Here is a 132,065-nt window from a genome sequence, read left to right as displayed (position 1 = left end):
ACTGGATGGTGCGCTTGGTCTTGATGGAGGCAATGGCTGCGCTCACGTCCTTGGGCACCACTTCTCCACGATAGAGCACACAGCAGGCCATGTACTTGCCATGGCGGGGGTCACACTTGACCATCTGATTGGAGGGTTCAAAGCAGGCATTGGTGATCTCTGACACGGAGAGCTGCTCATGATAGGCCTTCTCAGCTGAAACAATGGGCGAGTAGGTCACCAGGGGAAAGTGGATGCGGGGGTAGGGCACCAGATTGGTCTGGAATTCAGTGAGGTCCACATTGAGGGCACCATCAAAACGCAGGGAGGCAGTGATGGAGGACACAATCTGGCCAATGAGCCGGTTGAGGTTGGTGTAGGTTGGGCACTCGATGTCCAGGTTGCGGCGGCAGATATCATAGATGGCCTCGTTGTCTACCATGAAGGCACAGTCTGAGTGCTCCAGGGTGGTGTGGGTGGTCAAGATGGAATTATAGGGCTCTACAACTGCCGTGGACACTTGAGGGGCTGGGTAGATAGCAAATTCCAACTTGGACTTCTTGCCATAGTCAACAGAAAGCCGCTCCATCAGCAAAGAGGTAAAGCCTGAGCCAGTGCCACCTCCAAAGCTATGGAAGACCAGGAAGCCCTGGAGTCCAGTGCACTGGTCTGTCTGGAATAGGAAGTAACACTGTTAAGGATGCAGATGGCTTGTTGCATGCCGCCATCCCTCCGCCCAGGAAGCGCTTTCCTGTCTGAGAAAAGAATATCTACAAAAGGCTTGGAGTTCTCCAGAGACCACTGAGCTAGGAAGATAGTGCTGTGTGTGCGGTGCAGGGGTGAGGGGCATAGGGGAAATGAGGGTTGGGTGGGGCACAGGATTTGTGGTCAGAGAGCTGGACCAGCTTCATTGTTGTTTTGCTACATAGTTGCAGAAGACTGGGAATTGTGGAGGGATCCTACTGAATATGCGGATTCTCAAGCCCCACTTTGGATAAGAACTCAGGAACTTGTAGGTTACCAAGTCCTTTGGTGATTCTGATTTAGCTATTCCTTGGACCTGAAAAGTTATCAATCTACAACAGATACATGACAATGACATTATAATAAAGACCTAATCCTAGGGCACAGAAACCCATTCCTCGAGTCATTCCGAGTCCTCAGCCTCTACTGAGTAACAGAAAGTTATGTCTAGACAAACCCTGTAGAGAAATAGCTAAAATACTGGCTCCCAGCTGGCCTCACTCCTTTGGAAGGGGATGGGCAAACTGGAGAAACGGTGAAGAGTTAAGCAGAAACCTCTACCAGCTAGCAAGAGCTGCACAGGAGTCTAATAACAACACACTAAGCTGCTATGGAGGATGTGGAGACAGATCAAAGTTCAAAGAAGGCTTGGACCAGAGAGTCAGACCTGGTAAGCAAGAACCAGCAGGACAGAAGCCTGAGTCCACAAACTCAGGACAGAGCAAGTTCTTCCGCCCTCCACCCTAAATCCACACCCAGCACAGGACACACAGCTCCCCCTAGGGGAAGTTGGGTAGACATGTGAGAGGAATGATATTAGGTACCAGCCATAGCCAGTGGTTCCACTTCTGGCAGTACATGTTCAGCTCCCAGGGCCAGGAAGGGAGCTTAAGGATGCCATGACCTCCTGCAGGTGCCAGGGGCACCTGGTCATGCTCACCAGTTTTCGGATTCTCTCCAGTACAAGATCGATGATCTCCTTCCCCACAGTGTAGTGGCCTCGGGCATAGTTGTTTGCAGCGTCTTCCTTGCCAGATATCAGCTGCTCAGGGTGAAAGAGCTGCCTATAAATGCCAGTTCTTACCCCATCTTGAGGGGAAGAGAGAGGGCAAAGGTTAAGAGGCTGTTCTCATTCCCTAAGATTAGGACAAAAAGGACCTAGAGCCTTTGCTGCTAAGCTTCCCAGGTGTAACTGCACAAGAGTGATGGACACATGAGGTTCCAGAAGCCACTTCCTAGGCCTGAGGGGGAAGTCAGGGGACACCTTTAACAGTTCCTTCTGATCATAGCCACTTCTTTTCTTGGTGAGGAATCAGTGTTCAGAGGAATTTCATTTAACTTTTATGTGGGGTAAAAATATAGATTTGAGCAGAAAAAACATTCCACAGTTTCACATCTAAAACAGTATCTTTAGAAAGATGGGGGAGAGGTAGAATTTTCACAAACAGGAAACTAAGGAGCTCCAGATGCAGAAGGGAGGGGGAGGAAGCAGTAAAGCCCAAGGAGTTAGCAACAGCCAAGTTCAGGGGCCCACATCCTAGTAGGGGCCTATTTCAGGCAAAGTTAAGCAGGGAGCTATTAGGAATGTCCTCAGCTCCCAGGTTCTTAGGCAATACTATCACAAGCCTGAGGGTAGGGAAAAGGAAGTTTAACAGGTCTGTTGTTATCCATTCCTTTCTGTAGGATTCATTCTGTGTTGGACCTGTGACTCAGATATCTGGCAGTTTCTGGAAAGAGCTGTGCAAAAGATCTCCCTCTCAGCACAGGGAGCTCTGAGTCCCCTTCTGAAGACAGCATCTAGAAAGACTCCAGAATCCAGTGTTGTTCTTGCCTGCATTCCAAATGCTTTCCCCCTAAGCAGAGCATTCCACTCACTCTGGGCTGGCAAGAATACAGGTTTCCCACATACCTATGACAGCAGGCTCCAGGTCCACAAAGACAGTCCTGGGCACATGTTTGCCAGCCTCTGTCTCATTGAAGAAGGTGTTGAAGGAGTCATCACCACTCCCCAGGGTCTTGTTGCTGGGCACGGTGCCATCAGGCTGGATGTTATGCTCCAGGCAGTAGAGCTCCCAGCAGGCATTGCCCATCTGCACCCCAGCCTGGCCCACATGAATGGAGATGCACTCACGCTGTCGGGGAACAGAGTGACATTCTGTGAGCAGTGTGGGGAGTGAGATGGCACTGGAAAAAAGCCTTACCTGGGAGCACCCCTTATCTCTCCACCCCCCTGAAGGCTGCAGCTGTGTGTTACCTAGTATATAACCCAAAGGACAGGGTTGTCTTCCCAAGCTTTCAGAAGTGATTATGTTTAGGTCTTTGGGGGTTAGTAACTATGTTTAGGTCTTTGGGGGTTAGTAACTGGAGAAAGTAAAAACTTAGCAGCCATATCTCACTGCAAAGTGCCCTTTCTGCTGGCTGGGGTGTCTTGGGAAAAGCTCAGAGTCCTGAATTTCAAGATGGGCCCATCCGGAGTTACTAGGCTCAAAATACTGGTGTCTAGGGAGAAGAGGTGGCTCTCTTATCTCCTCCATATGCTGAAGGGGCAGAAGACCAAATTCAGAACTGTGAATTAACTAAAGCAGTTACAGTCAGGTTTTTGAAAGTTCACCCACAATTTTCCCTTTTTCAGGGGATATTACCTGTCTAAACATTGTCACTATCCATTTAGTACAGATAGATTAATCCAAGGAAGTACCACTGAGAGTCCCAGTGATGGGACCTGCCCCACCTTTCAAGTGTCTTCTCTGATGTACATTCTACAATGGTTAAATCTTCCCTTCTGGTCCTTCACCCCCAACCTACAGTCCGGACAGTTTGAAAGGGAAGAGTGCCTCCCAGATGTAGAGGGGACCTTCTAGGAGCACGGTAGCAACAGTTTAGCAGTCTTAGGAACTATCTTCAAAGGTAGCCTCAGAGCATTCAAGGGGGCTCCAGGCAGATATGAGGATCAAGAGATTCCTACGGAGGACTTGGACACACCAAGTTCTCAGTTTTAACTGAGGGAATCTCATGCCCTTGAACACCAAAATAGAGAAGTTGGAGCAAAGAACTTTTTATTCCCCAGGTACCAGGGGCATACAGAAACCCCTGGTCAGGTAATGGGGCCAAAAGGCTTGGACTTCTGGCCTGAGCTGGCCGCCTGAGACAAAGGCATTCAGGAAACGGGTTCTCAACTTGAGAAACCTGTTGGAATTCCCTAATCATTCCTGGTCCATCCTTCTGCGCGGGAGAATGCTCTCTACGGGAGGCGGGGATTGCAGCTAGAGGCGGGCACCTCTTTGTCCCGGACTGCAGCGGGAGAAATTTGGGGCGGGTCCTAGGTCCGCTCCGGACAACAGGGCGCGTTTCACCGCGGAGCCAACTCTTAAGTCACTTAAGAGCTGGAACCGCCATTCAACATTCTCGCCCTGCCTGCCCCACGCCGGGCGCTTTACCTTTCGCTAGTCGGTAGTGCTCTCGGAACCTTCAGAACTTTCCTCGGTCGTATCCGCCTCCCGTAAGGAAGGGGCCCAGAAAAGCAGTGCTTGGATTCCCCGGGCGTCCCTAGGCTCACCTCACCACCCAAACACCCCTCGCATCCTGGAGCAGCCCACCCACACTCTGGACTGCGTGGGCGTTCCTCCTTCCCGCGAAGCCCGCTTTTGCCACAGACCCCAGCTTTCCCCGCAAGCAGCACCCTCACCGTGGACTCCTCGAGCGCCCCCAGCTCCCCCTCACCATGGCTGCTCCGATAGGTAAAGCTTGTGGAGAGTGGCTGACTGCAAAGGCGTTACGAGTCTCCAGCTCCACCACGAATCCCGGAGTCCCGCCAGCAGCCCGGGTTTATATAGCCCCACCCAGCCGCCGGCCAGGCCCCACCCAGAGGGGCTCTCATTGGGCCGTGGCCGACAAGGACCTCCCCGCTGCGCGTCTCTCACTGGGCCAGTTCTCAACCGAGGCCCGCCCCTCTGCCCGCCATTGGCCGGCCTCTCGCGAACTATCCCCGCCGCAGCTGGCCATTGGGCAGTTTGTAAAGCCACAGGGAGGGAAAATCTCGGAGATCGAGAGATTCCTATGGAATCTGGCCAGCTCGACAGCTCGACCCTCTTCTCTGTTGGAGTGTATACTTGGTGAGAGAAGTTCAATTTGGGGGGACATACCTTCGTTCTGCTTTTGCTTCAAGACTTCACTCCAGTAACACCGCAGACCTGACTCGAAAAGTGCATCCTTCGAAGGATGGTGCAGACTTGAGCTCGAAAACCGCTAGAGGAGGAAAGAGGCTATGATGGAAACCAGGGCCTGGCGAGTATTAAAGTCGGGTAAAATGAAGCTCTGGGTGGGGCGGCGAGCAGACAGGTGTAGGAAAGAACATTGCAGGTGCCTATAGCAGAATTTTTACTTCCCGTTTAATTGGGGAAATTGCTCTGGTTCAGGTTATCCAAATTCCTAAAAGAGCTAGAGGTCCAGGCTGGCCAAAGCAGCCTGAAGGTGACTTGGGGAAGGAAGATGGAAAAGCAAGATAAGGCCTTGAGTGCAAGGCTGAAGAGTTCGCACCATAAACCCCTGGCTATAGGACACCTTTGAGGGTTTCTGAGCAGAGGGGTGATCCGATTAGATGTTATTTAAACATTAGTTTTTTTCCAATGTTAGTTTTATATTCTTCCATGCTAAAAGGCACATGCACATGTTCCTATCCTCCAAGTTGTTTGTTGGCTGAGAAGAGGTTTTACCTCAGTGTATATCTAATGTCTAAGCATAACAAATTAGTCCCTTTCCTAGTCTGGGAGGGTTAATTGGTGTTGGTTTTATCAAATGATTGAATACCTTACCCATCAAATGATTACTCTTGATATTTGTGTAGCATATTCCAGAGGAATGTCATCACTTCCTAGCATTTACTTCCTAGTGAAAAGGTTACTGCACCCAGTTTATCTGAGTCAGGCTTGTAGACTCGAACTGCCAAAGGAAAATCAGCAGTCCAAATGACTTTGTGCTGATAGAGCTCAGAAGACTCAAAGTCACTGCAACTTCAGACTACCTGCTCCCTGGATTCCTACACTCATTTTTTTCCTCAAGATTCTAATCATGCCACTCAAAATTGTCCTGAAACATTTTGAAACTCAGTGCTTGTTCAGGTGACTCTGGGAGGTTTAAGTCCATGGTGCAAAAGTTAATTTCAAACTGCAAAGTATTCTTCGATTTCATTCTTGGAACTGGGTTTTATGAGGTTGCCAGTTCTACAGTGGATGTTTGTGGTTAGGATATAAGGTAAGAGTCTGTGGGTGGACATTCGAATAAGTGCTTTGAAAACCCCTGTATATACATAGGCAAGACATGGTTATTCATTGATTGTCACTGCCCCTAGCAAAACAACTCAAATGTTGCATCCCTACTAAAGGTGAGCATATAAGTGATTAACATGAAGCTATCTAGTCATAAACTGAAAAAAAATCTTAAACTCAACACTACCATCTCTTCCTTGCTTCACCTCATTAAGCATCCATTCCATCAGCTATTAGAGTCTGCCAGAGAAAAATGTTCTTCCATTCCCACTGAACAGAGTTGACTATAACCCAGGGATTATAAATACATTGGAAACAGTGACATCCTTAGTGTTATTTGTGGAAATTACAAAACCTATCTTTCGGCAATGTACATCATTCCAACTAAAATGAATTCTCTTTTTTTTTTTTAAAATTTTAATATTTATTTATTTTAGTTTTTGGCGGACACAACATCTTTGTTTGTATGTGGTGCTGAGGATCGAACCCGGGCCGCACGCATGCCAGGCGAGCGCACTACCGCTTGATCTATATCCCCAGCCCCAAAATGAATTCTCTTATAAGGCATTTAGATTCATTTCTATGCTCTGGACTGCTTAGAGTTTTACTTATTTCTTCCCTTTTCTATTTTACCTCACTAGTCTCAACTCCTGTGCATCACTGTCATAATCTCTCCAGAAATTAAAACATCCAAAATTCAGGGGGAGAGTTCCATAGTCAGCTCTGTTTTCAAACAATCTGAAGGATCCAATAAGCCTGCATCCCCTGGCTGTGTGTATTCTCTCCCCACCCACCTCCACCACTTAGTGATGATATTACACTGAACTGAAATGACATCCTCATCAGTTTGGGCAAGGGAGGGGCAAAAGAAGATGGAGAGACTTTGGGGAAACAAGAATATCCTGTTCATTAAGCAGTGAAGAATCAGGGTAAACAACAAGATACCAGGGCCATGCTTCAGTATTTGTTTGGGGGCCAGTGCCAAAACTGTCCAGTTACTACCTGGCTTTCAAATGAATGAATTTCTTACAAATGCCTAGTATAGCTGCCCAAGCTGATGTCCATACTCACTTTCTTTTTCTGTTGTCTCATTTTACACTTACTTCCCATTTGACAGGGGCAATCTAGGATGCATGTGCAGTTTCCACCCAGTGCTATTTCACATCTCATATCAGAGCCTATTCAGCAGGACAAAGTGGGGGTGGGGAATTATGTAGAGACCCACATGAGTTGCTCACTGTCCTTCTTGGGGACTTTGATCTCCTTACCCTCATTATTACCTGGTCACCATTCACCCTGACTCCCAGTCTGAAATGTACTGTCTGGGGTCACCAGGTTTGGTAGGAATCTGCTCTCATTGCACTGGAAGCCTATTCTTGTCATCTGCAATTAGAACACAGTACTATGCTCTGAGTTACAATCTATAACATTGTTTCTATCCAAGGCAAAATGCATTCTAAATGCATTTCAGTTGACTTCAAATGAATTCTGTGGACACTTGCAACTTAACTCTAAATTCTGACATTTAGGGGCTAGGGACATAGCTAAGTGATAAAACATGTGCTTAGTATATAGGAGTCCCTGGGTTCAAATCCCAGCAACATCAAAAATAAATAAAGAAATTCTGATGCTTAGATACATATTCTATGATCTTAATTTACCAAGCCCAAGAAGACCTTGGTCACAGTTGAAGGGTTGCTGAGGTTAACACTCTTATCCCTTTACCTTCTAAAGACTTAGCTACAGTCATGGCCACGTTGATTGATGTATTCTTTGTATGATCCTATACATCTTGTCAAATAGATGGAAATTAGTACAGTGCCTATTCTAATTTTTATCCCACTATTTCTGCATCAAAATAGAATTCACTCTAACCTCTAACACCATTTTCAAAAATCTGTACCAACTACTATAAATTAGTCCCATTATTTTAGATACATCATTCAGTAGAGTTTATTTTAAATTTCCTTAATAGCTATTTACTGAACTATTAAAATATGGCAGACATTTGGTTAGGCACCAAGGGTAAAGTGGATATTCTTGGTCCCTACGTTAAATGTGTATAGGTTTAGGAGATAGTGAAAATGAAATGCCATCTGATTATCAAGGAAATAACTAACGTTTGGAAATGTTTTCATATATTTGTTGGCCATTTGTATTTCTTCTTTTGAGAAGTGTTTGTTAGTTCATTAGCCCATTTATTACTTAGGTTATTTATGGTTTTGATGATAAGTTTTTCAAGTATTTATATGTACTGAAAGTTAATTCTTTGTCAGAAGTGTAGCTAGAAAGATTTTCTCCTGTTATCTAGGTTTTCTCTATACTTCTTTTTTGTTTGTTTGTTTTGGGATTGAACCCAGGGCCCCTTAACCACTGAGCTACACCCCCAGCCCTTTTTAAAACTTTATTTAGAGATAGTGTCTCCCTAAGTTGCTTAGGGCCTTGCTAAGTTGTTGAGGCTGGCTTTGAACTCACAATCCTCTTTCCTCAGCATTGGAGCTGTTGGAATTACACGTATGCACCCAGCTTCTATATATTTTTTTTAATTAAGTTTTTTAATTTGTACATTGACACATACCTTTATTTTGTTTATTTATTTTTATGTGGTGCTGAGGATCAAACTCAGTGCCTTACACATGCTGGGCAAGTGCTCTATCACTGAGCTACAGCCCCAGCCCTTCTGTACATTCTTTTTTTTTTTTTAATTGTCAATGGACCTGTATTTTATTTATTTATATGCCGTGCTGAGAATCAGTCCCAGTGATTCATGCATGCTAGGCAAGCACTATATCACTGAGCTACAACCCCACTCCCCTTACTATACATTCTTAATGTTTACATTCTTTTAAAAAATTTTATTATGGAAATATAATATCTACTTGGAAAAGTGTACAAAAGATGTTCAGCTCAGCAACCCAATTCAAAACCACTAACAGAACATTACCAGCATTGCAAAAGCCTCCTTCATGTGCCCCTCCAAGTTATTACCCCTACCTGTACCGTAAACCAAATGACCATACATGTGGGTCTCTTTCTGAGCTATTTTGTTCCATTTGTTTGTTTGCCTCTCCTTGTGACAAGCTACATATCCATCCAATAAAGAAATTCTTCTACCTGTTCTTCTCCATGACAGTCTTGCCTATTCTTGGTTCTCTGTATTTTTATAACTCAATTTAGTTGAATTTTACACACACACACACACACACACACACGACAGCTGGGGTTTTTTTTTGTTGTTGTGATTTTATTAAATTTATATACCAGTTTGGGGAAAGCTGACATCTTTATAACTTTAGGAGTCAATAAACTTTTTTCTTTTTTGGGAGGGAGATACTGGGAATTGAACTCAGAGGCATCTGACCACTGAGCCACATTCCCAGCCCTATTTTGTATTTGTATTAGAGTCTCACTGAGTTGCTTAGGGCCTCGCTTTTGCTGAGGCTGGCTTTGAACCCACAATCCTCTGCCTAAGCCTCCTGAGCCACTGGGATTACAGGCGTGCGCCACCCCGCCTGGCAAATTTTTTTTCTTTATGGCTAAACAGGGTATTTACCTCTGATTCACATAAAGACAAAATGGAGAGGTGGGGAAATCTCTGCTCTATCCGATCAGTTCCTTCTGTCTTAACTTCTGTCTGAACTTTTCCTCCCTGTGGCTCCCAAGGTTCTGTGGGGGTCATCTGCATTTCAGTCCCAGAGATCATAAGAAATCAAGGAGGACTGCATTCAAGTTTTCATGTGGGCCAGTCCTGAAAGTAATGCCCATCACTTATGCCTGCACTTTCCTTGACAGGGCTGTTACTTTGTGCCACCCATAAAGAGAGGCTGAGAAATGGAGGGTAAGTATGTGTTCCAGAGAAAAGAGAATGAATTTTAGTGCACATATAGCTTCTACCATTCAGGCCTTCCCCTTAGACTGTTTCCCTGATGTTTTCTGGGGTGTGATTTCATACCAAAGATTTTTCCACATTTGTTACAGTCATAAGGTTTCTGTCCCATGAGTTTTCTGATGTCAGCTGAGATGCAACTCCTGGTGAAAGAATTTTCCACATTCAATACATTCATGAGTTTTCTGTGTGAAATCTGCTATGTGAAATGAGGGTGGCCGTCACAGAGAATGTTTTCCACATCCATTACATCTCTAGGGCTTTCCTCAGTGGCAGTATTCTGCTGTGCCTGAGGTTAGGCTCCTGGGTCAGAGTCTCCCCACGTTTGTTACATTCTTTTTTTTTTTTTTTTTTTTTTTTTGGTGCTGGGGATCAAACCCAGGGGACTTGTGCATGCAAGGCAAGCACTCTACCAACTGAACTATACCCCCAGTCCCTGTTATATTCTTAGAGCTTCTCTCCTATGTGAATTCTCTGCTGTACAGAAAGAAGCCTTGTGACAGGAGGTTTTCCTGGGCTTTCCCCTGTGTGAATTCTGACAGGCAATAAGGCTTCCATGACTTTCTCATATTGGTGACATTCATAGTTTTTTTCTTTTTTCCCTCCTGTGTGAATTCTCTGTATTCTGAGTTCTGATTTGCTAATGAATCTTTCCCCTCACATTTGATGCCTTCATAGGGTTTCTTCCCTTTGTGTATTTGCTGATGTTTGGTGGGGTTAGATTTTTTATTTTTATTTTTTTAATTTTTTACTATTTATTTTTTAGTTCTCGGCGGACACAACATCTTTGTTGGTATGTGGTGCTGAGGATCGAACCCGGGCCGCACGCATGCCAGGCGAGCGCGCTACCGCTTGAGCCACATCCCCAGCCCCCGGGGTTAGATTTTTTACAGAAAGTTTTCTTCTATCACAAGCTTTCCCAGATTCAGTATATTGATAGGTCTCCCCTTATGCATGTTCTTATGTGTTAATAATTCTGCCTCCATGTGGAGGGCTATCCCTTTTCTAGTACATTCCGTAGGTTTCAGTCCAGTTTGAATCTTGTGATGCTGTTTTTCCTAATTCACCTCTCTCCTCTGTGTTGCTGGTGGTAATTCTAACTCACCACAAATGTCTTCTGTGATTTTTTTTTTTTTAATCTCTCAATTAAGTCATCAGCTGTGTGGACATCTGGGAGGCTGGGGTTTGGAGGTTCTTCTACCGTCATGGCACTCTGCTCCTTTTTTTTTTTTTTTTTTTAAAGAGAGAGTGAGAGGGGAGAGAGAGAGAGAGAGAGAGAGAGAGAGAGAGAGAGAGAGAGAGAGAGAGAATTTTTAATATTTATTTTTTAGTTCTCGGTGGACACAACATCTTTGTTGGTATGTGGTGCTGAGGATCGAACCCGGGCCGCACAGATGCCAGGCGAGCGCGCTACTGCTTGAGCCACATCCCCAGCCCCACTCTGCTCCTTGCTCCAACTTCAAGAGAGCTTCAGGTTTGGTAATGCAGTGCCCCAAGGACTCCATGCCACTTTAGGTCTCCAGCATCACATCACTGTATAGGGTTCTCTGGGCTTCACTCAAGTCCTGACACTCTTCCCCTGTGAAGTCCACAGCCACATTTGTAAATGATGCCAGTCTCTTCATGGACAAAGAATCCCATCCAGAGCCTGCAGAACAGCATCCAGACCCAACTGTGCAAGGTTTGGCATTTCTGGGTCAACAAACCGTTTTCTTCAAGAACTGGATAACATCAGGTTTTGTGGGCCAAGAGACAAATTTGACAATATAATGCAGGTACTTCTTAACTATTTAAAAATATAAACAAATATATTTTGGGATGTAGCTCAGAGATAGAACACTTGATTAGCATGTGCAAGACCCTGGGAAAAAGGGAAAAAGAAATGTAGAAACAATTCTCACTGCAGGGAAAAAGAAATGTAGAAACAATTTTCAGCACACAAGCCCCTCAGTCTTTATAAATCACATGTAGGCTGAATGGATCTGGCTGTAGGCTCTTGTTTTCTGGCCCCATGAACTTGTTTTAATTTCTCTCAGTAATGATATAAAAGGTTTTGTGTCGAAGTCTTGCATGTCTGTTAGTATGCATAGGTCTGTTTTCTAGTTCTCTTTTCAGCAGTGCCCAATCAGCTGTTAAAAGCTTCTACTTAATTCTTAATTTGATTATTGAATTTTTATTTTTACGTACTTTTTTGATACCAGGGATTGAAACCAGGGGTGCTTAGCCACTAAGCACTATCCCCAGCCCTTTCTAAGTTGCTTAGAAACTCACTAAGTTGCTGAGGCTGGCTTTGCACTTGATCCTCCTGCCTCAGCCTCCTGAGTTGCTGGGGTTACTGGTGTGTGCCACTGCATCCAGAAAGTTTATATTATTTTTTAAGTAATAGGGTCTTGCTATTTTGCCCAGGATGACTTCAAACTCCTGGTCTCAAGCAGTCCCCTTGCCTCAGCCTCTCAAGTAGCTGGGACTATAGGGGTTATTGGGTTTTGAAAGTTCTATAATGTACTTTTTTTTTTTTTTCCTTGCGGTACTGGGGATTGAACCTAGGGTCTCATGCCAGCCACACAACTACTCTACCACCAAGCTATATCCCTAGCTCCCTCCTCCTCCTCCTCCTCCACCACCACCACCACCACCAAGCTATATCCCTAGCTCTCTCTTCCTCCTCCTCCACCACCACCACCACCAAGCTATATCCCTAGCTCTCTCTTCCTCCTCCTCCTCCTCCTCTACCACCAAGCTATATCCCTAGCTCCCCCCTCCTCCTCCTCTTTTTTTTTTTAAAGATATATAGGTATCTGCTGAAATACTTAAACTTGTATATCTCCTTGAACATATTCAGCAGTTATTTTAAAGTCTACATTTGAAGCTCTGGTATCTGCAGCCATGATGGGCCTCTGCACTGTCTGTTGTTTTTCTAGTTTTCTTACTATCTTGTCTCATATGCCTAGTTACATTTTGTTATATTCAGGATTATTGCATTAGTAAAATTTGTTTGTAGAAATAATTTGAGATTTAGAATTATATTTTCCTCCAGAGAGAATTTTTATTTGCTTATTCCATGGGTTTGGGGAAACTGACACTCTGGGAGCACCTTAATCTACTTTCAAGGTTGATATGACTGGAAGTTGAGCAGCAATCCCTTATGGGAGTCTATTTCCCTCTTTCCATTCACCTTTTTTTTTCTGAGTTGCAAAGGCTGATGGTCTCCACCGAAAGCAAGGGACTGTCCAGGCCTTTAACAAGCCCTGTCCATACTTTTGGAAAACTGTCAAAACACACTGATCTTGGGGTTGGGATGTAGCTCAGTGGTAGAGCACATGTGAGAACCTGAGTTCCATACCAACACCTGCCCCAATCACAGATCAGCCTCTGAACAGCCTCCAAGTTTGAAAACTTTAAGCCCAGTTTCCAGGCCTCCATATCCTCAAGGTCCTGGTCTAATAGTATTTCAAAACCATGTTTGCTCTCTGATGTCTTCAAATAGATTGTTTCCAGTCTTTTGATTTTTTTCAAATTACTAAAAAAAAAAACCCAACTTTATTTACTATTTAGCTTTTTGACTCTGCTGGTGCGTTTGGCACTTGACAATTTTCTGTTCCTAGACAGGGAAACCAGGCCTGAGCCTGTCACGCATTCAGCACACATGGAACCACCATAGAATTTGCTCAGGTGCTTTTTCGTTTTAGACAATCCCTTAAAAGCTTGTGGGATCAACCCCTCTAAGTATATCTGGGCATGTTACATGTGCTTTCCCAGGCTTCTTGGGATAAAGCTAAACAATTCTATTACCAGGGGTGTGAGGAAGTTTAGTTATGTTAGAGAGCCTATGATGGCATGTCAAATCCTGCACCACACCAAGTGTTTATAGACCCAATTCTTAGCATCAAGAGTTGAAGAAATTTTTTTCTTTTTTGTAGTACTGAGGACTGAACCCAGGGCCTCGAGCATGTAGGCAAATGTTCTACCCCTGAGATACACCCAGCTTTTTTTTTTTTTAAATCTTGCGACAGGGTTTTGCTATGTTGCTAATGATGACCTCAAACTTGTAGGTTTCCTACCTCTTTTAGGATTACAGGCATGAGCCACTGTGCTTGGCCTTAAGCAATTTTAAAAATATTTTTCCAGGCTATCTAGTTACCCCCCCCCCCCCCAAATTAGGATAGTCAATCTAAATTACCTACCTACCATTACCAGGAGCTTAAGTCCTCATAATTTTTGTGTTAGTTATTTGAATGGTCTTTTGCGATATGCAAAATGTTAGTACACCACTGTCCTTTTTTGTTTTTTTTTTTTTAAAGAGAGAGTGAGAGAGGGGAGAGAGAGAGAGAGAGAGAATTTTTAATATTTATTTTTTAGTTCTCAGCGGACACAACATCTTTGTTGGTATGTGGTGCTGAGGATGGAACCCGGGCCGCACGCATGCCAGGCGAGCGCGCTACCGCTTGAGCCACATCCCCAGCCCCCTTTTTTGTGTTTAAAAAACATATTTTTTTTTTTTTTTGTATTGGGGATTGAACTCGGGCACTGGACCACCAAGCCACATTCCCAGCCCTATTCTGTATTTTGTTTAGAGACAGGGTCTCACTGAGCTGCTTAGCACCTTGCTTTTGCTGAGGCTGGCTTTAAATTTGTGATCCTCCTGCCTCAGCCTCCTGAGCCACTGGGATTACAGGTATATGCCACCGAACCAGGCTACTAAAAAACATAATTTTTATAGAAACAATTAGGCCCTTGCACAATTACTCTCACCAACAAGAACTGTGCATGGTTTCTGTCTTGGTGTTGGGATGGAACCCAGGGCCTTGGACATGCTAAGCATGGAGCACTATCAATGAGCTCCAACCCTGCTCTTGAACTGCAGGTTTCTATATTCATGGCAATAAGCATGGGTTACCTCTTGGGTACTCTTGGCAAACATTATGAAAAGTGGAATTGCAGGGCGTACACTGCTCCTCCAGCAGTGTAAAAGAGCACTCAGTTTCTGACCTGTATTAACACTGTGTTAACTGATTCACAAGTGTTTATGGAGAATCTATTACGTATGATATAACAGATACTGATTAGTTAGGTAGTTGTGAGACCTCAAGCTAAATCCTAGAGTTCACGTTTTAGCTCTCTTCTGCTTTTCCAAGTTACGTATTCTTCCCAAATAGGTTTTTTTTTTTTTTTTTTTTTGCGGGTGGGGGGGTGAGGTGCTGGAAACTGAACCCAAGCCCTCACATTTGCTAGGCCAACTTTCCACCACTGAACTACATTCCCAGCCCTCTTCCCAAGTATGGACAGAACTCTAATTTCCACTGTTTAAATTCTTTTATTTTTTTCAAATCAAACTGAAAAGGTAGAATAGTCAACTCAATATTTTTGGTTACTAGTGCAATAATGTTTGGCAATTCTAAAAACAGGAAAAACAAGTAACCAATAAGTGTATAAAATTTTCATTAGAAGTAAAATGCAAATAAAAACAATACACTATTTTTTTCTATCAAAGTGGCAAAACAGTTTTTTTTAAAGAGAGAGAGAGTGGGGGGAGAGAGAGAGAGAGAGAGAGAGAGAGAGAGAGAGAGAACTTTTAATATTTATTTTTTAGTTCTCGGCGGACACACATCTTTTGTTGGTATGTGGTGCTGAGGATCGAACCCGGGCCGCATGCATGCCAGGTGAGTGCGCTAGCCCTTGAGCCACATCCCCAGCCCCAAAACATTTTTTTTAATGATAATAAATACCCAGTGTTCATAAGGGTCAGAAAGTGAGTGCTCTTTTATTCTGCCGGAAGAGGGTAAATTAGCACAGCTTTTTGAGGAACAAGTGTCAAAACAGCAAAGCCTTGGAAATGTGCACACCCTGCAATTCCACTTCTCATAATGCCAAGGAAATAATTATGAGTGTGGCTCCAAACTGAGTGTGATGGTGCACGCCTGTAATCTCAGATATTTGGGAGGTGAGGGCAGCTTGGACAGTCTAGAGACCAAGCTCAAATTAAAATAATAAAAGGTCAGATGCAGCTCAATGGTAGAACCCTTGCCTACCAGGTGTGAGGCCTTGGTTTCAATCCCCAGTACTGCCAAAAACAAATTTAAAAAAATGTGGGATATAGAATTAACTATGAGGCTGCACATTATATCATCAATTATAAAAAACTGCAGGCAACCTAATAGTGGGTTATAGAAATAAATTATAGTGAAGTGATACAATAGAATATAATAATAATAATGGTGTACATGGAAGGGTAGCTACTGACAAGGGAAGATATTCACCCTTTTATTATTTTGCAGTGCTGGGGACTGTACCCAAGTACTCTACCATGGAGCTACATCCCCAACCCCTTCACTCTATATTATTAAACAACAAAAAGCAAGTTATAAAAGAGTACAGTATGAACTCACATTTCTTTTAAAAATTGTACATGTAATATATACATATAAAAACAATGAGAAGGATATGTATATCCTTGGCATTATCATTGGCAATCTCTGGATGGTAGAAGTCTGAATTAACTGAAAAAAATTATACCCATTTTAAAATTTTATTTTAACAAACATGTACTGTTTTTTTTTTTTGCAATTAAAAAAAGAAAAGTTTTAAAAGGCTAATTTTAAAAAATGCTGAGCTTAGGTTTTGACTTGTGATGTGAACGGCCCCATGTCCCTAGGGGCAATTACTTGGTTTTGTTCCTCTGACATGAGTGGGTAATTCTCATTTGTTCATGAAATCTCATAATAATGGACATTTGACCATATGTCAGGAAAAGTTCTCTGTTTCTACTGGAGCTCATTCAAGCTGAATGGGGAAGGAAGCCACCTTTCTAAGCAAATAGGTTAGTTGCAAAACTATGCTCAAGGCCTGTACTTTAGTGGGGAAGTCCTTAGAAAGTTCTGGAATGAAGGGAGAAAGAAGCAACAGATGCAAAGGAAGGGACTTAGTCCTAATTTCAATGTTAGGCCTCTGGAGGTGGGGTCGATCGGAGGACACCTAATACTTAGTCATACAGATCCCTTCCGAGAAAGTAAGTCATTTCAGAAAAGAAAGGACAGAATACTTGCAAATCATGGTGAATACTTAAGCTTGCTAGTATCAAACACAACAACCCCATAGCAATAGAAGAGGCATATTGGTGGGAAAAATCTGTATTCTGGATTGGTAGGGAGATTCATTTGAATCAAAACTCTGAGGAACACACTGAGCATGTCCAATAAATCATGATGCTATCTATTACAGAAGTCTGTCCTAAGAACAAGGTAATAAAGTTATCTGTCCAGAGGAGATAGACAAAGGCCTTTCCCTCATATATCCCATATCCTCCAGTTTCCAGGAGAGGCTGGTTAACTGTCAAGCTTGTTTCCCTTGGGTGGCTCAGATGGGGCAGACAGTCTGAGGCTAATGTACAGGCTGTAGGCATGAGGAGCCAATAAAAGGAGAAACCACATTAACTTCTGAAGGAAAGAGGGGCCACATCCATCTTTGCAATAAAACACCAGTGTCCACCCAGAGCAAAGATTCTCAAACATGATATTAGAGATGTACCCAAAGTAATGTGTTTCTCATTAGTGATTTAAATACTGAAGTCTGTAAATGTTTTACTTTTAGAAATAATAAATTAATGTAGATAACAAGGTTAGCCACAAAGCAGTATGTCTCAGATATGTGTATGCCTTTTTTTTTTTTTTTTTTTGGAGGGGGTACTAGGGATTGAACTCAAGGACACACAACCACTGAGCCACATGCCCAGCCCTATTTTGAATTTTATTTAGAGACAGGGTCTCACTGAGTTGCTTAGTGCCTCACCATTGCTGAGGCTGGCTTTGAACTCTTGATCCTCCTACCTCAGCCTCCCGAGATGTTGGGATTACAGTCGTAATCTGTGCCCAGCATGCGTATGCTTTCTTTTTTTCTTTTTTTTGTGGTGCTGGGGATTGAACCACTGGCCTTGTGCATGTGAGGCAAGCACTCTACCTACTAAGCTATGTCCCCAGCCCCCAAATATGCTTTCCTGAATGAGAAAAAGATGGAGTTTCAACTATCAGCACATGAGCATCTTTTGTCATATGTCATGGCTAAAAAGTTGAATACTGCTCTTCTAGAGCAAGAAAAAAAACAAAAGCAAATCCTGGGTAAAAGACAGCCTCGGCAGAGCGCCAGGGATGAGACTAGATTTGTGGAGGTATGACAGTATCTTAAAACGAGGGGAGGGCTGGGGATGTGGCTCAAGCGGTAGCGCGCTTGCCTGGCATGTGTGTGGCCCGGGTTCGATCCTCAGCACCACATACAAACAGAGATGTTGTGTCTGCCGAAAACTAAAAAATAAATGTTAAAATTCTCTCTCTCTCTCTCTCTCTTAAAAAAAAAAAAAAAAAAAAAAAAACGAGGGGAAAGGGCATCAGGACACGTTATGCACGTGGACCTGGCCCGAGGCATGCAGGGGGCGCGGGGGAAGGAGGCCTGGCCCTGTGCGTGCTCCAGTGGAGGTGTTGGTGCTCGTCGCTTATATTAGTACAGAGAAGGCAGCACAGGAGTTACAAAGGTCCAACGCCAGTTCTTGTGGGGAGAGCTTTTATAGTTGGGGTGGATCTGAGTCTCCATCCTCTCAGTTACTCATGGGAAACCCGTTCCAAGGCCACATAGAAACTGTTCTTGTCATCGAGGCAATGCCAGCCAATGGGTCCAATTTCACAGTCTGCGCAGACCAGAAACTTGATGTTGCCCACATCCTTGGTGAAGCCCACATTCTCAAAGATGAACATGTCATCCACCAGCCAGTGCTCCTGGAGGAGATCGCCTTCAGGGTTGCTGCCGTCAGCCAGAGCTGGCTTCTTTCTCATGGAGGGAAGGAAAAGCTGCAGTGGAAGAGAACATAAGGAACATACAAGCTGAACTGGCCCAGTCACATTGTCACTCTCATTCTCTTTACACTTTGCTCCTAGCAGCTTTCTGAAAGGGGGGAAAAATGAGGAGCCCTTTCCTCAGGATATAGACTGGAATGCTGAGTGGCTCTTCTGGGTCTAAAGAGAGATGGAAGAGAAGCTCAGCTGGTGGCTTCCCTGCTGCACTGACTGATGTGGGGCTTTGAAGGCCCCACATGGCCCCAGGCTCTCCCTGGCTCATTGTGTTCCAGGCACACTGGTCTTGCTTCCTGCACTAGCACAAGTCTGCTCTGCCCTCAGAGCTGGGCATGGCCAGCACCTTCTTTTTTAAAAATATTTTTCTAGTTATACATGGACACAATATCTTTGTTTTGTTTATTTTTATGTGGTGCCGAGGATCCAACCCAGTGCCTCACTATGTGCGAGGCAAGTGCTCTGCCGCTGAGCAACAACCCCAGCCTGGCCAGTACCTTTTTGGTATTCAGCTCAAATATAACCTCAGGAAGTTGTCTCTAACCAGCCTGAATTAGCTTTCTATACTGCCCACTGCATTTTTTTTTCAAAAAGAAAGTTTGATTGAAGTATAAGTATGAACAATTCATAAACTACACATATTTAAAGTATATAGTTTGATACATTTCAGCACATTTATGCACTGGTGACACTGTTACCATAATTAAGATAACTAATACATTCATTACTCGTAGCAGTTTCCTCATGCTGCTTCCACTTTTTTTGTTATTATTTTCTGATTGATTATCATCATCATTAATATTTTTGGTATTGGGAACTGAAACTAGGGGCCCTTTACCACTGAGCTACATCCTCATCCTTTTAAATTTTGAGACAGGGCCTCATAAATTGCTGAGGGTGGCCTTGAACTTGTGATTTTCCTGCCTCAGTCTTCTGACTTGCTGGAACTACAGTCATGCACCACTGTGCCCAGCTGCACACGACTCTCTTAACTTCCTCCACAAGAGCAGTTTATAATACTTTAGCTGCATCCAGAATGCTGAAAGACACAATGCCCCTCTGCTTCTCATTATTACTGTTGTTATCTTACTTTTTTTCTCACCTCACAATATATTTCTAATGCATTTCCAAACTGCAATACTATAGGATGGCCTTGGTGTGCTAGTCTGGCACTGGAAATCAGCATGTATTAATACACTGGAGGTAGCAGAATTGAAACCTGGGCCACACTGTAGAGTGTAGAGGATCCCTGAGGGGTGGGAGGGAGCCCTGATCCAGAACATGTCTATTCCACATCCTTCAAGCATCTAGCTTATTAATAATATTATTTGTGGTGCTGGGGATTTAACCCAGGGGTGCTCTGTCACTGAGCTACAACCCCAGCCTTTTTTTATTTTGAGACAGGGTCTTCCTAAGTTGCTGAGGCTAGCTTCAAACTTGTGATCCTCCTGCCTCTGCTTCCTGAGCAGCTGGGATTACAGGCTTGTGCCACCATGCCCAGCCTGGCACTTGGCTTATTAAAACATATCTCTACTACCCTTTGCTTTGTGACCTGAGATGTCATCTGAAGATGTTAAAAATATGAAATTTTTCCTCCTTCTGCTACATTGTCATTTCAGTCCCTCTTTGCTTCATCTGATAGTTAAATGTGTCCCCAATGCTTTTTCTTACCCTAAATGAAAATGAGAACAGCAAAGACTTAAATATTTAAGAGTTGGGAATCAAAATTCAGGAACCAAGACACTTGAATTCCAGACCTTTCTGTAACTTTCTGTGGGCCTGAATTTCCAAAAAAATATTACTGGTCTGTCCTTTGTCTTGCAGGTGTGAAGTCACACCAAAAGCAGAATAACTAGTTAAGACATTTGGTAACTAGTTAAGATATTCAACCAAGAATTCAGTGTGTCCAACAAAACAGAGTGCTTAAACCAACTGTCTTTAGGAGGTGCCCAGCAAAGGGGCACCAGCTTCCCTCTCCTGTTCCCGATTATAGTGCAAAGCATACATCTGCAGTGTCTCCTCTGGTAGCCACTAAGACCTAAGACACTGCTGTTATTAACTGTCATTCATGGCATCATTTTGGGTCCTGTTCCATATACTCCTCAACACTCTTGTTTTTATTTAGCTCCTATAAGCCAGACCCATATGTAGTAAGACTACACCTTCGTATGCACACGTACGTGCACATCTGTGCCTGGACCTCAACCTATTCATCCCAAGGCCAAGAAAAACTCTAGGGCCAGGTGACTGGCTATGACATCTGGAATAAAATAAGGCTTTCTGGAAAGACTGTTGGGGTGAAAATAAAAATAAAACATTCATATCAGGGGCTGGGGTTGCAACTCAGTGGTAGAGCACTTGCCTAGCATGTGTGAGGCAGAGTTCAATTCTCAGAACTGTATATAAATAAATAAAATAAAGGTCCATTGACAATTGAAAAAAAATTCATATCAGATTTAAAGCAGATGTCTCAGTTGGTGACCAAGGTTGCCAGTGATATCCTGGCCAGGTAGGTTATCTTTGTTATCAGTACTACAGCTAGTTAGTTAGTACCCCTACTCCTGGACAGCTTCTTCAGGAATAGATAGAACACCACAACCCAGTGAGCTTCTGTTGATGCACTGATCACAGTACCCTTTTAAAAATAAAACAGCTCCCTCTCATTGTAAAAATACATTCTCATACAAAACTTGGCAAGCATGCTACAGTTTGAATGAGAATAAAAACTATTATAATGCAGAGTAAACTTCTGTTAACTTTGTGGTAATTATCTCCCTTCTGTGACAACTTGTGGTTTAAACATATTAATTCTCTGCTAGGAGGTGGAGCATGGGCAGGCCAAGATGACTGCCTTGGCTATAAGGCAGTGAAAGTGCCAGGCTAGCTTAAAAAGGGCATGCAACTTGTGTTTCTCTTGGGATACTTGCTCTGAGGGCCTTCAGCCATTAAATTAGAAGTCAGATTACTGGGCATGGTGGTGCATGCCTATAATTCCAGCAATTTAAGAAGCTGAGGCATAAGGGTTGCAAGTTCAAGACCAGCCTAGGCAATTTATTTATTTTTAAAATAATTTTTAAAATTGTAGATGGACACAATATCTTTATTTGTTTATTTTTATGTGGTGCTTGGGATCAAACCCAGGGTCTCACGCATGCAAGGTGAGTGCTCTACCACTGAGCTACAGCCCTAGCCCCAGCCTAGGGAATTTAGCAAGACCCTGACTCAAAATAAAAAAGGGCTGGGATTGTGTAGCTCAGTGGTAAAGCGACCCTGGGTTCAATCCACAGCACTGCCAAAAAAAAAAAAAAAAAAGGTAAGTGAAAATAAATAATAATTAAAAAAGAAACAACCCAGAAATTCCATGTACTTTTTACCTGGTTCCCCCCAAAGGTAACAGTTTGCAAAACTGCACAATATCCCAATCAGCATATAAACACAGATTAGTCCATAGATTTAATTATTCAGATGACACCAGTTACTTCTCATTTGTACACTTGTGTATTTAGTTCTTTTGTTTTTTTTCCCCTTCCCATTACTGGGATTGAACCCAGGGCTGCTCTACCACTGAGCTACATCCCCAGCCCTTTTTAATTTTGAGACAGCGGGTCGCTAAGCTGCCCAGCCCAGGCTGGCATCAACTGTGATCCTGCCTCAGCCTCTCAGGTAGCTAGTGCCACCATGCTCAGCATGGGCATATTTATCTATACCATTTTATCACATGTAAGTTTGTATATCCACTGTCACAGAAAGACAGTGAATAGTTCCATTGCCTCAGTGACCCTCACACTGCTCTTTTATAATCACACTCAGTGTACCCCTACCCCATTTCCTATCCCCTGGCAACCACTAACCTGTCTTTTGCTTATGAAAAATTTTGTCATTTTGAAAATGTTATATAAAAGGAAGCATACAATATATAATCTTTTAAGATTTCCTCCTTCTTCCCTCCCTTCCTCCCTTTTTTTTCCTCTTTTCCCTCCCTTCCCCCTTCCTGTTCCCCTCATAATTGAGATTGAACCCAGGGGCACTTAACCACTGAGCCACATCTTTAGACTTCTTAATTATTTTTAGTGACAGGGTCTCATTGAGTTGCTTAGAGCGTCACTAAATTGCCTCAGCCTCCTGAGCTGCTGGGATTACAGGTATATACCACCATGTCTGGCATGAGTCTTTCTTTTGATTCATATCCTATCCACTTCATGGATGTCCACCCCCATGGCTTCCTCCCCACCTCCACTCTAATTACCTTAACTCCACTTCAGCCTCATTTCCTGCCACCATTCCACCCTAGGACTGGGAACTGAACCCAGGAGCACTCTACCACTGGGCCATACCTCCAGCCCTATTTTGTATTTTATTTAGGGACAGGGTCTCACTGAGTTGCTTAGTGCCTCACTTTTGCTGAGGCTGGCTTTGAACTCTCGATCCTCCTGCCTTGGCCTCCGGAGCCACTGGGATTACAGGCGTGCGCCACTACACCCAGCTCCCCAGCCCTGTTTGAGACAAGTCTCATTAAGTTGCTGAGGCTGGTCTTGAACTTGTGATTTTCCTTCTGCAGTGCCCTGGGGATTATAAGCATTTGCCACTGTGCCTGGATTCTGTCACTTTTATTAGACTATGTTCAGTTCTTCAGATGTACTATACTTTCTCTCAGCTATAAAATGCTGTTCACCCTGACTCTACTCAGCTTACTTATAATTTCCTCCACTAAAAACTTTAGGAAAGGCTATGATAAATATACGTTCCCTAAACCAAAAATCTGATCTGAAATGCTCCACTATCTGAAGCTTTAGAAGCATCAACATGATGCCACAAGTGGAAAATTCCACAGCTGGCCTCATTTGATGGGTCATAGTCAAAACACAGGTACTAAAATACTGCATAAAATTACCTTTAGGCTATGTGGAAAGGTGTATATTAAACAAAAGAATTTCATGTTTAAACCTGGGTCTCATCACCAAGATATCTCATTATGTATTTGCAAATATTTCCAAATCCAAAAAATCTGAAGTCTAAAACACTCCTAGGATGGGGATGTATCTCAGTGGTAGAGCTTCTGCCTAGCAAGCAAGAGGCTGAGTTTCATAGCTAGCAATGCAAAAGATAAAAAAAAAAACAAAACACTCCTATTCCCATGCATTTTGGAAAAGGACTAGTCAACTTAGTCCTTTTCAAGGGATAGGGATATTTTATTTATGAAACCAATTCTATGAATAAAAAGAACATAAATCACATGCTACATAAATAGTGCAGTTTTGGTGCTGGCTAAACATACTGATCCACTATATCTATAGTAACACATTATTTAGCTGGACTCATAGCTTTTTATTCATTAATTTATTTAAATCCAAACATTTCCTAGGTTCTAACTGATGTGCACAGTCTAGTTGTACAAGATGTAGAGACACGGACCTCATTGTCTAGTGTATAAGCAGCAAACAGAACAAATATTTTAATAAGGTCAACTGAGATGATAGATGTGAGTGCTTTCCAGTCTGTAGGCCAGGATTTCTCAATGTTGGAACTACTGACATTTTGAACTAAAGATTTCTTTGCTCTGGGAACAGGCCTGGGTGTTACAGGATGCTAAGCAGCATCTCTTGCTTCTACCTGCTAGATGCCAGTAGCACCCCTCCCCAATTTGGACAACCAAAAAAATCTCTAGACATGTCTCTAGATTTTTCCCTTTGAGGGACATAACTATGGAAACACTGCTTTAGACTAAAGAACTATGGAATATGAGATGCAGTAATTACTGCACCCTAGATTTTTTTTTTCTCCCTTCAAGGTTTCTAAAGCTTTACAGGGTTTCAGTTAGGGAGTGCAGTGCCCTTCAAGTTGCAAATTGTTCTCTATAAGGGCAGGGACTTTTTTCTTCTTCCCTGAAATATATAACGCATAATAGGTGAAGAAGTAATAACTGGTTAGAAATCTTCCAAGAGATCTCAACTTCCTGTTCACATCATATCCTAGAATTTATGTTATTTGTGGAAAGAAAGGAGTACTGAAAAATAGTACTAAAATCAAGGGGAGATCTAGGTTGGATCAGAGTAGGGCTGCTAGAGTCTGGGGAAAGCATAATATTCTTCCAATAGCCTTTTTCAAGAAATAGGAAATTTCCAGAAACTCTGAAGCAATGGTAAAACACAAACTAAATAGATAAAAACAAAAGACCAAAACAAACAACCCTATCTCTTTATGTCTTTTTAAAAAGAGGGAGGTGGCACATGCTTGTAATCCCAGTGACCTAGGAGGTTGAGGCAGGAAGACTGCAAGTTCAAGGCTCACCTGGGTAACTTAGTAAGACCCTATTTCCAAAAAAAGAGACCAGCAATGTACCTCATTGGTAAAGTACTCCTGGGTTTAATCCCCAGGCACCCCAAAATAAAATAAGGGAAAAATATTAGCCAGGTGTGGTGTTGTACACCTGTAATACCAACCTACTCAGGAAGCTGAGGCAAAAGGATTGAAAATTCAAAGCCAGGGAGACCCTGACTCAAAATAAAAAATGAAATGGATTGGAGATGTAGCTCTGTAGTAGAGTCCCTCTGGGTTCAATCCCTAGTACTGCAGGGGAAAAAATAAAAATTAAAAAGAGAAGAGAAAGAGGGGTGGTGGAGGTGAGCATTACACCTAAAAAACAATTCTTATGCTCCTTTCTAGAACAGCAGCCACTCTGTGTGAAAAAGAAATGTAACATGCATAATGTAATTTGCTTACACAATATTTGGCAACACTAGTTTACAATAATATATATCAAACAAAAAAAAATTTAAACATAAAATTACCCAAGAATTTTATAAAAAATATTTTAAATTGTAGATGGACACAACACCTTTGTTTTCATGTGGTGCTGAGAATCAAACCCAATGCCTCACACATGGGAGGCAAGCACTACCAATGAGCTACAACCCCAGCCTACCTAAAGAAATTTTTTTTTTCATACTGGGGATTTAGCTCAGAGGCACTCAACCACTAAGCCACATCCTCAGCCTTATTTTGTATTTTATTTAGAGACAGGATCTCTGTGAGTTGCTTAGCACCGTGCTTTTTTGCTGAGACTGGCTTTGAACTGGTGATCCTCCTTTCTCAGCCTCCCAAGCTAATAGGATTACAGGCATGTGCCATCACGCCCAGCAGGAATTTCTTAATGTCTGCCTATAAAAGTAGACAACTTTCATAGCATAAGAAATGGATATGAATATAGTATGTACCATGCTGATGCTTTCACACAAATTCTTCCCTACATCATCTTCATTTTTCAACCCAGAAATCTTAAGTTCATGGTTTTGTTTTTTTTAAGTTGTAGATATACACAATATCTTTATTTTATTTATTTTTAATTTTATTTATTGGTATGTGGTGCTGAGGATAGAACCCAGTGCCTCACGCGTGCCACATGAGCACTCTGCCACTGAGCAGACCCCAGCCCTTTATTTATTTTTATGTGCTGAGGATCAAATGCAGTGCCTCACATATGCCAGGCAAGCGATCTACCAATGAGCTACAACCCCAGCCCCTCATGGCAATGTTTATGAATGGTAAGGTCAGGATTTAATTTTGAGACCCATGTTCTTTCCACCTCTCTGTGATACTACTAACTTGGTAAAATAACCCGAGAACTCTACTTCCAATCCTTGGGAGTCTTCCCAAGAGAGCAGGTGGGACTCCAACCTCTCTAGAGGGGCAGTCATCTAACTCCCACAGAATAAGGGGGGGGGGTTGATTCCTTTTTCCTTCTCTTATGAAAAAGGCTCTCTGCTTTGGAGGAAAAGGGGCTTCTTGCTACTATACTGAAAACTGCACTTTACAATCAGTTCAACTGCATGAAATAATAAGTTTGTCTATGTTATTTTAAAAAAATCATTTGGAATGATAGGATATGCATGTGGTTGCAATGAAATTATACTCCTGCACTTTCCTAAGGGTATGTTACATTTTAATAAAAAGTTTACCAAAATAAAAAAAAAATGTATCAACTTTCTCATTTGGAGTGATGGTGGTACGATGGGTATTAAAAGTCCTAATCTGAAGAAAAATTATTTGTTTTCCTTGAAATTTATTTCCAGAATTTCTGATATCTATCTCATATGAAATGATTCGTCTCAAAACTGGCTTGTAGTGCCTTGGAAAATTGTGTACCAGGAATTATTCTGCGTATCCCTACACCAAAGTTGTATCCGGAGCTCCAAATACAGTGGAGTAAGGATCCGGGCGACAACAGATCGGCGACTGAAAGATGCACCTGCGGGTCTCACAGGTTGGCCAGAGCTCCTGGAAGCAGCGGGCTGGGGAGCACTCCTCGCAGTAGCACGCGGAAACCTCCCTGGGCTCGGAGGGGCGCATTGCCCGCGCTCGGGAGGGACGCCTGGGGGAGGCTGGCGCAGAGGAAGCTCTCCTGCGGCAGGATCTGGGAAGGTCCTTCCACCCAAAGGCTTCACCGGTCCCGGGGCAGCGGCCCACGCAGCTCCCGCGGACACGGCCGCAGGGGCGGAGCCTCGCCGACAGGAGCCAGTGGGGCGGGACCTCGAGCCGAGGGGCGGGGCTTAAGAACGGCGCGAGGAGGGGCGCGGTCTCCGGAAATCTAAGAGCCGGGACTCAGACTGCTTCGGCCCGTGGAAGACTGCAATGTAAGCGGCCTCTAATCTGCCTTCCTACCTGTCGACGGGAGAAGAGAGCGGTCCCTGGCTGCAGCACGCGAGAGCCACAACGTTGGCACAGCACCGCCTTCCGGTTTCGGCCCTCGGCTGACACCAACTCGTTTGGGGGCTCCGCGGGCTCCATCGCCGCTGCCGCCACAGCCTCCCCAGCCACGACCACGCAGGCGCTGCTTCTGCTCGCTGGCACTTGACTGCGCTGGCGCGGCTCGGCAGAGGCGGGGCGCGAGCGTACGATCACCCCCTCTGCGCAGGCGTCCGCTTCCACCTCGCTGTAACCTGCTGCGCAAGCGCCCTCATTCATTGCCCAGCCCGGGTGGCTGTCAGCATGGCTTTGTGACAGGGGCACCTCCTGTGACCATTGTCAAAACCTTACTCCGCATACCCACCCGGTGACCAGGCTCCCTTTAGTATTAAAGATCTAGACAAAGCATTAAGGATGGCCTTACCCTTCAGTTTTCTGCGATTGTAAGCGTCTTGCGAATGGATAGGGATATTATTGGGAATACTGTGGAGGAAATTCGGGTCGAATTCCCCTTTCAGCAAGGTCTAACCATGTTATCTTTTTTTGTAGGAAGCAACTTAAGAGGGATGAATGCCTTTTTGGTGTTGGAAAAGATGCGTGGACGTTTTTGTTACTCTCTGGTCTAATAATAGTGACTACTAGGCAGCAAAGCAACGTGCTTTAGTGAGTTTTGTAACTTGTTAAATCATTGCAGTTTCCTTATGGGGTTGGCACACTAGGAAGGCAAAGATCAGAAATTTCTTTCCAGAGTCCATAGAATGCAGCTCTAAAATCACTATTCTTATTATACTATATCACCTCAATTATTAGTCTTTACATCTCTGCATCTTAGTTACATCTCAGTACATTCTAGTACAATAGGTAACGTTTACTGAAATGGTCAGGGAGAACAAAGTAATCTGCCCAACATCTCCTGCTGTTTTCTGCTGCTTCTTTCATTAGTTCCATTTTTAGTAATAATACACCAGACATGATGTTGCACCCTGAGGTACAATTAGGATCTCTGTATACGTGAATATAACTTGAACAGGAAGACACTTGAACCCAATGACATGTAATAAAAAACATTAAGGAGCAAAATACTGTAAATGGACTGGGGAATACTTTTGTCTGGGGAGTTGAAAGGGCTTTACCTAGGTGACCTTTTAACTAGGCATTAAGAGGCGACTAGGATTATCAGGAAAGCCCGATTTTAGAGGGAAAAGTATAATCCATGAACCAGGGTTAAAGCAAATTTAGGAATGGTAAATAGACAAGTGACAGAAGCACATTATCCCTGGGAGAAGGTAGAATGGGACTAGATCTCATGGGTCTAATGTCATACTAAGGAATTTTAACTTTAAAATATAGGCAATGGAAATCTATGGAATTTTAGGCTGGAAATAACCACAATATATACCCATAATCTCTTATATGTTAAGTACTGTAATGATTATATCTGAGCTTCACAAAATAAAGGAATCGGATAACAGAAGAAGAGTAGTAGTAAGGACATCAGGAGATTATTACCTCAAGAATCCAGCATAAAGGCCCGAGCTGTCTGGTAGAAGAGAATGAAGATATGGGAATGGATCTGAAACTAAGAAATGTAAGAACTTAGAAACTAACTGGGTGTCTACTGTGATGACAAGAGAAAGCTTTCCTTAGCTAAGTAAGTAGGTGACTGACTACTAGTTATAGGAGCTAGAATAATGAGGAACCACCAAATTAGGGAGATCCTTGTTTACAAGTCAGAAAATGTGAAGGTGTGTAAAATTGGGGAATAAAGTAGAAAAGGAGCAGTGAGTTTTACATCTTGATTTCCTGTAGAACATTCAGCTGCGGCTTCATGTTTTACATGAATTTGGTGGCTTCATGTATTTTTGAATTTGGTCTGAATTCAGGAGTTGGTACTAGAGCCATCAGTCCTATACCTCCATTTCTGCCTCACCTGCAATTTCCCCTTGATCTCTTCCTGAGATAAGATGAGCCAGGTTTCACAGGCTGTGGTTAGCAGGCACAAACCCAGAAACAAAAACAAAAACCCCAAAGATCAAACAAAACAAAAAAGCAATAATAAGAACAAAAATTACAATGTGTCAATCCATATGATAAAGAAAGGCTGGCAGGCCTCTGTAGTGAAAATGGCTTCCTTTTATGCACTTCCTTTTGCTCTGAGAACATCCAAATTTTTGCAGTTTCGCAGGCCTTCTGCATAGCTGTTTACATCATGTGCAGTAAATTGAAGTAAACAGAAAAAGGACTGGGGTGGGTGGTGTGGTGGTACACATCTGTACCCAGTTTACTTGGGAGGCTGAGGCAGAATCTCAAAATTTGAGGCCAGCCTGGGAAAACGGCAAGATCTTGTCTCAGCATCAAATAAAAAGGACTGGGGATGTAGTTCAGTGGTAGAGTGCTTACCTAGCATGCATGAGGCTCTGGTTCAATTCCCAGTATGTCAAAAACAAACAAAAACCTATCACAACAAAGGACTGGGGTGACTGAAAAATTCAAGTGGGTGCTAAATAAGTTCAAGACTGCACCTCTTTATTTCCTTTGGTTTCAAGTAAACTCCAGGTGGGAGAGGGGCCAATGAATACCACAAATTCAGATTAACATTGAACAGTTTGGAGAACCTCCAAACTGTGGTCAAAGTGCTATCTCTTACCCTTGTCTAACAAAAACAGCAGAGCTAGTTGGCACACACATGGTGAACAGATAGAGACAGGACCTACAGCTGATCTGTATGCTTATTCCTTAAAATGTCTGAAGGCAGAGTTCATTAGCAACAAACATGTAGGTATAAGTGTGTGTATGGTGCTGGGGATGGAACCCAGAGTTCATGTATGACAGGTAAGTGTTCTGCCACTGAGCTATATCCCCTGCCCACACAAACTCTCTTAAAGGCATTTGAGACAGTTGACTTTTTTATTTTCTTAAAAAAATACAAAGGAAATTAATTCTGTAGGTCAATACAACTCAGAAAGAGGAAAAAGTGGAATTCCAGAGCAAAGGGAAAGTGCATCCTGTTTTAAGTTATCACATTCCCACACTCCTATACCCATAATGCTACAACTTTATGACACAGAAGAGGTCTGAATGGTAGCTCAGAAATGGTGAGAGCAGAGGTACTGGAACTAACAAGAATTTTGGTTGTTCTTGATTATTCTGTCCTGGGATGAATAAAATTCACTCGAAAGACAGGTAAGGGAAACTTATAGCAGGAAGAAGACTAAATGTACCAAACACAGCAGTAAAAAACACTTCTTAGCAGAAGTGTGCCCTTAAAAGAACGGGGCAGTAATCAGGTAGTTAAACTACCAGGTTGCTGCTACCCCCCACCCCATCCCCAAATAAATAGTGTAATAGTGTAGTAGTATTTGATTCAACAAAGAAAGTCTTTCACCCTTTCAAGATAAACATTGCCATGGCTACAAGAGCCTTAGCAGGGAATAAGATGATTGTAAAATCACAGGTACTTCTAGTTTATCCCCAGGTATATTTAAGCCATCTCCTCTCATTCCAACATTTGTTCATTCTGTATTCTCTCAGTCTCCAGTGCCAAGATGTATAGCACTTTACTTTTAGAAAGAACTTGGGGTAATAAAAAGATCTTTCAAATAATATATCCTTCTCAGTCTTCTAGGTTATATTTAGTGGTAGTGTAGGTTCACTCACATCCCATCAAACTCAGTTCATGTCACTTATTCTAACCTCAGTTTGGATATACCAAACCTTTTCGCCTAAGGGATGTCACACAGAACTCTTCCCTTGGCCCCCAAAGTTTTGATAGGGCTCTCCCTTTTGTTTTTTTCTGAATGGAACTGTGGAGTCCTCAGCTCTTTGTAGATTAGAAAAGGTATTTGTTCCGGGGTGGGGGCAGGAGGGACTTGGACTTGGATTTTACCAAGCTTACTCAAGCTGGAATCCCTCCAATCATTTAGGCTGGATACTGTCTATATGTAGAGGCCATACCTACCTTAGTTCTCTGCAATGTAAGAGGCAGAAAACACACACACACACACACACACACACACACACTCTCCCAAGCACATGGTAAGAAAGAAATAATAAGAAAGTGCTCCCCAGACCAGAGGGAGAGGCTATCTGGTCTCACATCCATTCACTGTGCATTCTCTTCCCTCGGGTACCTGTTTCACACCCTTGTGTGGGATATTACCAGCGCGAGGGGGAGTGTGGTCAAATAAGTACAATCATCACTGCACTGGTGCTTGTAATCACTCTGTGCACACAGTGAGAAACAGATATTCTGGAAAGGATCCTTGACTCTTCCACAATCTGTCCTCTGGACTGGTCACTAGCTCTGGATGGTGCTCTAACAATGGTCATTTCTCTCGGAGAACACACACACCAGCATCACAGCGCTGGGTGCCCATGGATGTCACTACTTCCCAACTGTCGATGATTGGGTCATAGCATTCAATGCTACTCAGCAGGGAATTGCCATCATATCTGAGTGGGGAAAAGCAAAAGAAAAGAAACGAGCATTATGTATCAGTCCTTCATTAGGGTTATCACTAGAAATATCTCCTCCACCTAAATTGTCTCCACCCAAAAATGGGGTTTGGATCCCAGAGACTCTTGCCCTGGATGCAGGATTCTACTCTGGTTTCTAAATTCTTACCCTGCAATTGCATAGAGTCTCCCCCGAAGCACTGTGGCCCCTACATAACATCGCGGAGTGGTCATACTAGTGACAGTTGTCCAGGAATCAGTGCGAATGTTGTATGCTTCAACTGAAGAAAGGTGGGCTGTGCCATCAAATCCCCCCACCACATAAATATGGTCATTCAGAAGGGCTACTCCAGCACCTGGGGGAAAAAAGAGTGTATTAGCCAAGTAATGTTATTGTGCCTAGGATATGAATTCTAAACACAAAACATGGTCATTAATGGCTAGCTGAGCTCTGGGGTAGGCAAGGCATATGGAAATGCCCTACACAGGCCTAGAAAAAATCTAGGGCAGTACAGGTTTTTACATCTCCAGCCCCCACCTCCACACCTTCTGTATAGGGACTGAACTTAAGCTCTCTACCACTAAGCTACATTCCTAGACCCTCTTCTTGATTTTTTTATTTTGAGGCAGGATCTTGCTAAATGGCTCCAAGTGGCTTTGAACTTGTGATCCTCCTGCCTCAACCTTTAGAGTTACTATGATTATAGCTATGCCTGGCTCATCTGTAAACTCTCTGACTAGGACTTAGAATGATAAAAGAAAATTTGAAATGGTTCTCTTCTTCACCTTCATTAACTCAGAGCTCAATCTCTTCACAGTAGGAGAAAACAAGGAAGGGGCAATAATGGTGAGAGGAAAGAAAGGAGTCATTACTTTGGTTATGGTCCAATATTTATCCAGAAGAAAACTGGAGGAGTAGTGTTTTCTCTTTTCTTACATACCCAGCCTAGTCAATTTCAAGAAGCTCTCAGTGAAGGTAAACAGCTATTGTTCTGTCCTTATACATTAGATGTTTTATTTAACATGTATTACAACAACACAAAATTGTATTAAATATTTTGTCATGTAGGAAGGGAACAAAGACATTAAAATGAGTAAAACAAAAAAGTTTTTGCCCTCAAATTTATAATCTAGTTGAAAGTTTACCTTTTTCTCAGTAATATTTAAAGAAAAGAGGCAAGGAAGAAACTTGAATATAACTCATACAAGTCTATAGGGAAACAGGAATTGCAACTCTGATTTACTGATACTGTCCTGTACATTAGTACTGCATGTGTAAAGATTTGACAGCACTGTTTCCTGCCTCCTCCCTCAAATCTACTGGTTTTACCTGAACGCTTGGTAGCCATTGGTGTAACATTAGTCCAGTGTCCAGTATGTGGATCGTATTTCTCAACTGAATTTAAAATATTCAAGCCATCATATCCTCCTGGAAAATAAAGTAGAGATCATTCCAACAAGAAAGGTAAACCCTCAGGCCCATTCCCAGTTAGCATTCCCTTAATGTTTCACATAATTTTTTTAGTTTCAATTCTCCCACAGAGTTCTAATAACCCAAACAGAAATCTAATACTACCCTACTGTTTGCTTATAAAAAAAAAAAGATAATCCCAGTTAATGGAAAATATATTGAGACAGACCAACATTCCTTGTGGAAGGAAGTCTATGAACTTAATTTGGATAAAAAGGAATTCTACCTAGAGTCTGCTAACCATTGAGTTCTCTCCATCCCTGCATCCCAGGCTGAATACCTAGACAGTAGATCACTCCACTGGCCACTACTAGTCCAGCACCCTCTCGAGCTGTCTGCATATCTCCTAGCATGCTCCACTGGTCAATGTTTGGGTCATATCGCTCCATACTGGTATGACGTCGGCTTCCATCAAAGCCTCCAGAGACGTATATCATATCTGTTCAGAATGAACAAATTACAGACTATTAAAGAATGAGAGATTTCAAAGAATTCTTTTCTTTACAATTCCCCACAGATTCTTCACATGTCTGGGAGCAAAAATGTTGTGTTTAACTGGGATAAGTCAATTATGTCTCAGAAATAAGGAAGATAGCACAGTAAGAGATCTTTAAAAAGAATGGTGTAAGATGAAATTCTTAAAAGCATTCAAAGACTACCTGGGAATCTGAAATACAACTAGCGCTAGTTCTCATCCAGCACAATGGAACTTGAATTACCAACTTTGGAGTCATTATTGAAAGATCCACAAATACCAAACAGCTTCTGTAACACTGTCAGTTCCAAAACCAAAAAGAAACATTTGACCTTGCCAGTTTATCCTCCATAATTCCTGCCATATAACAGGAGAGGTAAGAATGCTGATACACTGGTCTAGTTACAGTGAGATGGAAACATGGTCTGCACAGCAAGCCTACCTCCCAGGGTGGTAGCTCCAGCAAGACCTCGTCGGACATTCATAGGGGCCACAGAATACCAGACCCCATCCTCATCTGCTGTGGAGTCTAGACATTCCACTGAACTGAGGCGGGAACGGCCATCATAGCCACCAATTACATAGATCCGGTCATGTAGGGACACTGAGGCCACATAACGTCTCTTACGAGTGATGCTCTATGGATTTGGGAAAGAAGAGGTACAGAGGATTTCATTCAGGCAAGTTTTAGGCCTTACATTTTGCTGTCCTTTCTGTCTTTATTATACACCTCTTTGCTTCTTTTACCTGTCACCATGAATTTTTCCTGAGGCAGTGGTTCCTCCTCAAGTGGCCTCCAGCGGATCGACTGCTGAATGGAATTTTTGCTGTGGTGCTTTCTAGAAGCACATTTACCTTGTTCCAAGATTTCCAAGAGATTTCATGCCTTTCTACTACCAAGTAATTGACTTCAGAGGCACTGGGCTAAGAGACTGATATCCTTCTATAATGCGGAAAAGTATTCCCACATTGCTAATCAATCACAGGGCCAGTATTCAAAATTACAAAAGGAAGGACTGATCAAAAGATTTCCAAGTTTTCTCAGAAAATATTTCAGTACTGAAATAATAAATACTGAGGATGAAAGATACAAAGCTTTTGAGTTCAATTGAACACAAGTTTGATTTAAAACATTTAATACAGCATGACCAGCGGTACCTAAATAATGGTGGACAGCTGAATTAAATTCAAACAGGAACACCAATGTTCCTGAAGTTTAATCTTCTGATTTTCTAACCTAAACTGTTTATTGAGGGGCTTGGGATGTAGCTCCGTGGCAGGGCACTTGCCTACCATGTGTCAGGCTCTGGGTTTGATCCCCAGTACCACAAAAGAATAAACAAAACAGGGCTGGGGATGTGGCTCAAGCGGTAGCGCGCTCGCCTGGCATGCGTGCGGCCCAGGTTCGATCTTCAGCACCACATACCAACAAAGATGTTGTGTCCGCCGAGAACTAAAAAATAAATTAAAAAATAAAAAATAAAAAAAAAAACAACCCATTTATGGAGTACCTACTGTGTGTGCAACATTGTAATAAGAAACACATGTGGCTACTATGCTTTTCTACTCGTGGGCTAGACTGGTTATCATCTTAAGTCAGGAATGTAGGACATTTAAGCTCTCTGTCCACGAATGGTTCCACTACCACTTACTGGCAAAAAGCTCCACTCCTGAGTCTTGGGGTCATATTTCTCTACCACATCAATGGGAGACTGCTGGCTTCCGAAGCCGCCAACCACCAGAAGCACTTCATTGGCTCCTAAGGACAAAGAAAAAATACGTTATGTCATCATCTTTGGCTCGGTAACTACTCCCAGGGAAGAATAAGCATACATAGCTCTAGGTTATCTTGTTTTAAGTAAGCAAAAGCAGCAATCAGGGCTGCTTAGTGGGAAACTATTTCTTCTTAAGAGTCTAGCTCTTGAGAACCTGAATTTCTGAAATGAAAGTTTCTGGACATTAAAACTACAGAAGGTGAACCTGAATATTCCACTACATCATTTCAATATAGCTAGATGATTCTGGCTAACATTGTAACTGGGGTCCTAAATATAGTTGGGAGGCTCCTTTCCTGCTCTCCTCAGCCTGGAAAACCCAAATTGGAAATTTCTTTCTAATGAAGAAAAAAACATTTTCTTAACCTTGTCACAAAAATGGTGAGGGTTAAGGCTTAGAAACCAAGTGATAAGATTTTATTTGTAATTGGTACTGGGTATTGAACCCAAGGGCACTTAATCACTGAGCCATGTATCCTGTCCTTTTTTTAATTTTTATTTTTAGGCAGGGTCTCGTTAAATTGCTTAGGGCCTTGCTAAATTGCCAACGGTGGCCTTGAACTTGCAACCCTCCTGCCTTAGTCTCTGGGATTACAGACAGGAGTCCCTGCATCTGGCAAGATTTAAGAAATCTCTTTTCACGAACATTTATTTTTCCAACTTGGCTAACTATATGATCACATTCTCTGTCAATTCATCAAAACTGTGAGGTTACCAAAGATGAAGCTTTTAAAGGAAAGTCATTCCTTCTATTTTCCCAAAGAAGCTATTCTGACAGCCTTTATTTCCTCCCCTCTCCCCTAAGGTCTTATTCTGATAAAAGATTTCCTACCTTGGCTCTTTTCAAAGGGCAAAGTCTATGAGAATTCATGGAGAGAACAGTTGGTGGAGCTTTGGACAATTCAATCACTAGGAAGGCATTTAGGAGACCAAGCAGATCTTATAAGTAACCTGGACTTGAAAGAGCAAATGTAGCACACTTTGAAGCTGACAAGAAAGACAGATGAAGTTATGGATTTGATAATTATCATCAATGGCTGCTACAGTAATTAGGTGAAAAGCTAATATATTATCACTGGACACTGTGTGCTTCCTGATGTGATTGATGAATAGGAAAACAAACAAACAAACCAAAAAACACTACAACCTGTGAAGTAATTTTTCCAAGACACTGAGCCTAAATCTTATCAAGCCTCCAGTATAATCACCAGTCTATACAAAATACAGGGGAAAGAAGAACATGTTAAATAATTTTATAAGGATGTAATTAACAAAATACAGAATAAGGGAAATTCCACAGGTCAAACAGCCTGGTTTTGTCAACAAACAAAGGAAAAACCAAAGCAGGAGGGGAAAAAAAAATCTATAGTTTAAAGATGTAAAGAGACATAGGACACCATTGCACTGTATGGACTTTATCTGATCCTGATTTGAACAATTTCAGTGTTCAAAAACAGGCAACAGGTGGTCATGGTGGTGGCACACCTCTAATCCAAGCTATTCAGGAAGCTGAGGCAGGAGGATCACAAGTTGGAGGCCAAGCTCAATGTCAGCCTCAACAACGTAGCCAGGCCCTAAATAATTTAGCGAGAACCTATCTCAAAATAAAAACCAAAAAGGGGGCTGGGGATGTGGCTCAAGCGGTAGCGCGCTCGCCTGGCATGCGTGCGGCCCGGGTTCGATCCTCAGCACCACATACAAACAAAGATGTTGTGTCCGCCGAAAACTAAAAAATAAATATTAAAAATTCTCTCTCTCTCCTCTCTCTTTAAAAAAAAAAAACAAAAACAAAAAGGGCTAGGGACATAGTCCAATGGTAAAATGCCCCTGGGTTGAATCCACAACACCAAAACAAAAAACAAAACAAAACAAACAAACCCCAAAACACTTAAAACAACTATTGATTATGGGGAAAAAAATTAAAAACATATACTTGATATCTAATGATAATAAGGAACCGTATGTGTTTTTTAGACTGATAATTTGGATGTGTTTTTTTTAAAAAAGGTTCCTCATCTTTTCAGGATACATGTTGAAGTATATATTATCATAGAATTATATCCTGTTTGGAATTTGCTTTAAAATAGTTAGGCCATGAGTTGTTAATTGTTGAAACTGGGTGATGGGTATGGGAAATCATTATATCCTCCTGATTTTTTTTTAATAAATGTTTATAAAATTTTTCTTACCACACACTCACATATCCGTACATAAATCCCAGAATTAACCTCATATTTTAAGAGGGCACCTGTCTTGTGTACTTGCCAAATAAAGCAGACTCTTCCCCAAAGTGAGTCAAAAAGTAGGTTTCGGTAGGCAGCTCCTTAGAAAAACAAAGCATTTGAATGCAGGTTCCTTTAATATTAAGCTACTTTTATGTGCCTAAAATTTCCTCAAGCTGGAAGAGGCCAGAACCATAAGTTCTTTGTGTCTTCCATGGCCTGGCTACGTTGTTGAGGCTGACATTGAGCTTGGCCTCCAAATTCCATGGCAGCACTATCTCCCCTACCTATCTGCCTTTTAAAAAAAATATTTATTTAGTTTTAGCTGGACACAATATCTTTATTTTATATTTATGTGGTGCTGAGAATCGAACCCAGTGCCTTGTGCATGCTAGGTAAGCACTCTACCACTGAGCCACAACCCCAGCCAATATCTTCCCTTCCTGATTTGAACAGAGAATGTGAGAGTGATTGTTCTAACTAAACACATTTCCTCTTGTAGATGAATGTGACACTAGGTGAAGATATCTGTAGGGGGAATGAAGATAGCTACAACAACTGAGAAGTACTTCCTGCACTTGGCAAATTTTAATTCCACTGATTTAAAAAGATTAATGCTCTCATTAAAAAGATTTTTAAAAACTATTTTTCTATTCCACTGATTTTTCAACTGTTATTTTGTTGCTTTATGTAATTCCTAGATTAAAAAAAAAACTGTTTTGATATGATTTTATTGAGGAAGCTTTTGAAAGATGAGGCACAGAAGCAGATAAGAAACGGATTGTTACAAAACCCAAAGAACTAACAGTACTTCCAGTTAATTGAAGGTTTCTCAGTAAACATTCTGTCTATAGCAGAACTTGGAAGAAGTGTCAGTGTGAGTCACTTGGGGAATTTATGGTTCCAGGGGGCTGGGCCCCAGGGTCATTAATCCCAAACATCTTTGTTATGAAAGACTTCATCCTGTGTTTTGAGAGACTAGTAATAAAGTAATTTCTTTCTTCTTTCTTTTATTTTCCTGAAGTACTGGGGATTGAAACCAGGGGCGCTCTACCACTGAGTTATATTCCCAGTCCTTTTCATTTTATTTTTGAGACATTTTTACTAAATTACCAAGACTGGCCTGCAACTTGTGATCCTCCTGCTTCATCTTCCTGAGTCACTGGGATACTGGCATGAATCACCCCTCCTAAGTTATCTTTAAGAAAAAGCAACTCAAGCACTAATATAGTCATCCTCCCCTTTCACATAATTAATATGTGAATTAATGCTCTCATTAAAAAGATTTTTAAAAACTATTTTTCTAATTATTAATACAGAATATATAATACATTTTCACTAAAAACTTGGAAAACAAACATTATGCTTGTTTCATATGATGAAATACTATTTTATATTATGAAAAATTTACCCATAATTCCACAGTACAAAGACATATCAAAATGTAACATTATTTCCTTCCAGATGTGTTTCTACATATTTATAAAACAGAAATGGGACCATATATATTTATTCTGCAGTTTTTATTTCACTTTCCAAAGATATTAACAAAATATTTCAATACATGGTTATAATATTCTTAGGCATTTCAGGGGTTATAATCACATATAAATATCCTTGGAAATGAAACTTTTCCTGGTTATATTTTGTTTTGTGTTTTGGTGCTAGGGATTGAATCTAGGGCTTCACGCATGCTAAGCACACAATCTACCACTAAGCTGTGTCTCCCAGGTACTGACAACTTTCTTAACAAAGAAACTGAAGGATTGCTGGAGTGAAAAACGTGAACTGGAAAAAGACTTCTTTTTTTTTTTTTTTTTTTTTTAAGAGAGAGAGAGAGAGAGAGAGAGAGAGAGAGAGAGGGAGGGAGAATTTTTAATATTTATTTTTTAGTTCTCGGCGGACACAACATCTTTGTTGGTATGTGGTGCTGAGGATCAAACCCGGGCCGCACGCATGCCAGGTGAGCACGCTACCGCTTGGGCTAATCACCAGCCCCTGGGAAAAGACTTCTGATAGAAGAGGACTTTTTGAGACTATACCAATTTATTCTCCCACCAACACTATTAAAAGGCCAACTCATTCAATTTTCTGTAGCACTGAATATTGTTTTTTAATATCTAATATTCTGGTAGGAAAGTAACTGTTTTCATTATTATTTTATTACTAATAAAGACTATTATTAATTAGGTTTAACTTTCTTCCTTTATATTTACTAGTCAATTATATTTGTCCTTTTCTGAACTGTATAGTCAAGTCTTTAAATGGTTTTAACCCTTTACTGTGGTGGTGCCAAACTTATTTTCCTAATTTGCCTTAAAATTTGTATATGAGTTTTTATTTAGTCCAATATGCTTTCCTTTGTTTTTTGCTTTTTGCCTAGAAAGTCTCCTCTGGAAGGACTCCTAAGGGTTTAATATCCTTGGATCCTAAGTTGGGGACCAATACACAAAACAATTTGACTAATGTGTAAAACAAATATAAAAGGGTCAACTGGAAGGAAGCTTATTGTTTTTTTGCCGAAAACTCTATTTTTTTGGTTTTGTTTTTGTATTTGTATGGAATGCAGGGGTGCTTTATTACCAAGCTATAAACCCAGCCCTTTCTATTGAGACAGGGTCTTGCTGAGTTGATCAGAGTCTTACCTAGACACTGAGGCTGGCCTCAATCTTGTGATCCTCCTGTCCTCCTGACTTGCTAGGATTACAGGCATGCACTACTTGATGGCCCTCTCCCCTTGTGGTCCCTTTCTTCTCTTCTACTGATCTCCCTTTGCTTTTTGTGAACACCTCAAAGGGGTACTTATTTATTCATTTATTTTTTAATGAGAAAAGTGTGTCTAGCATATCTGACAAGAACAATGTGGGGAAAAAACCCACATCACTAAAACTGAGGCATCCTGGTAGTGACGTGTTCTTTATTTTAGGGACAGGGGAGAAGTGTGTTTCAAAATATTAGCCAGTATAGTTGTACTATAATCTAGTCAATCATTCATTCCCCTTCAGATGGAATTAAGGCTGTATTCCTTTTTTTCTGGCAACATTATCAGTTTATGGTAAGCATTCTCATATATAGTCTTACATACTAGTGTTTATTTGTACAACATAGATTCCTAGAAGTAGGGCATTTTATTTATAAATTATAGAAGTGTACATTTTATTTTGGGTTTTACATATTTTAAACTCAAATAATTACTTTGTTTAATATTAATTTCTAGACCTTCTAGTGAAGTATATTTTTATTTTATTTTTTTGCCGTACCTGGGATTGAACCCAGGGGTGCTCTATCACTGAACTACATTCCCAAGCCTTTCTACCTTTTGAGACAAAGTCTTCTAAGTAATTGGGATTAGAGGCAGGTGTCACCATGCCTGGTATGAAGTGTATTTTTATTTTATTTTATTTATTTTTTTAAATATTTATTTTTCAGTTTTCGGCGGACACAACATCTTTGTTTGCATGTGGTGCTGAGGATCGAACCCGGGCCACATGCATGTCAGGTGAGCGCGCTACCGCTTGAGCCACATCCCCAGCCCTGAAATGTATTTTTAAATGTTAAAGGTCACTTTTATTTTCTCTTCTGTATGCTATTATACAGCAATTTTGCTGATCTCCTATTATTATTTTTTCTTGTTGATTTATGTGGGTTCTTTTCATATTAAAAATACTAACCATATAGAATATGTATTTTTCCAGTTCATCTCTTTGTTTTTGCCATCAATTTAAAAATATATATATAACTGATATAGTTAAGTAACCTTGTGAGAATCTGTTTTTCTATCTTGGCTAGAAAGGTTCCTACTCACTAGAATTGTTGTTTAATGGGTACAGAGTTTCAGTTTTGCCAAGTAAAAAGAGATCAGATGATTGATTGGTTATACAAAAATGTGAATGTGGGGCTGGGGATGTGGCTCAAGCAGTAGCGCGCTCACCTGGCATGCGTGCGGCCCGGGTTCGATTCTCAGCACCACAAAGAAAGATGTTGTGTCTGCTGATAACTAAAAAATAAATATTAAAATTCTCTCTCTTTCTCTCTCTCCCTCTCTCTTTAAAATTTAAAAAAAATGTGAATGTGTTTAATACTATTCATTTGTATATTTAAAAATGGTCATAATGGCCAGGTACAGTGATATACACTTCTAATCCCAGTGGCTCAGGAGGCTGAAGCAGAAGGACTGCAAGCTGAGGCCAGCCTCAGCAATTTAGCAACACCTAAGCAACTTAGTGAGACCCTGTTTCCAAATAAAAAATAAAAAGGGCTGGGGACATGGCTCAATAACTAAGCACCCCTGGGTTCAATCTCTGGTACAAAAAAAAAAAGTTATAATGGCAAAATTTACATTACATTTATTTTACAATTTAAAAAGATAAGGCTTTTCATTCAGAAGTTAAACAAATATTTCTCTATACCTTCTAACATTTTTATAATTTTACATATGTGGTTCTTGTGTTAACATATATTTCTTTATATATTATATAACGTACAGATCACATTTTGTCATTCTGCAGGAATTATCAGAACAGTACCATCTATAATGCCTTATCTGAGAGTTCCCTTTTTTTCTTTGGGTGGTGGGATTATGGATGATTTTTTTTTAAAAAATAATTGTTTTAGTTGTCAATGGACCTTTAATTAATTAATTCTTTTAGAGAGAGAGAGAGAGAGAGAGAGAGAGAGAGAGAGAGAGAGAAATTTTTAATGTTTATTTTTTAGTTTTCGGTGGACACAACATCTTTGTTTGTATATGGTGCTGAGGATCGAACCTGGGCTGCACACATGCCAGGTGAGCGTGCTACCGCTTGAGCCACATCCCCAGCCCCTAATTAATTAATTTTAAAATTTATTTTGGGACCAGGAATTGAACTCAGAGGCACCTCGACCACTGAGGCATATCCCCAGCCCTGGATGATTTTTATTTTATGCTTCTCTATATTTTTAAAATTTTTACTTAGGACTAGGGATGTGGCTTGGTGGTAAAGCATTTGCTTATAATGCACAAACCCCTAGATTTGATCTTTAGCACCACCAAATAAATAAATAAAAAAAATTTATACCTTGAAAATATGGTACTTACGATATTAAAAAAGAGAGAAATAAAACACTATTCCCCTTAAACCTATGAGTGACCAGTTTAATTATCAATTATGTTCCTAGCATGCATGATTCCATAGCAAGATAAGAAAAAGGAAACAATAAAAATACCACTTCATATATATAGAGTAATTCATAATTTATAAAATACTTTTACACATTACAGTTAGTGTCTTGGGACAGTGAACTAGAGACAATAGGAAATGGGAAGAGAAGAACTATCTTCACACTACTCTGTGCCAGCTCTGGTAGGAATCTTACTTGTATTGTCTCAATTAATCCTAGTGACCCAGTGGGATAAGAAACCAACCCTCATTTTAGAGGCAGAAGGATAGGCTCAGATAAACTATTATCATGTCCAACCAAGACAGCAACTGGTGGGGCTGGGATTTGAAACCTAGGTTTGTTTACTAAACTAATAGATAACAAGAACTATACTAGGCCTTCACAAATTACTTCCTTTGAAATAGCTTTAGAGGTAGGTGCTATGATGATTCCTATTTTACAAGTGAGGCAATTAAAGCACAGAGAAGTTGTTTCCTACCCAAGTTAATGTATCTAGTAAGTGGTGAACTGGGATCTATACCCACAACTCTAGCTCCAGGGTTGGGCTCTTGTGCATGTCACTGCTAATGTTCCTGTATTTTCTACTATATTGGGTTACTTTTCCTTCCTTTTTTCATTCTAGAATGGAAAAAAGAACCATGCTAAGGACAAGGGGAGAAGTGGGAGAGAGTATTACCACTTACCACATGACATCCAAAATAGTCTCTCACAGAATCCAAAAATACTCAAAGAAAATTGTAACGTATTACATAACACTTGACAATATATAAAGTGATTTTAAACGTTATCTCATTTAATTTCCAAATAGTTATGTGAAATAATAGGAAAGATATTCTTGCTTCCTAGGAAAGGAAGCTTAGAATGCAGTGACTTGCCTAAGATGACAGAATAAAAGATTAAGAGCAGGTCTGAAACAAAGTTTTTGTACTGCTTACAGAATGTCTTTTCAATTGTATTATGCCACCTGAAAGAGGTAATTGAGAGATATCACCTAATTCAGTCAAGATGCCAGCTTACCTAGACGAGCTCTTGTCCTGGGTCCCTGCATCTGACTCCGAAGTTCAGGCCTCAGATGAAACTTCTTTGCTTCATCAACTAGATCCCTGCACTGTAAACTACAGCGAATGAAAGGCTGAAATACAGCAGAGAGCAGAGTGAGCCACATAGACCATTTCTAATACTGTAAGAGTAAAATTTTGCATACAACGAATGAATTTAATACAGAAAACCAGTTTCAAAGGTTTGTGATTTCAGAAGGATTGCTGCTAGTAACTATGCCATGGGTTTCCAGAAACAATTTAAAAAATTTGTTTATTTAGAAGAGATAATTTATTACATGGATCAAAAATCAAATGAGAGGGAGCTGGGGTTATTATCTCAGTGGTAGAGTATATGCTTGGCATGCTCAAGGCCCCGTGCTCAATCTCCAACACCCACACACCCAAGCAAAGGATACAAAAAGATATATTGAGAATACATATATATATTCCCCACTAACGTTGGCACTTATGAGGAATTGCTTTTATTAGTTTGTATATCCTTCTAGAGATTATACAAATACTATTAATTAATAGTACTAATTAATTCTTAATTAGTAAGAATTTAAGGAAAAAGCAAAAGGCTTCTGTCATTTTCTGGGATGAGAGGGAGGAAATATATCTTGTCTGAAATAATTTCCCCAGGGTTCACATGGGCACTGTCACAATGCCCAGGTCTATTTCCAAGGAGCTCTGTACTGTCATTTGACTCTCAGATTCGCTATCCTCCTCCATTCTCCTCTGGTTCAGAGGATTGCCCTGTATGAACTATGTCAATAAGGTTCCATAACCCCTGGTTTCTGGTTGGAATTGGCCCAACCAAAGGTTAAAGTTTCTCTTAAGAGAGCGAGTCTCTCCATGATTCTCCTTCCTTTCATGTTCTCATAACCACTCCTCTACTTTGGCCTTTCAGGATTAAAGGTTGTTAACATCTTGGCCGTACAAAAGCCCTGTTATTTCATTTTCTTTTGTTGTTTCTCTACACCAACACCTTTGTAAACAGCTCCTCTATAAACCTTCCTTAAACTGTACTATTTTGAGCACACCATCTGTTTCCTGTGGGGACCCTGACTGATACAAGCTCTAATTACACAGCACATCTATTAACCTGGTCCAAGAAGGTTTTAATATGAATTGGAAAGGGAAACAAATAATAATAGCAAAGACACAGTTCTTTTCTTTTAGGGAATATCATGCTCCAAACATTCTTTATTTTATATACTAGTTTTTATGTGGTGCTGAGGATCAAACCCAGTGCTTCACATGTGCTAGGCAAGTGCTCTACCATTGAGATACAACCTGCAAAAAAAACAGTTCTAAAAGCGTTTATTTACTTAACACAACCACCTCTGAGGTGGATAACATTATTCTGTTTGTTTTGTTTTTGTGGTTCTGGTGATTGAACCCAGGGCTTTGCGCATATGAGTGAGCACTCTACCAACTGAGCTATATTCCCAGTCCCCCGTTATTCTGTTTTACAGACAAGAAAGCTCAGGTACAAATATACTAAGTAATCTGTCTAACGCTCATACAGTAAGTGCTGGATTTGGGATTTTAGCCCTGATTCTGGCTCCAGAGTCAATGCACTACCTATAATAGATAGGTGAAGAACTGGACACAAGGGACCAGGTACAGTGGTGCATACCTGTAATCCCAGCTACTGAGGAGGCCGAGGCAGGAGGATTGCAAATTTGAGGCCAGACTGGGCAATTTAGCAAGACCCTGTCTCAAAAAATACAAGGGCTGCTGGGTATGGTGGCAGATACCTGCAATCCCAGTGGCTTGAGAGCTGAGATAGGAGAATCACAAGTTTAAGGTTAGCCTCAGCAACTCAGTGAGACCCTAACCAACTTAGAGAGAGCCTGTCTCACAATAAAAAATAAAAAAGGGCTTGGGATGTGGCTCAGTGGTTAAGCATCCCTGGGTTCAATACCTAGCACCAAAATAAATAAATAAATAAATAAATAAATAAATAAATAAATGGGCTGGGTATGTAGCTCAGTGGTAGGGTACCCTGGGAGGAAAAAAAGAAAAAAAAAAAAAAAGAATTGGATGCAAAGCATATGTGCATGGTTTTAAGAAAGAAAATGTTTTTGTATTTAACTTCCACACTGACTCAGGGCTGTGTCCACAGAAGGAACTCATTTGCTAACCTGGACCTATATGTTATAAATCAGTGTTCTCTCATGGTATGGTTAAGGTAATAGGTGGTATGTATTATAAAACTTTTAAAAACATACTACAAAAATCTTAAGTTGAGGAAACACTTCTGTAAGTAAACTCAACATTTAAACAAAGTTGATAGTAAAATGCATCAGTTGGGCACAGTGGTACACACCTGTAATCCCAGTGACTTGGGAAGCTGAGGCAGGAGGATCAAAAGTTCAAAGCCAGCCTCAGCAACTTAGTGAGGAATTAAGCAACAGTGAAATCCTGTCTCAAAATAAAAAATAAAAAAAAAGGCCAGGGATGTAGCTCAGTGGTAAAGCATCACTGGGTTCAACCCCCAGTTCCAAAAAGAGAAGAAGAAGAAAAAGAATAAAATAAAGTATATCAAACTACATTCACACTGGCTTCACTAGAGGGCAAAGATAAAGAGGATTGCTAAGCAAAGCATATCTGCTCTTCTTTTCAGGGCAATCTATAACAATTTGTGTTGAATAGAGAAGGGAATAAAGTATATCATCTGATGTTGCTTAAGTAAAACCCTTAGAGGTATGTAAACAAACACACACACACAAAATTAAATTAAACCACAGATTTTGACTAGTGTCAGGAGTCTGACTTCTACTTTTCTTAGAAATGTGCCTGATGAGTATCCAGCACTATCCTCTCTGGCATTCCTGGAGAGGCAAACCAAGAGACTCCAAGCACACTAAAATGACCAGTTTTAAGGACACAGTAAATATTAAGCTATAGGAGCTAGTAAAGGGTTTGGATTCAGAGAGTCTTGCATGACTTACCTCAGCATCTATTACATCTGTAATGTACCTGGGCGTCAGTAGGGGCATCCGCACATATTGTAGCAGGTCAGGCAAAGATTCTTCTCGCTCTTTCTTGGCATGCTTCACCCAATTGATGACAGCCTCAAAGACCGGCTCTTCAGAATCTACCTGTAAATGTACAATTACACATCATGAATTTTTTACTTTTATGATTAGCTCACAATCTCAAAAAGTGTAACGATGTTTACTTGGTCCTTTCTGTTCTCTGTTGCTCAACACCATTACTTCCCATCTTCCAGAAATAGGTAATAAACACTCTTTTGGAAACAATTTCTTTGGAAACAATCTTTTTAGACAAAGATTTTACACTGTCAACTTTGATTAAACAACAACAACAACAGAGATTAAGATAGTACCCAATTAATAATAGGTCACTTGTTGCCCATTTCTGAATTTTTGCCTGGTTATTTCTGCAACCTTAGGGAAAGTGGGTAGGAGAATCTGTTGTCCAAATCAAAAGCTCTTGAAGTAACTTTTATTCATAATTCTGGTCTAAATATTCTGGGTTTATCCTCCAAATCATCACACAAGCTCTGAAGCAGAAGCTTCTATTGTCATCATCTGGAATGCTACAGTTTTCAAAGCACTGTCACTTAGCATTTAAGCAACTATTAAGTATTAGGCACTGTGTTATTTGAGATGTTATATATAATTATTCATTTGGGGAACTTAGGTCTAGGCTTGTATATAACAAACTGGATAAGATAAGACCTCCTGGGCTGAGGATGTGGCTCAAGCGGTAGCGCGCTCGCCTGGCATGCGTGCGGCCCGGGTTCGATCCTCAGCACCACATACCAACAAAGATGTTGTGTCCGCCGAGAACTAAAAAATAAATATTAAAAATTCTCTCTCTCTCTCTCCTCTCTCACTCTCTCTTAAAAAAAAAAAAAAAAAAAGTAAAAAAAAAAAAAAAAAGATAAGACCTCCTAAAAAGCCTTATGTTATACCACCAGGACACTAAGTATAACAACACCTAGGACTTCCCAAAGACAGACACCAAAGAATAGGTCCCTGTGTCCTTACCACCAGGCACTAGGGTATGTTCTGAGAGATACCTTTTAGAGTATCACTGGGACTAGATTAAAAAAAAAACAAAAAAACAAACAAACAAAACAAAACAAAAAACTACCCTGTGAGCTTTTTTTTCAAGAACTATGGTATTCTGGAAGTGCAGAAAGTGTTTCAGAAAGTTCATTCATTTGATGGATTTATTGAAACCCAACTAAGTGCCAGGCATTGTCCTGAAACTGACTATGTAGCAGTGAATAAATCAGATATGATACTTCCTCTTAAGTGGAGAGGCAACTGTTAAATGGAAAACTGAACAATCTGTTAATACGTACTCTATAGGAAAGTACTAGTGATGAGAGAGAATAGCATGTGATTTCCTAATTTACATTGATGGGTCAAGGAAGGCCTCTCTGGAGAAGCAATACATTTCAATCTGATGGATGAGTAGCACATAGCCAGGGAGAAGGAGAGTACTCTAAGGAAGATAGAAGAGCACATTCAAAAGTACTCGTTCAGCTGCACTGTCCAATATGGTAGCTACTAGCCACTCATGGGTATTACATTTAAATTAACTAAAATTAAATCAAAACTTTAGCTTCTAGTTGCACTGATCACATTTCAAATACCTAACAACAATGTGTGGCTAGTGGCTATTAAACAAGACAGAACAGATCATTTCCACTTTTACAGAATATGCTGTTGAACAGCACTCTCCTAGAGAAAAAAAGAACTGGCAGCTTGAGGAAATGATAGAAGGCTAGTGTAGTAGAATGAATGAAGAAATGGAAAAATGATAACAATAATCCCAGCAGCTCAGGAGGCTGAGACAGGAGGATTGTGAGCTCAAAGCCAGCCTCAGCAATGTGAAGCACTAAGTAACTCAGTGAGACCCTGTCTCTAAATAAAATACAAAAAATAGGGCTGGGGATATGGCTCAGTGCTGGAGTGCCCCTGAGTTTAATCTCCAGTACCCAAAAAAAAAAAAAAAAAAAAAAAAAAAAAAAAAACAGATGATGATGGAGAGGTAAATAAGGGAAAGATCCCAGAAGGACATAAGACGATTGGATTTTACTTTAAGAGAAACTGGAAATTATTAAAAGGTTTCAAGCAATCTAGAAATATGAGAATTTTGGTATTTTATACAGATTACCTGGGGCCAGGCATAGTGGTGCACCACTCCTAACAACTAAGGGGGCTGAGGCAGGAGGATAGCAAGTTCAAAGTCAGCCTCAACAACTTAATGAGGTCCTAAGCAACTCAGTGAGACCCTGTCTCTAAATAAAATACAAAAAAGGGCTGGGGGGTTGGGGTTGTAGCTCACGGGTAGAGCGCTTTTCTAGTATGTGTGAGGCACTGGGTTTAATTCTCAGCACCACATATAAATAAATAACATAAGGTCCATTGACAACTAAAAAAAAATATATTAAAAAGGGAGGGAACTGGGGATGTGGCTCAGTGGTTAAGTGTCCCGAGATTTAATCCCTGGAATCAAAATCAAAAACAAACAAACAAACAAAAACCTGGCTTCCAAAAGTAGAATTTAGAATGGCCAAGAGCTGGAAGATCAATTAGATGTCATTCTGGTATAATATGCAAAAGATGAAGGCATTTAGATTAAGTTGTGGCAGTGGTGATAAAGAACAGATGTCCTCCGGGAGCACTGGTACATGCCTTTAATCCCAGGTACTTGGGAGGCTGAAGCAGAAGGATCCACAAGTTCAAAGCCAGCCTCAGCAACTTAGTGAGACTCTGTCTCAAAATAAAAAATAAAAAGGGGGTAGGGAAAGAGTTAAGTGCCTAAGTGCCCTTAGGTTCTATCTCCATTACCCCCACCCCTCAACACACACACACACACAAATGGATGTACTAGAGAAGTATTTGGGAGGTCAAAATATTCCAGGATATTGATGGAGTAAATTCAGGGGAGGGTGCAGAGTGTGTCCATGATTTGGTAAGTTTTTGTTGCTGTTAAAGGAATGATAGTTCAAAGCAGATGCATGCTAGATTCTTGAAACATTCTAGATTTAAATTACTATCTATCTATTTTATTTATTTATTTGTGGTACTGGGGATGGAACACAGAGCCTCACACATGTTGGCAAGCACTCTATCACCAACCTACATTCCCAGTGCCTTTCATTTTATTTGAGGGTCTTCCTAAGTTGCGGAGGTTGGCCAGTACTTCCTATCCTCCTGCCTCAGCCTTCTGAGTAGTTGGGATTACAGGTGTGCACCACCATGCCCAGCTTCAAGGTTTAAATTAGATACAACAATGTAAAGAGGAGTTTTTCAATCATGGGAAGAACTTCTTACTTTTACTGAAGCCAAATAAATTAGAATTGCAGAGAAACAGCTAAATTTGGGGGAAGAAAAACTTCAACGTTAATGCTTCACTATAGAAAAAAATAGTTTCTCTTTAATGAATTTTCACGAAGATTTCTCTACGTATCAGCCACTGGCTTTCTCATTTAATGCTCAGAATAGTTTTATGTACTAATACTAATATTATTTTCATTTTATAGGAGAGGAAATGTAAAGTTAACAGATAACACATGTTACACAGCCAAGACTATATCCAATTCTGACTGTAAAATCCATGTTATTTTAACCAACACAATATACTTCTTCCCACTGTTTTATATACTACTGTTTTATTTAATAAGAGGAAGTGTTAGTTAGCAACTGGGAATCAAGACATCTGGTTCCTATTTCTGGCTGGTATATAAACAGAAAAATATGCCATTTGTTGTAATTACAGATAAAAAGCAAAGGCCAGTCTTAATATATACTTACAGGAAACTAAAAAAACAAAAACAAAAACAAAAAAAACAACTCCTCTCAAACTGATTTTCATGTAAGCTTCTAACTTCTGAATAAGGCTTTGTTACATTTTACTTTGTTCCTAAGTCTTCACAGTTCCCAAATACAATGAATTACATCTCAATTGCTTTCTCATTTGGAAAATTACGAACAAACTGACCATGTGACAAAGCTCCCAGCTTTTGTGGTTAACAGAAGAGACTCTGGAGCCAGATAGATTGCATTTGAATCCTGGCTCTACCACTTACTAGGTGTGGTATAATGATTAATTTCCAAGCCTCAGTTTCTTCTTGCAAAAATGGAGGTATAGGGGCTGGGGTTGTATTGTAGCTCAGCGGTGGAGCGCTTGCCTCGCGCTTGCCTTGCATGTGCGGGACCCTGGGTTCCATCCTCAGCACCACATAAAAATAAATGAGTGAAATAAAGGTATTGTGTCCAACTACAACTAAAAAATAAATATTTTTTTTAAAAAATGGAGATATAAGAATTAAATAAGATAAAAATACCAAGAGCAGAATTCTTAGACTGGAAGCTCCAAGAAACTGATTTTTGTCTGTTTTGTTCACAGCTGGATCCCAGCACCTAGAAGTGTTCTGGGCACATAGTAAGTGCCCAATAAATATCTGGTAAATAAACCAATAGTAAATGCTGAGTAAGTACCGGCTATTTTATTATCACATACAGTGAACAGTGTCTATAGTGCTTATTTCATTCACTGTATTTTCTATTTTATGGACAAATCAAGAAAAATCAAGTAAATTGACAATTTTCAAGCAAATCTAACAAACTGCCAGTTTCCAAGATTGAAGAATACAATTTTTGGCTATGCTTGGCCTGTCAGCACAAGGATTTACATGTCCTACACCATGAGAATGAGAACTAAGATTTTAACATATATATATATATATATATATATTTTTTTTTTTTTTTTGGTTATAGATGGACACAATACTTTTATTTATTTATTTTTATGTGGTGCTGAGGATTGAACCCAGCGCCTCACATGTGCTAGGCAAGTGCTCTACCAGTGAGCCACAACCCCATCCCCCTTTAGCATATTCTTGACTCAGCAGTTTTTGTAACAGCAGTCTCTTTGGGCTGAAACAGCATGTGAAGTTGCAAGATAATTCCTCTTTTGTTAGAAACAATTTCACCAATGTGTCCTAATAAATTTTCCCTCAGAAAAGTCACTAACCTGTAACAAAAAAGTTGGCTAAAATTAAAAAAGAAATTATATATATATATATATATTAATATATATATATAAAATCTGTCATTTTATTACATAAAAATCTTAGTTCTGACAAAATAATTCATGAAGTAATCATTTGGTTTACAAAAATATATCAGAGGCCCAGTGTGGAGCATGCCTGTAATCCTAGTGGCTTGGGAGGCTGGGATAAAAGGATCGTGAGTTCAAAGCCAGCCTCAGCAAAAGCAAGGTGCTAAGGAACTCAGTGAGACCCTGTCTCTAAATAAAATACAAAATAGGGCTGGGGATGTGGCTCAGTGGCTGAGTACCCCTGAGTTCAATCCCTGGTGTATGCCCCCAATCCCCCCCCCCCAAAAAAAAATCACAGAATTTCTTTTTTCTGTTTAATTTTTTTTTTTAAGTTGTAGATGGACACAATATCTTTATTTATTTATTTTTATGTGGTTCTGAAAATCGAACCCAGTGCCTTACATGTTTTGCAAGTGCTCTACCACCGAGCAACAACCCCAGCCCGAGAATTTCTTTAAGCAGCAAATTCCTCCTGCGGCACTTAAGACTATATTAATCAAATTTTTAATTCTTTATAAAATTTAAATCTCGGCTTAAACAGAGGTACACCTGTTGAGGTGCCACTAGCTTCCATGAGGAAACCCCTTAATGAAAATTCCATTTTCTTATTACCAGAGGAGAATGAGGAGAAAAGTGAGGAGAATCTTACTAGCTTGCCTAGAAAATCAAATTTCTCCTAACTGGGGGAAACAAAATCCAACAGTATATCCTACCACTCGGCTCTGACAGGTATTTTTCTAGAAGTTGCTATCTACAGAATTAGGCTATTAGAGATTAAAACTACAGGTTTCAAAGGCATTGGATTTTTTTACTCCAATTCTAAGCCTAACTATAGACCTATCTGCATAAAAACTTTGCTAAACTTCAGGTACTTTGATTTAGAATTGGAGTTGACTAAGATTCTCCTTGCTGGGTACCTGGCACAGGTAGTTTTTCCTTTGCTAGATGAAGCACTACTCTTTTAACATCCAGTTCACAGAACCCTTCCTTCCATGCCTGTGCAACTCTGTAAAGCAGTTATGTCTGGCTCTTGCTTATGCAGGCCCTCATTACCAAACTTTTTTTTGTGTGTGTGTGGTAATGGGGATTGAACACTGAGGTGCTTAATCACTGAGCCACATCCCCAGCATCCCCGGCCTTTCAAATTTTTTTTTGAGAGAGGGTCTTGCTAAATTCCTTAGGGCCTCATTAAGTTGCTAAGGCTGGCCTCAAACTTATGATCTCCTTACCTCAGCCTCTCTAGTAACTTGGATTACAGGTATGCACCACCATGCTCAGCCCAAAGTTTTTTGTTTCTTCCTTTTTGATCCACTCCTGGGCAAAAGTTTACTCTTTTTGTTTTTGGTACTAGGGATTGAACTCAGGGGCATTTAACCAGTGAGCCACATCCCCAGCCCTTTTGGTTTTTTCTTTAGAGGCAGGGTCTCGCTGAGTTGCTCAGGGCCTCACTAAGTTGTTGAGGCTGGCTTTGAAATTGTGATCCTGCTGCCTCAGTCTCCAGAGCTGCTGGGATTTCAGGCATGTGCCGCCCAGTGTGATTTTCTTACTTTGTATATGCTCATTATTTTCATTATATTCTATTCTTTTTTTGTCTATATGTCTGTGTCTAGTTCTACACTGTGAATTGTATTTTACCAGTTTTGGATTCATAGCACCTGTTTTAGTGATTGCCACATAGTAGATACTCTCAATAAATCTCTGTAAAATGAGTGAATGGTTAATAGTATTCTTTGGACCTTTATCTTGCTTCCAATCTCTGCTTATCTGGCTCTATTTAATAGTGGTTCTTAACCACTAGGATCATATATTTAAGCAAGAATATGGTAAACTCCTTCTCCATAACCAGGCAAATAAATTGAAGTCTTTGGAGCCAATATTTTTGGAGCCAGCTTAATTATGAAGCTCTGATACAGAAGCATAGTAACTCCTCTGCAAGTCTGTAATGGCCCTGTTTTATTTTATTAGAGCATTATATTTATACATATTATTTGAGTTCCTTCTGACATAATTATACATAAAAGGAATCTGATTTCCAATCCCCATTCCCCTTCCCTCTTCTCCCTCCCCCTTTTCTCTTTACTGATCTTTTCACTCCTATATTTATTTTTTATTGGTTTTCTTGATTGACTCTTTCAAATACAAAAAAGGAGATATTCCCTCTAGAGTGTGTATAAATAAATAAAACATGATGTTGTTAGATTCCTTCCATCTTTTTTCCTTCCTCCCTCCCTTCTCATCCCTTCCACTCCCCTGCTCTTCCCTGAATCTTCATGAGATCCAATCCCCTCCACCATTGTGATACGGCCCAGTTTTGAAGAAACCATAACACCAAGCCAAATCTTTACCTGAATTTCATCACACTTGATTAGCTTTTCCACCTCTCCTTGACTCAGAAGGATGAACTCTTCATGCTGTACCACTTCAGGAAAATGCTTCTGGCTAAAAACCTCAGCTGCTTGCATCAGGTCAACACAATTGTGAGTTTCAGCAAAGTCCCTGATACCCAGGCAATTAGAAGGGTCCAGTTGACTTTCTAAGAATTCACAGCAGGCCTGCTTCACCCCTAGAACAAACATAGGTAGTGAATATACTTCCAAGACATTTGGGTCAGGTGTGAATTGGTCTTATATTCTTGGATGTCAACCATCATCTTTGTATGTTATCAGAGGAATACCAGCTCAACACCTAAAAAGCAGATTAGAAAATTTATTTTATTTTTTTAGTTCCAGGGATTGAACCCAGGGGTGCTTAACCACAAAGCCATATCCCCAGCTCTTTTCAATTTTTTTTAAATTTTGAGACAAGGTCTCACTAAATTACTGAGGCTGGCCTCAAACTTACAATCCTCCTGCCTCAGCCTTCCAAGTCACTGGGATTACAGGTGTGTGCTACCACGCCTGGCTAGAAATTCTATGTTTAAGGAATTAAAATCTTATTTCTGTATTATGTGCTATGTCACTTTCATAAGAATTTTATATCTGCCTCTGCTTCATCTTTAAAATGAGTATAGCAAGATGAACTGCTTCCAGGGACACTAGCACAATTAAGCAAAACTATAAAACTTGGAAATCAATCTATAAAATTAATTAATAATTCAGCAAATGTAACTATTTTATACTCTACATCAAACCTTATTAAAAGGCTCCAGTGAAGGAAAAAACAGAAAATACCACAAACAATTTCATACTTCTCTAATCAGAAAGACCAAAGTAGGGGTTGTAGCTCAGTAGTGGAGTGCCTGACTAAAATTCTACTAAGCACAAGGCCCTGGGTTCTACCTTGGTACCACATTAAAAAAAAAAAAAAAAAAAAAAAAAAAAAAAGTTCAGTGTAACCTTAATTTTATAATGCAAAAACTCCTAGAATAAAAATGGAAAATATTTCAATTATATGTATATAAAAAGCAAAGAATGAAAACAGCCTGGAAACTGGAAGGGAGATTATGTCTACTTGTGTGACTTTTACACTGTCATTTTCTTGTATCAGTTTAAATTTTAATAGATATTTTACATGGATCAAAAATTTAAAGAAACAAAAAAGTTTACCATGAAAAGTGCCCGTAGGCTCCATATCAATCTGGCCATGTGATGGCCAAGCAGTTAAATATATCTATGCAGGCAATGAATACCATCAGGTTCCATTCCTCCTTGGCTTAGAAGAACGAACTCTTACAGGGGTATCGTATACACGTATGTGTCAGAAAATGTATATATTATTCATTCTTCCACTGTTATAAAAAACAGAAGAGGTGTAAACACTCTCTTTCATAGCTGGATACTCATATTTGGAGAGGTTTTTTTTTTTTTTTAATAATGTTATTGACATCTGATCTTTCATTGCTCAAAGATTCAAAAACCATGGATGGTAAACTTATGTTTCCATAGTTGGTTTCCATGAGTTTTATGATGAAGTTTATACCTATTTTAAATATTTCCAGGGCTATTCTGGTATGAACAACACCAACTTTCAATGTTTGTACCTTTCAGCTGAAGCAAACAGGCTGCAGGGAGCAGTTCTTGTACATTCTCTACTGTCACGTGGACTGTTTCTGTGTATACAAAGTCCAGCAGAATTTCCATGGTAGAAGCAGTTAAACCTTGGATATCAACATACGGTTTCCCCTTCTCTGAAAGCTGAAAATTCACAGGATAAGAAAGACTACTTTCTATCTAAGAATATTTTCTAAGAATACTTCTATAACATAAAGGTAAAATCTCAAATCCCCACAGATAAAAAGGATGTTAATAATATCAATCATATAAACATCTTTTTTAAAATGATAATCTATTTATTGGATTTGTATAAAGGAAATAGGGCATAAATTTGGAGCTTTTCAAATGGAGAAGGCAGTTATCTGTAACCCTAGGAGTATCGAGAGGTAGAATACCAATTTTACGAGTGAATAATTTAAAATCCCAATTCCATATTAAAACAAAAATAGATGTTTTAAAGAATAGAACAAATGCAGTATGACTATATCACTAGTGTCCGTGAGCTTTTTTTTTTTTTTTTTTTTTTTTGGTAATGGGAATTGAACTCAGGGGCACTCAACCACTGGGCCACATCCCCAGCCCTTTTTAATATTTTATTTAGAGACAGGGTCTTGCTGAGTTGCTTAGCACCTTGCTTTTGCTGAGGCTGGCTTTGAACTTGTGATCCTCCTGCCTCAGCCTCCTGAGCCACTGGGATTACAGGCATGTATCACTGCACCCAGCCATTTTTTTTTTTTTTTTTAAGAGAGAGGGAGAGAGAGAGAGAGAGAATTTTAATATTTCATTTTTTAGTTATCGGCGGACACAACATCTTTGTTTGTATGTGGTGCTAAGGATCGAACCCGGGCCGCACGCATGCCAGGCGAGCGCGCTACCGCTGAGCCACATCTGCAGCCCAGCCATCTGCTTTTAACATACAAAATCTGAAGCTTCTAGAGGATCCTGTGGGCTACAAGTCCACATTTTCCAAATTTACCAAATTCTGTCACCTACCTTTAGACTAAAGTTGGTAACAACGAAAAGGAACATGCAGATTACCTCAAGGGGCCTTCTATTAACATTCTCAATACAACTGAATTGTTTGATACTTTTTCAAAAAATGGGTCTCTGAGATATTAGCTCTGTGGCAGAGTCCTTGCCTAGCATGTGTGAGGCCACAGCTTTGCGCCTTAGCACACACACATACAAAATTCAATTATAAAATATTGGGATGACTCTATTTTAGGATTACTGAGTAACTTGTAATTGGTTGTACATTTGGTCTAGAATAGTTCCTTGAAATAATGAGTACTGATAAGGCCAGATAATCACAGAAAAATGTGGGGTTTTTTGGTATCAGAGATTGAAGTACCAGGGGTACTTAACTACTGAGACATTCCCCACCCTTTTATCTCTATTTGGAGAGAGGGTCTCACTAAGTTACCTAGGGCCTCACTAAACTACTAAGGCTGGCTTTGAACTTGTGATCCTCCTGCTTTAGCCTCCTGAGTTGTTGGGAATACAGGCGTGTGCCATCATGCCCAGCAAAAAATTGTTAGAGTAAAAATCTTCAACTTTACAGGACAATAACTATCTGAAAGCTGATTACCTCATGAAAACTTTACTAGATCTAAACTTTAGTGATATTACCCACAAAACTCTAGTACACTTACACTATGAACTAGATGGCTTTATTATCTTTGATTTCTTCATCAAACCATAGAATAATCAAAAAGCATTCTTTACCAAAGCAAAAACACAAATCAATCCCTGACATTAAAAAACATCACTAATAGCCAGCTGTGGTGGTACATGCCCGTAGTCCCAGTGAGTGGAAGGCTGAGATAGGAGGACTGCAAGTTATATGCTAGCCTGGGAAACTTAGCAAGACCCTGTCTCAATTTTTTAAAAAGGGCTGGGGATTTGGCTCAATGGTTAAGCATTCCTGGGTTTAATCCCTGATGCCAAAAAAAAAAAAAGATATGAGTATGTGTATTCTGTCATTCAATAAATCAACTGTATTCCCAATAGACAATCAATTTAAATATGAAAATTATTTTATTTATTTAAGAACTCAGAACATTTCACATTTACATTTTGCGCCACAATCTGTCAGCATGCTTCTTGTTTACGATTATTTCATCTAATTCCCACATCACCTGGTTAGATGGTTAAGCATGATGTTGTTGGTACTTAAGAGATAAATGATCTAAGGTTTACAGAAATTATATGGGGGCTGGGGTTGTGGCTCAGTGGTAGAGCTTAGCATGTGTGAGGCACTGGGTTAGATTCTCAGCACTGCATATAAATAAATAAATAAAGGTCCATCAACAACTAAAAAAATAAAAAAAAAATAAGTTCTATGACCTGAGCTTGGTAACTTAATTAGTAAGGGACAAGAAGACAGGTAAAACCCAGGTCCTCTGGTCTCAGTCCTGTGATCTCTCATTTGCACATTTGAGAAACATGTTATGGATGGAAGATAACAAGGAACCATCTAGTTCAACCATTCTTTTACACATCCACCCAGTGCAGTTAGATGATTGCTAGGGTTCATACAGAACTGCCAAGAAAACAAACCTAGAATTCCAGGTCTGGGAATTCCTTTAAATCAATTATTCTTAAGAGCAAACATAAGCCACGTATCATTTTTGCCTGATAAAAACAGTTTTTTAAAAAAGATTGATTTTACAAAACTCCATACTTATTTCTCAATGTGGGAAAAAATAATGTAGACAAATTTTTTCAAGCTGACAAAAAAACAGGATGCACAATATATCATTAGCAGCCCATTTCATGCTCAGCAGCTGCATTCTCTTTTTTTTTTTTTTTAAAGAGAGAGTGAGAGAGAGAGAGAGAGAGAGAGAGAGTGAGAGAGAGAGAGAGAGAGAGAATTTTTAATATTTATTTTTTAGTTCTCGGCGGACACAACATCTTTGTTGGTATGTGGTGCTGAGGATCGAACCCGGGCCACACGCATGCCAGGCGAGCACGCTACCGCTTGAGCCACATCCCCAGCCCCAAGCTGCATTCTCCTTACCCAGTTACCTGCCAACTGCTTCTCATGGGCAGATATTGTGGAAAACAGTATAGCTCAGGGATATGTAAGGTTATGTTACATAAGATCATTTTAAATTAGCCTAGATTAGCAGAACGACCTGTCAAGTTTCTGTTTTTCCTACCAATTATGTGACTGAGCACTGGCTCACAGTAACATAAACTATATCGATTTTAAAATTAGATTGTAGACTATAAAATGTATATTTCAGAGGCTGAGTTAACACAGTAGGCGAAAACTGGGCCTTAGAGTCAGAAAATACAGGCTTAAATTCTACCTCTACCACTTAACAAGTTCAAGACTTTGGGCAACTCATTTAATATACCTTGTTCCTTTATTTGTAAAATGAGATGGCAACACTACCCCCAAGGTGAGATATGCATAACAAACATGGAGCACAGTAGCTGGTCCATAAAAATAGTTATCCTTAACTTGTCAAAGACAACCTATTGCTAATTCCCTTTGTTAATTCTTAGACTCCTGAGTCAGTTTTTTTTCCAAGTCATACTCTTTACAACTGCATAGTCATTCACTAGATTTTATTCCCCTCATTTGAAATCATTCTGGAATCTATACTGGTAGAATGGATACTAATTTTTCATCATATATTGTTAGAAGACATTAGATTAGGTCTGAATCCTATTCTTCCTCTTTCCTTCCTTCCTATTCCCCTGGTATTCACCTTAAAATCTTGGGAGAAAACTGGAAGGCAAACTTAAAAAACATTAAGTAAAATCCAATGCATTTGTGTGTTTTACTATACACTAGAGACTCTTCTAAGCACTTTATATGTAATCTTCTAAAATAATCTTTACAGTAATCTCATGTTATTATGTAGTACTATCATTCCCACCCCTAATTTAGAGATGAGGAAAACAACACACATCTTATCCAGAGACTGCTTGTTTTAGCTACTCTACCATAAAAATTCACTATCATATCAAACTTCTACTATTTTATTCAGTGAAAAGAGACATCAACAAGATTATGTATTCTGAGTCTCATTTGTGTGGCAACATCATACCACTTACCTCGCTCGTGAACATGGCACAGAAGTAATCACTACAGGCAGCCAGCACAATCCGATGGGCAGGGAAGTCTTTCTGCTCTACTCTTAATGTCACATCACAGAGGGTGTTGCTCTTCCTGAGGGAGTTCATTGAGTTGAGGATGGATTTAGCATGAGTATTTGTCATTATGTCTTTGGGGGCCATAATGCCTCCCATCAAGTAATATGAAGAAAAAACAAAAAGGGTCCTTGGATTCTGCCACTACAAGAGAAAAAAATGAAGAGCATATATGAATAAATGGGGAAACTGAATACACTCAATTAACTTTATAAATTAAGGAATCAAGAAAAGGCTTCTTCAGACCCAAACATCCACAAGTAGAGAACACTCCTATTCCTGACATCACCACCTTGATCTAGCCACCAACTATTCCAAGTAAAAGTTACCTCTTCTTCCTCTAGTTCAACATCTATGGATTTGACCAACCATGAATCAAAAAACACTGAACAAGTAAAATTTCATATGCAATGAACATGTACAATTTTTTTTCTTTTCATTATTCCCTAAACAATACAGGTAAAGAATATTTACATAGCATTTGCATTGTATTATAAATAACGTAAAGATGGTTTAAAGAATACAGGAGGATGTGAATAGGTTATATGCAAATACTATGCCATTTTATATAAGGGACTTCAGCAACCCTGAGTTCCTGGGACCTATATGCCCTGTAAAGATCAAGGGGGTGACTGTGCAAAGTTGACTTGTATGCATTAATTAAATAAACTAACAGATTACACATTTGAAAATCAGCCTAAGTAGTTTCTTGATTGTGGATGGGCTTTAGTCACACTAGATGTGTGACTTTTTTTTTTTCCCTTCAAGGATATTTCTGAGGAATGAAATGGGGTTAGTTGTTATTGAGAGAGTTTTATTTGAAACACAAAACTTTCTAAAATGAAGAAGAAAAGTCAAACTGGTCTTTAAAACCAGATCCTAAATTCTCATCAACTTGTTTATGGCTGCATTTCTCTAAACGCACTCCAGATACTCCCTCCGACGACTCAGCAAGATTCTTTTTACAAAAAAAGCACACGTTTTCCTTAAATCAACTTGGTTTTAACTCTAAGGATGCAAGAAAGGTCTGATCAAATGTCTGCAGTCTCTGAAGGTGCTCTGGGGCGTTACCGCAGGGCCCAGCCTGTGATTATTCTTAACGGTTTGTCAAAACTGACGGTAACCTTAGTGCAGAGTAGTCTTTCCTCTGGGCATTCCTGCCTGGCCGAGCAGTCTCAGCACAGCCTTCGCCCTCACCTTCCGGAAGTGATCTATTCTAGAACTTGCGTTAATATCTGAATAAAGGGGTTCCACCACCTGAGATCGGGGCGACGGTTTCCAAATTCTGGAAGGATCAACTGCAGATAAGAAACGGGGTCTCCTCCCGTGATAACCACCAGGCACCGCCAGGTGGAGGAGCGGGAGGGGTGCGGCGCAGGGGAGCCGAGGGGAGGCCGCTCGAGCCCCAGCACCCCTCCTCTCCCGGCGACTCTCCCATTCCACCTGGGAGGGCGACCGAGGATGGGGGAAGGGCCAGAATCGGGAGTTGAGGGGTAGAAAGGCGGAATGCCACCACCTCCGCGCCACTCACCTCCGCTCCCGGGCCCACCAAGCTGCGCGGGGCCCGTCCCCAGCCCGTGGGGAGGGGGTGGGGCGCGGGGCCAGCAGGCGGCTCAGCGGGAGCCGGAGCGCCGCCGCCGCCGCCCCGACCCGGAGGCTCTGGAGCGGTAACCGCGGTCGTCCCGGCTCTAGTCTCTGCGGCCGCGCGACGTGATGACGTAATGCAGCACGAGGCCCGCCCCGCCCGCATCATGTGAGGAGGCGGCATCACGTGACTGGCCTGTACCGGGTACGCGACTTTCCATACATCTGGAGGAGGCCAAAAAGAAAAGGTGGGCCAGGGAGGGGGTCGCGCAGCTTTGCAGCTCCGTGGTTGGCCGACACGGATGATTCCAAGGCTTTCAGAGCTGAGCATCTAATTGCAGGGAGTAGAATTTACCTGCGAGATATTTAGGAATCCACTCCCACAGAGAAAACCCGCAGAGGCTTCCAATTTCTTCGAGGCCATGGTCCACGATGGCCTTTTTGTATTGCCCACCGCTGCGGTGAGAGCCTTCTAAGGGCCGCGGTCCACAGGTCTCAGCATTCTCTGCATCATAAGGGGCCCAATCATCACCACTTGGGTTATTTTAATTCTTTCACTACAAGACAATAAGTGGAAGGGACCTGTGGCCACTAGCAGTTAAACACTGTGAGGGAAAATTGCAAACGGTCTTCCCAAAGAGGCCCCAGTAGCCCTTAACTCCACTGTGCTCTTCTGACTTTTGCGATGTCATCGATGCTGAACGTTGTTCAGAAATTTTGCTTCTGGTGGATTTCTGTGCACTTCTCTTATGGCTAAGAAGGGAAAGATGTTTCTTGGCCCAGCTTATGTGAATGTCCAAACTAAGTATGTTTGCTTACACGGTTTTCCTCTGTGTGGACTTTTGATTCTTAAAGATAATAAAATCATAGCCAAGTGGGCAGCATTCTAATTTTACATAACATTTCCATCTTCCATATTATACCTTCCTGATCTAAAACGCTCCCTGACATTTGCATTTTGTGGATGAGAGTGCAGGATTGGTATAAATTCTGTTGAGGATATTCTGGAATTATGAATGTAAATATACCTTGGTTTTTAAATAAATGTATCCTTCATACATGTGCATATGAAAAATTATGTATGTGCCGTGGTGTACACTGCAGCAGTTTGTAGACTGAATTGAAAACAAGGGGACTGATTCAATTAAGCGTGGTACATTTATGCAATTTAATAATAACCTATGAACAGTGTAACTATTATTTGCATTAAAAAGGCAGGAAAATAAAATATTCGTACGCTTGAATATATATAAAATATAATTGTGATAACATTGATTTCTTTGGGAAGAGGAACTGGTTGGCTTGGAGGGGGAGTCGGTAGGGGATGAGGTTTTTCAAATCTTTTGTTTCTGGACATGTGACGTAAAAATATGTACACTTTTTTTTTTTTTTTTTTAAAGAGAGAGTGAGAGAGGGGGACAGAGAGAGAAAGAATTTTAACATTTATTTATTTTTTTCTTAGTTCTCGGCGGACACAACATCTTCGTTGGTATGTGGTGCTGAGGATCGAACCCGGGCCGCATGCATACCAGGCGAGCGTGCTACCGCTTGAGCCACATCCCCAGCCCCAAAATATGTACACTTTAAAAGAAAAATAATTCCTTGTTTTCTGGATGCAAAAATAACCTTTAATGACCTTGCCCTAGTTTCTTACTGCTAAATTAAGGACATTTCCAAATATGAGAGAGAACTTAAAGAGGGATTTAAAAATTTTTTTTGTGTATATGTATGTGTATGTATCTCTCTCTCTCTCTCTCTCTCTATATATATATATATATATATATATATATATACACTATATATTTTAAATTTTTATTAGTTGTAGATGGACATACAGTATCTTTATTTATTTTTTACGTGGTGCTGAGGATGGAACCCAGTGCCTCACACATGTGAGGCAAGCGCTTTACCACTGAGCTATAGCCCCAGCCCAATATATATGTATTTTTATAATATATAAAAATATATTTATATACATAAATATACAAAATATATATTTGTTAATTATATACTATTATATATTGATATTATATATTTCACATATATTTATGTATTTATGATATTTATTTTATTTATATATTTATTTTTTATCTCTATGTATCTATCTATCCATATTTTTTTGTACCAGGGATTGAACTCAGGGGTGCTTAACCACTGAGCCACATCCTGGGTCCTTTTTGTTTTTTATTTTGAGACAGGGCCTCATAAGAGTTGCTTAAGGCCTTGCTAAATTGCTGAGGCTGGCCTTGAACTTGATATCCTCCTGCCTCAGCTTACTAAATTTCTGGGATTACAGGTAAAAGAGGCTTTTTTTAGGTATATGCCCACTATTACTGTAGTGGCACCCTCTCCCCGACAGAAAATCTTAATTAAGCTTTCCCAGAAATCTTCACCATAATTGATTATAGGAGTATGAGCAAAAGAATCTCTACAAAAGAGTTCAATGTAGTTAAGCTTCCTATTTCTTGTTGCTCTTACAATAATTAAATTTGGCCACGGGCCTGAAAGAGATCAACACTCCGGGTGCTGAACACCTCTTTACTAGTTTTTCACAAACATTTATGGATATCTAGTAAAAAAAAAAAAGTATATATATATATATATATATATATATATATATATATATACACACACACACACACACATACATGTATAACAATCTGTAAAGGTTTTCAAGGGAAGTGTGTCTGCAAATGCAGAGTGTGATAAGAAAAAGATTATTTTAAGGAGGCCTCTGGCCTTGGGCTGGAGCTACACAGAGATGTTTACATTTCGAAGATTAGAGAAGATGTTACTAATTGGGCTCCATGGTAACAGCTGGCAGGGAGAGGAAAGAAAGGGGAGAAGAAGCTCTCCCCTTCTCAGGCACTGTCCTTGAAGGGTTAACTTGCCCAGAACATTGAAAGAAAAAGCTGCTTTTGGGTGAACTTCTGCAGACTGAACTTCTGAGCCCCTCCCCTTCCAAGATGGGTATAAAGTTCTGAAACTGCCTGAACTTGGGGTTCAGGGGTATTGATTGATTACAGCGGAAAGCTTTGCCCTCTGAACCTTTCTGCAGCCAAATAAACTAGCTTCCTGTTTCCTATCCGGGGTCCTGCTTCATCTGTCCCCTACAACATTACAGGCACAGTGGCACAGCTTTTGATCTCAGTTACTCTAGAGGCTGAGGTAGATGGATTGCAAGTTCAAAGTCAACCTCAACAACTTAGCGAGATCCTGCCAAAAAATAAAAAGGGCCAGGGATGTAGCTCAGTGGTATAGTACTCCTGGGCTCAATCCCCAGTATAGGGGAGGGTGGAAAAGCCCATTTTCTCAGAGAAAGATGGAGAAGCTGTTACCAAGAAAGATAACATACTGAAGTTGGAATTAGTTCAGGCTTCTGTTTTCTTCAAGGTTACAGTCCTAGCACATAATGGTCTTTATGTAATGGTAACATTATCCTTCCCGTATCAGAATATTTCCAGTCATTTGCCTCTCTGACCCAATATTCTTGGTTTCTTAGGTACATTCTGGAGGGCTGGGTCTGAATAAGGTGAATCAGTCAGTTTCCATAAGTCATCTTGCATTTATAGTTGGACACCTGGAGTGAAGGGTAGCTACAAACAGTGGGGGAACACAGGAAATTTGTTTTGGAACTCTAGATCAAGTACATGGAGTATGTCAAATCTGTAAACAGGCCAGGCAGAATGCACTGCATTTTTGTACTGCCAGTGTGCTGGACATGAGAATGCATCTCTCAGGTTACTGAGTGTTATCCAAGCAGGGGTCCAAATGCTGCTTAGAAGTAAATTTCCTGAATTTGCACCCAGGCCAAAGCCACAGCTCCCAAGGGCTGGTTCCTGCCTCCAACTGAGGTTAGCAGAGATAAGCATGCAAACCCTTTTCAGGGGAGATGGGACTCCTTGGTTAGCTGACAAAAGGACTTGTGAGTGGATCAAGACCTTATCCCAAAGGGTTTTGCTGAACCTTACACTTTAAGGTGGATTTCCTGGACATTTCACCTTGTTCTCTCTTCCCCTTTCCTTCATGGGGTCAGACTTGCATCAAGGTCAAATGGTTCTAGCTTTGTATTTTCCTTTACATATAAACATTTTCCCCTAATAAAATCCTTGCACATTTAATTTTATCTGAGCAAATGCTTTCCTGAGAACGAGACGAATACACAGGGCATCCAAGAATTTCTTTGGGCTCTTATTCCTTTGTAATAATCTTAAGTTTACTAGTTTTCCAAAGTTCTAATTTTTCCCTAATGGAAAATGTATGACCTCTAGAGAAAGTTAGCCTAATATTTTATTTAGTGATTTATTTTATTTAGTGATTTATTTAGCATTTATACTTTCTTTGATCAAAGTTAGTGTTTTGTAACCATTTACTTATTCTGTAATAGTTACTTGTTGCTAGTTAGAAGTTCTGATAAAAGCAAGGGAGGATACTGAAATCAGGAGCAAAAGGAATTTTTAAGTGATTTGAGATTCTAGAACATGAGGCTTAATTGGTTCAGAAGGATCTGGATTCAAATACTGGCTCATATCCTGTCATCTAAGAAAAAATTACTGGTCCCTGCAGGCATTCAAGGTTAGAAAGTGTAGAACTTGAAGGAAACCTAAGGATCACATGATCCAACTTCATCTATTTCCTGTATGTCCTCATAAGGCAATCCATAGTAGCTGAGGCCTAGTGTGCTCCTCAAACTTGTTGAGGACCTTTTATGTGCTGGGCACTATAGAACAAGTAAACAAAGAAGGAAAAACAAAACCAAACAAACAAACAATGCAGTGTGATTAAAGAAAAAAGAAAGGCTAAGAAACTGACTCTACCCCTTTTCCGTCAGTAAATAAAAAATCAGGGGGAGATATTTTTCATGTTTAGAATGAGCATACAACTTACTTCACAGAAATACAGATATAAAAATGACATACCATAAGAACAAGTAGGTGCTCAATAAATATTCTCAGATCCTCATTCCATGGTCCTGTCTAGTACTGGAAAATGAAACACTAGTTTTCATAAACTGCTATGGATCTCCTTATTTCTTCATCTAGAAAATGGGTGGCGTTGGGTCAGATGCTCCTGAAGGTTCCTTCTGGTTTTACACCAGTGGTTGCAAACTCAAATGCCTCCAGGAGCCAACAGATGACTGCAATGAGTGAATCACTCTAGGTGGGACCATGACAAATTGGAGAGCATAAGCCCTACTCTTTAAAAAGACATGGCTGCTTTTGAGCTGCAATCGATTTTTCCCACTGTGCAAAGACAGACAAAACAAGTTTGTGGGCATTTGGGATGTGTAGATAATCAGTTTGTGACTTTGTTGAGGCTGGTTTTGAACTCATGTTTGTCCTGCCTCAGCCTGGGATTACAGGTGCACACCATGGTGCTCAGCAGTTTATGACTTCTGCTAACAGTTCTTTAAGTATATTTTTAAACGTATAATTGTTTTGGATTAAACAGATTACATTACATATAGGCAAGAATAAAGATTTTAGTATAAAAAGTACCCAGGTTCTCACTACCTTGTTATAAAGAAATAAATTTTAAATGTTCTGTTCTTATACATTCAGAGGTACCATTATTCGGAATTAACATTCCCCTTTTTAAAGTCTTTAACATGTCTGTATCCTTAAACTGTCCTTAATTCTGCAAATTTCTCCATTTACAAAAGGCAGTCAGACCAGATGTATTCTTCTGTATCCCTGTCTGCCAACCTTATTAATTTATTGATCCTGGATATTGAACTTAGGGCATCTCTGTCACTGAGCTACATCCAGCCCTTTTTGAGACAGGGTCTCACTAAATTGCTGAGGCTAGCCTTGAACTGGCAATCCTTCAGCCTCAGCTTCCTGAATTTCTGGGATTACAGGCATGCATTGTGCCAGGCCCTGCCAACCTTATTTGATATTCAATAACGTGTTGCTGCCAGTGTAATTATTTTCAATGATAGTGTTTCATTTTATGAATAAGCCAAGATTTATTTTGCCATTCAACAGTTTTAGACCTTTAATTGTTTGCATTATTTTGCTACTACAAGCAGTGCCAATGAACCTCAGCATAAGCCAAGGTTCTCAAGAGCAGGTTCTCTTTGTTTTTCAAGGTGAGTCATGACCCATTAATGAGTTACAAAAACAATTCAGGGGATCAGAACCAGCACTGTTTTTTAATGAAGTAACCCAGCATAGATACAAGGTGCATTTTATATTGTAGTGTTGTTTCATGAAATGTTTGGTTTGGTACGGTGCTGGGGATAGAGCCCAGGGTCACATGCATGCTACACATTTTCTGTGTCACTGAGCCACCCACTCCCAATCCCATTTCATGAAATGTTTGAATGCTATATACATACTCTATGCATGTCCACACAGTGATTCTACCAAGGTACACTTCATCGGTGGCATCCTGTCCACTCTATGTCAACACTAACACTCAATATTAGCCTTTTAAATTTGTGCCTATCTGTTTGGAGTGAAATGGTTTTCTCATTTTGGTTTTAATTTACATTTCCCGGATTACCACTTGAGATTAAGAAACTACCTGTTTGTTGGCATAGGTGGATATTTTTTAAAGGATCATTTGTTTGGTTATACAAACTTGACCCTTGAAGTAAACCCAACTTTATAATTCAAGACTCCCCTTAACTGCCTACATCAGTGGAGAAATTGTTACTACTGGCTTACACTATTGGTGAGCAGCACTCATGTCAGGTTGAGTCCATTCACCAAAATACAGAGGGCATGGAATACCTCTTGATGAGACAAACCTAAGCAAGGTAGTTTTAATAAAACTGAACTCTAAGATATGTTCCTATACCTTTGATTTCTCTAATAAAATATCTGTGCAATAAGTAAAGAAAAATAAAGTTGGATTGCAAAGCAGTTGATACTAGGAAGTCAATTAGATTGACAGGCATGTGCCAGATTGTAAAAGCCTATGACTCAAATTGTGCCTCAGCAAAATCAAGAATTTTTATAGTATTAATCCTTTGGAAAATATTTGAGACCACACATGTTAAATCTTCGAATGCCAAGTGTCTGCTGTACTTTCTTTTATTATCATCATAATCTTTGCATCAAGATACATAGCAATGATAGCAGGTTTCTTTTTAAAGCTTAGTATTAAATATTAAATATCTTTCCCCAGTTTAATTTTACATTACTCTGCCAAGAAAAAAAAAATTAAAACTCAAGTTATTTGAAGCCTGGACACACTTCCATGATTAGCCGGGCTATGTAAAAGTTGGTGTCTTATTCTTCCTGCTATGTAAGCAGATCTAGGCCCTAGAAAGATGGGACCAGGTTATAATTGTTTTTGAAAAGTGTGCTACAAAAATGGATGGCCTGTTATAAGCCAGGTTACAAAGTAAGGACAGGGAGAAAGAGAGGGACATTTTCTTTCAGGAAAAAAGAAGAAAACAATTTCTGAAGAGTCCCAGTCCATAATTTTTTCCCAAAATGGTTGAAGGAGGGAGTAAGATCTCAAAATGAGCTTCAAAGTACTGTCTCTGTGAGGGAATGGTACTTGTCTTGCCGAGGAGGGTGACTGCCAAGGAAGGGGATGACTATGTTGACCATCCCCACCCTCCCCAGCTAGGGGAAAGGGAATGGAAAGTTTATTGCCCAGTGGCTGTGAAAGTGAGCTGAAGCTTAACTGGTATTGAATTCACTAAGAGGTTTCTTCTAGAAACAGACAACTCAGACTCTTCCTCTCACTTCAGCAAAGAAGTTATTTTTAAAAGCACTTGGGAAGTTCCTCCTCCACCTCAAGGTGGGAAGGCTCAGAGAAGGGAGTCATCAGTACAGCCACCTTCCAGGCCATAACGGAATTCCTGAAGGTTGGAGACCCCATAGAAGTGGACAAAGGCTGCGGCCACCACCAGGACGTGGAAAATCTGATGGGACTGGAACTGCAGGAATAAAAAGAGAACAGCCTTTAGAATACTGGCAAGGAAGAATTAGAAATATATAGGAAAAAGCATTTGTCTTCTCTGCCTAGTTTCTCAATTTTTTTTTTAACATCATAAAAGTAACATTTGTTGTAGAAGAATTCAAAGTCTTTATAGGAGATAACACCGAAAAGTTAATATTGGCCACTTCCCCGCAGTGGTCATAATATGTATACAAACACACACTAAGTGATCCAAGTCTTTTACCACCTTTTAACTTTAGGCTGGTCACTCACCATCACAGGCCCTGCTGGAAAAGTCATTTCTTACCCATATGTCAAACTTTCCCGGAAAGAAGCGCTCAGGAATCCGAGCAGCATAAAGGCCAGCTCCGGTGATGTACATCACAGCCATGAGGAAGAACCAGCCCATCTGGCCCACTGTGGTGGCCTTGACAAAGCCCTCAGCGATAGTAAAGTGCATGGTGGGCACAACACCACTCAAGCCAAGTCCCAGGAACACTCCTGAACAGAGCAGACACGAAACTGTCAAGCAGGGAAACAGCTACTACATGGAAGGCACTCTTGTCCTCCTCTGGAATCCAAATGTTTATGATAAGTAGCTATTTTTTGGTGAAGAGTACATGTTTAAAAGTGTAGCCACAAGATGGGTTCTTATGATCCAGAATGGGAAGAAGGCTGAGTTAGTACTTAAATACCTCATTAATATTCATTATCTATTAAGGAGCCCAGGCAAAAATGATATGTCAAAATCCCGATGGTTGACCTAGGTACAAATCTTAGGTGCCAAGGCTTTAACTGACTCAAGCCAGAAAAGAATAGAATAAGCTTCCCATTAAGAACACAAAGAAGACTTTGGTAACTAAGTAAGAACTCTGACCTCCTACGTGGAGAGATATACCCACACAAATGAGGCAAGAGCAAGGGAAGAATGGGTACTTCCCCCACAACTACACTCTACATGACTGGGGGCGAGGGACTACCATCCGTTGTACTACTCTTGTTTAAATACAGTGCTTACCAAATGGTTGGCACTTGTATTTAATTCTTTTAGTTTAAAACACAGCAGTTATTAAGTCCAAAGAGCCTGCAAACTGGTGGTAAAAGGGCTGGGGATGTAGCTCAGTGGTACAGCATTTGCTTAGCATGTGGGAGGGCATGGGTTCAATCCCCAGTATTGGGGTGTGTGGGGATTACAAAAAAGAAAATTAAAGAGTGGAAAGAGTGAAAACACAGAGATGTTTATACTTATAGTTATTGACATTAGTTGTTGGCCATGTTAACACTCAAAACATTTTATTCACCAAGCCAGGCATCCTGTTTCCTTAGTAAAATGCTTCTGGTGTTTTCGTTGTAATCCCTTGGTCTGAGTACATTGGACCTGGGTCACTGAAATGACTGTGCTTGCTATATTGTTAGACTGTTTGAAGTCAAGTATAAGAGCAGTCACAGCTTTTCCTACAGATAAGTGACCAGTTGGGTAATGATCTAACAGCAAACTTGAAACACTAGTGAAAACTGAAGGCGAAATGAGCTTTGAAAATTCACACATTTTTAAAATGTGTGTGTGTGTGGGGGGGGTACGAGGATTAAACCTGGGGTACTCTACAACTGAGCTAAATCTCAGTCTCCCCATCCCTTTTCAGACAGGGTCTCACTATAGTGTCCAGGCTGGCCCTGAGTTCCAATCCTCCTGCCCAAGTAGGCAGGATTACAGACATATGGCCCCGTGCCTGGCAACATTCACATCATTTTGAAAGTTTCACACACAAATAAGATTTGGGCAGGGTTCTCAAATCTGCCAACCTCAGGGTCCAGGGTTGAGACAAGTAAGCCCAAGGTTCAAATACCTTTGAGGTTTACACTGTATCTTCCTACTTACCTGCTCTTGTTTGCCGGTGTTTAGGAGTGGCAAACCGGTCCCACTGTGCCACAATGATGGCAGAGATGCCCAGGACACAGACGATGGAGAGGTAGATGAGCCGAGGCTGTGGGGAGCAGTAGAAGGAGTAATAGAGCCACGGGACAAAGCTCCCCATAATCAGTAGAGCAATCCCTGAATAGTCCAGTCTAAAAAGGAGCCACAAAATGCAATGAGTCAGTGAGAGAAATGAAGAATCCCAAGTGGTTCATTTAACTAGTTCTTTTTGTTCTCTACCTGCTCCCAGATTTGAACATCTCTAGTCTCTCCTGACTTTCCATACAGTTAATCCTATATCCTAGATTAAAATTCCATAAGCTCAAGCACTTCTACTGTATATTAGAAGTCTTTAAATGACCCTGCTCACAGAATTCTGTCCCTCTCCCTTAGTTGTAGATACTTGAATTTAGCAGTTCTACCACAATCCAGCATCACACTCAGGAAGGCTCTAAATAGTCTCCCATTCTGACAGAATGATTTCTAAAAACAAAAACCTGAGATTTGGAGTATTATTAAGGCGTACTGTCACTTGTTTGGTTTTAATGGACTTTTTTTTTTTCTTTTTGAGATGGAGTCCAGCTAGGATGCCCAGGTTGACCTCTAACTTCCAGGCTCAAAGATCCTCATGTCTCAGCCTCCCTAGTAGCTGGGACTAGGTCCATACAACTATGCCCAGCATCAATTTTTTTTTAAATTTTTTAATTTTTTTGGTACTGGGGATTGAACTCAGGGGCACTTGGCCACTAAGTCACATCCCCTGCCCTGTTTTGAATTTTATTTAGAGACAGGGTCTCACTGAGTTGCTTAGTGCCTCACTTTTGCTGAGCCTGCCTTTGAACTCTTGATCCTCCTGTCTCAGCCCCCAGAGCTGCCGATTAAAGGCATGTATCACAGGGCTCAGCAATTTTTTTTTTTAAACAAAGAAAATATATTCTTGTTACTGGTGCTATTAGTAAAAACAAAAGAATCCACTAGCATTCCTACCAAAAACAAAAAGAAGCACACAAATAAAAGAACCTCAGGCTCAGAGTTGGGGAAATAGGGATGGACATGTAGGGCTTCCAAAAATGCCTGCGCAGCACAGATAAGCATTAGCAGGAGGAAGCATGGACAACTTGTCACGCCCTACTCTGGCTTGGGCAACAGGAAGATAAGCTAGTATGAATGGAAGGTCTTGGAAAATAACCCACTTAAGGTAGTACTGTTCAGGTAGAAAACAGATTCCACAACCGGCTTCATGAAGTGTTTATGAGAAAAGCTTTATCATTGCTGTACCCAAGGAAAAGAAAGCTTTTCCTCAAGCAGTCCCAGTCAGCACTGGGATCACAAGAGGTGACAGTGGTGCACACAGTCTTTCCTGCTGTTCTTTCAACTCACTTGGAAAAAGTCCGGGAAACTTTCTCTGAATGACAATAGACGGTGTGGAAGAGCCAGGAGAAGCTGAGGCAGAGCACTGCACCCAAAAAGAACATGCCAAAAACCACTTTCTCCTGAAGAGGGGCCATGAAGTACATATTTGGTCTAAGCATGGTCAAGATTCCCAAAAAGAGAAATAGTACGAAACCTGCAGGAGAGAAAAAGAAAAAGCCTGTGAGGAAAAGGGACACTTTGACAGCTGGTAGTTTTAAATCAGTGAACTATGGGGCTTACTGTAGGAAATGCAGTAGCAAATAAAGCCCACTTTCAGGACAAAGTGGCACTGGTCACACAAGCCCAGACAAAAGGACCATTTTTTGGAAATGTTGGCATTTTGTATTTATGGGAAATTAGGAAATAGGAGTCGCCTCCATCTAGAACAGTTCTGCTAAAGATCACAAGAGAACATCTAGTCCCAGTTTCTTTGTCTTAAAGATCAGTGATTAAGAGTCAGTCAAGGTCACTGATAGTTTAAAGGCACAATTCCAGCTATCAAACAGCCAGAACAATTTTGTTCTTCTTTCCTATGGACAAAGGCTACAACCCCTGAGTTAAGGAGTTAAAAAAAAATTGTATTTTTCCCTGTTCAAATCACTTACCAAGCAGATGGGTCCAGATGTTGCCAGTTTCAGTGTGGATGCGGAAGATGCTCTTGAAGCAAGCACGAAAGGAGGGCATGGGTGGTCTGTGGCCATGTAGCAGATAGTCATTGTCCTTCAGCCAGTCAGGAAGTACATCATATGGGATGACCCTCCAACGCCCCTCCCAGACCTAAAATATATACAATGTTTCTAGGAAAGGCTCTAGAGAACACTAGCCTCCCTGCTGCCAAGTAGATAGTGAAAAGACAATCAGTCCATAAGGATGCCAGTCAGGCGCTGGATGGTTCCAGGTCCCGGTGGGAAACCTGCCTGGATCAGAAGATACTCAAGACATAGCACAAATGGGGCTAGAGAGTACTAACCCATATTTTGACAACTTAAAAAAAAATTCCTTTGTCCTTATTTCTATTTTTAAAAATATATTTTTAGTTGTAAATGGACACAATACCTTATTTATTTGTTATGTGGTGCTGAGGATCAAACCCAGTGCCTCATGTGTGCTAGGCAAGTGTTCTACCACTGAGCCACAAATCCAGCCCCTGTCCTTATTTCTTGTGGTTTATCTGAACATGCCTCAGCTAAGTATTTTCCAACTCTTAAAGAAAATATAGTATATAGCCTCCTTTTGGCTTCTTGCAATTTCAAAATACAGTGAATAAAAAACAAAGAAATTATAGATAAGGGTTTTAAATATACATAGATTCCTTTTTCTCCAGGAAGTCTGCTCCATCCTTTCCTATAACTAAATTCTAAGTTCTTACTTGGCTGGGACTATATCTTTACAGAGTAGGGTTCTTAATTTAGGATCCATGCATAATACACAGAATCTAGGAAGTAGACAGAAACTTGGATGGGCAAAAGTATCTGTATTCTCATTTATCTATAATTAAATTTAGTGGGCACCTCAACTATAAAAGTATGCAAAAGATCTCAGTAGTATTAGCAGAAGTTGTGACTGTTACCAAAAGAAATCATATTTTCAGGGTTAGGACTGCCTCAGTAGTAGAGTGCTTGCCTAGCATGCACAAAGCCCTGGGTTCTATCCCCAGCACAACACAAAACAAACATATAAAGGAAAAAACCTAGATATTTTCATATACTCATTTGCAGAGATTTCAAAGTTTTCTATTCATCATTACTCAGAAATTACAAATTTTAAGAAAACGTTAAGATTTATCATTAACACATATTTAAGGTGTTATAAAGGAACCCATATCATTTAAATATTTTGATGACTGCCAAAGGGATTCATAGCAAAAGAAAGTCAAAACTCTCTATTTTAGACTATGTTTTGAACAAGGTCCACCGCAATATGCAGTAAACATTCAGCCAGTCTTCACCTCAACCAAAAAAACAGACGCACCAACAGGAATACAAGCCCTTCAGCCCAAGACAAACTTGCCAGCTGGAAACATCCCAGACAGGCCTGCTGACACCCTCCCCATCCCCACTTCCAGGATGAAAGCTCCAGGCTGCACCTTATATACGAACTCCTCCATCTTCTCCATGGCATGGTGGGCCTGCAGGGGAAGTGTCAGTACCCGTACCTCCTCCTCTTCTTCCTGGGGCACTGGGCATGTTTGTTCTTCTTCAGCCTGAAGGGAAACAACAAACAAAATCCAGGCGTCATCTCATAGACTGTACTACTCCTTGGTCAGGGAGATCCACAGACACCCAAACTCAACCCGTTCTGCCCAGCCGTTCTCCTACACAAGTACCTTGTGCCGCTTCTCCAAAAGCATGTTTGTAGAGTTTACAATATTGTAGTTTGAGGCTTACTAATGTTTCATAAATGCTGGAGTGAGAGAGTTCTATTCCGCATACAGGAGGGTAGACTCTAAGAGCCTAGCATAGGAGGGACTTAAGATTAGCACACCACCCTAGATGTTCTTTATCTGAATGACCCGTCCTATTCTCTAGGACAAGTGGTTCTCAACTTTCCCCAATTTCCCAAATAGTTCTTTCTTCCATTTGACCAAGTTTTCAAAACAATGAAAAAGATAAAGAGTCTCAGAGATTTCCCTAACAAGAATTGTATTCATAGTTTGTTCCCCAACTCTGGGGATGCTATCATGGCTGTAACTTTGTATCCACAGCAGCTCCCAGGAGCTTGGGGCCTCAGAACTGGTTACTCACCAAACAGCAGTTCTGACTCCTGAGGCCAACTGAGTACACCCGGGAGGGCATTTGTCTATATAGGAGACCTTTCTCCCCTAGGGCTCCAGACCATGGAGATGGGAAGCCTGGCAGCACAATTCCTTCTCTGGACTATGCTTGCTTACTCTATCTTTCCGGATGAAGGTCCCTGTAAGTACTGGGTGTCTCTCAGATTTTGTGATGCAGATTCTGCCTTGCCTCCCCCAATACTCTCTTTCATCCTAAGGAAAAAGTCCTTGGATTTATTCAATGCAATGTTATTCCAATTTTACCCCAGCCTAATGGGAAGACATTAAGCTGAATAGAACTATGTAACAAAGTTCTGGCCTATGTGTTGTGAAGTCCTTCCTGTTACTCTCATTTAAAAGAAAAGAATGGTCCCTTCTTCTCCTGTATGGTGGGGAGGTGTGATTCATTACTCCCATATCCTTTTATTTGAGAGAGATTCCTAACTTGTCAAAGCTATAGGGGTTTTTGTTTGATACATAAAGTCAAATCTATCCTGTCTCCTACATTCACTTACTGATTTCATATTAGATTTCAGGCCTTATTCTGTGTACTTTTTTTTTTTTTAAAACCCTAACATGTTGCCAGGATGATTCTTTTTAAAGATATTTTTTAGTTGTCAATGGATCTTTATTTTATTTGTTTATTTGTGGTGCTGAGAATTGAACCCAGTGCCTCACACATGGTAGACCAGTGCTCTACCACTAAGCCACAACTCCAGCCCATGCTGTGTATTTTTGGGGAGTGAAATTCCCAAAGCCTATAATGGGGAAAACAGCTAAAAAGATACTTATTATAGTTTTTTAAGGAAGGAAGTGTAGTGTTTTTTTTGTTGGTTTTTTTTTTCTTTTCTTTTTTTTTTTTTTTTTGGTACTGGGGATTAAACTTAGGGGTACTTGGCCACTGAACCATATCCCCAGTCCTATTTTTTTAATTTTATTTAGACCCAGGGTCTCACTGAGTTTCTTAGTGCCTCATCGTTGATGAGGCTGGCTTTGAACTAGTGATCCTCCTATCTTAGCCTCCAGAGCCACTGTGACTATAGGCATGGGCCACCACGTCTGGCTAGAAGGGTAGATCTTAAGAAATAAACTGACAGCCAGGCGTGGTAGTATATGCTTATAATCCTAGCAACTTGGGGAGGCTGAGGCAGAAAGATTGTATGTTCAAAGCCATGCAATTTTGCTTCAGCAAAATAGCAAAGCCCTGTCTTAAGAAAAGAAAGAGACTGACAAATGTGAGGAGAGACCTTGGTCAAGGAAGGACTCCTGGGAAGATGCCTTACCTTGTTTGGGTTGGCAATTACCCGCTTGCCCTTCTCTTCTAGCAGGGGTCCCAGTTCAGCCAGTTCCACCGAGTCAGTTTCCCTGTTACTGGCAGGAGCCCCGTTTCCCTGTGCCACCACAGATCCTTTGTGGGAAGACATCTGGCTGGTACCTCAGTACCCTGCAGCTTCAGCTTGGGAAAAGGCTGGGGTCTCTCAGCCCCAGGGGGCAGAGATCTCCCTGTGATGGCAAACACAAATATAAAGGGTGCTGACAATGTATTCCTTTTACAGTTTCACTTCTATCATTCAATACTGAGTAAGACACAGCTAATTAGTCTGTACCCTGTCTCCAATTGTAGAGGCTAGTTCACTTAAACGAAATCTATTCCTTATCCTCTCTTTAATATCACCCTTTACCCAAAACCTCATCCATTTTACTGATGAAGCCAAAAATAACCCATCTTGTTGCTTGTCTTCACAGGACCTATGATCACTGTACCAAATTGCTGCTACAGAGAATCAGGTTCTGGCCCTAAGGTCCCTCCCACAGGTATGGAGCCCATTAGATGAATCTTGCCTATCATTCCCCAAACTCATACTAAAGCAGGTCTAAGTCTGAGACTGAAGAACATAAAATAGGAAGCCAACACCTGGCTACAACTAGTACAAGACCATCTGGGCTTAGAAATGAATTTAATGCCCAGTGAACTTGGTGGGACTACAAAAGTGCACAAGTAAAAGTGCCTTGCACACAAAAGGAATTGTTGAAAGACAGATATTTGGTGGCTTATTTCTCTTCATGATCTACTAATTCTATCTCAGGATTATAGCCTGGGTAACACTTGTATAACAAGCTTTCATTGCATCTATCCTTAAGGCAGACAGTAACTTACCTGGAAGCAGGAAGCTGAAGACAAGGAGGCTGCCCCACGTTTGCCCTTTGTTACACACACACCTCATAACCAGCTTGACAAAAGCTTGTCCCAACCACCACAGCCCATAATCTAAACCCCACTCAAATTACTTTTCCAGAAACTAGACACAGGCTCACAGGTCCTTTAGGAAAACCAGAGAAACCCTGACTTCAGTTTTCTAGGAAAAGTCTCAGAAACATTAGGTTTTCTTGAGTTAGACTTCAGGTAGTGATCTTTAATGAGGCCTGAGAAAACTGGGGGACAGTTTCTAAAGATTTCTATGTTGTAAATTACTAGTTCTTCTCTCCTCCTCCTAGAGACAACGGACTTACACACAGTAATAGCTGTAGCCAGAATATTAGCATTTTCTTGTACTGATTACTCAAGCCCCAGTAGCCACAGGGCAATGCCGAGAGGGCCTGGAGTGAGATGCACTATGGTAATGGTAGAAACTTAAGCTTAGGGAGCCCACTTCTATCATGCTGGGAAGTAAACATGACTTTGTTCCCAATGTGGACATTATACCACCCATAGCTGCTCACTATATGTATAAACATCTTTGACATCTTACACTAGTTTTTATCAAAGAGTAATCACAATTCCTTATCAGGTGTGATTTTAGGTGTCAACCTAACTGGTTTATGGGAAACCCAGATAGCTGGTAAAGCATTATTTATGGGTACATCTCTGACAGTGTTTCCAGAAGAGATTGGTATTTGAATTAGTTAGATCTGAGTATGGAAGATCTGGCTCTCACTCAATGCAAGTAGACATTATCTAATCAGAACAAAAAGGGAGATGAATTTTCTCTCTCAGAGCTGGGACACATTTCTTCTCCTGTCCTTGGACATCAAGAACTCCAGTTCTATGGCCTTTGGACTCTGGGACCTGCACCCGTATCACCTGGTTCTGAGGTCCTTGGACTTGGACTGAACCATGCTACTGGCTTCCTGGTTCTCTAGCTTGCAGACAGCCTATTATGGGAGTCAGCCCCCATAATCATGTGAGCCAGTTCCCCTACAAGTCCCCTTTCATCTATCTGCCTGCCTATCTATCTGCTTTTAAATCTTTCTGGAGAAACCTGACTAATACTTCAATTGGTCCTCAGATATGGCAAGCCTCAAATTTCAGAACAGCCACATATCATGTTATGCTAACGCATAAACACAGCTGAAAACAACAGACAAATCTAGTCCAGGAGACAAAAACAATAACTCACTGTACAGCGGATCTTTATGTGGTGTCAACATATAGACAGTTCCTCTTCCTTTGAGTGTGCAAGACTCTGACAAGAGGGCTGCCAGCATGCAGACACAGAGAACAATTGAGCTCAAGAAGAACAGGAAACAGGAGGCCCCTGAAAACCTCAGGATAGGCAACCCACGTGAGAAGACACATTGGGAAATCTTTTTCAACATCTGACCTCAAAACAGTTCCTCAAAGTTAAGTACTACTAAACAGCTTTACTAAGAAATAATTTAAGCTTAGTAGTGGTGCACACCTGTAATTCCAGTGATGTGAGAGGCTGAGGAAGATTGCAAGTTCAAGGCCCACCTGGGCAACTTAGTGAGACCTTGTCTCAAAATCAAAGATAGAAATGATGGGGATGGGGTTGTGGCTGTGGCTCAGTAGTAAAGCGCCTGCCTTGCATGTGTGGGGTACTGGGTTTGATCTTCAGCACCACATAAAAATAAATAACTAAGGATATTGTGTCCACCTACAACCAGAATTTTTTTTTTAAATGATGGGAGGGGGGCAGGCAAGCTGGGGATATAGCTTAGTTGGTAGACTGCTTGCCTCATGTGCACAAGGCCCTGGGTTCAATCCCCTGCACTGCCAGAAAAAAAAAAAAAAAAAAAAGATGATGATGAAGATGTAGCTCGATGGTAGAGTGCCTTTGGTTCAATCCTCAGTACTACTACTACTACTAATTTTTTATAACATTGAGCAAAAAATACAAATAGCTCTGGGCATCTTGGAGATGTCTGAGAAGAAAAGCAGACAGTGTAGAATACTGCTACCAATAATTTAGAGTAGGCTACAAAGGCAGAAGCAAAACAAAACATACCCATAATTTTTGGTCAGAACCCATATTTCAAAATGAATGAATGAATGAATGGGGGCAAATCCGAGCCAATAAGCACATGCCTTAGCTTCTTGCCACTAGCTAAGGTTTGTGCACTTTTTCTTAAGCTGTGGGGCTTTCTCTTATCCCCTTCCCCAGAGTTAACAAACATAGTCATTGAATATTTAACAAACATATTTAGTCGTATCCACTAAGACATTCTAAGGCTCTGTACAAAATACAAAGTTGAATAAGTTATGTCATCGTCTTCAAAGAACTTTTAATCCAATGGCATAAGGTAGTTCATGATATTTCCAAATTAAGTGATACAAGACATTGCTCCAGGAGGACAGTGAAAGAACATAATCCCTCAACTTGAATGGTGTCACATGGTGCTACACTAGACTTAGTGTGTATGTATTTTACTAGAGGCAGTGAGAATAATATAGACAAACTTTTAAGCTGGACAATTAGGCTCCAAAGATCAGAAGCAGAATCCAGCTTGGTAGTCTTACTAATTTCCTCATTTGATCTGAAAAGTTTTTATATCGTCAAGTCTCTTAGTCACCATTGAAGTTTTTTATTTTTTTCAGTCCAAATCACTTGCTATTAAGAAAAATTCTTCTGATTCCCTCCAACTCTTCCATCACTAGCTCCTATATCACCCCACCCCATCTTCTAGACCCAGAGCCAGCAAACCTAACAGACACTCCAACTCATAAATCAGCCATCAGCTACAACTCATATAAAAATATATCATCATGCATTAAAGTACATACAATGGAGGTCAATGGAGATCATGTCATCATAGTGAGCAAATCCATTGTCCAGTTTGGTCTTCTAAACTGTAGCAACACAGAGACAGGAAAGGGAAAGATAGGGATCGGAGGTCTGGCAAGAAAGAAGAGCAAGTAATACTAGGCCCTAAAAATAGCACTTCTATAAGGTTGACCACTTGCAAGCAACTGGGAATTACAAGAAGTGTTTTAGTCTATTATATAAAATCAGCACAAACCCTACAGTATTCGACTGATTCTGAGTGACTCAGAAAAGCCAAAATATACTTCAACTTTCTGCCAGCTTTCTATCTCCTTAGGTATTTAGGAGGAAACACCTTTCTTCTCAAACTAGCCACACCCAGCACAACAAATTATAAACAGCCAAACTCCATCAAGTGCATTTTTGATGGGATTTCTTCAACTCAAGCTAATAAACCTTAACCACTAAGCTTTCCAACTGGATAAACCCAGGTTATTAAAAAGTAAAGCTGTGGAAGCAGGGAGGTGTTTGTGCTCTTACAAATAAGATAATCCTGTGCCAAACCTGAGGAAAAGGTTGATTCTTAATCAGCAGCTAGAGAGTTATTTCCCCTACAAGTGTTTTGGAGGCATTTATTCTATGAAACAATTTCCGACTATGACACACATTCTCCTTGGTTTTGACTCAAGCTTTTATGAGTTTTTATCTGGGGTTTCTGGACCCTTAGAGACTCTGTGGGGAGGCTCTCCAGTAGCATGATTCTCACTGTTCTCACCAGTCTAGCAGTATAGAGAAATCCATCTTCTCCTTTCTGAAGGGGAAAAATGAGTCAAGGCAAAGGCCTATTTGAAAGTTTGGAACTGCAATAATGAAGTCTCAGCTCTTCTATTTGATGCCAAGTGTCAGCAACTTAGAATCTGAAGGGAAAAATCACAATAACTTCCTTTGTAGTTCTCTTCTTGTTAAAGCTATCCCAACAGAAGAGGTCTTTTCCGTCCCAACAGAGACAGATAAACTTTCCTAATGACGTATAACCAACAGAACAAAACAAAATAAAAAAATCACCATACAGGCATATGAGAGATGTTCATGCCAGCCTGTTTTCAATACCAACTTTCAAGTACATCATAGATACATGGTCAATACAGTTACAAAACAGCATTCAATTTATTTCATGTACCCCAGAAACCCTAATTAAACAAAAGCAAACTAGGTGCATGCCTAAAAACCAATCTCTTGGAACTGGTTTGGTAAGAGGGCATTTTCAAGGACCTTTTCAATCCAAAATGACAACAAACTTTGTAAACATTAATCATGCTCCCAACTTTTATGAGCAGTAAAAGGGAATTAAATTTGAGCACAGTGAGAGGAACAAAAACCTGTAAATGACATTAGGGACAAACGAACATTAAGGACAAAATGTAACAACTTTGATGAGTACCACCACCAGGAAAAAAAAAAAAAAAAAAACCCACCCTAACAAAGCCTCTAGCTATGAAGATGACTATTAAATTCACCAGAATGATCTCACCTAGATGGGACAGGATAATGCAGTAGAGTGTTAAGATTTTCAGTCTGACTTTATACTACAGTAGTCAAAGAAAATTTCCTAGGGAAACAGAGAACAAATTTACTAGCCTAGAAAGAAGGGCAAATTCTTTTCTTTATTAATCTGAGACTACACTGGTTAATACAATATATATGATGTGGCTACAGAGAAAAGGCAAACAGAGGAGTCAGAAGCTTGAAGGAGCTGCTGACTTCCATTTTAAGAGGGGGAAATAATGGTTGTTTTCTTATAACATCGCTACCAGACTAAGTTTTGTGGAAGGATATTTTTTTGGGGGGCAGGGTGCCAGGGATTGAACCCAGGGGCTCTTAACCACAAAGCCACATCCCCAGCCCTTTATATATTTTATTAGAGATAGGGTCTTGCTGAATTTCTTAGGGCCCCGCTAAGTTGCTGAGGCTGGGTTTGAACTTGAGATACTTCTGCCTCAGCCTCCAGAGATGCTGGGATTACTGGCATTTGCCACTACACCTAGCTTTGTGGAAGGATTTTTTAAAAGGGTCTTGATAAGTAAAGATGGAAGCAGGGCATTCCAGGAGGGTACACAATGTAAACAAGGGCAGGAAAGAACACAGCCCCTAAGGCATGAATAATTCACTTTTCCATAAGAGAGTTTTAGGTAAAATGAGGCCAGACTGAAGAAACTGAAGATAGCCTAAAAGCCTGCTTATGATGGTATTCTTTATCCATTAGCAATGGGAGTGAGCCTTGTTGCTTCCTGTTAGTTTTCTAAGATTCTCTCCTACTTGTAGGCAAAGTGGTCACTTATTTATTTATTTACTCCCTAGGAATCATGTCATTTCCTGACCACTGAGAACAAAATGTTTTCGGGTTCTACTCTGTAATTAGATAATTTTGTAAAGGTCTATGTTAAGATGGACTTCCACAGATATCCTCATTTTTTTTTTTTTTTAAAGAGAGAGGGAGAGAGAGAGAATTTTAATATTTATTTTTTAGTTATCGGGGGACACAACATCTTTGTTGGTATGTGGTGCTGAGGATCGAACCCGGGCCACACGCATGCCAGGCGAGCGCGCTACCGCTTGAGCCACATCCCCAGCCCAAGATATCCCCAATTTTACGAGTGAGTCCCCAAGTACCAACCACACTATGGGTCCATAGAAATTACTCCTAGAATAAAGAAGTTAGTGGCTGCAAGCTGGGAACCCTGACATTGCAATCTGTGCAATCTGTTTAGCGCCACCCTGTCTAAATTCCTGGCAGTGTACAGATACTATAAAATCTCAGGAACAGTGGTTGCACCATCATACCCTAACCAGCCACTATCAAAAGAGAAAAGCAGTGGACAGACCCCATTATTACTTCAGCTTAAAAAAGAACCAACCATCTCCATTCTCATTTGATCGAAGACAGCAGCCTAAATATTCACCGTGGTGTTTCCTAATCCATCTTCCAAATACTTGAGGGAAATGCTATGGTTAATTTAGTAGAGTACCAAGGCCTCCTTTTGCTCCGCTAACATCAGAAACTGTAAACCCAAATTCTCCCTGTCAATTTCCTATACTCCCACGAAGCACCAGAAACGGAGGGAAAACACTTATCTATTTTACTTTCGTAAACACCAAGGGCGTGAAGACCCCAATTCAGCCTACATCAATCCTAGATTTCTGAGCGAATGAAATTTCGTTTCCCCAAAGTAGTTTGGATTTTGCTCACACTTCAGCTTTTAGGGTTACCTTACGTCAACTGTCCACCAATCTCCGCCCCCCACCACATCAAGATGAGAGTACTGTCAGGTCTGACTTGCCGAAGACTAGAGGTCTGGGAGCCTGACGCTCCCGCGGTCACCCAGGGCTGGTGGGTGCTCTCGGCTGAGAGTGGAGGTTCTGCAACCCAGGCCCGCACCCCCACTCGCAGGCTCAGCTTTGGTCGTCGGTAGCGACTAGGGCCGGAACCGGGCGTCCCAACCCCCCGTGGGGTTGAGGACACAGCACTCACCAGGGATGCCGGGCGCCGGGGGACAGCTGGGCACTAGCAGCCCACCCGCACCGGGGCTGCGGATTTGGAGGCCGCCTCGCAGGCGGCGCGCAGTGGGAGGGGCCGGAAATGTTTACCAGCCCGACCGCCGGGAAGCCGGGAGGCCCGCGCCCGCTCCAGCGCGGGAGCCGGGGACCCTGGGGACCTCGAGGCGGGCTACTTCGCGGCTGTCTCCTCCTCAGGCCTGGGCTGGGGCTGCCGGAGTCCGCGCGCAGGCCGAGTCCCCGCCCACCGGCCAGCCCCGAGGAAACTTACGGCCGGGTGGGCAGGCTCTGCTGGGGGCCGCGGTCCCCCAGCTACATCCCGCGGCACTGGAGGCGGCCTGCGGCCGAGCGGCCCGGGATTTTCAGCGCCCTCCCAGCGCCGGAAGGGGCGCGCGACCACACGGCGTCACCTCCGCAGCCGCGTCACCTCCTCGAGGCTCTACCTCACCCCCTCCAATCCCAGGCATTCCTCCCGGAGTCCCAATCGCGGGCCGGCTCCCTAGGCCCCGCCCCACGGGCCCGCCTTCCCGGAGGGGCCCACCTCCCGACTCTGCTCCAATGGCTCACGCCGACCGCCCCCAGCTTGGCGCTAGCGCTGTCCGATTGCAGACCCTACCTCGCAGGGCTCCAACGGCGGCGCGTGATGGAGAAGGAATTCCAGAGAATTAGACCGTACCCTGGGAAGGAATGCATAATTTCCCATCAAACGCCTTGTCTAGGACGAGAAATAACTTATATCTTTCCTATTATCAACGCCTATCGTTTCATCTCCGGAACAGTTTTTAATACCTTCTCGAGTCTCGTGGTTTCCTCCCACTTCCTTGTGCCAGGCGCTGAGCTAGACTTTTGTTTTGGCTCCTGTTATTTCTCATCAGAAACGGCGGGATTTTTTTTTTTAAACCAGTCTAGCTTGAGAATTCCCAACCATAGATCCTGCTCCCACGTGCACCCAAAGGGCATATCTGGGAGGCAATGTAGGGTGGGGCAACCCTGACACCCATGAACCACACACACAGAAGTGATCTATGGGGTACACCATTTTTCTTGTTCTCCCAAGGATGGTGTGCACTAACTCCATCCCAGATGCAGAGAAAGAAGCTCATTATGTTGCGTGGACACATCAGGGCAGTGGGATCAGTGATGTTGGTGCTGGCTACAAGCGTGAGCTGAGGAGTCACACAGATCTAGTTTCCTTTTCCTAGCTAGACTATGATCGTAAGCATATTACTGAAGCCCTCTAAATGATAATTACCCCAGCTGAAAATGGGGAAAATAGTGTTATTTCATTAGACCTTTGTCAGGATTAAATGAGATCATTTTTGCAGGCTTTTAGTATTATGGCTGGCAAATAGTCAATGCTTCATAAACAAGAGCTGTTACTGTGTTGTCCACTGAGAAAACCCTCAGAAGCTTCCTGCTATCCTCCAGCTTTGAGTTAGTTTCTTCAGCATGGTCCTTTACAAGCTAATTCTAACCTATTATCAGGATTCATCTTCTTCTATTTCTCTCTGGCATTTTGGGCCTCAATGAACTTCTAGGTTCTCCAAATGCGAATTTCTCTTTCATGTAGCTTTTGCATATTCTAAACCTTCTGCTGAATTGCCTACCCCACATTGCCCAGTTGTCTGATGAAAGATCCAAGCCCAGTTCTAGTTGGCCCCAAACAATCCTAAATTCAGATTCAGGTTCCATCAGCGGCTGGCCAGTTGTATTTCCTTTGGCAAATCCTTAATCTTCAACTCACAGGATTAGCATAAATTCTTAGCACAGTACCCAGTACATGGGATGTTAACTCAAAGATGATAATTCCCTTTTTTCTCTTCCCCGTTCTCTGAATCTTTCTCAACTCCTTCCTGTCTATACCTTGTATGTATCTCTGTGATAACTTTTTGTTTGTTGGTTGTTTGGAATATTGGGGATAGAACCCAGTGCTTTACCACTGAGCTACATCCTGAGCCCAGACTTCAGGGCTGGGTCTCAAATTTTAAATCCTCCTGCCTCAATCTCCAGAATCACTGGGATTACAGGAGTGTGCCACCACACCCAACTCTGCAATAGTATCAATCACACTGTATTGTAATGATTGTCACTTGTCTACCTTGGATTGTGAGTTCTTTGTGGAGGGTCTAACACCAGTTTTGGTCTTGTATCCTCAGGGCCCAGCACAGTGTTTACCATATGACAGGTCCTTAATAAATATGTGTATGTTGAGTGAAGGAGGCTCACTCCGTCTTGTGTGAAACAAGGACTGGTGAGTTTCCATGTAGAAAATTCTCTTAGCAGCCCAGTAATCCTAAGCAGGATTTTCCTTTCTGTCTAGGCATGATGCCTATCATCTCAGGGGCTTGGGAGGCTCAGGCTGGAGGATCCCAAGGTTAAGGCCAAGGTGGGCAACTTAGTGAGACCCTGTCTCAGAAATAAAAGGGACTGGGGATGTACAGTGGTAAAGTGCCCCTGCATTGAATTTCCAATACCAAAAATATATTTTTTCCCTTTCTGTATTTGAGGTGGCTTACCAAACACAATGTCATATACATACTAGCACATCAAGAAATTTTTGATGAAATACTACCAACAGAGTTGACTGAAGAATCTGAGGGTCCCACCAGCCATTCTCAGTGGCTCCATAGACAGAAACACACAGATCCATGAAGAAAAACAATGTCAGCCTCCCTTCTAAATGCAAGCATTATTTTCTCCCAATGACACTAACACAAATCTGAAGAGGCTTCCCCAGTTTTATCTTGGGAGAAGGGAGTGGATTGGGGTATGCTCTCATAGCAGAGAAGGATGCTTGGGACATATAGTACTGGGGGAGGCCAACTTTGTTCAGATACCAAGTCTGTTTGGGGCTGGTGATGTCAGGTTACTTTTTAAAGACAGCTTCCCTTCCAAATGGAAAGGCAATCCTTTGATTTGTGTGCCAAATAACCTGAAGAATAAATATGGTGAGAGAAAGGCTAAGCGAAGGAAGAGGGGAAGAATGGCCAAATCAAAGGACCATTGGGAGGGGTACCTGTGCTCCCAAAACGTCTCTCTAGCATGTGTTCTCCTTCCCCCACCTCAGAAGCCTCCAGGGAAGAGTTGAGCTCTGGCTCTGCAGAAATAGCTGCTGAGATGACCACGGAGTCTGGTGGCAGCTCACATTTCAGCACACAGTACAACTGCTCAAAGGCTCTTTGGAAGACCCAGGAGATTTTGTGCTGGGAAGACTTTTCTCCCAAGATCCGTAGGCATTTTGAAACAAGGACCCGAAACACAACAACCCCTCATATATCACACTGGGGCCTCAAGCCCATTTATTTTAAGAGCCAGAGGTTCCTGTGTAAGTAGCAATCTTAGATTATAGATAGCCATTTCTCTCTAGCCTGGGCAGGGGCCGAGAGAGACACACACAAAAACATATTTCACACTCCTTCTTGGTCTGAAGTTTTTAGGAAATCATTTCTTCCTTTCCCTGTCTCTAGAAGACTACCTTTGTAAATCAACTTGCAATCACATAAGCAGAATTTGCCCATGGTTTAAGCACTGAAGACTAAGCAAAACCCTCTGCATAGTCTGTTCCTTTCATCACAGACACAAAGAAGGTGAGAATGTGATGCTATCAAGGAACCAGCCCAGTCTTGGAACAAATGTATATGCCTCCTTGTTTTCAACCCTAAGAATGAGACTGCTCCAGGGGCCTCACCTAGGGAGATCTGAGGGCCTTGATGGGAATATCTCAGCCTTGGCCCTTTTCTATGGCTACAGGAATGTTGTTCCTGCAGGTACCATCTACATTGTAGTTCCAGTGCAAGATACCAAGGGCTGACATTCTCTGGAAAAAAAATTTAGGGCTTGTAGTGTTTGAGTACTGACTGGGTATAGTTGCAGACATGGGACCAGGGCAGCTGGGAAGGTGCTCAGTAGGTGAATCGCATCTTTTGTGAATAGCCCAATTTGTCCAAGTTGGGATGGCAGGCCAGCTGTATCATTGGGGGTGGCCCACAGAGCAGCAGCAGTACATCATCCCCTGGGGCAGGCAGGTGCTCCTGGATCATGTCAGCAGTCACAAAGCCCTTGCTGTAGGCCCAATCTGAAGCACAGAGGAAAAGAGAGAACTGACCCATGCTGGCATAGGAATGTGGTACCATGAGAACAGATCATAGGAGAGGGCCCTGAAGGGCTCCTAAGAAGGTCTCAGGTTGTAACAGCAGTTACAGCCATCCCTATCGCCCACTGGTAAACAGAAACCCAAAGGAAAGAGATCAGGAGACCACTGTGTCTCTGTACTCATACTTGGGACTTTGGCAGTGTCAGGGAAGGTTGGTTTCAGTAAATCTAAAACTTACAGAGGGGCAATGCCTGGATTTTGATAATGAGGGGATATCATTATCCACAGAAATGAGGAGGATACCTTTGGGGGGATGGTCCAGAGTGAACCAGAGTTTAAAGCGATTGGGGTACCGGGCCTGCAGCTCCTCTAAGTCTTCCCGCAGGATTATGTCCTTTTCCGTCTGAAATGCAAAGGGAAAGCAGAGTCTTGGAAACCTTCTCAGGCCTACATCAGACAAGATCTCTGACTAGGGGTTGTGGCGCATGCCTGTAATTCCAGCTACCTGGGAGCCTGAGGCAGAAGAATCTTGAGTTTGAGACTAATCTGGGCAACATACTGAGACCCTATCCCAAAAAAGAATAGAACAGAAAAAGAAAAAAGTTCACTGCTATTACAACTGTCCAACCAAGAGAGAAAAAGGCTGCTAAAGGCATGCTAAAGTTCTAGGGAATAAGCAACACTTGCAGCAGTTTTAAGGAGTTAGGATGAGGGGAACACCTTTATTTAGATATCATGAAGGAATAAAGGTGAAGTATTTAACCAAGAAGACCCAAGGGTCTTTGCTTAGCACTAGATGCCTTAAATGGGATTAGGGAAGAAATCTGAGTCAATGCTCAGTCCTATTTCCTCCTTATTGTAGTAGAGGGTCCTGTACCTGGCAGAAGGGGCCTTGGCTCAGAGACTAGAACAGGCACTAGGCCAGTTCTGCCCATTGGGTCCACTGCTCATGTCCATACCCACATAGCAACTCTGAAGTCTCAATATTGAGAAAAGCAAACTAACCTGGTTGGCAAAAAGCAGAAAGCACTGGGTTGGATCTTCAGGTACTTTCAGGATAGCCCGGATCAGCTGTAGCATTGGGGTGATACCTACATGAGATACACCATGGTGAGATGTGGTGGTCACATTCTGTTCTGTCCCGGGTCCTTAGCTGATTCACCCTTTCATCTTAATTCTACTCATTCACATTCCACTCCATTTTTCTTTAGTACCCTAATCCTCTGATCTCCTCCTTCATATCCCTGGCCATATCTGGACATCCTCAATATTTACATAAATTCATTAGATGGAAATCTTTGGAAGGAACCAACTTAAGACTCTTCCTCTAAAAGTTCCCTTGGAGGCTAGGGACACAAAAGTCATAGATGACTACATGTTCCTCCTGATTCAGTGATGAGAGTTCTGGAACACTGAATACATAGAGGTTAAGTATTTTGGAGTCAAGCAAAGCCAGATACTAATCCTACCTCTTGCCATTAAAAGTTGAATCTCATTTTCTCATCTATAAAAGGGAAATGCTAGTAGTATCTACTTCAGAGATACATATGTGTCTAATACATAGTAGTGAACTAGACCACAAAAATGGTCTAGTTCTATTTATCAGACTACACCATGTTGAATATATAGTAGTATCCAATCTATCTATCAGACTACACCATGTTGAATATATAGTAGTATCCAATCCTAATTTTCTTTCTTGACTATTCTGAGCTATTTCTTTCTACTTTCACCTAAAAATTATTAGATTCATTCAACTTGAGGAGAGCCCACCTGATTTATTGTTCTCATTTTATCAGTTAACTTTGTTGTTGTTGTTGTTTTTATTGTTTATGGTTTTGTTTTTGACTTACTGGGGAGGTTTGACATTGCTAGGGACCCCTGATTACCAGCTTGGCTATGATCATCCAATCTCCTGAGGCCATTTAGGAGTCTGAATGGCAACAGCCAACAAGGTGGGAGAGAATGGCCCCTCAAGTGACACAAACCTGTCCCTCCAGCGATCATTCCCAGTTTCTTCGCCTTTCGGGGTTCTGGTGGCGATTTCTTATTGGGCTGAATGTTAAAATTCCCTGAGAAGTCAAGTGAAGAGAGGAGGAGAAGAACAAAATCAAAATAGAAAACTAAGTAAACAAATGCCAAATTGAAAATATGCCCAATGGCCAGTTGAGCAGCTGCTATGAAATCTGATCCTGGAACTTGGGTGGGGGTTGTGTTGAGTAAGCCCTGACAATAATACACTTGAAGGACAATGGGGCCACAGCTATCTGTCTACCACTCAGTTCAGGATCACACAGTGAATATCAGCAACTTTTGGCAGAGGGTCGATCCTTGGTGACAGTGACAGGCACAGGGCCAGGTGTGAATATAGTTTTCCTAGAGACACAGAACACCTCCAGGGCATTGCTAATGCACCCAGCTGTTCCCATGGGGAGGGCTAAAAGCTGTATCCTTTGGCTCTCTCCAGAGCTCAGCCTGAAGGGTGAATCTTGGAGGGAGGGGAAGAGAGGCATGTTTGCTTTGGTAATCCCCCCAGCTGTCTGTTATGGCTGCTGAATTCAGTTGGATGGAGACCTACTTCCTGTGGCAAATGGGGCCAAGAAATAGGCCTTTCTGTGCATCAGAGTTGAGATTGGAAGGAAGGGCAGCTTTGACCCTTATACATGTACACACACTCGGGCATGCACAGTCATACTGTGCTAAGACTATGGAGCTAGAGCAGGGGATGGCAGGCTGGAGGAGAAGACAGGTCATTACCTTTCCCAGTGTAAGTGAGCAGTCCACTTGGCCCCCGGAATTCTACCACATCCCCAATCTTCAGACTGTCCAGGTACTGAGACATCTTCCCGCCCTCAGGAAATTTTGGGTGCACACCCTTCAGATAGACCTGATAAGACCAAGAGAAAAATACCGGATTTAGAATGTCATTGAAACAGGCTGGAACAGGCTCATACACATGCTAGCTTTTCCAAGTCCACATACTTTCCTCATATCCACAAAGGACATGCCTTCTCCTGACGTCAAACAAATCAGAGAAGTTTCTACAAATTCCAGAAAGAGTGGGGTAAGGCGCCTCTGGGGTTCCTTCCTACACCCTTACCTTGATGACAAGATCCACGTAGCCTTGGTCCTCATCACTGGTGACAGGAGTGTATGGCCTGATGACCAGGCTGCCATCAATTCGGGCAGACAGGTAGACATGTTTGCCTGGAGACCATGTGGAGAGCCATGTAAGAGCTTCTAGTGGATGTGCCACAACCCTGTTACTTTTTACCCAGAGAGGTTTGAGAGAACAGGCTGTCTTGCTTCCTGCTGAGGTCCCAAGGAGCTGCCAGGCAGGGAGGATTCAGCCCACACAGCCCTCAGCTGGACCTCTCTCCAGCCTCCCTGTTGGGGAAACTCTTAACAATTACTACCAGGAGCTTGGCAGGGGCAGGTAAGCTGAGGGTCTGGGTAACAGGAAAAGTTAGTGTTTGCTCAGAGGGAGTTATAAGCAAGTCCTCTGGGAAATAGGGAGAGCTGTTGAGTGGTAAAAATGGGTGGGGACGCAGAAGCCACACCCTAAAGGTACCTAGTGGCACCTCACAGACTGAAGGATCCAGAGCTAAGTGAAGGAAGGGCAATGTCGTGTGGAGGAAAAAGATAGAAGCAACGCGTCTCACCAGACCCCAGGAGAATCTCCCTCCTAGGATCCCAGGGAAAGCCCACTGCACACTTTCCTTACCCACAGGCAGCCCCAGAATGTGGTGGGCGGTGGGCAGGGCAAAGCGGAACCTCTTGGTGTTGTGGCTCACGGTCTGGAGGATGGATGACACAAGTATTTCACTAAGTGGGACTGGTTGCCACTCCCTTGGGCATCCCAACCACAGTGAATGCTATCTATCCCTTTTATACTAGTAGAGCTCAGGTCCCCTTTCTACCCTGGATCCTTCCTCCACAGCTTACCGTCTTGTCCAGCAGTCGCAGCAGGTACTTCTCATCGGGGTCCAGGAGAGTAACCTGGGGCCGGCGGGACCTTCGAACCAAGTAGGTGCCCACAGCCAGGCCGAGCAGAGTAAGCAGCCCCACCCCCAGCGAGGCCAGCAGGGCTGAGCTCTGTGGGTAGAGGAGGTAGTGTGACAGCCAGGCTGGGGAAGAGCCCAGGGCGTGGGTGGTGACGGGAATGTATGACCAATCGCCCCAGGGGTGATGATCCCGCACTCCAACTCGAAAGCATGCCAAGGCCAGAGGGTAGGGTCCCCAAGACGGGAGGGTAATACGGGGACCCCAGCATCCAGGGCGGGTCTGGAGCCCTGTAGGGCGGGGTCGGCCGTGGGAGTCCCTGGTCCTGAGCTGAGTGCCCAAAACTAGATGGGGCGGGGTTCCCAGGTGCAGGATACCGAGCGAGGGTCTCACCGGCTGGATCCCCATGGCCAAGCACAGCGTCCTCCACCACCCTGCAGGCAGACAGGTCCCACAATGCGCCGCGGGGCGGGCCCGGGGGAGGAGCTTGGCAGGAGGCGTGGTCCACAGGAGGCGGGGCCTGTAGGGGGCGGGGTTGGCCTGCTCTTTGGCCCGCCCCACTTTCCCTCCCTAGGCGACGCCGAGCATCTCTAGGCTTGTCCAAGATCTTTCAAGACTGCAGCTCCAGCGGCTCCATTCCAGCCTTCTGGTCTCTGCTGTTTGGATCCACTTATGCCAGAACAGAATGGCAGTTCTGTTTTAACACAGAACCACTCTAAGTTGGACAATTGGAACTCTTTGAATCTAAGAATCGTTCATGGAAAATGTAGCATTTGAGTCAGAGGAGGGAAAATTAATCATGTAGCTACCTTCGTTTTTTCCAGCAGGTTAAATTGAAGCAAGATAATTGGAAGGACTGTTCAGGAAGGAACAGCGGCATGGCAACTTCATTTCCTGGTCTCTCTGAGCAAAAGACTGGTTTTGTTCCCAGTGCCAAGTCATCCAGTATTACTCAAAAGTCTCCTTTGGGTCCTAATCTGTGTTCTCTCTTCTCAAAGACCTGGGCTTTGGAGTCAGACTGTACCGAACAAGAATTGCACCTCTAGCACATATTGACTCTGTGACCTAGAATAACTTGATCAACTCTGAGTTTCTCCATCTTGGATGGATATATATTATCACCTATTAGGTAGTATTTAGTTTATAGAGTTGTTGTGAGACTTTGATTCGAAATGTTAACATGCTTAGTGTAGTGCCTGTCATAGGGTAAATTATTCAACAGATGGAAGCTACTGGAGGCTCATTTAGGGTTTTGGGACTGAGTTCTGTTGGCAGCAGAAGCTTGGAACAGGAGTAGTAAGAAATAGACACTGGGAGTCGTTGGAACTACAGATTTGTCAAGATTAACATCCTTTCTCACATGCAAGTTTCTCAACTAGAATGAATGACATTTGCTCTTTGAAGTACAGTGAGGGGTGAGATTTCCATAAATATCATTGTCAACAGCCTAAATTAATGCCATCAAGGTGGTAGGGACATTGGAATCCTGTTTTCAGTTGTAGTTGGGGTACTCTGTTGAATGATCCTAAAGATGCTTTGTTTTCTTTATGAGCTAGCTGAAAATGTCACTCAGATCCGGGTACATCTCCATCTTTTTTTTTTCTCTTTTGGTGATAGTACTGGAGGTTTAACCTAGGGCTATCTACCAGTAAGCTACATCCACAGCTCGCTCTTTCTCTCTCTCTCTCTCTCTCTCTCTCTCTCTCTCTATATATATATATATATATATATATATATATATACATACATACATACACTGGGGATTGAACCCAGAGGCGCTTAACCATTGAGCCACACCCGCAGCCCTATTTTGTATTTTATTTAGAGATAGGGTCTCACTGAATTGCTTAGTGCCTCGCTGTTGCTGAGGCTGATTTTAAACGCACCATCCTCCTGTCTCAGACTCCAGAGCTGCTGGGATTACAGCATGCCCCACCATGCCCTGCCCTTTTATATATTTTTTGAGAGACAAAGTCTTGCTAAGTTGCTTAAGGCCTCACTAAGTTGCTGAGGCTGGCTTTGAACTTGTGATCCTCCTGCCTCAGCCTGCCCCCCCGCCCCAGCAACTGGACACAGCTCTCTTTTATTTTTATTTTGAGACAGATTCTCACCAAGTTGCCAAGTTGTCCTCAAATTTGCGATCCTTCTGCCTCAACCTCTCCAGTCTCTGGGATTATAGGCACACACCGTCATGCCTGGCTCCCTCTGAATTTTTGAAGCAGTCTGTACAGGAAGTTAGTGTGTGCCACACTGTGTGGGAAAGAAGGGTTGAAGAGGGAAAGAGAGGGATCTTTCCCTTTTCTATTTGGAGAGACTGAAGGGATTATGTTCTGGGACTTCTGACACCCCCACTGCTGGAGTATCTAAGAAGCCAACTACTGATCCTTGCCATTGTCCAGTTCTGGCTGGAGGGATTCCAGTCCTCTTCCCTTCACTGGATAAAGGATGTGGCAGGGGAGGGAGAGGTAGAAAATGAAAGGTGGGCATAACTACCATTCAAAGGGTCACATTTTAACTCGTATGAGTATGTTGCTGGGAATCAGGATATATAAGAAAAGGCTCTTACCCTGGAAACTTTAGCTATAGGGTCTTAGCAACCCTGAGTGAGATCCTTAGTCCTGAAAATGGGTGCTAAAGAAGTGCTGGAGAGGGTTGCTGCCCTGAGTCACAGAATGGACCAGATAATCTCACATGTCTTTCCAGTCTCAGATTCTGTGGTTTTATGATGTCAGCCCAGGAAATAAATTCCACTTCATCATAACTCATAATAATCTTTCATATACTCCTTGTTTGGAAGAACAAAGGGATTCGGGGTAACCCACTTGAATCAACTGTATGAAATATGATATGTCAAGAGCTTTGTAATGTTTTGAACAACCCATAAAAAAAGAAAAAAAAAGACGCAATCAACAACAACAACAAAATAAATAAAAAAATAAAAAATCCAATCTTTTAAGTTTAGGTTTTCTTCCTGGATAAGTAATAGAATGAAGAATAGAATATATAACGTACTGTGCAGGGGAAGTTAAAATTCTAAGATGTGCTTCATAATTCTCAAGGAGGGCATAAAATAAAGTGATCCTTTTGAAATACCATAGGATATCCAGGAAGAATCTTAAAGAAAGACCTGCTCATATAGGGGATATGGTATGGAAGAATCAGACCAGAAGATGCAATAATGATAAAAAAAAAGTTGACATTTATTCAGCATGTGCAAGAGCTAGGTAAATTGCTTTTTACATATTCTGACAATCATTTAATCTTGATAACAACCTGTGAAAGAGATATTATCATGACTATCCTCATATTATGGATGGAGAGATTAAAGTGTAGGATTATTAGTAGCTTGCTCGAAGTCAGCTAAGTGTCAAAGTCAAGTGGCATACCAGGCAGCCTGATATGGAAGGCTAACAACCCAACTGCCCCCTTTTAAATGTTCCTAGTAAGGAAGCTTAAGCATACACAAAGGTAGACCAAAGATAAAACCTCATTATCCATCGCCCACCTTCAAAAACTATTAACTCATGGTCAGGCTTGTTTCATTTGTGCCCCACCCATTTCCCTTCTCCAGTATTATTTTTAACCAAATATCATACTTCCTATAATTTTGTCCTTAAATGCTTAAACGCATTTAGATATAAGGACTTAAGATATCTTTAAGATATAAGGACTTAAAGGTAAACATAATGCCATTATTACCCATAAAAATAACTACAATAATTACTTCCTTTCCTCAAAAAAAGAAGTCGGTGTTTCAAGTTTAAGTTGACCCATTTAAAAAATTCTCCTTTTGTGAATTGTCTTACATTAAAAGAGACTTTTTTGGTGTACAGGTCTATGAATTACAGCATGTGTACAGATTTGTGCAACTACTACAGTAGAACATAGAATAGTTTCATCACCCAAGAATTTATTTGTGCAATCCCTTTGAGATAGAAATGTATTAGGAAGACAGGGTTAAGGATCCACCTCCTCCCCTCAAGGAGTTTACAAAGGAAGTAGACAGCTCATGACCAGTGACTCCATAGGCGCCTGAAGATATGTGCTGGAACCCTGAGCCAGTCTATGAGGAGAAGCAGTGTGTGATCTACACCCTGATAGGACAGAGGGGCGCAGGCACACCAGGTGCACTGGTGTGACTGGACTCAAAAATACACTTTTTTTTTTTTGTACCAGGGATTGAATTGGAGGCTATGATGGGGTTTAAAAACCCTGGGGTAATGCTAATGCATATTTAAGTCTGAAACCTATGTCATGTTGAATTTGTTTTTCTGTTTTTTATAATAAAGCATCTGAACTGTTAATAAAATCTCTGTAAAATCCTCAAAATTACTTAAAGCCACTGTTTGCAATTATTTATTATGTTGCAACAGAAAACTAATAAAGAGTTGGTTTAGTGTCGTTCTTCTTCAGAGGGATTTTTTTAATACTTTTTTTTTTTAGTTGTCAGTGGCCTTTATTTTACTTATTTATATGCGGTGGTGAGAATTGAACCCAGTGCTTCACACATGCTAGGCAAGTGCTCTACCACTGAGCTGCAACCCCAGCCCCAGAGCAAATTTTTTCAACCATCTCAATCTTATTTGACATCCTGACTCTGTACTGCATTTTCTTAGCATTTACCACGGTGGTTATGTCTGATTCATTTTGTAATTAATTATGTTTTTGATTTTTTCCCTAAACTTTGACCTCTATTAGGGTAGGATACTTCCAGCCCTTCATGCCATACTTTCAGATATTAAGTGCTCAATGAACATTTGGAAATTATACTGCTTTGTTATCACAGATAGTACAAGAAAGGAAAATTATTGTCCATCTTATGTATGAATATAAATGTAAAGTTCTTAATTAATGTATTAGCAAATTTTTATCTAACAGTTATTTTAAAAAATTATTTCATATCGAGTTTATCTCAGGAATGAAAGATGTTCAAAGATAAGAGGTCTATGGATGAATTTCTTCCCAATTACAGATTAAGGAAACAGGGTGCAATAGCACATGCTTGTAATCCCAGCAACTCTGGAGGCTGAGGCAGGAGGATTGCAAGTTGAAAGCCAGCCTCAGCAACTTAGTGAAGCCCTATGTAACTTAGCAAAACTCTGTCTCAAAAAAAAAAAAAAATTAAAAGGGCTGGGGATGTAGTTCAGTGGTAGAGCATGTGCCTACTGGAATACTATCACCAGTATCAAAACAAAGACCAAAATAAAAACTCTACAACAATCTGTTTTAAAAGATTAAGTAAGAATTAACACCTGATCATCTCCTTAGTTGCAGAAAAAGCATTTAATAAAATTCAACCCTATAACTCTTAGAAAATTAGAAATAAATGGGAATTTCCTTAACTTGATAAATATTATGTACCAAAATCCTATTGTAAACATCATGCTTTTAGATATATTTCATTTAATTGGGAACAAAGCTAGAATGCCTGTAATTAATGATATTATTGGATATGATATTAATAATCCTTGACTAGGAGGTGACAGCCCTTTTCTCCTTAGGACAGATGGCAAATATTTTAGGACATGTTGTCTCTGTCTCAACTATTCATCTTTGCTTTTGTAGCTTAAAAACAATCATAGATAATACATAAATCAATGAGCATAACTGTGTTCCAATAAATCTTTATTGGGGGTGATATTTAACCTGAAGGCCATGGTTTGCTAATTCTGGTACTAGCCAGTGCAATAACTTAAGTAAATGAGGAATGAAAGTTGAAAAGAAAGCAACAAAATAATCAGTATTAGCTTATAACATGCGTCTGCATAGATAATTTAGGAAAATCAATGCATCATAGAGGTGTGTCTCTGAAAAGGGAGAAGGGTCCAAGGTGTTCCAGAGAGAAGGGGGAACTTATTCAGGACCAGTGAGGTTCTTAGCATACATGATGAAAAATAATTTGTCTGTGCCATTTGGAAGCATAGACAGGTTTATTTAGGAAAGTAGAGTTACATTCAAGGGAGAATATGGGTCCTTTCAAGAATGAAAGATGCATTTGGGGGGTTCATGGCTCTTCTATAAAAGAAACTTGGTAAGGGATGAGTGTAAAGGGTATGTAAGAATGATATCAGTCTGTTGACCTCAATGTGGTTTCTGGTGGTCTAATCAATCTCCAGATCCTTAGGCTGACATGGTCTTCATTATCTGATCAGTAGATAGCGCTGCAAAGTCCCCTAAATTATAGTTTTCTTGAAATATTGTATCTCTCTTCACTTTATTGGGGAGTTAATTCACAGTGCTCGATTTATAGGTTTCCCAGGAACCTGGGAGTGACAGACTGGAAGAGAGATGGGCTTCAAGTGGTGACAGGCCCTGAAAAGTATGCAAAACTTCTGAATTAAAATCTTATTTCCAATCCGATGCAATGGCGCTGCATATCTGTAATCCCAATGGTTTTTGGAAGTTTAAGGCAAAAGAACTGCAAGTTCAAAGCCAGTGTCAGCAATTTATCAAGGCCCTAAGCAACCTAGAGAGACCCTGTCTCAAGATAACAAACTCAAAAAGGACTGGAGATGTGGCTCAGTGGTAAAGTGAGCCTGAGTTTGATTCTCAGTAAAAATAAATAAAATCTTATTTCCTTGTCCTTCCTTGATGTCTCCTTTCTACCCATTTCTTATTTCTTCTATCCTACCTCAAATGGAACAAAGAGAAAATTCAACATTCCTAGGGCCCAGGGGGTATAGCTCAATGGTGCCACAAAATCCTGGGTAACAATCCACCCCACCAAACAACAACGACAAAAACCTAGATATAACCTCAACCTAAAATAGAAAAAAGTTTATTATATCATAATTACTAAGTATAAAATATTAATATTGCAGTAATAGTTTAATATGTTAATATCAACAAAAAATATGAAGTACCTAGCAATAAATATAAAAAGGAGGTACAAGGTCTGCATGACAAAAATGATTAAATTTCTTTAAAAGACATGAAGAGCTGGGCATGGTCAAGCATGTTCAAAGCCAGTGACTTTGAACATGTAATTTATGTAATCCAAGCAACTTGGGAGTCTGAGGAAGAAGGATCACAAGTTTGAGACCAGTCTGGGAAACTCAGTGAGATCCTGTCTCAAAATAAAAAAATTAAAAGGGCTGGGGATGTAGCTCAGGGGTTAAGCACCCTTGGGTTCAGTCTCCACTGCCCACCTTCTCCCCTCCCCACAAAACAAAATAAAACATAAAGGCTGGGCACGGTGGCGCACACCTGTAATCCCAGTGGCTCTTAGAGGCTGAGGCAGGAGGATCTTGAGTTCAAAGCCAGCCTCAGCAAAGTAGCCAGGTCCTAAATAACTCAGTGAGACCCTGTCTCTAAATAAAAATATCAAAAAAGGACTGTGTGGGGGTCTGGGGTTGTGGCTCAGTGGTAGAGCGCTCACCTTGCATACATGAGGTACTGGATTCAATCCTCAGCACCCTCATAAAAATAAATAAAAACATTAAAAAAAAAACAGAGCAACAATGCATTGCTATGCCTAATTGTGTTAATAACTCCCTAGCCAAAATAAAACTCATAAAAAAGGGGGGCTGGGGATGTGGCTCAAGTGGTAGCGCGCTCGCCTGGCAGCGTGCAGCCCAGGTTCGATCCTCAGCAACACATACAAACAAAGATGTTGTGTCTGCCGAAAGCTAAAAAATAAATATTAAAAAAAAAGGACTGGGGATGTGGTTCAGTGGTTAAGCACCATTGAGTTCAATCCCTGGTACCAAAAAAAAAAAAAAAAAGCCATATTAAGAAACCTTCTTCATTTCAGAGGATAGCAGCTCCATCTTTCCAGTAGTGCAGACAAAATCTTTGGAGTTATTGTGACCCCTTTTTTTCAAACTCTACAATAAGCCTTCAGGAAATCCTCTTGGTTTGATCTTAAAACATACTCAACATCTACCTACCTCTCACCACTCCCATTGCCACCACTCTGATCTAAACCACGCCTTTCTCTCCTTTGGATTCTCTTAGATGCACCTTAATTAGCCCTGTTTCCATCCATCTTCCTCTACCATCCAGTTTCCACACAGCAGGCTGAGCACTCCTCCTATCACTTCAGCCAGACCATGCCACTCCTTGACTCAAAACCCTGCAATTGCTCGGCACCACACTTATTTATTATGTGCATTGTCTCTTGCCCTTTCTGTGAGCTCCATGAAGGTAGCAATCTTGACTGTTTACTGATGCAACCCAAGTTCCTTGAAAAGTGCAAACAAGAAAAGAGGAAACTGTTTTGCTCTAGGAAAAATTATACATGAAAGAAATTATAATCATAGATTGTTACCATTAAGTCAAGAGGTCAAGTAATCCCTAAGCACAGGGTATCTCCCTGGCTGACTTACCAGACTTCCATAAACCCAGTGGGGAAGGAAACAGTAGGCTCTTTACTACACATGACACAGCAGGCAATATGGGCTTCATGTTGCAACTATTTGCCCTGTGCCTCAAGATCCAAGGGGGAGGGCGGGCGTGGTGGCACACACCTGTAATCTCAATGACTTGGGAGGCTGAGGCAGGGGGATCACAAATTTAAAGCCAGCTTCAGCAATTTAGTGAGGCTCCAAGCAATTCAGTGAGATCCTGTCTCTAAATAAAATATAAAAAGGGGGCTGGGGATGTGGCTCAGTGGTTAAGTGCCCCTCAATTTAATCCTCAGTACACACACACAAAAAAAAAAATCCAAGGGGGACCATGGGGAGGAAAGCAGAGTGAGCCAGTGGAGGCTGAATACACAGTGGTCTCTGTCACACCTGGGAAACACTAAGCTTAGGAAACCCCTGATCTTATAAGGGGACCAATACCATATCTGCCCAAACTTTGCTCTATACCAAGGCATATACCTTTGTTATCCTGGTTAGGAAACAAAACAAATCTTCTCTGGGGAGGGAAGGAGATCTTTAATAAGATCTGCAACCATCACCAGAGAACCATGCCTCTAAATCTCTCCTGAGGGACTTATAAAGACTCCTTGACTTTATAAACAAATCTGCCCTCTGCCCTGGAGAAAGACACTACCTCGAGCTTCTATGGCTGTTTGCTATCCAAACACCCCGGATGTTTGATGCCTATTAAAAGGGCTAAAGCCTTTCCTAAAGTGGCAAGAAATGTGTAATACTAGAAAAAACAGTGGAAAGACTTGAAAGTAGTTATGTTTGGGAACAGAACTAGTAAAGGGGAGGGGCCTGATTGTCATTATATTGCTTTTGTAGCTATTTTTCTCCACACAACTAAATTCAGGGGCCAGTGATGAGGCCTCGTTTAACTTGCTCTAGCAGAAGCCTTTGATCCGGATGATTATTCCATCCTCCTGAAACATCGTCTTCCTGTTTCACTTACTTGGTTTTCCTCCTACCTCTCTGTCTATCCTTTCTCCCTTTTACTGGTTCCCTTTCTTCTGTTCAACCCCTTAAGGTTGAAGTAATTCAGGACTCAGTCCTTGGTAATCCCATGGCTTTATGGCTGACAAGTCTCAAATTCTGCAATCATTAGAAATCTTGACAAGAGCAATTTTGGTTAAGTGGTAAGAGCAAAATCCTGGCTGGAGAGGATAAGAGGGACATTTATAGATTTATAAAGTATAGATACAATTCTTTCAAGAATTCACATTATCTTTGCATTACAAATATCAAATAAAAACTTATATTCAACCAAACACATAAATCCAAACGTTAAGAAATTGTAAAAAATTCACTGGGCACAGTGATGCATGCCAGTAATCTATAATTGCAGCTATTCAGGAGGCTGAAGCAGGAGGATCATGAGTTGGAGGACAGCCTCAGCACTGGGGATATGGTTCAGTGGTACATTGTCCCTGGGTTCAATCACCAGCAGCCTAATAATAATAATAATAATAAATCATACCTCTTCATGTTCACAACACTAGAAAAACTAGGGATAGTAGGAACATACCTCAATATTGTTAGAGCTATCTATGCTAAGACCAAGGTCAACATAATTCTAAATGAAGAAAAATTGAAAACATGCTTTCTAAAAACTAGAATAAGATAGGGATGCCCTCTTTCACCCCTTTTATTCAGTACAGTCCTGAAAACTCTAGCTAGAGCAATCAGACAAATGAAAGAAATTAAAGGGATACACATAAAGAAAAGAAGAACTATCTCTGTTTGCTGATGGCATGATTCTATATTTTAAAAATCCAAAAAATTCTACAAGAAAACTTCCAGAACTAATAAATTAATTCAGCAAAGCAGCAGGATATAAAGTCAATACCCATAAATCAAATGCATTTTTATACGTAAGTAATGAATCTGCTGCAAGAGAAATTAGAAAAACTACCCCATTCACAATAGCCTCAAAAAAATTACTTGGGGCCCAGTCACTGAGCCGTCGCTGAGGACTCAGCAGCCTCCCCCTCGAGCCCCCTCGCTTCGACGCTCCGTCCGCCCCCCCCCCCGCCTCCCCCCCGCCCCCCCGCCCCCCCCCTTCTCCCGCAGCCGCCTTCCGCAGGCCGTTTCCACCGAGGAAAAGGAATCCTATCGTATGTCTGCTATCCAGAACCTCCACTCTTTCGACCCCTTTGCTGATGCAAGTAAGGGTGATGACCTGCTTCCTGCTGGCACTGAGGATTATATCCATATAAGAATTCAACAGAGAAATGGCAGGAAGACCCTTACTACTGTCCAAGGGATCGCTGATGATTACGATAAAAAGAAACTAGTGAAGGCGTTTAAGAAGAAATTTGCCTGCAATGGTACTGTAATTGAGCATCCAGAATATGGATAAGTAATTCAGCTACAGGGTGACCAGCGCAAGAACATATGCCAGTTCCTGGTAGAGATTGGACTGGCTAAGGACGATCAGCTGAAGGTTCATGGGTTTTAAGTGCTTGTGGCTCACTGAAGCTTAAGTGAGGATTTCCTTGCAATGAGTAGAATTCCCCTTCTGTCCCTTGTCACAAGTTTAAAAACCTCACAGCTTGTATAATGTAACCATTTGGGGTCCGCTTTTAACTTGGACTAGTGTAACTCCTTCATGCAATAAACTGAAAAGAGCCAAAAAAAAAAAAAAATTACTTGGGAATCAATCTAACAAAAGAGATGAAAGACCTCTACAGTGAAAACTACAGAACACTAAAGAAAGAATTGAAGAAGATCTTAAAGGATGGAAAGATCTCCCATGTTCATGGATAGGGAGAATTAATATAGTCAAAATGGCCATACAACCAAAACTGTTATACATATTTAATGCAATTCCTATTAAAATCCCAATGATATTCTGCCGCAGTCTTAGCTGGGCACAGAATCACGAGCCACCACACAGCTTTGTAGATTCAAACAGCAATTCTTTATTCCCGAACTCACACTGGCCTCCACACACGTTCTCGGGCAATCCCAGTTCTGCTGCCACCCAAATCACCTCCTCCACGAGGCTTATTTCCCAAAATGCTCTCTGAATCTCACGAGAGTTCAACAGGAGCTTAGGCAGCAGGAACGCCCTAATTCCAGCAGCAATAATCCTCAACATCGAACTTCCCTAAAATCCAAGGTCTTAAACTGGGAACGCCTTAAGCTTGTCTTAAACCGGGAACGCCCTAAACCCAAGGATTGGGATACTTCCTCAAACTGCAGGATACACCCTAATCCTGGATCCACCCTCGTCCTTGGGCAGGGTCACCTAACATGCAATGTCAACAGCGAAATTAACATGGGGTACGCTGGCAAGGAAATTTCCTACTTGGTAATGGCCCTCAGCATCATTCTTCATCGGACAAGAAAAAGCAATCATGAAATTTATTTGGAAAAATAAGAGATCCAGAATAACCAAAGCAATCCTCAGCAAGAAGAGTGAAGCAGGTGGCATCACAATACCAGACCTTAAACTATACTACAGAGCAATAGTAACAAAAATGGCATGATATTGGCACCAAAATAAACATGTAGACCAATGGTACAGAATAGAGGACACAGAGACAAACCTACCACATAAATACAGTTATCTCATACTAGACAAAGGTGCCACAAACATATATTGGAGAAAAGATAACCTATTCAACAAATGGTTCTGGGAAAACTGAAAATCATATATAGCAAAATGAAATTAAACCTCTGTCTCTTATCCTGTACAAAAATCAACTCAAAGTGGATCAAAGACTTAGGCACTAGAACAGAGACCCTGTGCCTAATACAAGAAACAGTAGGCCCAAATCTTTATCATGTTGGTTTAGGATCTGACTTCCTTAACAAGACTCCTAAAGTACAAGAAGTAAAATCAAGAATCAATAAATGGGTTGGATTCAAACTAAAAAGCTTTTTCTCGGCATAGGAAACAATCAATAACGTGATGAGAGAGCCTGCAGAATGGGAAAAAGTCTTTACCACACGCACCTCAGATAGAGGTCTCATTTTATGTACCTAAGATCTATAAAGAACTCAAAAAACTTAACACCAAAAAATAACCCAATCAATACATGGGTTAAGAAACTGAACAGATACTTCACAGAAGAAGAAATACAATCGATCAACACACATATGAAAAAAATTTCTAGCAATTAGAGAAATGCAAATCAAAAATAATATAAGATTTCCTCTCACTCCATCAAACTGGCAATTATCAAGAATGCAAGCAATAATAAGTATTGGTGATGATATAGGAAAAAGGAACACTCATACCTTGCTGGTGGGACTGCAAATTGATGCAACTATTTTAGAAAGCAGTATGGAGATATCTTAGAAAACTTGGAAAGGAACCACCATTTGACCCAGCTATCCCACTCCTTGGTTTATACCCAAAGGACTTAAAATCAGCATACTGTGACACTGTCACATTAATGTTTATAGCAGCTTAATTCACAATAGCTAAACTATGAAACCAACATAGATGACCTTCAATAAATGATTGGATAAAGAAAATGTGGTACATATACACAATGGAATATTACTCATCCTTAAAGGAGAATGAAATTATGACATTTTCAGGTAAATGGATGGAACTAAAGAATACCATGCTAAGTGAAATAAGCCAATCCACAAAATCAAAAGCCAAATATTTTCTTTGATAAGCAGATGCTGGTGGGGCTGGGGATGTGGCTCAAGCGGTAGCGCACTCGCCTGGCATGCGCATGGCCTGGGTTCGATCCTCAGCACCACATACCAACAAAGATGTTGTGTCTGCCGAGAACTAAAAAATAAATATTAAAAATTCTCTCTCAGGGGAGGGGAGGGGGGATAGTAGAGGATAGGGAAGGTAGCAGAATACAACAGTCACTAATATGGCAGTATGTAAAAATGTGGATGTGTAACCCATGTGATTCTGCAATCTGTATTTGGGGTAAAAATGGGAGTTCATAACCCACTTGATTCTAATGTATGAAATATGATATGTCAAGAGCTTTGTAATGTTGTGAACAACCAATAAAAAAAAATTCTCTCTCTCTCCTCTCTCACTCTCTCTCTAAAAAAAAAAAAAAAAAAAAAAAAGCAGATGCTGGTCCATAGTGGGGCTGGGGTGGGGGCAGGTCAGGAAGGATGAGAAACTTTGGTTTGTGTAGAGGAGAGTTAGGGGAGGGTGCGGCTGTGGGGATGGGAAGGACTGTAGAATGAAACAGACATTATTACCCTATATACATGTATGATTACCCTACTAGAGTGACTGCACAGTGTACAGCCAGAAGAATGAGAAGTTGTGCTCTATTTGTGTACAATATGTCAAAATGCATTCTATTGTCATGTATAACTGATTTAGAACAAATTTTAAAAAGTAAACAAATAAGAAAGATAAAAATCATAAAACATTCAAAGAAATCCTAATAGAAATGATTTGCTTTCACTCTTGTGAATTCTTTCCTTTATAAACATTTTTTTCTACACATATATCTTCTAAACTGCAACTTACTAAATCTGGATCTACCAATGTGAGCCAGTAATTTAAAATTTTGGTTGTCTTAGTTCCTTGATTTGTTCACTATGTCTCAGAATGGTGGGTAGTAGTCCTGACTTTTGTGGAGGAAAGTATTTTTTGGATCCATCTGCTGTTTGAAAAATCTATTCTTTCCTTACGTGATTTCTACACCTTCTGCTATTGGTATATTTATTTGTTTGATTGCAGTCCTGGAGATTGAACCTAGGGCCTGAGCGCATGCTAGGCAAATGCTCCACCACTGAGCCACATCCCCAGCCCAGCCTATTGCTTTAAGTATTCTCACCCTGTCACAAAGGCAGACGGTGATTGATTGAAGAGCAGAGTTTCTTGGCACTGTTGACATTTTGGGCCAGATATTTGGGAACTATTCTGTTGCTTATCAGCATACCCAACTTCTTTGCACTAGATGTGAATGGCATCTGTCAGTTCTGACAATTGAAAATATATCCAGACGTTGCCAAAGGTCCTAAGGGACAAGATTTTCCTGGTTCAGAACACTGTTGAAGGGCTGGGGATGTGGCTCAAGTGGTAGCGTGCTCGCCTGGCATGCGTGCGACCCAGGTTCGATCCCCAGCACCACATACAAACAAAGATGTTGTGTTCGCCGAAAACTAAAAAATAAATATTAAAAAACTCTCTCAAAAGAAAAGAAAAGAAAAGAAAAGCAACAGAACACTGTTGAAGATCATTGGGAACAATAAGCTGCAGAGAGCCTGGCATGAAGGTACATGTGGGTGAGGGTTGACGGAACCCAGGAGGCAAAACCAGAACAGTTCTGTATTGCTTCTTTTTACTTTTGCCTCTGTTCTGGTCTTTGTTACTCTTTGTTATTTAAAACGACCCATGTCCCTGAGGAACACTGTGTTTTAATGTCTGCTGTACCTTTCATGACTCTTTTTTGCAGTGGCACAGGCTGAGGGGTGAAGAGCCGGTATCTGGAGAGGATTAATTTCTTTCATGTGTACATAAAGAGCCCTGGGCATTATTGAGATCAATTCCTTCTCTCTCTTTTTCAATTCTTTTTTTTTTTTTTGATCTTAGTTTTCCTGCCTACTACTCATTGATCCACCTTTCCCAAGGACTAATGTTTGAATCAAGTCCAAGCTCTTCATGCCCTTTTTGAACATTGTAATTTTCTTAAAGATTAAAGGGAGAAATGGTATTCCAGAGATTGAGTACAATAGGATGTTTGGTAGCAAATGAGCCAGCACATATAGTTAGTAGTTAGTTTGTATCATTGCTAAAAAACTCGGAGTTAACCCTTTAAATAATGAGAGTAGTAGTTAAAATAAGCAAACTCTCCTTTAGTCCTCAAAACCCCATGAGTTAGAACTATTTTTTTAATTTTTTAAAAAATTTTGTTCTAATTAGTTATGCATGACAGAAGAATGCATTTTGAAACTTCATACATAAATGAAGTATAACCTCATTCTTCTGGTTGTACCATGACCTGGTTACATAGGTCATGTAATCAGAATGCACATAGGGAAATAATGTCTGATTCAGTCTACTCTCATTCCTACATTCAGCAAGAACTATTTTTTTTCATTCAGTTATTTTCTTATTTTTCTGTTAGATATACATGACAGTGGAGTATATTTTGACATATTATCCTTGTTGTTGTACATGATGGGGTGTTCCACTGGCCGTATATTCATATGTGAACATAGGAAAATTATGTCTGACTCATTCTACTAAGAACTATTTTTATTCCTGTATTACAGATGAGACACTTAAGGCCCAGGAGGGATGTGTGTGTCAAAATAACTTACCCAAGAGGTAGAGCTATGTTTAGAATTCATGAACTCTGCCTTCTAGTCTCATCCTAAAACCCAGTGATATTTACATACCACAGACTCACCCTTGAAAAAGCAAGTGAAATTGAGAAAGGTTCCTTATGTAAATTTTGGGGTTGCTTTGCTAGATTTTTGTTTGTTTTGTTTTGCTTGTAGGAATATTTGTGGTTCTGCAGACAAGGGATGTTTTTCCCAGGAAGAGACTTCCCTAGGTACTTGCATAAGATTGCTGACAAATACAAAAGGTCACCTGGGTCCCTTGTCTTATACCACTGATACCACATACTAATCCATGTATTAAACTGTTTCCCCCACATTTTTTTTTTTTTTTTTTGGTGCCAGGGATTGAACCCAGAGGGATTTCATCACTGAGCCACATTCGTAGCTATTTTAAAAAACATTTTATTTAGAGACAGGGCCTCGCTGAGTTGTTTAGGGCCTGAGAAGTTGCTGAGGCTGGCTTTGACTGGTGGTCCTCCTGTCTCAGCCCTCTTAGTCACGTCACTGGGATTACAGGTGTGCGCCACTGCACCCGGCTCTGTTTCTGCTTGTGGTCAGACTTCACCCAAGAGATGTGCTTTTCCCCTTTCTTACCCAGATTTAATGGGATGATCCCTTTTTATAGTCATTATGTTGTTTATGCTTATAACTTTGCTTCTGAACTCATTGTGCAACTTGGCAAGCCCACAATCCTGTTTAAACTTAATGGTCAATTTTCTCTGTCTATTCTGAGCCTGCACTTATTCGGCCAACCATGGCAGCTCAATCTGCTGATGAGTGTCTCTTTGAATTCACGATCATGTACCTTGAGTGGCTCTTACTGCTGCCTGTAATGCTTCTTTAGCCCATTCTCTTTTATTCTCTAGACAGTGTTTCACATTCTCTGTCCTCAAAACAAACCTCTGATACCTTTTCTCTCTCCTCACTCTCAGTTGATGACTTTGCTTCTTCATTCACTGAGAAATTGGAACAATCAGAAGAGAACGTCCACACACCAGCTCGCATACCTACCTAATTCTCCACCTGCTAAAGTTGGTTAATCAATTTAAACCCACTTCCGCTGCACCAGCACTAGATCCCATCCCCCCACATTTTATTAAGGACATGGCTCTCACAATTTTCCTTTCTATCTTCTAAATCATCAGCTTCTCATTCTCTACTGGATTCAGCATCCTCAAAAAAGAGAGAAAACTTCTTTGGACCCTATTTTTTCTACCTATTTGTTTATTTATTGGCTTCCTTTGTAGCAAAACTTCTCCAAAGAGTTGTTTCTAGTTTTTTTTTTTCTTTTTCCCCTGGTCCAGGGGGCTGAACTCATTGGGCATTGTCACTGAGCTACATCCCCAGGCTTTTTTAGTTTTGAGACAGGGTCTGGCTAAGTTACCCAGGCTGGAGTTGAATTTGCCATCCTCCTGTCTCAGCCTCCCATGTCACTGGGATTACAGGTGTGCTTCACTGCCCCTTGTTTGTTTCTAGTTTTTCTGCTTCGAATTTCTCCTTTCCCATTCCTCTTAAATTCAATCTAATCAGGTTTTTCTACCTCTACCATGGAAACAGATAAGTTTTCATTGATTTGTGAAAAAAAAAAAATGTGTGTTGGGGGAACAAACTCACTGAGCTCCAGGTAATGTTCTACTTCTTACATTACCAGCACCTTGGACGCCATTATACCTTCTCCTGAGTGTCTCTCAGAGGTAACTGCCACATCAATTTCTAACACCACAAATCAGTTCTACCTTTTTTAGGAATTCATATATGGCACCATACAGTATATCTTCTTTATGTTGGCTTCTTATGCATTGTTTGTGAGATAAATCTATATTATTGCGATAGGAATAATTAATTCATTTTCCATTGTACAACTAGACCAAATTTATTTACCCAATCTACCGTATAGATGTACACTTGGGTTTCCCCCCAATTTGTGACTCTTACACATAATGCTCCTCTATACATTATTGTACATGTCTTTGATACACATAGATTTTTAAAAATCTTTTTATTTATTTATTTATTTTTAGTTTTCAGTGGACACAACATCTTTGTTTGTATGTGGTGCTGAGGATTGAACCTGGGCCGCATGCATGCCAGGCGAGCGTGCTACCGCTTTAGCCACATCCCCAGCCCCACACATAGATTTTTATTTCTGTTAAATATACACATAGAAATGCAACTGCTCCATCATAAAGTTCAATTGTTGTAGATAACTGCCAAACAGTTTTCCAGATTGTGTTGGTTTGCCTTCCACCAGTAGTGAGGAGAATTCTTATTTCTCTACATAGAGGTTGACAAACTTTTCCAGTCTATAAACATTTTAGACTGTGGGCTATAATTCCTCTCATAACTACTCACCTCTGCCTGTATACCATGAAAGCAGTTATAGACAAGCGTGAGCAAATGTTCATGACTGTTATCCAGTAAAATTTCATAAGCAAAAATTCTTGATGGACTACCTTTGGCTCTAGGGCCATGGCCTGTACTGCTTCTATACATCACATGGTACTGTCAGCCTTTTTAATTTTAGCCATTTTTGTTTTTACTTGTAATCTGCAGAGAAATGAGATGAGCACCTTTGAAACAATAACTCTTTTGTCAAGTTCTTGTTGAAGTTTTGGCCTGTTGCATATTTCTTTTTTTCTTAGTGACTTGTGGTAATTTTTTTATATTTCTGGATAGGTATTCTTTGTCCATTATTTTATGGTGTTTTTCTCCTACTCTGTAGCTTGCTCTTTAATTCTCTTTATGATGTTTCTTTATATGTCATTACAGTTGATTTTGTGTGTGTGTGCGTGTGTGTGTGTGGTGCTGGGGACTGAACCCAGGGCCTTGTGCATGTGAGGCAAGCACTCTACCAACTGAGCTATATCTCCAGCCCTCTTTAAATTACATTACATTTGCTCTTATTGAATGTTTTCTTTCCTGTGCTTTTTTTTTTTTTTTTTTTTTTTTTGAGATGGATCTCACTATGTTGCCCAGGCTAGCTTCAAATTCCTGGGCTCAAATGATTCTCTTGTCTCAGTCTCCCAAATAGCTAGGACTAAAGGTACATGTCACCAAGTAAGTTTTTATTTGTTTCTGCTATTTTGCTAATTTTTTATGATGGATGCTTAACTTGCTAACTTTAGTCTTATTTACTTTCTAATTTATTAGTCTTATTTTCATTTAAGGCTATATATTACCTTCAACAACAGGGTTAGCTATATGCATCTTGCTAAATTGCCCAGGCTGACCTTGAACTTTGGATCCTCCTGCCTCAGCCTCCTGAGTAGCTGACGTTATTACAGGGTTGCGCCACTATGCCAGCAGTCAGTTGTTTCTTTTACTCAGAGTTTCAATGTTCAAAAAATATAATAAAAGTTACTTTTTATTTTGTGTATAATAGTTTCAATATTTAAATATTTGAAGTTTTTTCAACTCTGATTCAGTATTTTCCTTCTTCTGATTCTCATTATGGAAATATATTTCCTTGTGTGTGTGTGTGTGTGTGTATATATATATATATATATTTTTTTTTTTTTAAAGAGAGAGTGAAGAGAGGAGAGAGTGAGAGAGGAAAGAGAATTTTTAATATTTATTTTTTAGTTCTCGGCGGACACAACATCTTTGTTGGTATGTGGTGCTGAGGATCGAACCCGGGCCGCACGCATGCCAGGCGAGCGCGCTACCGCTTGAGCCACATCCCCAGCCCCTGTATGTATGTATGTATGTATGTGTATATATATATATATATATATTACTGTGAGCTTTGTGAGGATTTGGTGAGTCCAAGATTACACCAAAAGACTTGTGTTTGCTTTTTCCATGCATCTTGAGGGCAGGCACTACCAACTATGATTGTAACCAATTTAAAACAATCTTTCCAGGTGTGGTGGCACATGCCTGTAATCCAGCACACCTGTAATCTCAGTGGTTTGGGAGGCTGAGGCTGGAGGATCATGAGCTCAAAGCCAACCCGAGTAATTTAGCAAGGCCCTAAACAATTTAGCAAGACTCTGTCTCTAAATAAAATATTTTAAAAGGCAGGGAGGCTGGGGATGTGGTCAGTGGCTACATGCCCCTGAGTTCAATTCCCAGTATCAATCAATCAATAGAACAAGAACAAATAAACTATAATCTTGACTAGAAATTTTGGGGAGCCTCTAGCAGTGTTAATTTGAGGGATTGCAAATGGAAAGCCAATGTTAGGAATTACCAGGGAAGATATCTTTTTTTTTCTCTCTCTCTTAGTGCATGGATTGAAATAGGTTAATTTTACTTCTGTCCTGTTTTATGGCATGTGTTTATTTTTTGAGCTTTGTGATGAGTCTGATCCTTTGATATTGCAGCTTTACATGGTGATCTCCCTCCAGTTACTTTCTATGTCTTGGGTAATCCCTGACATTTTCTTTTTTTTTTTTTCTTTTTTTTTTTTTTTAAGAGATGAGAGAGAGAGAGAGAGAGAGAGAGAGAGAGAGAGAGAGAGAGAGAGAAGAATTTTAATATTTATTTTTCAGTTTTTGGCGGACACAACATCATTGTTTGTATGTGGTGCTGAGGATCGAACCCCGGGCTGCAAGCATGCCATGCGAGCGCGCTACCGCTTGAGCCACATCCCCAGCCCCTGACATTTTCTCTTGTCCCTTGCACCCCCTACTGCTGTTTAAAGAAGAGCTCAATGTCATTGGTGTTTGGCTAATGCTTTCAAGGAAAAAAGCCAGAGTAAGCCCTGATGTGCCCATCTGGGTTCTTACTTTGAACTCTGATAATATCTTTTAATTTCATTGAGAAACTTAAAAACAGCTTTTAAGTATTAAATGAAATATATTTAGTTGTTTCAATCAGGAGAGTTTTTGTAGAGATCATAGTCAAACCACAAGGACAGAATCCTCTGTAGTTTCTTTTTGTAATCACACTGAACAGAGATGTAAGAATGAATAATTTAGTATATATTTTATTGAAGTCTGATCTTTTTATTTAATGGTGTGTCTTCAAGATCTTTTCAAATTACACATAAAAGCTTTTTATCATAGCAAACTAGGCAGTCTGAGCCAATTCTCTCATTGAAGATGATTGGAAAAAAATACAAAATGCATTTTACTGAAAGAAAAGATGAGGTAATAAGTTAAAGAATAATCAGGCCAACCCAAGAAGGGTTTCTGTCAGCTGACTAAACCCTTGTTGGATTTTTTTTCATGGAAAGTTTACCCAGAGACTTTTGCTTTTATTTTATTGGCCAAACTAAATTGCAAGGGGCATAGGAATTTTGTTATTCTTATCTATTTTATTTTTTAAAATAAATTCATATGTGTATATATATTTGTAAATGGACCTTTATTTATTTATTTATTTATTTATTTATTTGTTTAGAGTACCAGAGAACTCAGGGGCACTCAACCACTGAGCCACATCCCCAGCTCCAGCCCTGTTTGGTATTTTATTTAGAGACAGAGTCTCACTGAGTTACTTAGCACCTTGATTTTGCTGAGGCTGGCTTTGAACTCATGATCCTCCTGCCTCAGCCCCCAAGCCACTGGGATTATAGGCATGTGCCACCATGTCCAGCTGTTTTGTTTATTTGTTTATTTATTTATTTTTATGTAGTTCTGAGTATCAAACCCAGTGCCTCACACATGCCAGACAAGCACTCTACCACTGAGCCACAAACCCAGCCCCTATTTTATTTTATTTTTGAGATGTGGTTTCATTAAGTTGCCCAGGCTGCTCTCCAACTCATGATCCTCCTGCTTTGGCCACCTGAGTAGTTGGGATTACAGGCATGCACCACTGTGTCCAGCTTTGTTCTTTTTAAGATGTACATACTATTTTATTTTTAATGAAATGGGAGAATCAATATTATAATGAAAGGCAACAAGCTATACACAAATATTGATTTCCACACATCAGGGAAATTTTCAAAAATATAGACACTATAAAAAACCTCATTTGCAGATGGGGTAGAGAGAGAAGATGGGAGGGGAGGGGAGGGGGGATAGTTGAGGAAAGGAAAGGTAGCAGAATACAACAGTCACTAATATCGCATTATGTAAAAATGTGGATGTGTAACCGATGTGATTCTGCAATCTGTATTTGGGGTAAAAATGGGAGTTCATAACCCAGTTGAATGTATGAAATATGATATGAATCAAATGTATGAAATATGATATGTCAAGAGCTTTGTAATGTTTTGAACAACTAATAATAAAAAAAGAAAAAACCTCATTTGTGTTTTTATTGATGTTCATCAATTTTATTCATCAATTTAGAAAGAAATGACATTTATGATACGTTTCATTTTAATTACTGATTTTTACTATTAAGTCCCTTGGTTCATCTAATTATTCATCTGTCTTTAAAAGGACCTAGCATTAAGTATGCTCCCAAATATTTTCTCAATGCATACAGAAGGGAATGAAGAAATATGTGGTCCTATCTCCTTATTTTCCAATGGAAATAGATATCTCTATGAGAAACATATTGTTTCTTCCTTTAAGAAGGTTAAAGCTGCTGGTTTAGCTATTCCAAACTTTTTAGGGAAAATATGGAACATTTCAAGGCTCTGATGAAAGTCAAATAGCCAATACTTAGGAAAACGCATATATGAGCCTCTATCAAATTTGCACACAATTCTAGGCTATTCATGGATACTTGAAACAGCCCTTCCTGAATCCCAGCTCAGCAAACTTTACTCCAGAAACATGTAAACATGGCTTACAGGTTTGGGTCTACAAATAGGAGCCAAAGTCAGTTCTAACTCCATGAATACAATGCTATTAAGACTGGTCCTAGGCTAGGATTGTAGCTCAGTGGTAGAATGCTCACCTGGTATGTGTGAGGCACTGGGTTCGAGCCTCAGCACCATATAAAAATAAATAAAATAAAGGTATTGTGTCCATCTACAACTAAAAAAAAAAAGACTGTTCCCAACTCTAGATAGAGAAATATCTCCCTTACGAAAAGATCCTAGGACATTTACCTATAAGATAAGAACCAAGGCAGTTCATGGCGACTCCTCCTGCCTGGTGTTTGGAAACAGAAGAACATTGACTTGTCTCTGTCCCTCATCCCTAATTAGACTGTGTCATTTTATCTTAAGAATCCTAGAAAACTCAGAATTAGGTGAACACATACATCTCATTTTGCTCAGGACGTTCCTGGATTATATCTATTGTTCTAATATAATTTTCTTTTTCTTCTTCTCCTCCTCCCTCAACTCCACCCCTGCCCCCCCCCCCACTTTTTTTTTTTTTTTGCATTACTGGGGATTGACCAAGGCATGCTTTACACACCCAGTGATTTTTAATTTAATTTATTTTATTTTTTAAACCAGCTTGTGTCTTGTCTTTTCATCTTCTTTTTCCCCATGTATAACTCTTCTAAAAATATTTTATTTGTTTATTTTTTTAATGTGATGCTAAGAAATGAACCTAGTGCCCCACACATGCTAGGCAAGTGTGCTACCACTGAGCCACAACCACAGCCCCCTTTTTTTTACTTGCAGACAGAGACTTATTAAATTACCAAGGATGACCCTAAACTTGCGATCCTTCGGCCTCAGTTTCTGGAGTAGCTGGGATTACAGGCAGGTGTTGTCACACTGGTGGCCTCCAGTATAGTTTTCAATAGCACTTTCTTCCATTCTCTGAAGGGTCCCAGTTTGGAGAATAAATTACGTGATTACCCTATTCAAAAGAACCAACTGTTGTTCAGTTTCTGGATTTATTTGTGAATCCTGTAGCTCTATTCCCAAACCCTATTCCAGAATGCCCACTGTGACCTCTAACTCTCCTCGTCTTCAGGGTCTGTCCAGACTTTGATCTGCCTGATCACGAGCCACTGCTGAGATTCTGACACCTCCAGTCGTATACAACTCAGCTTCTCCATAGAATCTTCGTCATAAAATACCCTCTGGTCCAAATTTCCTCGTACCAGTGGCCCTAGCAGGAAATAGCGAACACAGCGTTTGGAATGCTCCATTACGTCATAGCCCAGTAATACCCTGCCCTTTTGCAGTTGATACATCCCGTTTTCCTCAATGCCTGTCAGCACCACTATTCGGATGATTTTTTGTGGTCTGTCCAGAATCACTGTGAGGTGGTTGCCTTTTTCAGGATCCAAGGTAGTGTAGGGCTCCTCGTTCAGAATATAAGCGTATAGTGGAACAATGTTCAGTATGGACATCATGTCCGTGACTACAATAGCCGTGGGATTGTCTGGCTCCCCAAAGACCTTGTCCTTCTCCACAGGAAAGCATGTGTCCTCCAGTTCAGAATAATTGCCCATGTGGTGGAACATGGAGGGACTGAGATGAATTGGAACATTTTGTGCCAAGAGAAGATGAAATCTAGAGAGAAGCATGGGAGCAGAAGTGTTCTTGGGGAAGAGGAGGAAGAAAGAGGCCAGGTGGGAGAGGTCCCTGGAGTGGAACACTTTCCCAGAGAATCTCAGGCTGGATAATTCCAGGATCACCCAGGGGAATTCTTTCCAGGCTGATAGTGCCCGAGAGATGGAAGAAACAAAATTAGGGGTGCAAAAAATATTATCATCCATCAATAGGAAGTAATCAGAGAGGTTGCTTGCAAAGTTCATGAGGAGGGCATAATCCACTTTCTGCCTGAAATAAAGTTCTTCACAGGAGGAGTATTGGTTTATGTTCCTCATCGGGGAGTCATCCAGAAGCCCGTGGACCACAAGCAGCTTCCTGGCTTCAATGTGTAGGTCGAAGAGGTCTGAAATATTGGCCACTGTTTGGCTGAGCCACTCAGGGTCAGGGTCTGACAGGTGCACCAGCACCACTATAGACTTCAGCTCAGCTTCTGAGGAAACTTGGAACAGGGACTGCAGGGTGTCCAGGAGGTAGCTCCCTTGGGGGTGTTGCATTGAGGAAATGCCCACTGTCAGCAGCTCTGGGAGAGACAGGGAGACCTTTAGCACTTCAGGAAGGTGGAGAGTTCCCAGGACTCTCCTAAGACCCTCCCCTTCATGCCAATCCCTGCAACAATTTCACATTTCAAACACTTTTCTTTCTTTTTGTTGTTATTGTACTGGGGATTAACCCAGGGGTGCTCTACTACTGAGCTACATCCCCAGAACTTTTTAGTTTTTTTGAGACAGGGTCTTGCTAAGCTGCTGAGGCTGCTCTGAAACTTGTGATCCTCTTTCCCAAGTCACCGGGATTACAGGCATGTGCCACCATGCCTGGCACAAATTCACTTTTCTTTTCCCTGGGAATGTATGGTCCAGGTGAGAGGTTACTAAGGGATCAGAAGTTGTGAAGTGTTTTCTTTTGTCCAGTACTTTGAAAGGATGTGGGGGAAACTCATGAAAGACACTGCTATCTATGATGCAGGAGGTCATCATGCAGCAAAGGCAAATATGCTTAGCAAGACCTTGACCTTGGGGCTGGGAATGTGGCTCAGGAGGTAGCGCGCTCATCTGGCATGCGTGCGGCCCGGGTTCGATCCTCAGCACCACATACCAACAAAGATGTTGTGTCCGCCGAGAACTAAAAAATAAATATTAAAAATTCTCTCTCTCTCTCTCTCTCCTCTCTCACTCTCTCTTTAAAAAAAAAAAAAAAAGACCTTGACCTTCAGAATGATCTCAGTCATCATGGGTCACTCAGACCTAGATTAGAGAACCTCCATGGACCCCTGCAAGCCCCAGGGTCTGGCAGGCAATGTATTGGGACACAGAGCCCACACGCCCCCTTTTCCCTCTACCTGGATCTCTCTCCCAGGGCTCCCCTGGGCTCCTCTCTCATCTTGGCTTCCCTCCCTGGGGACCTGCCATGACTGAGCTTCACATGGGGTGGCTCCATCACAGGGTCACTATGGTCTTCTCATCCTGTGGGGCATTCAGGAGAGAGGAAAATGCACCCAGGATCGCGACCTGCTTGGAATTCCCTAGCCTGGCCCTGGCTCACAGTGCCCTCCCATGCTTGCCAGCCACCAGCTCACTCCGCTTTGCCCTCCTCCCCTTTTCTAGTTAAAATACCTTGTCTGACCTTCGCCCAGTCTGCCTGCTCCCCCATACTCACTCTTTTCCTGGGGAAGGGCTCCAGCCAGGAGTGTGTAGTTGGCATGCTGGAGTAGAGGGGAGTTTTTCTGCATCTCCCTGAAGACCTCCAGATGGTTACTGATTTCAGAGTTGATTTGTTCCTGAACTGTCTGCTGAAGGATTTCTGTCTTTTCCATCTGAGGACAAGATAGATATGTATCAGCCATGAGGTTTATCCCCAGACCCTCTGGAGACAACTGAGGGGCACATCCCCCTTGAGGGCAGGCTGAATGAGCCCCAGGACCCAGTCACCAGGGAGAATGAATGTCAGGGCTCAGCTACCCTCTCTCTCCACCTGGTCACACCTCAAGGTGCTTCCCAGCAGAAGCCATGGCCCTGAGTGGGGCATGTGTGGCCAGGTTTGTGTGGAATGTGTCTGGGAAGTTCCTAGACCCATGCAGAGTAGACTTGCCTCTGGCCACACCCTTTCTTTACCTTCAGCAGGCTGGTCAGTGTCATCTGCCTCTCCTGAGGCCGGGGCTGGGTTCTGAGGGAGACGCTGAAGACAAGGCCTGGTCCTGTGCTCAGGGGACTCACAGCCACAGGTCAGTCTGAAGTTTTTTCTCTCCCTCAGCCTAACCACACCCAGTTCTGCACCCCTTCCCCAGGCCACCCTGTGCTTCTGTCTGGCTGGTATGAGGCAGCCCAGACAAAATGTGGATTCCAAAGCCTCAGTGCGCCCCATGTGTGATTTGGTCTTCTCACTCGCAGGTGTTTACAGTGGAGAAGTTACTTCAAGTCCCTTCAAGTGAGAAATGGGATGAATTACATGTCCCCTGGCAGGTCCTGGTGAGGGTGGTGGCAGCAGCCATGTGGTCCTGGTGGCCTGCGGTTCTGGCAATCAGTGTGGTCTTGCCAATCAGCATAGTCCTCCAGAGGTGGCTGTGTACTACCCTTTCCACACCTCCAGTGCCCCCTCCTCTTCCCTTTCCCACCTCACATCCTAACCATATCTCCAGGCTGGTTCAAAGCATATCTCTACTGTGACATGCTCTGAATTTTTCAAGTGCTCTCAGAATGCCTGTGATGAGTCTAGAGTGTTTTACATAATTGTGAACATTTCCTACTGATGGGTTGGCAAATGGTCCAGCCTCCATCTCTGGTACTCACCAATATTGTGTTATAATCAACTTGTTGTTCTTTATTCTCTTGAAGGAAGAATCTCAGGAGGAATAAGGACACAGCAAATATGAGACATATCCATAGGCAAGAATACATGGTGCTGCACCTGGAGCCGCTACACACACACACACACACAAAATATGAGCAGCAATGAATTTTTTTGTTGTTGTTGCAGTGCTAGGAATTGAACCCTAGAGCACTTTTCCACTGAGCCCTATCCCCAGTCCTTTTAATTTTATTTTGAGACAGAATCTCCCTAAATTGTTCAGGCTGGCCCTCAACTTGCAATCCTTCTGCCTCAGCCTCCAGAATTGTTGGGTCTATAGGCATGCTCCATTGTGACTGGCTTGTATCACCTATGGATCTTGAGTGCCTCCTGCTCAGAAAACATGGGGGGAGCCAGGCTTAGTGGTGCATGCTCACAATCCCAGGCTAAGGCAGGGGGATTGCAAGTTGGGGACCAGCCTGGATAACTTAGGGAGACCCTGTCTCAAAATATATAAAAAGTGTTGGGGATACAGCTCTCTGGTAGAGTGCCCCTGGGTTCAATCTCCAATACTGATAAAGATGATGATGATGATGGTGATAATGATGATGATCATAAAAAGAGAGCTTGGAGTGTCTTCTTCCGGTCTGGAAGTCTTCCACTTCTTGTTACCAATTCTTCCTCCTGGATACCAGGATCTGTTTATTATTGCCTTAATCTTTCCCCTTCAAATTCTTCTTTTTCCCCATATGTGTACCCATTTCAAGAAAGGCAAAGATCAAAGTGTTTGATTCAATTTAGTTTCTATGTCCATCACCTCCTCCCTGAGTTAACTGGAGGAGCTTCCCTGGCTCATCTGCTCTTGGAGACCCAACCAGAAACACTGTGTTGCCAAGAAAAGGAAACTGGGGGTTCAGTGTTAATTACATTTTCCCCCAAACTTCAAATTCACACCAAATCTCCTCATGGGTTTTATGGATCAATAAATTGCATCTTGTCTTTCAGCTCCACACTTACTTTTGTGTCTGATCCTTTACAGGATTACTGTAGGCAGTTTTTTGAATCAGGTCAGAAGGACCAAAGGAAAGCTTGTTGCTGTATCTCCCCAATGCTAGGCTGGTAAGATGGATGGAAACCTGAAAGTGACCCAAAATTTCTATTCATGTACATATCTTCAAAGCATTTGGAGTGCTATATCCATTGAAGTCTTTCTGCCTAACAGGAAAAAAAATGGCTTGAGGGTTTATCAAAGGGCAAGAATTTCACTTTGGATGAGTTCCCAAAGTAACTTCTATGAGGTAGCTGAAACTAGTCATCTACCCAGGAGACTGCCCCTGACAACCATTGTTCACCCTGACTGGGAGCTGTGCACCTCTCTGATCTCACATTAAGCATGTTTCTGGGTGAGATAGAGGCTCTTATAATTTAATTATGGGTATCCCCCCAAAATCTCATATGTGAAACAATGCAAGAATTTTCAGAGGTGAAATGAACAGGTTATGAGGGACTTAACCCAATCAATGGATTAATCCACCAATATGGATTAACTGGTTGGTAACCACTAGGCAGGTAGAGTGTGACTGGAAGAAGTGGGGTTGTGCCTTTGGGATTTATATTTTGTCCTGGTAACCAGACCTCTCCTTGCTTCTTGATTGCCAAGTCCTGAATTGCTTTCCTCTGCCACATCCTTCCATGATGTTTGACTTCATATTGAGTCCTCTGGAGTCGGCCAGCCATGGACTGAGCCTTTGAAATTGAAAGCCAAAATAAACTTTTATTCCAGTGTGTTGTTCTTGTCAGGTCTTTTGTTTACAGTGATGTTAAATTGATTGAAACAGAGGTGTAGTTTCAAAACCAGTTTTTCAGTCTTGTGATTTGAAATTTGGAATTTACCTGTCAGTTTGAATCAAATCAGCAAGGGTGGATTCTGAGTTATCCCTTCTTCTATAGGACAGTGCCCCTACATAAATCAGGGCTGCCTCCCTCAGCAGATTGGCATCATGCTGTGCTGTCTAGTGAGTCTCCTATTAGTCACTGCATTTTTTTTTTTTTTTTTTTTTTTTGTACTGGGGATAGAACTCAGGGGCACTCGACCACTGAGCTACATCCCAGCCTATTTTGTATTTTATTAGAGAGAGAGTCTCACTGAGTTGCTTAGTGCTTTAGTAAGTTGCTGTGGTGGGCTTTGAACTCGAGATCCTCCTGTCTCAGCCTCCCAAGCCACTGGGATTACAGCTGTGAGCCACCACACCTGGCTTAGTCACTGTATATTGGTCCTCAAACACTAGTTCTCTTGGACCTAAAACTGTCTAGTAAAACTCTGAAGTTTCATTACTGAAAATTATATTTCTAGTTCTTTCTTCCTACACTTAAAATTTCACTTATGATACTGTTGTTGACAGGACAAGCATCTTAAAACTATAGACTTCTGTTGCATAACTTCTTTGAACTAAAAACCCTTTCCCTTCTCTCTCCCCCTTTTTAAAGTCTCTTCTTTTAATTCTTTCTCTGTCTTTCCATTCACCCTGCTTCTAGGAATCAACCAACCAACCAACCAACCTTTAATAATATTGATATTAAAGTTAAAATGGAGAAGATCAAGAAGGCAATTTAGTTTTCATTAGAGTTACATGTAATTTTGATGAAGTTTAATTTTTTATTATTTTTTTGTGAGCAGTGATTTTTCATCCTATTTAAAAATATAATTACAGGGTTGTTAAAGAGATTTTTCCCTCCCACTTTTTTTTTTTTTGTTGTTGTTGTTAATGCTGGGGATCGAGCCCAAGGCCTCTATCACTGAGCTACATGCCCAAATCCCAAGATATTCTCTTGTGTTCCCTTTTGGAAGCTTTCTACTTTTTAACCTTTCAGTCTAGGTGTAGGTCTTTTTACCTTTAGGTTACTTTTACCTTTAGGTCAAATTAATACTTGTTTATGGAATGAGGATCATTTTTGGTATCAACATCCAGTTGTTTTAGCAACATTTATGGAAAAGACTTTCTCTGACCCTTAGAATTATCTTGGCATTTTGTCACTATTAACTGTGAATGTTTATGGTTATTTTTACTATTTTTTCTTTCACCAATCTATTTAACTATCCTTATCACTACACATAACATTTCTCTCCTCTCCTGCTTCTGAGTGTGTAATGATGGTTTTTGTGTATTCTTCTTATAATTATGTAGGATAAATTTTTGTGTAGAAGGTGTTTCAATCCTATTATTTTCCCCATGGGGATGACCATGCCTTCTTGTGATGTTTATTAAAATGAACATTTTTCCTCACTCATCTGCCACATCATCTCTTTGATAAATCCAGTTTCTATACATCCCTATTTCTTGGGGATTATTTTCTACCAATGCACTTAAATGATGTCAGTATGATTTGAATAATTAATTGTCAGTTTTTAAAATTTTAATTCCACTTTAATGAAATATAATTTATAAACCATTGTAAGTATACAGTTCATTTAATTTTGACAAATGTAGATAGTTATGTTACCATCGTAGTCCAGATATAGAATGGTTCTTTTTTCTTTTTAAGTACTGAGGATTGACCCAGGGCACTTAACCACTGAGCTACATCTTCAGTCCCTTTTATTTTTTTAATTGGAAACTGGGTCTTGCTAAGATGCTGAGGCTGGCCTCAAATTTGAGATCCTCCTGCCTCAGCTTCCTGAGTCATTGGGATTATGGGCATGTGCCACCATGGCAATACAAAACAGTTTTATCATCCTAAAAAATTCCTTGGTGGTTCTTTAGAGTGAATCACCTCTCTTTCCAGGAAACTGCTGTTATGCTTTCTATCACTATAGTTTACCCTTTCTAGAATTTAATATAAATATAATCATACAATAAATAGTCTTTCATATCTAACCCTTAGCAAAATGCTTTCAAGATTCATCCATGTCATTGCTTGGATCAGTCGTTTGTTTCACTTTTATTACAGAATAGTATTCCATTGTGTGGATATATCACACTTTCTTTATTCAAGGCTTTTTTTAATATTTATTTTTTAGTTGGGGCACAATACCTTTATTTTATTTATTTATTTTTATGTGGTGCTGAGGATCGAACCCAGGGCCTTGCATGTGCTAGCAAGCGCTCTACCACTGAGCCACATCCCCAACCCTATTCAAGGCTTTGGATGAACATTTGGGTTGTTTCAGTTTTGTCTACAATTAATAAACTACTATGAAAATTTATATGCAAATCTTTGGACATATACTTTCTTTTTAAAAATTTTTTATTTGTTCTTCTTATATATACTTGACAATGGAATGTATTTTGATATAATATATATACATGGAACATAACTTATTCTAATTAGGATCCCCTTCTTATGGTTGTATATGGTGTGGAATTACACTGGTCATGTATTCATATATGAACATAGGAAAATTATGTCTGCATTCTACTATCTTTCCTATTCCTATCCCCCGTCTCTTCCCTTCATTCCCCTTTGTCTAATCCAATGAACTTCTTCTGTTCTTCCCTTCTCCCTTGATATATGCTTTCATTTCTCTTGGAGAAACATCCAAGAGTAGAATGGCCGACTTGAGTGGTAGATATAGATTTAACTCTATAAGAAATTACCAAGGGGCTCAAGTGGTAGTGCGCTTGCCCAGCTTGCATGAGGCACTGGGTTCGATTCTAGGCACTAAGAAAAATTAAATAAAGATATTGTGTCTACCTAAAACTGAAAAACAACTAATAATAAAAAAAAAGAAATTACCAAACCATTTATCAGAGTGGCTAGGCCATTTTGCATTCCCACTAGCAACATATGAGAATTCAGTTCATTCAGTTCTTTGGCAACACTTGGTATTTTCAATCCTTCTAGTTTTAAGCATTCTAGTGGGCATGTACTAATATCTTATTTTTTTTCTTTTATAAATTAAATTATAGCTTATTTATAGTAAAGTCACATGTTTTAATCTGCGGTTTTGACAAAAACATATAATCATGTAATCACCACCAAAATCAAGGTCATCACGTCTCCAAATCTCCCATGTCTTGTCGTCAGCCCGCACATGCAAGATGAGTGCGCTACCGCTTGAGCCACATCCCCAGCCTGCTCAATTCTTATTAAATGGAAGGCACTTAATACATTTCTTGATTGAAAGAAGTGCTATAACAAAATTTGTCATGAAATGTTATGAAAATATCAAAAGGTATTATTAACCATCTCTGGGTAATCAGGGAAGGTTTCAGAGAGGAGATGAATTTCATTTTGAATTGGAATTTAGAATTTTAATTAAGAATTTTTAAAGGCAACACTAAGGAATAAAGCATATTAAATAATCTCAATTTGGGGTGGAGCAGGAGATAGTAGGATATGAGTCTGATTGGTCTAGATTATGAAGACTGTTGTAAGTAATGCAAGATTGATGTTCATCCAGTAATCTATTAGTAAACACCTGTCCTTGGGTTTGTGTGCCTCTGTATCCCAGTCACATCCCAGATGTGTAAGAGTAATAGAGTAGAAGAAAAACAACCAGGAAGTAGTTATTGAAGACAGGGTTAGAGCCCCAGAATTTGTCATCAACCTTTCTTCTATATTGGAGGTTGGGAGAAGTTCTGAGAGGCTCATTAATCCTTGCCTTGATTTTGGCCTCATCACATAGATTTCAAATGGGTACTGGGCTCTCTACAGGCAGTCTCAGTTTTCTTCTCATAGAATTTGGTTCAGATTAGCTGGGCAGACCTATAGACCTTAGCCTACATTCCAGCAAGACATACAATCCAAGTTGACTATACAGCCTGTGCACCAAAGTTCCCCCAAGTCCATCGATGATATGGTCAGGACTTGCCTGTTCCATTGGCACAATCTCCTGACCTGGAAGATCAAGAGTTGTTGGAATTTTTCTGAATCTATCCCCACTTTTCAGCTGGCATGTAATGCCTGGTGGTGGGGATCCATGACTATTATCCAAGTCAGCTGACTGGGTCTTGCCATGCTACAAACCCTCTTTTAAAATAACTAGGACCTATTTCTTTGTTGTTTTAAATGGATTTTCTGGAGTGCTATAGCTTTATGTTAGAAATGTATTCCGTCTATGAGTTGAACACCTAAAGTCCAGGGCCTCAACATCTGTGTAGTTCTACAGACCACGTTCTGCACAAAGGGAGGAGGGATAGGGAATTAAATCCCATCTCTGAGTGGGCAATTCAGATGTGTCTTTAGAAAGTGACTCCAGTGCCCGGTGAGATCAGCTGCTTCTGGATGATGTGTTGTTATGGTTTAGATATAAGGTGTCCCAGCTAAAGCTCATGTGTGAGACAATGCAAGGAGGTTTAGAGGTGAAATGGTTGGGTTATGAGGGCCTTAACACAATCAGTGAATTAATCCCCTGATAGGAATTAACTGAGTAGTAACTGAAAGCAAGTAAGGTGGCTGGAGGAGGTGGGTCGTTGGAAATGTACCTTTGAGATTTATATTTTACCATGTTCAAGAGCTCTCTCTCCCTCTCTCTCTCCTTCCTGGGCCCCCTGCTCCCCACTGCTTTTCTCTTTCATACACTTTCCACCATGATGTTCTCCCAGACTTTGGGTCCAGAGCAATGGAGTCAGCCATCTATGGACTGAGACCTCTGAAACCACGAGCCCCCAAATGAACTTTTCTCCTTGAATTGTTCTTGTCAGGTCTTTTGTTCTCAGCAGTGATATAATATGACCAGTGGATCTTACGGGCCCCACTTCTGTACCTCCTTAGCTGTGAAGTGGGTCTCCTGCTATGTTGTATGTGATTTCATACCTAATGATCAGGCCTTTTATGAACTCCTTCATAGTGGCACTACCTGAGACTGTGGGCATGAAAGGACCAACCATATCCCCAAACAGACATCTGTTTCTGTGAAGATGAACCGACTGGAAGGTCTTCATGTCTAGGTAGTCTTCTCAAGGAATGGGGCCATATGGATTACTTGTGTTGGTCTCTGTTGCCGTAGCAGGGTCAGTCTTTTTGAGAGTCCACGTCACTGACCCCACATGTATCCTCTATGTCTTTCACCACGCCAGTCTCTTCATGTGCCCACTGTGCCATATCCAGGTTGAATATTGTAAATTGGTTGAGTCATTTTTCCGTTTGGTTGTTCAGAGCTTTCTCTATGGAGAAGCTTTCTGGTATTAACACAAAAATCTTCACTTTGTGCCCAAGCCCGTGTGTTCTTCCACATTCCCTTCTCCAAGTCCTTCTTATCTCCAGTCTTCTAGTCCTTTTACTTCCAGGTCCCTGAACAAACAGCCACACCCTTGGCTACTGCCCAGGAATTGTGAGTGCTGCTCGGTGGGAAGATCTTTCTTCTCTACTCTCTTTCAAGGTCACTCCTGAATGTGGCAGCCACTATCTATTTTCAGATCATAACCACATAATGGAACAGATCTATATGTGCACCAAGTTTGTGTCTTTTCTGTTTCCTCCTGCACCAGACCCTCCTCCTATGACCCTCCATATGACTAAAAGTGTGAGCTGGGGGAGGGTCTGGTGCAACTGTTTTGGGTGACATGGGAGTTTGAACTACCTGCTCATGGGCTTGTCATGCCCTGACCTGCTCAGGCTTATTCCTAGATGTATGTTTTCATCATTTGATGGGTTGCTGCTAGGCCTGACTTTATGACTTCCGACTTTATGAAAGAATTCAGCTCATAAAGGGATGTTTTGAACTCATAGTTATTGGGTGCTCTATGCAGAAGCATTTTGTATCTAACAGAGCTCAATTACTAATATGCTCCAATTCAGGACCCCCAAGAGACCACCAGAGACCAGGATCGATGTAAGCAGCAAAGAGGTGTTTATTTCAAGCTAGCTTGGTTCTCCACACGCTCACAGCAACTGGTGACGCTGAGAGGCCCCGAGCCCAGGGTTTGCAGCAATTTTATACACTCTTTGGGGAAGGCAGGGACTTCACATACATCATAGCATCTGTTAGCAAATCATCACACATCCCGGAAAAATCAAACAACAACTCTTAACATTGATTAACACATTCACTGGCGGGAACAAGTTGGGTAAGGGTGATTGGTTAGTACAAGAGGGGGATTCGTTTGAACTGATTGGTTTAAGCCACGAAGGGAGTACGTGCTGAATTACATGGTTTCCCAACATGTTATCAACCACCATAAACTACTGGGAGGGTCATCTGGCATCCCAGGTATTTTCCCTGTCTCATGCTGATTGGTGGTTGCTAGAGGGTTGCTATAGGTCCTCACCTAGCCTGACTGAGTCAGGGACTCGGCTCTGCAGATCTCTCCTGTTATTTATAGATAAGCAACTCAGCAGGGTGGGTGTGTGCCTAGGAGTGCTCCGGGGGCTTTTCCAGGGACAAGGGCCACGCCCCGTTCCTTGGACAGGCTTTGCTCTGAGGTAGAGGCTGGTTTCTCATTACATACTAGGAGCTGTTTCTCCAAAAGCCTATAATTCTCTGCTGCAGATCATGGCCTTGCTCCAGAATCCCAGGAGGTATGTATTATGCTTCTTCCTCTGGGGCTCCCCATAAACTCCACCCCTCATCTTTCTCTTTTACTATAACGTCTGACACCTAAGAGTCTGTGGGACTCTGGCCCAAGTGGCAAGGCTTATTGCCTTGTAGTCTGGACCTGTTATGAAGCCTTTTCTTGCTCCAGGAACTACTCTACACCGGCACTTTGCAGTGTCACCCAGTAAATGAGTTGGAGCAGTATGTTTAGGTATGACAAATGTTGCCTCCAGCAAGAAAGCCTAGAAGGAACTTTGCTTCCTCTTTTGAGGTAGAAGATACAAAATGTAGCAATTTGTTATCTACATTAGAAAGACTATTCTGCCATCCCCCTGGCCCCGAAGACATCACTCAAGCTCACTTCACTAAATCTTTGAAGGGTTTATCTCTCACTCTGTTACTGAGACCTCCAGCACCTAAGACACTTCTTACTTGTCCTGCCTAATCAGCATGATGTCATTAATGTAATGGATTGGTAAGATGTTCTGTGGGATGTCTCAGGTTTATATCTCTTTGGACTGCATTACGGGAGAGGGCAGGAAAGTTAATACAGCTCTGAGGCCAAGATGAAAATGAATATCGTCTCACACGAATGTGAACTGTTTCTGATCTTTCATAATCAGAATTGAGAAGAATGAATTTGCTAAATCAGTGGCTGCACAGCATATGCCCAAGGGCTTATTGTTTTAGCAATGATACCCCGTCTGGCATAGCAGCTGTGATTTGGTTTCTAGGTGGATGAATTTGAGATAATCTATGATTATTTTTCAGGATCCATCTGGTTTCTGCAGGATCCAGACTAATGAATTAAACCGGTACTTGAGAAGAACTTCCACCCCTATATCCTTTAGATCTGTAATGGCATTTATATCTTCCTCCAACCTGGGATATAATATTTTTCCTTACTATCTTTGCTTGGGCTGGGGGCACTTCAGAGGCTTGATCTTCCCCATTATGATAGCTGCTATCCCATAAGCCAAGGATCCAATGTAGGATGACTTCAACTGTCAAGTATGTTGATTCTAGTTATACACAGGGTCTGTGAAAATGCTCACTGTACGGGTCTGGGGACACAGTGGTCCCATGGTAAGCATGACTTTAGCAAAGACTCCATTTATAACCTGGCCCCCTTAAGCTCCCACTGTAACAGGAGGCTGTAATCATGCTTTAAATCTTTGGATATCAGAATTTACCCAGACCTGGTCCAGTAGTCATGAAAATTGGCATTTCCCTTTCTCCAGCTGTTGGTCTTTCCCCAGCTGTTGGTCTCTTTTGGAGAAAAGATTGGGAATTCATTACAGTGTATGTGTTTCAGTGTTATAAGGTATTTCCTTGTAGGGACCTGGCCCCCCTTTTCCATCAATGGGATGGATAGTGCCGTGTGTGTGTGTGTGTGTGTGTGTGTGTGTGTGTGTGTGAGAGAGAGAGAGAGAGAGAGAGAGAGAGAGAGAGAGAGAGATATGCAGGGGACTAAACCCAGGCCTGACCCATGGTAGGTAAGCACTCTACCTCCAAGCTACATCCCCATCCTGGATTGTGACTCTTTATTAGGGTGACTGCCCTCAGCCTTTGCTTACTGTTTTTTGGTTGGTTGGTTTTTGTTTGTAGAAATTAGGTGGGGCTTTATTGGCTCCCTATCTAATTTGACCATAGTGATGATATGCTCACATTAACCTCTATGACTTCATTTTAACCATAATCTAATCTCCGAGGGTTGCGAGTAATCCAGTCCCAAATCCTCATGTTACCGTTTGCTTTCTTAGACTGCTCTTGGTTGAACTTGCATTACTTCACACCTCCCAAGAAGCTGACACAAAACCAGAATTAGACATATTAGAGATTTATTAGGAGAGGGAGAAGAAGGCATGAAGAGGCTTTGGTTGATGAAGGTGTGACAACTGTTGAAAGAGACAGAGAATGGAGGGTGACTAGGAAGAGTCCACCACTGTAGTGTGGTTTCAAGAAACCACAGATTGATTCAGAGTCTTCAAGTTAGAGGGCTTCCCCATCTTGTCAAATGGGCCTGGCTTAGTAGCCTGCAGTGGTCAGGCATAGTCTATGGGAAGCATGGCCTTGACACCAACACTGAGGTAGATCCAGAGGGAAGACCTGTGCCGCAGTCTGGCTGGGCACAAATCACGAGCCACTGAAGCAGGAACAAACTGTATTTCTGAACTCCACCAGCACACTCCACACACGCTCCCCGGGAACTCTCCAGAATGCCACCCACTCGGCTCCTCCAGGAACCACCAACTGGAAATCCCTCCTCCGGCACTTCTCCAACCAATGCGAACTCTTCAGGAATCCCCGTGAGAGCTCAACCGGAACTCAACGGGAACTCCAGGAGAACTCAAAAGTCATCATCTTTTTTTTTTAATTGGTTATTCAAAACATTACAAAGATTGCAGAATCACATTGGTTACACATCCACATTTTTACATAATGCCATAATAGTAACTGTTGTATTCTGCTACCTTTCCTATCCTCTACTATCCCTCCTCCCCTCCCTTCCCATCTTCTCTCTCTTCCCCATCTACTGTAATTCATTTCTCTCCTTATTTTTTCCCATTCCCCTCACAACCTCTTATATGTAATTTTGTATAACAATGAGGGTCTCCTTCCATTTCCATGCAATTTCTCTTTTCTCTCCCTTTCCCTGCCACCTCATGACTCTGTTTAATGTTACTCTTTTCCTCCTGCTCTTCCTCCCTGCTTTGTTCTTAGTTGCTCTCATTATATCAAAGAAGACATTTGGCATTTGTTTTTTAGGGATTGGCTAGCTTCACTTAGCATAATCTGCTCTAACGCTATCCATTTCCCTGCAAATTCTATGATTTTGTCATTTCTTAGTGCTGTGTAGTACTCCATTGTGTATAAATGCCACATTTTTTTATCCATTCATCTATTGAGGGGCATCGGGGTTGGTTCCACAGTCTAGCTATTGTGAATTGTGCTGCTATGAATATCGATGTGGCAGTATCCCTGTAGTACGCTCTTTTAAGGTCTTCAGGGAATAGTCCGAGAAGGGCAATATCTGGGTCAAATGGTGGTTCCATTCCCAACTTTCCCAGGAATCTCCATACTGCTTTCCATATTGGCCGCACCAATTTGCAGTCCCACCAGCAATGTACAAGAGTACCCTTTTCCCCACATCCTCGCCAGCACTTGTTGTTGTTTGACTTCATAATGGCTGCCAATCTTACTGGAGTGAGATGGTATCTTAGGGTGGTTTTGATTTGCATTTCTCTGACTGCTAGAGATGGTGAGCATTTTTTCATGTACTTGTTGATTGATTGTATGTCCTCCTCTGAGAAGTGTCTGTTCAGGTCTTTGGCCCATTTGTTGATTGGGTTATTTGTTTTCTTATTGTTTAATTTTTTGAGTTCTTTGTATACTCTGGATATTAGGGCTCTATCTGAAGTGTGAGGAATAAAATTATGGCAAATCGTATACAAAAACATATCAAAAAGATCGTGCACCATGATCAAGTAGGATTCATCCCTGGGATGCAAGGCTGGTTCAATATACGGAAATCAATAAATGTTATTCACCACATCAATAGACTTAAAGATAAGAACCATATGATCATCTCGATAGACACAGAAAAAGCATTCGACAAAGTACAGCATCCCTTTATGTTCAAAACGTTAGAAAAACTAGGGATAACAGGAACTTACCTCAAAATTGTAAAAGCTATATATGCAAAGCCTCAGGCTAGCATCATTCTAAATGGAAAAAAACTGAAGGCATTCCCTCTAAAATCTGGAACAAGACAGGGATGCCCTCTGTCACCACTTCTATTCAATATAGTTCTCGAAATAATGGCCAGAGCAATTAGACAGACAAAAGAAATTAAAGGCATTAAGATAGGAAAAGAAGAACTTAAATTATCACTATTTGTGGATGATATGATCCTATACCTAGAAGACACAAAAGGGTCTACAAAGAAACTACTAGAGCTAATAAATGAATTCAGCAAAGTGGCAGGATATAAAATCAACACGCATAAATCTAAGGCATTCCTGTATATCAGCGACAAATCTTCTGAACTGGAAATGAGGAAAACCACCCCATTCACAATATCCTCAAAAAAAAAAAAAAAATACTTGGGAATCAACCTAACAAAAGAGGTGAAAGATTTATACAATGAAAACTACAGAACCCTAAAGAGAGAAATAGAAGAAGATCTTAGAAGATGGAAAAATATACCCTGTTCATGGATAGGCAGAACTAACATCATCAAAATGGCGATATTACCAAAAGTTCTCTATAGGTTCAATGCAATGCCAATCAAAATC

At 41.2% G+C, this 132,065-nt stretch overlaps 7 protein-coding genes and 1 pseudogene across 9 annotated transcripts in view; 2 read left to right on the top strand and 6 right to left on the bottom strand.

The window, feature by feature from the left end:
• Positions 1–4,521, bottom strand: part of LOC308651684 (tubulin alpha-1C chain-like) — an 8,124-nt gene extending 3,603 nt beyond the window's left edge. Inside the window, exons 1-4 of the mRNA XM_081299105.1 lie at positions 4,444–4,521; positions 2,633–2,855; positions 1,664–1,812; positions 1–652 (exon numbers count right to left, since the gene is read on the bottom strand). The exon at positions 1–652 is cut by the window's left edge and continues 29 nt beyond it. Coding sequence (XP_081155231.1) covers positions 1–652; positions 1,664–1,812; positions 2,633–2,855; positions 4,444–4,446 — 1,027 coding nt within the window. The 5' untranslated portion in view covers positions 4,447–4,521. The remainder of the gene's footprint in view (positions 653–1,663; positions 1,813–2,632; positions 2,856–4,443) is intronic.
• A 12,378-nt stretch (positions 4,522–16,899) lies between these two features.
• Positions 16,900–27,612, bottom strand: RABIF (RAB interacting factor). Its single transcript, XM_081298471.1, has 2 exons — positions 27,366–27,612; positions 16,900–18,707 (listed from the first exon to the last, which is right to left on the bottom strand). The coding sequence occupies exons 1-2, from the start codon at positions 27,489–27,491 to the stop codon at positions 18,462–18,464; spliced, it is 372 nt and encodes a 123-aa protein (XP_081154597.1). The 5' UTR covers positions 27,492–27,612; the 3' UTR covers positions 16,900–18,461.
• A 2,665-nt stretch (positions 27,613–30,277) lies between these two features.
• On the bottom strand, positions 30,278–61,976 carry KLHL12 (kelch like family member 12). 2 transcript variants are annotated; one of them, XM_081298468.1, is made up of 12 exons: positions 61,787–61,976; positions 60,160–60,399; positions 56,079–56,232; positions 54,445–54,662; positions 46,945–47,094; positions 43,962–44,076; positions 35,443–35,549; positions 34,233–34,428; positions 33,596–33,754; positions 33,175–33,273; positions 32,014–32,200; positions 30,278–31,841 (listed from the first exon to the last, which is right to left on the bottom strand). In XM_081298468.1, the coding sequence occupies exons 2-12, from the start codon at positions 60,352–60,354 to the stop codon at positions 31,715–31,717; spliced, it is 1,707 nt and encodes a 568-aa protein (XP_081154594.1). In that variant the 5' UTR covers positions 60,355–60,399; positions 61,787–61,976; the 3' UTR covers positions 30,278–31,714. The 2 variants fall into 2 exon arrangements, with proteins under 2 accessions (XP_081154594.1, XP_081154595.1); XM_081298469.1 differs by lacking the exons at positions 60,160–60,399; positions 61,787–61,976 and adding an exon at positions 56,722–56,817.
• A 6,887-nt stretch (positions 61,977–68,863) lies between these two features.
• Positions 68,864–77,263, bottom strand: ADIPOR1 (adiponectin receptor 1; the record flags this gene model as incomplete). Its single annotated transcript, XM_081298470.1, has 7 exons — positions 68,864–69,736; positions 70,046–70,239; positions 71,618–71,805; positions 73,034–73,220; positions 73,672–73,843; positions 75,153–75,269; positions 77,123–77,263. The coding sequence occupies 7 exons, from the start codon at positions 77,261–77,263 to the stop codon at positions 69,608–69,610; spliced, it is 1,128 nt and encodes a 375-aa protein (XP_081154596.1). The 3' UTR covers positions 68,864–69,607.
• Positions 77,225–85,063, top strand: LOC308651309 (uncharacterized protein; the record flags this gene model as incomplete). The annotated part of the gene is made up of 2 exons (XM_081298226.1): positions 77,225–77,359; positions 84,374–85,063. Exons 1-2 carry the CDS (start codon positions 77,348–77,350, stop codon positions 85,061–85,063), a joined length of 702 nt encoding a protein of 233 aa, XP_081154352.1. The 5' UTR covers positions 77,225–77,347.
• A 2,600-nt stretch (positions 85,064–87,663) lies between these two features.
• On the bottom strand, positions 87,664–93,001 carry CYB5R1 (cytochrome b5 reductase 1). Its single transcript, XM_081299693.1, has 9 exons — positions 92,883–93,001; positions 92,433–92,582; positions 92,212–92,284; positions 91,588–91,694; positions 91,245–91,374; positions 90,476–90,559; positions 89,493–89,578; positions 88,791–88,890; positions 87,664–88,469 (listed from the first exon to the last, which is right to left on the bottom strand). Exons 1-9 carry the CDS (start codon positions 92,895–92,897, stop codon positions 88,297–88,299), a joined length of 918 nt encoding a protein of 305 aa, XP_081155819.1. The 5' UTR covers positions 92,898–93,001; the 3' UTR covers positions 87,664–88,296.
• Positions 93,002–102,946: 9,945 nt separating this feature from the next.
• LOC308652493 (eukaryotic translation initiation factor 1-like) lies at positions 102,947–103,493 on the top strand (annotated as a pseudogene). Its single transcript has one exon. The product of its transcript is annotated as a eukaryotic translation initiation factor 1-like (transcript).
• Positions 103,494–115,903: 12,410 nt separating this feature from the next.
• On the bottom strand, positions 115,904–118,855 carry LOC308651308 (alpha-1,3-mannosyl-glycoprotein 4-beta-N-acetylglucosaminyltransferase-like protein MGAT4E; the record flags this gene model as incomplete). The annotated part of the gene is made up of 3 exons (XM_081298225.1): positions 118,619–118,855; positions 118,164–118,320; positions 115,904–117,030 (listed from the first exon to the last, which is right to left on the bottom strand). The coding sequence occupies exons 1-3, from the start codon at positions 118,640–118,642 to the stop codon at positions 115,904–115,906; spliced, it is 1,308 nt and encodes a 435-aa protein (XP_081154351.1). The 5' UTR covers positions 118,643–118,855.
• Positions 118,856–132,065: the final 13,210 nt, after the last annotated feature.

The sequence above is a fragment of the Spermophilus citellus genome (assembly GCF_964194105.1).
Source record: "Spermophilus citellus genome assembly, chromosome: 6".
In the NCBI taxonomy this organism is placed as follows: domain Eukaryota; kingdom Metazoa; phylum Chordata; class Mammalia; order Rodentia; family Sciuridae; genus Spermophilus; species Spermophilus citellus.
Note: the sequence above shows the minus strand (reverse complement) of the source record. Positions and strands in the feature narration are given on the sequence as shown.

Excerpts from the sequence above, each read along its gene's own strand:
- KLHL12 (XM_081298468.1), bottom strand. The coding sequence starts at position 60,354 with ATGGGAGGCATTATGGCCCCCAAAGACATAATGACAAATACTCATGCT. Across the intron at positions 44,077-46,944 it reads CAGATGTAATAGATGCTGAG|CCTTTCATTCGCTGTAGTTT; the intron begins GTAAGTCATGCA and ends GCTGTATTTCAG. Across the intron at positions 31,842-32,013 it reads AGACTCTATGCAATTGCAGG|ATATGATGGCAATTCCCTGC; the intron begins GTAAGAATTTAG and ends TTCCCCACTCAG.
- RABIF (XM_081298471.1), bottom strand. The coding sequence starts at position 27,491 with ATGGAGCCCGCGGAGCCCCCAAACGAGTTGGTGTCAGCCGAGGGCCGA. Across the intron at positions 18,708-27,365 it reads CTCTCTTCTCCCGTCGACAG|CTTTTCCTTCCCTCCATGAG; the intron begins GTAGGAAGGCAG and ends CTTCCACTGCAG.
- CYB5R1 (XM_081299693.1), bottom strand. Across the intron at positions 91,695-92,211 it reads CATTCTGGGGCTGCCTGTGG|GCAAACATGTCTACCTGTCT; the intron begins GTAAGGAAAGTG and ends CATGGTCTCCAG. Across the intron at positions 88,891-89,492 it reads TTCTGCTTTTTGCCAACCAG|ACGGAAAAGGACATAATCCT; the intron begins GTTAGTTTGCTT and ends TTTGCATTTCAG.